Here is a 131,866-nt window from a genome sequence, read left to right as displayed (position 1 = left end):
CACTTGTAATTATAAACATTTCAGCAAAGAAATCTCAAAAAGTTGGTGACACGAACAATCCAATCCGCCAGTAAGAACCGATCTGTCTGGTTCTATTATCTATGTAATCACGCGACACTAGCGGCACCAAACGGAATTTGTGATATTACTTCAGTTACCATTTCGATAGGTTTTGCTTTATTGCATAAATGCGGCTGATTAAAAAAAAAAAGATAACATTTTGTCACTTAACACGCTCTTGAAATTCACCAATAGTTACCAACTGGTGTTACCAAGCGCAATTTGTTAGGCAATCAAATTGCGTCAGACAAATAGAGTTGAAGCCACTGAAAACTTTTATGTACATTGGTACCAAGACGACGCAGGGGTCACGGGTTCGAATCCCGGCTTGGACATTGATGTTTGTGAGTGTTCATTCATCAATTTAATCATATCATCACTCATCCCATCTTCGCAATTAGCCAAAAGTGGCACAAAAGCAAAGTAAAATAAGCAGATCATTCAAATCATTCATTCGAGCCAAGAAGAGAACAACCGCAGCCAACCCGCGATCTAAAATGGACTGTTCTTCCCGTCCTTGATTCCTTCTATCGTTTCACTGAAGTTAGTGACATCTCAGCCCTCACCTTATACTTCAAGTCAGTAATTTCCACAATAATAGAATACTGCTCTCCCGTCTGGTCCATGACTTGTCCCACTCAGCTCTCTGGAATCGATTAAGTCTTTCACTTCTTCCTGGTTGTAGTTCGATACAGGGTTCACTCATTACTCAATTTTTCATTTCCGGATCTCTTGTCTTTTCTAAACTTACAGACTGCATATCAGCGCCGTTTGGAGAATTATTTCAATTATTTATACAAAATTATCAATGGCAAAATTCGCTGAAACACACTCTTTGAGGATTTCCACTTTCGATTACCTATGCTAACTTTATCCCTTTTTGCTAATTTCGTTATAAAATAATACATAGCTAAGATATAGAACTACTGTTCATTGATCATTATAACAAGTAAAATTCACTGTTTTTTTTTTACTTCTTGAATTTATCCTACCTACATATTACATATCCCAGTTTCATGCCGCTTCCCACTCTTTTTGCGTATTCGCACGGGCTTACGATGCTACTGCGCATAAGAACGAGGCTCGCGTGGCTACTGCGCCTGCGTACAAGGTTTACGAGTCTATTGCGCATACGCACGAGGCTCGTAAGACTACTGCGCATGCAAAGAACCGCAGAAAGCTGCTGCGTATGTCACTGCCTGCATTCTCAGCAGAAACCTATATATGAACACTGTACGTCTGCAAGGTAATAACTTACTAATGAGTTAAGCCCCTATCACACGGAACTGGATTTCTAGTAGGAATTCCCTAGTTGACGCTGGACTGGCTACCCATTTGCTAGTTTTCGCTTCACACGATACTTTTTACGCCGTACTTGTCGACAGTCTTTTGTTCCCATAATGGCGGCCGCGTGAGATGTAAACAACGTATCACTTCACACTTTTAAAATACGATAACTATTCAACCGAGAGGAATATCGCTTCGTATTAAATGGTTTTAGTTAGAGAAGAATGGCGCTGATAAAATACATACTTTACAACGTTTACTGTACACGTATGGAAGAATATTTTAGATTTTTCTATTGTAAATACCGTGGACTCACAATAGACGGTGTAACTCGACGTGCCTTTCGTGCTGTATGTATTATATATTGTAATTGGAACAGCTAACCGAAATGATCCATGAAATGCTTTGGTGTAAAATTGTAAAGTACTGTGTTATAAGATTTTTGGACGCATTTACGTAGGTAGCATTTATGCTAGCGAAAATGTTAATGGAAATCGTTTCGTCTAAAGCCGGCTTAAAGGTGGACGAGCAATTTGAAGAATGTTGTAGGAGAATTACTGCTTTGTGCTTTTATTAAAAAAGGAAAAGTATGAACTAAAGATTGGCTCGAAAAAAAATGGTAAGCAATGCGTACCGATAAAGTTTTTTAACTCGGGTTTGCATTATTCATACATGAGATTCGCAGGATTCATTCACAAAAAAAGTCAAACGTTTATGAATACACTTGTAAATAAGGATTTTCATTTTCAGCTAATCATACTTGTCACGTACACATCTCATCCCTTTGCATAAATACCTAAATATTAATGAACTGAAAACTAATACACTGCACGTCATCTCTTTACTTTTTTTTTATCGAGAAACGGAGGAACCATAACATGTCAAGACGTTCCTTTGCAAACTCGCAGATTATCTTCACATGTCTAAACTTTGCTCTGATTGGCTGTTCCACAGAATCCAGTCGGGAAAAGTTAGTAGCAATTAGAACATGTCCTATTCCTCGAAACCAGTCAAGGTGTCAGCCAGGCGGCCATGATTTCTACCTAGAAAGTCAGTACAGCGCCAACTAGGGCATTCCTACTAGCTATCCAGTTCCGTGTGATAGGTGCTTTAATTACAAAGAAATCATGAACTGAGAGAAGTTTACTATTTTTCTCTTCTCCATTGTTATGTTAAAACGGGTGTGGCAAGTTGCAAAATCGAATAAAAATAACACCGGAGAGCTCGAGAGAGTTCAGTATCTAAGAAAAACACTGGTTCGCAATTGCATCGATAAGAATTGGGTGACTTTTTCCTACAATATTTAGATCGACTATTACGTCACAAGAGAATAAATAATGCATGCTAACTCAGGGTTATCGGGGCAGGGTTGCTAGTGTCATCAGGATGTATCTAAGTTCATCACTTGTGACAACCGTTTTGGAGGTGATCCAAGTGTAAATGACTCTAAAACAGCGCAATTAAACCTTGCCGCCACGTTATCTCACACTGAACATATGGTGGATGATGAAACAGGATTTCTCTTTGAACTACTCGTATAAATTGCTCTGCCTGGAAGTGGATCGTTATTTTAGATGACGAGGTATTATGAGAATCATTGCTGATTGTTCTGGATATTCTAAAAATAATTTGGTAATGTTGGACTTATAATTCGGATAGGTATTCCACCATGCATTCCAAATGGCCAAATTATTTCCCTAGTGATAGGTTTACCCCTAATTTAGCCCATTGATTCCTCGTGTAATATCATGCTGTTTCCAATCATTGCTTTTTGTGAGTATATTATGAAAATTCGATATTTACCGACATTAAGTTTAGAAATTGAGTTTCTGGTTACAAGTTGATGGTTTGAAATTCGAGTAATGGAAACATAAAAAGCATATAGGTTTCAACAATGCATTAACTAATCCGATAACTAATCTGGATTCAAAAATAGAATAACGGATCTATGATTTGGATTGGAGTCTGATAAGGAATTCAGGAAACATGTGTAATATGCAATATGAATATATAGGATCAATTATTTGAGATTCGAGAATTATTTCACAAGTCTAGAATTTGAAATTCGTGTAAACACCCCATTATTTGGAATCGAGTTTGAGAATTTTTCAAAGAATCTATAACTCTGAAACCGTATTTTTGATAATTAGCTAACAATATAGGGTTTGGAATTCGGGTAAGAAATCTAGAATTAGAGAAACAGATATTGATCCTAAAATTCGATTATTGCCTTACTAACTCTAGGTTCGATTAACCGCACGTTTATACTCGTATGATTCGGATTAAAACTGCCATTCTCCATAGCTTACAATTTGGTAGTAACCGATACCCAACCTTCAATTGCCATTGCCTATTTAATGTCATAGACTATTAGTGGAAGAGTACTGCGACGTAGCAAACAAGCTGACAGGGAAGAAATATATGGCGCTCAAATTACTGCAAATACAAGGTAACCAAAAAAGTTCTTGCCTTTTTTGACGTCCCATTAATCACGCGCTCACAGAGAGGAAACGAAATGACGCACGTGCCTGCCAAGCGATCGGGAGTTAGTCTGACCATCGACTGTCAGTAATACAGGCACGTTGCGCACACACAGCAGTCATAACTCGTCCAGTGTCGAAGAGAAATGCAGCTTGTTCGCGTGTGTTTGTTGTATGGCTTGAAAGTGGGCCTGTCAGCTGCCGCATCAAGTCGCCGCATTTGCCAGGCATTTGGGGAGAATGGCGTGAACGAACGCACTGCCAGGCATTGGTTCCAGAAATTCCGTTCGGGAGATGTGAGGCTTTCGGATGAACCTCGCAGTGGACGACAACAAATGTTGGATGACGAGGCCCTGAAAGCAGCCATCGAAGAGGACAGTGGTCTAACGTGTGATGAACTTGCAGAAAGGTTCCATGTTTCCGCCGAAACAGTCAGACTGCACCTGCATGGGATAGGAAAGTCATACAAGTTAAGTAAGTGGGTACCCCACACATTGTCGGCAGCCAACAAGGAACAACGAGTGACAGCCTGTTTGTCCTTGCTCACTCGGCACCTGAACACACCCATATTTGATCGCTTGCTCACTGGTGACGAAAAGTGGGTCCTCTATGACACTCCCAAGCGTACCAGACATTGGTTGTCGCCACGTGACCCTGTTCCTCACACCTCAAGACCACCTCTGCACCCACGAAAGGTTATGCTCTCTGTATGGTGGAATTGTCGGCAATGATGCATTACGAGTTTCTTCCACCTGGTCAGACCATCACTGCTGATCTCTACTCTCAGCAGTTGCAAAGGGTGCACCGTGCATTGCGGCAGAAAGAGCCGGCATTGGTGAATCGCAAGGGTGTGCTGTTCCTGCACGACAATGCAAAGCCACATGTGGCAAAGAGGACCCGGGAGATCCTTCAGCAACTTCGCTGGGAGACACTGTGCCATCCACCATATTCACCGGACCTTGCACCAACTGATTACCACCTGTTTCATTCTCTCGACAACCACCTCCGTGGGAGATCCTTCGCAAATGAGGGAGACCTGCGGAACGCACTCACGGGCTTCTTTGCATCCAAGCCCGCCGAGTTTTATCACCAGGGTATTGTGCAGCTGCAGAAATGTTGGCAAGAGGTGTTGGATGCTGATGGAGATTACTTCGAAACCTAAAGGTACGTACCGTCCACTGTATTGCTCTTTGTTTATCACTGTTATAGAACGGCCAGAACTTTTTTGGTTACCTTTAGATCTTTGTAGTCGAAGAGTGTTGATATCCCTATATTATTAGAGACCTTCCCTCATGCTTGGTTCCAAAGTCATTGTCCGAAGAATGAATATCGGAAAACTTCGAAGTATAATTTGGACAAAAAAGTGTCTGCAAGTCATCTGATGTGATAACCTTAGTAACCACAAGGGTTATAGGATTTGACTCTTGTGTGAATAAGTTTTCCATGATCTTTGACGTGCAATGATTAATAAGTTTCAAGTAGGCACATGTTGCAATGTTATTGAAGTTACATAGCAATATTTGTTTCATTTTTCTTTTTAATCTCTAGCCATTGCAAGTAGCCAAATCTTGGCTACATGTATGTTTTGAAAAAAACTGCATGTACATAAGTTGTCCCTTTGTAGGTCTAACTGGAAGACAGGACCGGGCAAAATCCCTGTGCGCCCTCTACCCATGGCGCCCTGTGTCCGTATATCGCCGAGAAAATGCATACACTCGCAGTAGCGGCCATTGGGTTCCAAAACCGGGGGACAAAGACAGATTATTTCCCTTTGTAGATAAGATTTAGCAGAGTGCGGGGGCAAAAGTGGAAAAAAGTGGGGCGCAACTGTCCCCTCCCCATAATCCCTACCTCTCCATACACTATAATTCTACACCATTACCATAAGAATAGCCTAGTTCATACTATTATATCTATTACATGTAAATCTTGTGACATTGGAAATTACGCTCTCAAAGTAACAAGTTTGTATTTCTTTTTGTTTATAGATGCCAGAACAATATTAATACATTTTATTGGTTACAAAAACCACGTAAAGCCAGAAAGTTGTCATTATTTGTACTATTTCATACACAGTAATTGAAGCTTGAAGAATCTGGGGAAAGTATGGTGTTTGTTTGATTTGATAATCACAATAATCTGAAACCAATTTGAACTCTTTCAAAGGAACAACTTATCCACAAATCCATAAGGAAAGTTCTGAGACAACGGAATATCAATTACACTGGTCGATGGAAAGGTAATTGTAAGCTTATTTCCACATTCTCTTCTAAAGGGATTGCCTAGTTTCTGACCTTACCCACAGTTCATGACTAATAATAAAAAGAAAGTCGAACGTTACTCAAGGCGCTACACTAATGAAATTCCACCACCCTTTTGGAATTCCCCGCCTGACCATGCTGAAAGATACTGAGGATTGTTTTGAATCAGATGATTATATGCTTTCAGTGTGTAAGGGGTGACCTTCCACGTAGTACACCCAATTGTCAACCTCACTTCCACGTAGTACACCCTGGACTCATGGACGTCCGCAGGTTTTTTTCCAGGGAGGGGCAAGGAAGGTATTTTTTCCGGGGGGGGCAAACAAGGCACATTTTCCACAAAAATAGTGTTGTTCCCTAAATAAAACATTGCTTAATTTTGAATTTATGGTGTTCAGGCAATAATTAACACATATTATTGTGGCTAGAATTCAATTATATGTGTGAGATACAAAATTTTTGGTTGACTTTCATTTTCCAGGGGGGACCACGGCCCCCCTTGCCCCCCTTCCGGACGCCCATGCCTGGACTGCATTTTTCAGACTAACGAGGCTCCGGCGTCTGGCCCTATGACCAGTATAATTCTGTGTATTGTCCTGTATTATGTCCTTGTGTGTGCTGATTGCCACTTTACAGCCTCAACTTCTAACCTAAGTCAGATTTTTTAATATATATTTTAGTTACACGACATTAGAGTTAACTATGTTATTCTAGGTATGGTAAGGGGCTGGACCCCGTATAGTGTGACGGGTGCGAAATAGCCTAAGAGCTGATGAACCCAAACTTTTAAATTCAAATTATATGCTTTCATAGTTGTAGTAGCCATGGACGCCGCCAGATATCAGACCATTTGTAAAACTTGATAGTAGAAACAATAATAATATTATTTATTTATTTCCCTTCAACAGAGACAAGTCTCCAATTACAGAAGGTAATATCAAAATATTACATTTTCATTTACAACCAGTGGCGAAGCGTCCTATGAGGCCCGGAGGCCGGGCCTACCCTAATATATTTGTCTATTATGGATTATTGTTTTACTTATAAATTTCAATAAACGAAGCTTAATAAAAGAAAACTGAAATTCTAGGTCTTCCGATAATTACCGCAAGTTTGCAACCCTGCCTGAAACCGTATCTGCGCATTCAGCGAGGCCCGCCTGAGAGTGCCTCAGCTGGTCCCATAACAACCTATGTGATTCGTGCGGGAAAGCATAATTTCAGGGTCGCGTTCGCCTGTAATGTAAACTGAGAGGCTGGCCTCTTTTCTCTCTCTCACCCTCTCTCCCTGACTTCCGAAGAGTGCCGATCATGTACGAGCGCGTGACGAAGCAGGCAGTGGACGTACAGAGGTTATTGAGAAGCAGCGTTTCCATGGAAGATTCAGACCTGTGCCGGGAGCGGAGCACACCCAGCTGCTAACATGTAGCGAAAATGTGTTGCTAACACCTCTAAGCCTGGCCTCCTAACCTATCAAATTAGGCATTATTAGAATTCTAACTGGAAATAATGAATGCAAGTTGGTTACCAGTGTTAAGTTTGGTGCTTTCAGCTCTTTTGAGGAACCGCTTTTCGCGAAGTGTTAGCTGCTGGATGTGCCCCACACCAATCTCGATTTAGAGAGGGAAAGTATTTTACTTCTTTGAGGAAATGGATATTGAGGCGAAATTTCCTTTCATGATTAGTGACATAACTGAAAACGCGCTACTTTTAAAATGGGGCAAAGTACGTACAATACAAACGTATAGAAAAAATCCATGTTACTGAAATTTTCTGGTCGGTGTGTTACACAGAAAGGTGTCCGTGTTCTCATTTAGCATTTCATCATTTTCTAAATCATATTATATTTTTTTAAAAAAAAAGAAGTCGCCTGTTGAAGAAGAATTATATGCATAAAAGAGTTAAAAAGAAATAATTGATTGATAGATTTATTTTATTTTACTTGGCTCTCTGCCATTTTTGGCTAATTGGGAAGATGAGAATGAGCGATAATATGATGACATTGACGAAGGGACACTCACAAAGAACACCTATGCCCAGGTGGGGATTCGAACCTGAGGCCCTTGTCGTAGCAAGCTGTTATAACCAATCCGCCGTGGAGGTCAGCTTTAAAAAGAAATAAACGCTAAGTGACGATCAAGTGATTCATTTCTTTAATGCGAGAAATATTTACAATACTGTTATTGAAGTAGCAAATAATTTTTACGAGGAGCTTTAATCTAACAAATGTAAGATGGCTAGGGCCTGACAGAACGGCTTTTTCATTGGGTGACGCGTGGTCAGAACGTCGAGTCCCATTGTCACTGTTTTCTGACCTTCGAGACAGAAGTGCCTTTATTCTCAGATATCTAATCGAGACTAGATTAAAGTAGAATCTGAACCAATGCCTCCAGTGGGAATCGAACCTTCTACTTCTTCATTAAAAGGCGAGAGCGTTAATCACTGCATTATCCTTTACAATCACTATCCCGACTTAAGTAGACGAGATTCAGGCAATATGTTATCTTTTATTTTCTAGGGGCTATATTTTAACATACTACTGTTAAAAAAAATCACATCTTCCCCTCCCCCCAATCCCTGCTCCGTCCTGTGCCTGCCCTTCCAGAGACAGCACGCTTCGCCACTGTTTACAACTTGTACGTACTCACATACACACTCTCCCTTCTTCATCCTTTACACACACGCACACATTCACAAACATACACAGTTAATACATAATATATATTATATACGTACATACATCTTGGTGACAGAACAGATTTACTGCTTAACTGTGACAACAGAAATTTTCAGATATTTACACATTTCATCTGAATTACACAAAACAAGTATCACAAACACTGGTACAGTACATCAATATTATGCAATAATAACTATATAAGTTAATGACAATAAACCCATTGTATTCTAAATTTATAGGAATGTTAGCCGACCTCCGTGGTAGAGTGGTTAGCACAGCGCGCTACGACGCCATGGGTCCCGGATTCGAATCCTGGCCTGGGCATGGATGTTCTTTGTGAGTGTCCCGTTATCAATTCAATTCATCATATCTTCCCTCATCCTCATCTTCGCGATTAACCGAAAGTTGCAGAAGAGCGAAGTAAAATAAATCAAATCAATAAATCAACTATTTAAGTAATAATACTCGTAATATCCTTTGGGGAGAATTTTGTAATCCAGCACAACTGTTTTACATTTCGGATCCCATTTTAAACTGTAGGTCCAGTCCCGATTATCCTTACTGTGCATAATGTGGACTTAAAACACCAACTCAATCAATCGTTTTGCATTTTATACAGTTAGTGTATCGAAATGGATAGTTCTTCTATTTTGTTGTTACTTTTGTGTCCCTCGTTCAAGAAAAAGCTTTATAAGTTACGAAGAAATTTTAGTCATAATGTTTATGTTGTTTGACCTCTTGCATAAAACTAATATTTGGAATTTTAAAAACTGTGGAATGGATTTTTTACTTTGATTATTCTGTTCGACTACCAACCAATTGAAACTTCATTTATGTTATTATTATTTATTAACAATAAAAGGAACAAGCTTTCTGTTTCTTCATAACTTGAAATGAACGATGACAATTTCCAAAGGGATCGACGGACGCTTTCGACCCGCCCCTGCAGCCATGTCGGTACTCTATTTGCACCCTATGTGCTAACAGATTCAGTGCTGAATTAGTCAGAAGTCTCTACTCTGCCAATCCCTTTCAAGCCTTCCTTGACCCAGTGCGTGAGTGAATCCTGGTGTAAACAAAGCACACTTCTCCTGGTCTGGCGGTACGCCAAAGTTCTTTCCCAGACATCGACCCTCGGACGAGACAACACACCACAATCGGACTCTTTTGTGAGCAGTGGCGTACCAAAGGGAGGGGTTGTTGGGATTTCCCCCCTTGGTTCAATATTCCTAAAAAAAAGAACGTCAAATGCAGGGAAAATGGCAAAATGAGAGCCGATTTTCGAAAATCCTAGGCACGCCATTGTTTGTGAGATACTCTGTAACACAATACACCTCTCAGCTCAAGAAACTAGCTTGTTGAAATCAACTCCCCCACTCCCTTTTCCCGTTTGAAATTTATAGTATGGCGTTCTTGCATATATCTTTTCCGAGTCGGTTTACATCTATGAATTATAAGCTCCCTAATCGAATTACTGTAATGGAAGCTTGTCAATCATAAGAAAAGTAAATGATTTATTCACGAGTTTCGTTCTTATCATATTCACCTTTAATTAAACAGTCTGTTATAATTGATTTGTTTCTTATTTTCTTTATAGCACTGTTATTTCTTCTTTTTTAAACTACTTTCCCTACAAAATAGTAGCTCTTCACATGCAAGGAAACAAGCACTGTTTATTAATAGCATCTGTCACAATTTATCTTCCTAAGCATAGGCGCCGACTCCATGGGGCTTGGGGGGCTCGAGCCCCCCCCCCCATGTTAACGATGTGGGTGCAGAGCCCCCCAAATAATTTTGCTTAAGAGAATCTAATGTATTATTTTGCTTCTCTTGTAAAGTTTACTCTGAATTGTGCCACATGAACTTAACTTTAAATACACATTTTAAATGTTCTAGAGTCATCAACTTTGGGGAAATGAGACCGCTAAACCATCAACTTTGGGGGTGAAGGGGCTATGACCAGAGGCAGCAAAACACATGACTTATTACTATATACTAAGTATATTATTATGAGTATTGTTAACATTTTTACTAAAAAGAGTTTCAAAAGATGATGTGCATGAACTAGGAGAGTGGATGGGACGTTCGGGCTACAAATTGCTCTCACATGACATTCAGAACGAGATCATTGATATATTAGGGGGATCTGTTTTGTGCTGCGTGGTAGCAGATATTAAAAGACGGGTTGCTATTTGCTATTATTGTTGACGAAACTTGTGACATATCCATCCGTGAACAATTGACATTTTGCATTCGAACTGTAAATGAAAATTTTAATATTTTTGAGGAATTCATGGGCTTTTACGAGATTCCGAACACTGAGGCCAAAACTTAAAAAAGGGAGGGAGTGAGTCATTCATTAATTTATTTCAGTGATCAGAGCCCCCCCCCCAATAATTTTGACAAGTCGGCGCCCCTGTTCCTAAGTAGCTTTTCATGAACTCCTAACAAAGAAAGAAAAGTTGATTTTTTTTACTTCGCTTTTCTGCCAATTCTGGCTAAGCGAATATGAGGATGAATAATGATGAGATTAAATGAATGAAGGGATACTCACAAGCACACAGAGACGATACAACCAGAGCTGAAGACGAGGGTATACATCATGCTTGAATATCTTAACAAACTCTTCTGTCCAGCCCTCCCAAAAATAAAATGCGCTTGTATACTGATCTATTAATTCAGTTGCAAATTTTATTTATCCGAGTTGTAATTGCTGGAAATCTGAATAATTGATGAAGACGAACAGTGCCGTGTCGGGATTGGCAAGAGTAGCCATACACTTTCTGATGGAGAAAGTTCGCTTACACTTCTTTGGTTTACTCGGGGAATGGGAATGCATCCACTGTTTGGATTGCTCTTTTGTTTCTTCATTTTCGAAATGGACCCATGTCTCTTCCCCTGTGACAATTTTGTTCACGAAATCCTCTCCTTCATCATGGTAGCGCTGAAGAAACGTTAAGGCGGCGGCCATTCGCTGTCTTTTGTGCTGGTCGGACAGCATCTTGGGAATCCATCTCGCACAGAGTTTGCGGTACTAAAGTCTCTCTCTCACGATGGTATAGAGAGCTTACCTTGAAATTTCGGGAAAAGACTCACTCAACACAGAAATTGTGAACCGACGATTTCTCGAATCGCCTGATCCACTCGCTGAACAAGATCATAGGTTGACACTCGCTTCCTTCCCTGACCGCCTGCATCATGAATGTCTGTACGTCCTGTTTCAAAGTTCCTACACCACTGCCGCACTTTGCTGTCACTCATGAAAGTTTCACCGAACACTGAACTCATTCGTCGATGAATTTCGGCTGCATTGCACCCTTCAGCATGAAGAAATCGAATGACTGCATGCACATCACAGCACATTCTCAGCAACATACACAACCATACATTTTTGAATCCTTGTCCCTAGGTTCAAAACTTGCAGTACCTGAAGTTCTGTGGATGCTAGTTTAGGCAATATACACGAACTTCTTCAAATTATAACTTAACGCCCATTTCCTTTTAGATATATATAGGTTTATTCATATTATATTTACATAAGTTAATTCTTGGCCGTTATTCGCAAAATTACATTTCGGTGTACCCTGTCCCCCCTTCCCGAAGAGAGTGTGTAGACTCGCGTAGCCACTGGCTCCACGAGTAAAAAAAATATATATATAACCCTCAGTACCAAAAAAGGTGGCTGAAGGTATGTGTGTTGTGTACCCGGTTTCCCACATGAAATAAACTATTGGAATAATGTGAAAAGAGCAAGTGTGTGTATTAAAAGAAAGAAAGTTAACATCCCCGTCGGTTCACATAGTAAGGAAAGAAAGCTCGCCCAGCCGCTCCCGTCAGAGGAAAAAGATACCTCTTACATTGCTGTACTCCGCCAAACATCTGAGACCCACTGCTCCCTTGCCCTTCCTATTTATAGGCCCCGCTAATGACCTAAACCGTTACTGGAAACTTACCGCTCTTCAACGGCCAAGAACTCGAACGTACAGGACATACATAATTTATAACATAAAAGAGGATCCAGTAATGATCGCATCATTACAATGTTAAACAAGTAAGATTATTTTTGTGTACGAGTGTGTTAGCCGATGCGTAGCAAAGTATTTTAGGAACAACACTTAATAATAATAATAAACATAATACCTTTTAAGGTGTGGCAATATTATAATGGGATTGAGATACGAAACTCTCGGATCCGGATCCAGATTCGAAACTTTCGGACCCGGATCCGGTTCCAGATCCGTTTGACCATCCCTAATCTACATGTCCCCTTGACGGGCGGCTAGGGACAGCATCAGCACTGGCATGCTAACAGCACCAAACTCGACCTGCCTAACCTATCCACGTATGCTTATAATAGCTTATATAAACAAAATATAACTTGTCAAACATATTTACATGCTTATTTCAGCTATTATGTGCCTTGCAGTACGGTTGTCACTTTTCCCGCCCGGTGTCAGCCCGAACGTCACCTACCGCGCTCTGGGGCGCAGGCGCATAGTACGGAAGCAGAAGGCAGACGCTAACCACACATTACATTGATTTCCACATGTTTGCTACTCATATTAAAAATGTAACGTGATTTCTTCATTTACAATTTTTCATCACTCAGTGTTATCGATAAAATGTCCAAGAAACATCGTCTATTCAGTAAACGTTGTCTCTACAAAGTGAAAGTTGGAATATGGCTGCCAAGCGCAGGGCCACAGCGAGTTGAAGCGTGCATCTGTCGCGCCTTTCACATCTCCCCTCAAACTCCACGTATGCTGCCAATTCGGACAACGGAGGTATAGTGGAACCACAAGCAAAACAACTTGCGCAGACCCGCGACTCCTGTGCACCGTACTCCCGCGAGGAGGGGAGGCGGAGAGTTGACCATGCTTGCTTATGGGCCGAGCTGAAGGAAAAGTTGCGCGGGGACTTTTCGTCCAAGGTTTTTTCCTTGTGGTCCATCTGTAGCTGATTCCCCGGACGTAACGGTGCTCTAGGGGACATCTGCTGCCGTTTCGGACGCGGCCTATGTTTGCTTCACTTCCTATAGTTCTAATTTCCACTTGTTTTCTTTCTTTTTGCTTCACCTCTAGGCCTCCTGCAGTGATACGCTGTCTTCGACCCTGTGAACTTGGGAAAGCTGTGTCAGCAAGTGGTGCAATCAGAAGTATCACACTCTGTTTCATGTCATTGATCTCCCTTTTTTTTCACGAATGTGTGTTACTGAGAGTAAACAAAGATCCGGAGTCATTCAAGTATCGAACGTGATAATGTAAACATTCACACATAAAAGGAAATTCCACATGAAGGTCGATCTATATGCGAGCGTGATGCACGCGATTAACGATTCTTCGTTGATTATTTTCAAAATAGCCTCGTGTTCATTTCAGCAGTGGCGGTCCCTCCATGGAACAGAGGGAACAGGCTGTTCCCTTCTACTTATCGCCCTTTTTAGCTATTTAAATTATCTATAATAACATAATAAGAACACTTCTTTCTTCCGAAATCAACACGCCGAAGAAAAACTTTGTTTACTTGCCTACCCTCGTCGTCCCACCCACCCTCTGCTCTGACGCCGAGTATTTCCGACCACGCCCGAAGGTAAACGTTCCTCATGGAGCCACTTCCCACCGCGGAAGCTGAACTCTCAAGCTGTTCCCTACGAGATACATAGCGAATTCGTTTTCCTTCAAGTTTTTGCTATGTGCTAAAGCTTAATTGCGTCGTAGTGATAGTTTGGAGTGTAATAAGTCTATAGTTTCCTAATCTCATTACAAAATTGCGTCCGCCAGTCATAACGAACTGGAAAAATCTTCTAGAGTCTAAGCGTCTGCTAAATGCCTTGGTTAAACGCTGCGAAATAGCTTCCGAGGGAACAGCTCGCATCCACCTGTTCCACCAGCAACACAAGCGCAGCGCAGGACAAGAAAGCGAATGTTGTATGATCGACCAGCTGAACACGAAAGCTTTTAGTACATTGAACTTTACAGAAACGACAGCAGACATACACCTATCCTAACCTAATTAGAAACTAAAACGAAATCGTACACAAGGCATTTTCAAACAAGTTACTAGAACTCTGTAAATTGATTAACTGGATACTCTTCCAGTGGCAAATTTTTGTTGTCCTTGTTTGTTCCCGAGAGGGAGTTTGGAACAGTTCGGATTTTGTCACAATTTCTACAAATTTAGCTGACGTCATGAAAAAACTCGGCCATCTGATTGCCATTATTGCATTAAGGACGTTTGAATTACAATGCTCAACTCTAGAAAAAAAATGTCAACTTAATCTACAAATGGAGAGATGAAACCGGTTTCGACAAAACATTTTTTTTCTGATCAATCATAAATTGCTTTTATTAATTTTTCCTTTGTTGCGCATCAACAATTTTGTTTTTAATGTTTTGTTTACATTATATCATATTTGCTTTAACATTGGTATTTTCATAATTTTAACGTGCTTCATGTATGTCACTTCTGAAAATTTTTAACATATGTTTCGTATGTTTATTTGGTTCATTTCAACAAGGGTTGAATTTTACTTGGTTTACTGTATTATATTACGACAGGTATGGGAGGGGAGGGGGCAAGTGCAGGTCACCTGTTCCCCTGCCTGATTTAGCACCGCACGCCACTGCATTTCAGTGACGGTGCCAGAAAAACATGAATGAAGAGGCAGAGGGCGTACGAAATACGGGAGTATTTTCTGAGGGAACAGGGGGATGTGAGAAGATCTGCAGTGGAGTCGTCGTATCAACCGGTGTCCAGTCACAGCGCAAAACGGTTATTTTGACAAAATCCTGTTTCCTTGCTGGCTGCTCCGGGGAGGAGGGATTTTAATGTTGTCGCTTCTTGTCCAAGCAGTAGGCCCAATTTTTTGTTTGACCGCAAGAAATTTACCATTAGACCCTCCTAAATTTGAAATTTCAACCTTTCAAAATGGAAACTTCTGGATAAACCCCTGGGCCCAGTATTGCTAAAAGAAAAGAACGTAAAAGGTAGGAAAAGATGGCAAAATGAGGGCTGACTACTAAAAAATGTACGTAACCCCCCTTCAAAAATCCTGGGCACACACACACCACATATATAATGCATTTTCTGTATTATTGCCGGGACGTATCATCTCTGTCTCGCCGCTAAGCACTAATAATTCCCGTGCATTTTCTTTTAGATCTAAACTGAGCCTTCTCCACTGACCACTGACCCGTAATACGTTTTCCTTTCCTTTGATCTAACAATCTTTCACACGTGTGTCTTTTTTTAACGTTTATTATTATATTTTTATACGTGAACATTTTTTACAAGTAAAACTTACAAGTTGAATGTGCAAGCACTGGCGGCGATTGGGTTCCAAAACCAGGGGACAAGGTGTCAAAACTGGAGGGGCAAAGACAGTTTATTTCTCTTTGTAGATAAGTTTTAACATAGTACAGGGGCAAAAATGGCGGAAAGTGGGGCAACTGACCCCCTCCCCCTAATTTCCGCCCCTGCCTGCAAGTCATTGCATCTTAACACAATGTCACCGCGTTTTCCGAGAAATATATTGTACGTACCATACAATATATGAATACAAAAATAAAGGCGAGATATGATATATATAAAATGAAAGCGTAAGTTCACTTTTAGTTGTCAGTTTGATCAAAGTGGTGGAAAGGCATTCATTTTACTTTGCGACTGCGCGAAGCCGCGATCAAATGCCATCATCCCATAGGCAGACGAGCAAAAGCAAGGAAAGTTGAAACAAAAGACGTCATCATGAATTGACCTAGACCTATGTCCATGTGATAACTATGTTATAAATATGGTGCTTTTACGGCCTGTGTTAGTTTCTTTTCAGACTGTGCTATAGCGGTTTTACACAGCAACAAGTTTCCACAAAGTCCTGTATTTTACCGCGCTGTCTAGTTCTTCAGTGTAGTTAAGCTTTTGAACTGTGTCACGTGACTCCACTGAGGCTTTATATAGAACCCAAGCTCCGCGTGCGTCCTCTTTTCCACAGTACAAGTAATCCACGACAGTAGTGTAAATTGGTTCAGAATGCCTGAGACTTCGTCGCGTATAATGAACGGATTTCAGCAAAACGGACACCTGGAAAACGAAATGGGAGACGGGGAACCGTTCTTGTTTACGTCGGAATCTGTTGGAGAAGGCCATCCTGGTAAGTTATGTTATTTATTATAAATACGTGCAGTTTATGCCACTGTCGAAACCAGCGCCATGTGCGCATGGCGCGTTGGTTTGATAGCATGGCGTTGAACAAAAATAATGTAATAATTTCAATGTAACTAATCGCAAAAACGTGCAATGATCTGATAGGAGTGTATTATAGTTAGTTAATGTACATAAGAAAACGCTTGCAAGGGTTGCGTATTGATTACGTGAAATCATATCGACCGTCATGTTAATAATGGCTACCTCGCGTGCTCCTAAGCGGGAAACGAAAAATTTATATTCGCGTAAAGAATTGACACTTTTCTGAATGCTGTAAAGGGGTGCCATACAGTAAATAAAAATTAATAAATATGAGATTCCCACATAATCGGATGTTTGTCCATTGATGTAGTGTTTTACACGTGTCGCTCGACTGAAGTGGCAGAATTTGTTGTGGTGGAATGAGCGGCATTAGCGAAAGTAAACTTGTAGTTTTGTGAACAACATTTACTTTCTGTACATACACACACAGTATCTAATTTTGCATCCAGACCCACGTGCTGTTCGGATAAAAATGTTTTTGTCTGTTTCTAACGTCCACCGTAGGGTCATGTGTTTTCACAAAGTTAGCCTTGCAAGAAATAAGCCTTTTACGTGATTCCTCCCTCGAATACATTTGTACATGCAGAGCTGAGCCCACATGTTGCAACAATTGGTACTATTATCGTATGAGGGAAACACCTACGAATCATATATTTCGTACTTCTTTACATTGCTAACGTGTTATTTTCGAATGTGGAACATTTCCTAAAGTGAAATAATGCATACCAATGTCTATTTCTTAGATTTACGAGTACTTACTGTTACTTGTTGTTTCGATAACTGTTACTTGTTGTTTCGATATTTTTTTTGATATATTTTATTTTACTTCGCGTTTGTGCCTCTTGGCTAATGCGCGAAGATGGGGATGAGTGATGAAATGATGAAATTGATGAATGGACATTCACAAACAACCATGCCCGAGTTGAATTCAAACCCGGGACCCTTGGCATCGCAGCACGATGTGCTAACCACTCGGCCACAGGGTCCGGCACTTGTTTCGAATCTGTAACACATTATGGCCGTGATAGCTTACTGGTTTAGGGGGCGTTCTGAGAGTGTTTTGTCGATTTATGCAGTGTTGCAAACCTCGTTCACCGGAAAATATCTACTTTCGTGCCCGGATTTGAAATTATGCTAATACGTCGCAAAACATTCACGTTAGCCCCAAAAACAATTTTCCGTAAGGTTAGGTTAGGCAAGCATAGTTAAAAAGAAAAATTACAAATACTCGACACGTCATGTTCTAGTGAAAACACGTCGAGGCTGAAACACTGGCTACGGGGTTGCATCATCTTAACACACGGAGCATTGCACTCTCGTGCAGAAAGCAAATGGCGGGAGCAGAAACAGCGTGCCAGACAGAGATTTTCGCAGAAAACAACACACATTCACATTAAAATGGATCAAATCTACATTCAGGAACTTCCACAACACTAAAGAAAATAATTTCCGTAAGTAATTTCTCCTGTAAATTTGAAGGAATCAGTTTCCCTCATACGATAATGTTACCCAACAATTTTTTGTGTTATAAAGTACTGAAGGTAATAAGAGCATTAGCACTTTGCAATAGAAGTTTTGTGCATTCTGTCTTGCAATATTGGTGTTTTGCATTACATTAAGATAAAAATTTTTGTTAACACTTTGGTGTCGAGCAGAGCTATCCAAATGTCTTATCGTTGCTAGATAGAAGAGGACTGAAATTTCTGTAACACTGTGTCTAAAGAGAGGAGAGCAATATTACTTCCATGTCGTATACATAATAAGAGATGTATTCATATTCACAGTAAGCCTGCTGCAATAACCATGTAGTACCCAGCTTTCTCTCTTCTGTAGTGTCCTTTTCATTTGATGGTTTTATTACTCAAAAATCAATATTTGTTTGTATTGTTGAAGTTGTAAAACACCAAAGATTGTCTAGATTATTGATGCATTACAATTTTTTTTTATATATATATATATATTCCCATGGTTACACCTTGCATTGAAATGTATTTACTGCAGAGTGCCATTATCAACTATTTTGGGGGTACTGCAAGTATTAATTTTCTGTTTTTATAACAATATTATGCAGTTGTTTCCATTATGTACCTGCAGATGGTGTGAGCTTTGAAAGTCACGCGGTCTCGCCAGTGTTTCCAAACATGCCTTTTTCTTAGAATTTTTTTTTTTTTAACGAACCTAACCTTGCCGGAAATGGTCCGTGGGGCTATCAGTCAATTGTTTTTGGGGCTATCCGTCAATGGTATCCCAATTTATTTTTTCTATTATTTTACAGATAAAATGTGCGATCAGATCAGTGATGCTATTTTAGATGCCCACCTTGCTCAGGATCCAGATGCTAAAGTTGCGTGTGGTAAGTTTATTTAATCATTTCATGATGTAGTATCAAGTGTGAAAAGACAACTCATACTTCACTGATGTTTCTACCACCTGAAATTTTACAACTGAATTCACTGATAGAAAGCACTGCAAAACATCAAAAACTTATACAGTGGTTCCGGCCAAAGAACTGACTTGGAAATTCTATTTTTGTCTTCTCCGTCGAAAGCCATGGAGGGTCACATGAACAGCTGAACCAATGGGCTTTGTCAAGTTGCCGGGGTGAGGGGGAATTCTCGTGGTATTCTACATTACCAAATTTTTCATTTTGGGTAGTTTTCGAAACAGGTGCCACCCTGATCAAAGCCAGCACGACGAAGCTTAAATGGTTGCCTCTGTGGCAAGTGATTGGGTCTGATTCCCTGCCTTTAACTGAAATGCGAGCGAGGGTGCTTGTTGCCAGGAAGAGGTGTCATGTATGACTACAAAAATCAGGCATGTAGCAACGGTAGCAACACAGCTTTTCACCCCCTTGAACTGGGGGCGAAAAGTCTGGGTTTCCTAAAGTCCATTCTCTGGCCGGGTGGACTTTAGTTTGTGTTTATTTTACTGCATTCTTTAAGTTTTACCCACCACGGAATGGATTTTTGTTAATAGCTATGAAATGAGTAGTGTCTTGTCTGTGTCATTCTTGAACATGGTAGTGTCTTGTCTGTCATTCTTGAACATGGTTCAGTTACTAGTTTTCTGCACCAAACTAATGTGTAAGCTGTTTTCAAGACATCAGAACGTGGTGTCCAATTGTGAATTGTTATTTATGGATTATGTGGAATTATCCCCAATAGCCACGCTTTGCAATGATTCTCACCACTGCATAGTGCCAGTATAACATTTTTTGGGGTATATAAAAATATTTACAGAAGAAGCACCTACCTTTCGGTAAGGTGGGGTGTGCCGACGGTAAATAGACAGTTAGCATGCTCTCTGCATGTTATAAAAATAACTGCTTTAGTTTCCATGAATTTTCGTAATAGCTATGAAATGAGTAGGGTCTTGTCATTCTTGAACATGGTTCAGTTCCTAGTTTTCCGCACCAAACTTCGGTGTATGCCGTTTTGAATACATCAGAACGTGGTGTCCAATTGTGAATTGTTATTTATGGATTATGTGGAATTATCCCCAATAGCCACGCTTTGCAATGATTCTCACCACTGCATAGTGCCAGTATAACATTTTTTGGGGTATATAAAAATATTTACAGAAGAAGCACCTACCTTTCGGTAAGGTGGGGTGTGCCGACGGTAAATAGACAGGTAGCACGCTTTCTGCGTGCTAATAAAAATTATTGCTTTAGTTTCCATTTAATTTGCAACAAAATGCAGTCTCTTCTGCTCTTTATCAAACAAAACCATTACCATTGTATCTAAATATACTGGTTTGGTGGTTACGCAGAGATAGTTAATTTACTCTGATATGCTTACTTTTAATTTTTCCACGTCAATTTTCTTCGTGATCAATTTCACCACCCATCTGGTGGCTTCCGTCAGGCGTGTACTGTCCTGCTGTGGGCAACGTGGTTCCTTCTGCTTGTGTTTGTGGTGGCACTAGTTGAAAGGACAGGCACTGCCATGAGCACAAGCGGAAGAAGGAACCACGTTGCCCGCAGTAGAACAGTACACTCCTGAGGAAGCCACCAGACAGGTAGTGAAATCGATCGCGAAGAAAATTTGCTCGGAAGAATGAAAAGTAAGCTTATCGGAGTAAAAACACATTACCTAATGCATAAGCCTATCCCAAGTTACATTGAGTGCACTGAACCAAAGTAAAACTGATGCTAAGTGATTTGAACACCGCAATCGTAAAAGTGGAAAAGATAAATATTAGGAGCAGTTGTTCAGGGAACTATTGTAAAATGTTATGGAACATGTTATGCAGTGTGAAATTTGTAGTAATGTTAAAACTGCAATTCATTAATAGTATTACAAAATTTCAAAACTGTACTTCACAGTATTATGTGCTTAATTTTAGCATTTCATCAACCACAGAAGGAATAGGTATGGAATGTCCAAGACATCAGTAGATTGTTCATATTTTATGAATGGTAAAATCACAATGTGATTTTATTTGTGTATAATGTTGAACCTGTCCCCAATAGCCACGCTTTGCAATGATTCTCACTCTCTGCATAGTGCCAGTATAACATTTTTGGGGTATATAAAAATATTTACAGAAGAAGCACCTATCTTTGAATAAGGTAGGGTGTGCCGACAGTAAATAGACAAGTAGAGAGTTTATATTGCCTTGTCATAGTGTTGAACATGTATAGACAAAATGCATGTACTGCAACTGAATATAGTGTTCATGTGCTTTTGCAGTTTCTCCCGGAGATGCAAAGTAACTGGATTAATGCAGTTTATTTTAATTCCAGTTTGGCTTAGTTCTTTTCGTGCGGACTGCTAATGCGAATATCAATGTGAATAAAAAAAATTGAGACTCAATCTAACCACAGCTTAATTTCTATTAATTAGGTCAGTTATTGTGGTTTTTCTTCTGTGGACTTAACAAAAGATAACATCGTTCAGTTCCTAGTTTGTTTGTTTCAACCTTGATGAAATGGCTAAGACACCAAAATATGTTGTTCACATTTTATAAAGGGTAAATTTTTTGTAACAAGATAAAACATTTACATGCTGCACAGTATTATTGCAAGTTACATTTAGTTAGACATAGACTTGGACATCCAGATAGTCAAAGTACAACTGATGATAAAAGGCTTGGTAGCCTCCCTGATATCTCCTTGTAATGAAGGGGTTCCAGGTTCGATACCCGGTGGAGGCACATAGTGGTTCGGATCCCACTTTAAACTGTAGGTCCAGTCCCAATTAACCTTACTGTGTATAAAGTGGACTTAACTCCTAAAACACCAATTCAACCAATCAATGCTGAAAGGTTTGGAGACTTAATAGAAGACAGTAAGAAAAATGTTTGCGGAAGTAGTGCAGAAAACCATTAAGAAATGCAAAATATGGAATATGGTATCCATGCATGCATGATATGGGAGTTTGGTTGGATTTCTAGGGAGCCATGGTGATTGGTCGGTAGGTCATCTGACACGCAGGAGACCTGTAGTTGATTCCAGGGTGGGTGATCTAAGATCTGAAGTAAAAATGTTCAGACCTTGTCCCTGCATGAAGCAACTCTTGGCCTTATCCTACCTCAAATCAATCGGTACGGGGGGAGGGTTGAAAGTGCTGATCACACCACCTCCAAATGTCCAAGGAACTTGTACCTTTTTTCTTTTTACTAGTAAAGAATTATCAAAACCTGTACTGCCGAGTAATATGACCATGTGCTGCTCTTTGCATTTTACCAACCACAGAATAAATTTTCATCTTGTGTGTGCAATTCTTGAACATCGTTTTCGTAGTTTTTTTTGCTTCAACCTTGATGAAATTCCTAAGATACCAATATATGGTGTTCACATTTTATAAAGGGTAAAATTTTTGTAACTTGATTTGTGGATTACATTTAATCAATCCCCAACAGCCACGCTCTGCAACTATTCTTATTGATTGCATAGTGCCAGTATAATTTTTTTTGGGGTATATAAAAATATTTACAGAAGAAGCATCTATCTTTGAATAAGGTGGGATGTGCCGACGGTAAATAGACATTGCATTCCTTGTCTTAGCATTCGATATGACAAAGGAAAATGCATACGCTGCAACTGAATGTAATGTTCGGTGTTTCATATGCTTTTGCCAGTGCTCTTTAGAGATGGAAAATAACCACATTAGCTTACATTTTGTTGCAAATGTTCCAATGTTGATGTAGCGTTACTTTTCCTGCTGAGTGCTAATGCATAGATCAATTTGGTAAAAAGGGGAAAAGGCTTCATGTTAAGCTCACCACCTCTTTATTATTATTTTTCAGCTGAACAATTTTAAAAGAAATTAAACTGTTTCCTAATGTGTTCCCCACGTTTCTGTATTACTTGCATTCATCAGGCTGACATGACTTCTGCAAGTGACCAATAATAGATTCTTGTTTTTTTATTAGTGCCAATTATTGTAGTTACAATATAGCACCTATATAAACAACAGCAGTGATGCAAAATTAATGTTTTTTTTTGTGTAGTGAATGTGTGCGACCCTCGTGAAAGTGACAATAAATAATTAGTTTCAGCTTTTTAATGGTACATTTTTGCAATTATAATATATAACTGACTATATAAACAACAAAAGAAGCAGTGGTTCAATGACAAAATATTGGTTCTTGAATTTTAATAATTAAAAGAATGTGTATGCCACACACTTTCCTCAGTTAAGTTTCTAGTAGGGCAGGGGTAAAATAGATTTGTTGTATGGGTAAACTAGTTCTTGTATTGTTGCTTTGCATTATAAGTAAATTATAATAGTGGGCTAATAATATTATTTATTAGACTTTTATTGTTATGATCAATAAGTAGAACCCATTTCAGGCAAAACATTACGTGCTGCTCAGAATCATTCCAAGTTACACTGAGAGAAATCCATTCAGTCAAATTACAATTAATATTAATAGCTTTGCAGACAGCAAGGAAGACTGTGGAAGAAGACAATAAGAAAATTGCTTGCAGAAAACCTCAGAAGTATAAAATGTGGAATATGGTGTGTGAATTTCCTCAGAATTTTTAATAACTACAACTGAAGTCGATGAAGGGGGGAAAAAATGCATAACATTGTAACTTGTATTCAGAGTAATATGACCCATGTTTAGGTTTTCTTCCTTCATTCTTTACATTTTACCCACCAGAAATGGTTTTCCTCTAAGTAGGTATGAAATGTCGCTACATTGTTTTTACTACGGAATAACATCAATCTTGAGCATGCTTCCAAGTTTTCTTGTAAGTGTAGAACCACAATGTTGTTTTGTATGTGGAACCTATCCCCAATAGCCACGCTTTGCAATGATTTATCACTCACTGCATAGTGCCAGTATAACATCTTTCGGGGTATATAAAATTATTTACAGAAGAAGCATCTATCTTTGAATAAGGTAGGATGTGCCGACGGTAAATAGACAATAGCCCCATCTAGTTTGCTGCACTTGTTGATGCTCTGTGTAGTGCAGGTGTATTCCAGTGTTAGGCTAGTGCAAGGATGTGACGTTCAAGTAAACTGTAAAGCTGTGTAAAATGTGTCTGCTGCTTTAAATGTCCATTCGATTAGTTAGCATTCACCACGTGATCATACACCACACATACATCTACCCTGACCGTAGTCAAACTGTGCAGACACCAAATACACTACTTGACTCCAAATCAACGAACTAGTCGACTCTATGTGTTGCACTTTGTAACCAACTAGGTGCTTCGGTGCAGTCAAAAAGTGCATCAAACTAGACTGGGCTAATTAACTTGTTCCCCTTGCCTTCCATATCTTAGTATTGAATGTGCATAGACTTCAACTGAATGTAAGGTTTAGTGTTCCTGTGAATGTAAAATAATCACCTTGACCCTTTGTACCCCTTCAAGAAAGTGAAATCCTTTGCATGGTTCTTGAAGATTTGTTGGATATGAACATTTTCAGTTATCTTTAGCTCTTGGAAATGTGGCATTGTGAAGTAAAATATGTCTGTTACCTTACTGTAAAGAAAGACAACTAGAAGTCTTCATTCATGCAAGTGAATATAGCACTCAACACGACATTCCAGAACAGCAGCTATAATTTTAAATCTGGAAGTTTGGGACTGATAATTATTATTATTATTTTTTTTTCATTATTTTAGTGAGCAAACAGTTTTTACTAGGGATGGGCCGATACCAATCAAGTACCCATATAAAATTTACCGATACCGATATACTGCTCATATATGAAATTCCAAATTGTCCTTGAACCTCAATGGATGATGCCCTCCTTAAACAATGTTTATTTTTAGGTGACTGCAGTACAAAAGAATGTTTCTAAATAGTACAGAATTTTGCACTAAATTATAAGATTACACTGGTCTACGTCCATTTTGCTGACTGGAGTCTGATGGTTGTTCTTTAGTAATTCGAGGGTGGTAAATCCAAAACCGAAATCCGTTTTTTTCTATCACGTCAGGTTTCGGAGGAAAAAAGAAAATTATCTAATATTAGGGATGTATATTTAGAGCAATGAAACAACGTAGTCCGTAAAGAGGTCACAAGATGGCAACACATGGAACATTATAGTGATTATTATTTAAATCAGTTATTCGAACATTGTTAACCTCAAAACAAAGGACAAATATTACTAACTTAGTAAGGAAAGCGTATAGTGCATATTTCGGGATTAAATTGGGTGACCAAGATAAATCCTGGGCACCTCATAAAGTATGCAGGACCTGTGTAGAAAAGAAGGAAAGAAATATGTTAGCGTCGGGAACAACCTTCCATGTATCTGGACAGAGATAGGCATGTATTAAGATATTTTCAAAGGGACGAAGAATATGTGTATTGTACAGATGTGAAGGGACTAATTGAAGCTATGGGATGTACGTATAATGCAGAAGAATGGAGGCTTTTTATTGATAGCAAGAGGAGTTTGAAGTGTGTGTTGATACATAATGGCAATAAGTTAGCATCCATTCCTGTTGGCCACTCCGTACATTTGAAGGAAAGCTACGAAACAATGAAAGAACTGCTTCGAAAGAAAAAAAGTATGCAAATGAAAGTTGGCTTGTGTGTGAAGATCTCAAGGTCATTTCAATGTTACTTGGTCAACAAGCAGGTTTCACGAAATATCCATGCTTTTTGTATTTATGGGACAGTCGAGCAAGGAACGAACATCGGGTACGAAGACTGTGGCCTGCCAGGAAAAGCTTTGAAGTCGGGGCGAAAAACATCCAGAACAAGCCGCTTGTTGATCCTAAGGAAGTGTTTCTTGCTCCACTGCACATTAAGTTGGAATTAATGAAGCAGTATGTAAAAGCTCTGGATAAGAATGGGGCTTGCTTTAAATACATTTGCTCAAAATGTCCTGCATTGACGCATGAGAAAGTAAAAGCAGGTATTTTGATGGTCCTCAGATAAGGATGCTAATGGAAGATGAAGAATTCTTACAAACAATTAACCACACAAAGTAAGATGTATGCTGTGCATTTTCTGATGTCAATACAAACTTTCTTGGAAACTTCAGGGCGCACAACTACGAGGTTCTAGTTGAAAATTTGTTGGTGACGTTTCAAAAGTTAGGAGTAAATATGAGTGTCAGGCTTCACTTCCTGCACAGCCGCTTAGATGTATTTCCGTCCAATCTTGGTGCCGTAAGTGAAGAACAGGGCGAACGCTTCCACCAAGACATAAAAGCCACGGAGCACCGATATCAGAGGAGATGGAATGAAAACATGATGGCCGACTATTGCTGGTGCTTGCAGCGTGACGTTCCTGAGGCCACGTACTCCAGAAAATCAAAGAAACGAATAATTTTGCCTAAGTAGGTATGCATGTTGTGCTATTCTGTGGTGTATGTTAAGTTTAGCATAAGTACAGGCATCAGGTGCTGACTGTATGTGCTCGTGAAACAAATTGATCAATTTGCCGGAATTACCTAAACTTTTTGTTCATTAAGAACTCCCTATTGAGAAAATAGAAACGTATGTTTGTTAAACAACGTGACGTGATACTCTGATTGAACATCTGACTACTTCGCATTCTCTTTGCAAGTGCTGTTGGAATGTAGCCGGATATAATTTTCTGAAAATTTTGAAATGTGACTTGTCAAACAATGCAACTTAATACCTGTTATCAGCTCCGCCACCTTATGTATAGTCCTATAATTTCATTATGTGCAGATATCTATATGGAAAATTGTTGGAGTTTAGCCCAGTATTATAATATTGTGAAAATTTTCAAATGTGATTTGTGAAAAATTGTGACGTGATACACTTTTTCTGACTACATATTTGGAATCAGCGACCTCAAATTATATAGAATCAGTTATAATATGTAAGTCAGCAGAAAAAGAAATTTCATTATGTGCAGATGGAAAATTGTTGGAGTTTAGCCCAGTATTATAATATTGTGAAAATTTTCAAATGTGATTTGTGAAAAATTGTGACGTGATACACATTTTCCGACTACATATTTGGAATCAGCGACATCAAATTATATAGAATCAGTTAAAATATCTAAGTCAACAGAAAAAGAAATTTCATTATGTGCAGATATCTATATGAAAAATTGTTGGAGTTTAGCCCAGTATTATAATATTGTGAAAATTTTCAAATGTGATTTGTGAAAAATTGTGACGTGATACACATTTTCTGACTACATATTTGGAATCAGCGACCTCAAATTATATAGAATTAGTTAAAATATCTAAGTCAGCAGAAATCTTTTTTTCATATGTAGACCAGTGTTATATATATATATATATTAGATGGGTAAAAATAATTGGTAATTTTACCGATACACAGATATGCCTATATCGGCCAATACTGACAGTACCGATTGATCTGTCCCATCCTAGTTTTTATCATGTGGCCCATACTTTGGGATCAAATATCTTATTTGTTTTCTGCATGCTGGAACCAATTTTATATTATGTAAAACATCAAAATCTGTAAATTAAAAAAGAATAAAGTTTTTCTTGAGGGTACAGTGGTCAATGACCCCCCGATGCATAGTTTCCTGTCAATTGTTTGGTTTAACAGTATTTGTCTGCTGAGTGCTGTCACAGATCAGTGTAAACAAGAGGAAAAATGAACATGAGACTTCCTGGAACAGCTACAGCTGAAGTTCTATTAATACCATCAGTTATTGCTTAAGCACAGTATCAGGCGAAACCACTACATGCTGCACAGTAACTCCCAAGTTACACAGTGAGAAATACAGGGGATCAAAGTACAACGGGCGGTAAAAGCTTTAGAAACTGCAATGGATGGAAATAATTAGAAAAATACTTGCAGGGTTAGTGCAGAAAACCTGCGAGAAATATAAGATATGGAATATGTTGCACATGCATGCATGGTGTGGGGATTTCTTCAGATTTTTTTTTGTAACTCTACAATCTGCATTGCAGAGTAATATGACAATTTAGGTTTTCATTCTTTACATTTTTCCCCACCACAGAATGGATTTTCCTCTAAATAGATATGAAATGTGTGGCTTGTCTGAGATTCCTGAACATTTTTCGGTTCCTAGTTTATATATAAAAATATTTACAGAAGAAGCATCTATCTTGAAGTAAGTTAGGATGCGCCGACGGTAAATAGAAGATTCACTTGTTCTAGTTGCCTTCCTTGTCATACCATTGAATGTGTGTATAGAGGAAAATGCATGAAGTTAAACTAAATGTTTAGAGTGCAGATTATCAACCAAAACCATTACCTGCTGCATGCAATTATTCCATGTTATACTGAGTGAGAAACCCTCTTCAAATTGAAGGACAACTGATGCTAAAACTTTTGGAGAGATCAGTGGAAGAAAAGAATAAGAAACATGCTTGCAGAATCAGTGCAGAGAAACCATGCATGCATGTTGTCATTTTAATCAGATTTCTAGTAACATTACAACTGCAATCTGTGAAGGGAAGCACTGCAAAACATCAAAACCTGTATTGCAGAGTAATGTGACCATGCTTAGGTATTCTTGTTGCATTCTTAACATTTTTTCCACCACAGAATATATTTTCCTCTAAATAAGAGTTGTTCCTCTTTTTGTTTGCATTGAACTGAACATTTGTAGTTTTCTGCACCAAACCTAAAAAAAATTATAGATATCTGTAGATTGCGTTAAATTTTATGAGCAGTAAAATCACCATTTTAAAATTTATTTTATGTGGAATTATCCCCAATAGCCACGCTATGCAGCGATTATTACTCGCTGCATAGTGCCAGTGTTACATTTTTTTGGGGTATATAAAAATATTTACAGAAGAAGCACCTATCTTTATAAGTAAGGTAAGGTGTGCCGACGGTAAATAGACATGTTCTCGTTGCCTTGTTTTACCAATGAATATGTGTAGAGGAAGATGCATGGAATTTTGTTGCTGCCTTACAAGTTAGCAAGAGGATTTTTTTTGCAATATGACTAAAAGTAGGATTTTTTTAAACCCAATGTTCATACGAATGATGAAAACATTTTTCTATATTTGCTTTCTTCAATTGCTGAAAAGTTATAATTTTACTGCCTGAATACCATATTTGCTAGTATTTTTTTTTTTATGAGATCAAGTTATGCCTTGTTACTATCAGACATGGCCTCTTGCGGCAAGAGCAACTAATGTTCATTGCAATCAAGATTGTGCTATTAGAGATGGAAAAGGCAGAGGAATTAGAGGCCTGAGAAGGAATCAAACCTGAGAAGTTCAGAATGAGACATGGCCTTGTGTTAGAATCGCTGGCATACGCAGGGGGAGCTGATGGGGCTGCAAAACTAAGGTTAAAAATGTCTATTACAAAGTATTTTTAGTATATTTTGTATAATCACTTTGTTGTGAGGCAAGTTCTGCTAAATATCAAAATTACAACTCCTTGAACTTAAGTTTTATATCAAATAAGAGGATGGCGAGGCCGGATAGAATATTATTTAATGAATTATGTTTTTAGTTCAAAATGAGTATTGATGGGCTGTAATTAAATTGGTCATTAATTAATCGGCATTTGTTTATTTTTCCAGTTAATTCTGTAATTTTAAACTTTCACCGCCGAAACTATTCCCAGCATTCATTTAAAGGCCGTATGTTCTGAAGTTAGAAAAACTTAATGTATTTAGTTTTTGAATTTGGCAGAAGTTAAGTTTATGGAAGTTTCAGGAATGGAGAATTTCTACATTTCCAATATGGTCATCCTTATATTTTGATTTGTCGTTCCCTACTTTCAAAGTTAGAAATGTATATACAAATTTTTATTTTTTTTTATTTTGCAGAAACTGTTACAAAGACTGGCATGATCTTGGTGTGTGGTGAAATAACCTCAAAAGCTGTAGTTGATTATCAGAAGGTTGTGCGAGAAACTGTCAAACACATTGGATATGATGATTCAGCAAAAGGTGAGTTGGTTTGAAAGACTTTGACAATAGTGGTGCACTAACCTTGAGACAAGGTATTGGATGACAGTGCATATACAACTCTCAGTTGTGTATGCTTTACTTCTGGTCATTGAATAAGTGAATACTGTATAAGTATATTGTCTTGTTTCTAAATTGCTATGATCTTCTGACCAGTGATTTTGAGTTTTTATTAAGATATACTTCACTGACCTGCATTAAATATACTCAGGTGTGTGAGGCAGCTTGTCTTAGGCCTTGTGCTAGAATAAATAAAAATGTTGTCATTCGTAGTAAGTCCAAGGATATTTTTATTATGTAGTGATTAGTTGTTTTGAATATTTTAATGAAACAAATTTTAGCCATATAATAAACTAAAATTTTCATTGCAGCTTGTAGTATCTTCTTTACTGGTGTACATTTAAATACTGTAATAATTTTTAGGAAAGTATCGAAATGGTGTAGTGTAGATAGTTCTGGACTCTACTGTATGAATACTGCTGATTCTAATAATTACTAACGTAGTTCAAGAGTCTTGTCTAATTCATTTGTCATGTAGGGTAGGAATAAAGTTTAAATTCATTTTGAACTAATCTTTTGTCTTGGTCTTGTATAGTATAGCTTGTTAAATTTAGTACATTTCCTTCATTGTGCCTATCTGATTGGTTACGTAACAGGCTTTGACTTCAAAAGTTTAAATCTGCTTGTGGCAATTGAACAGCAGTCGCCGGAGATCGCAGCAGGCGTTCACATAGACAAGAAAGAGATTGATATAGGTGCTGGCGATCAGGTACACACTTTTCTTTAAATGGGGTAATGTGTTGAAACATTTTGGTGCACTTGGTATCACGTTCGGAAAAAGAGGGAAATTAAGCACCTGGTCAGCTTGTATAGTGCTTTATGTTTGGGGGTGTGAGAGGGGGATATTCATTTCAAATTGTCTGCTGGTTTCGCAGGGTGATGCACAAGGTAATGTGGTGGACACTGCCAAAATATGAACTAGTTGCAGGGTGCATGTCAAGAGGTTTTAAAAAGTTCAAATTTTTGCAGAAATTACTGATAGTTGGAAAGCATGTAGGAAAAAGTGCAGTTCACTGCTATTTGGGAACAGGTGGTAAGAAAATTTGTGTGTTCATTTTGGAGGGAGGTAGGAAAGTTGTAAATTGCCTGAATTTAATGCTGGAGGAATATTGGGTTACTCATAAGTTTGTGGGAACGGATATTACATTTACATTTGACTGAAAGTTTACACACGAGGCCTTCATTTTTTAAAGAAATGGTTTGATTGCATGTTGTAATTGTTTGTGTTCGTACAGACACATCCCAAATGTTAATATATTGTTTGTGTTAATAATTAATTGAGGATGGTCAACGAGTACTTTAAGAAATGACATGAAGTTTAATTAATCAGCTTTGTTTTTTAATGTTAATGTTAGACATTTATGTCCAATTTCCAACATGTTATTCTGTGTAGGGATTGTAGCCTCGTGTAGTTAATAAGACCTGCATGGAATGTTTGAGAGCCATTTGGCGAGACCATACAATTACAAAAAATCCGATATTTATCGGTAGACCAACACTGACTTGATGCTTGTGGTCTACTTGGTAGGGCATCTTGACCATCACATGGGAGACCCAGAGTGAATGTAATTTTTGTAATCTTGCCTGTGCATAAAGCATTTGGCATCCACTCAGCCTCAAATAAAATGGCAAAGGAAAAGGGGAGGGTTGCATGAAACCACTATTATGATTAGCCAAAGGAACAGAAGTATAAACCAAAAAGATAGAAGAAATGAAGCAAAATGCTGTGCAATTAGGACAATAACAAGTTTGTGTTCGGTGCCTACAAATAAACACTGTAGTTATCACATTTATAAATTCAAATTTGTCACTCATTCTAGAATTGGCCAACTTTTGAAGAAAATATTATTATGCCATTTGAGTAGGTATGGAATGGTGCTCAGTTTGTCATGTTACTTCAACATTACTATCTTTTTATGTGTATTGGGTTGGTGGTTTTAACTCCTGTGGTTGTTCTCTTAAATTGCATGCATACAATTACATGTTGACATTGTGTGTGGGTTGATGAATGAGTATGATGAGGGATTTCTGTGTCTTACATCTTCAGGATTTGATTACAAGATCTGCAATGTATTGTTGGCTTTGGATCAGCAGTCACCAAACATAGCGGCCGGAGTGCATCTTAATAGGAACGAGGATGATGTTGGTGCTGGTGACCAGGTGAATGGAGTAACAATTATTTTAGTCGGATGTGATAATTGAATTCTAGGAATGGAATGGCCTGCAAGATTTCTGTACAAAAACTGACCATATTTGGGTATCAAAAGTGGTATATAAAAATTGCATTTTGGTGTTAAAATGGGTGAATAAAAACCTAAATTTGATTTTAAGAATGATTTAAAAACTATACTTGTTACACACAACTAACATTTCAGTTCTGAAAGCCCATTTATATAGTTAATCAAAGTATGTATTATTCCTGTGAAAGGAGTCATTTTTCCTTTTCAGATATTTTCAACAGAATTAATCACTTTTCCATGATTTGCATAACCAACAGGATAATTCAGACCTCAGAAGGTGTCTCACATTCGTAAATGAACCCTAAATTTCATGATTGACACCTTTTAAAAATTTTCTTTGGTCAAAAATGAAATGTGCATGCCCATAGTAATTAGTTTTTAGAATTCTCAATGTGTTGGAAGTAAGAACACTTTCGTGGCCACAAATTCAATCCTAGAATTTATTTTATCACTATTATGTAATTGACTAGTTACTGGCAAGGGTTGTGTATACTATTCTTAGACTGTATTATCACGTAGTTTTGCTTCAGGCTTCGATTACAGAGCTTGCAATGTGCTACTTGCAATCGAGCCCTGAAATTGCTGCTGGTGTAATTTGAATAGAGCTCCTGAAGACATTGGAGCTGGTGACCAGGTACATTTGAAAGCAATAAACCATCGCTACACCTTCCATGCATTTACGTGATGCATCGTTAACTTGCATGGTTTAATTTTTTATAATTGGAAATAATGAGCTTAGGGAACGTCACTGCTTGGAAAAATTTACATGGTTGATCCTTTTTCCTCTGCTGACTGGATATGAGAGCTCTTTAATAGAGGATTGGTCTTAAAGTTTGATCCTGTGTGTGAGCCGTGAAGTTGAGCTTGCCTGAGTTGAGAGAATAATTAGGATGAAGGGGCTTGCTGCACTGACATTTCATCCAACAATGAGTTGTTTTCTGGTCATTTAGGGCCTCCCCGATGGTGTAGTGGTAGCGTCGTTGCCTTGTAATCAAGGGGTCCCGGGTTTGATACCCAGTGAAGGCACAAAGTGGTTCGGATCCCACTTTAAACTGTAGGTCCACTCCCAATTTACCTTCATGTGCATAAAGTGGACTTAAAACAACAATTCAATTTCTGGTCATTTAATGTAATTTTAAAATAAACAAACACGTACGAAATTAAGTTATAACTTTTATTAACATTTATTCAATTCATTATTGGGAGGTAAAATTAATAAATTTCACCTGCAAAAACAAAGATTTAGTTTCTCAGACAGTTATTTTTATACATTTTTATACAAGTTTCAAAAGGATGTGCCTGAAAAAGTCTACTGAGAGGGTAACAGCTCCCTGCTAAAAGTTAAAAGTAATAGCAGTAGATATCACAAGTTACTTTAATTAGTGTGTATGTCACTCATTTTTATGAATACAGCACTTTGATGGAAAGCTAAAATTACCTACACTGGAACAAATATGAGTGAAACACGATAATTTCATAACCCACAGGACTCTGATTTAATCATAAATGAAATGACATTTTGATTACATGTATTGCAAGGTCATTTCCTACATCTCGAGCCCAAATTTCAGTGCTTAATGCTCAGAGCATTTCATATTTAAAGCAGTTTACGTGGAGTATACACTTGCTTAGACTTGAATTCTAAACAATCCACACACACCCTGCCCCCCTCTAAAGAACACCAAAAATACAAGAATATAAGGTGCATGGCATACAGTAATAGCTTACATCTAGTGTAATTGTGAAATTATTGAGCCAAATAGCCTGCTGGGAGTGACTAAAAGTTACCAGTATTATCATGCATGCATGAATGTTAATTGATCTTAATACATTAGTAGTATTGGGGACTTGTGCTGTGAAGTAGTAGTATTGGGGACTTGTGCTGTGATGAAATTTATTGGTATGTTAGGTAAAATCAGCCATGATTTAAGTGGATCATACATCAAACATTTGCAAGTTGATTTATGGTCGTAGTATTTGTGATTGTGTTGTCCAGTGAAATATTTAAAGAAAATTATTTTCACAGATGCTGTATGGCCAAAGGCATAACTGTATCAACTTGCAGCCAGGCTGTGGCAACAGTGGCAGCCAGTTTGATGTGGTTGATTTTCACAGACTTCACCCTGTACTGTTGTCGGGCTCTTTTTGTAGAACACCATTTCAGTTCTGCCTTTTGCCATATGGCTCCTTGCAAATTGTGATTCTTGCGAGTCTGTTAGAGTTTCGGTATTTTCATTTGTAATATTCTTGGTTGTAACAAAACTAAGTGAATGAGGAGTGAAGATAATTTTTAGTAGTTTTCATTTGATTTACATGTATATAGAAACAACAAATCTTTCATGAAAAAGGTGAAAACTAATGTAAATTCTATGTTAAAATCTCTTCATTGGATATTTGCTTGCTTTCCTGGATGAGAACTGATTAATAGGCCAACACATATCTCTGCCGCGATTAACGCAGCAGAACGTGAGAATTAGTGTTGCTAATCTGTTTGGTAGAAAAATCGCTCCAGTGCACAGAGGCACAGCTGTTCATAGAAAATTAAGAGAACTCTTCTCTCTCTAATGTTGAGTTTTAAACGCCATGCATTATAACCAGGGCTGGAATTAATATGTTCTAACAAGGTGCTTTATATGTACATACATATGGACTAAAACTGCTAAATATGGACTATGCGTAAAATTACCCAAAATGATGCAAAGAAGACTTCTTCATAGTGATGTCAAATAAAATTAAACAATTTATTATTTTTCTATTGCATTAATGGGCCTGGTGGCATTATAACTGTTCACTCCCAATAAGCTCATCCAAACTGGTACACTACCACTGGTTTGAGAAATAATAACACTGTTCTACACAAGTGTTGTTACAGAAAAGAGAGTACCCAATCTTTCCTAATATGAGGATGCTAAATACGGAAGTGTTTAAAGTGGAGGAAACAGTTATGCTTTCCCCCAGTTAAGAAAATTATCATAAAGCATCACCAGCATTAAGTTAATTTGCATCTGTCTTTCACGGCATCTCTCATCTGTTTTCATGCTTTAATTTCAATTCTATTTATTCTTCTCAAATACCGGTGGGGGGAGGAAGTGACCCATGGCCTCCTTTTGCAGGCACTCTTAATATATTTATTAAGTCATGGCCACATTGATTATGATTAATTGTTATGTAACGTGAATTATGCTTGTCTTGAAAATGCACAGATGCATTGCTTATGGATAACATGAATTAAGCCGTAACTTCAAATTAAGACCCAATCTTAGAAACTTGCGAACGTGTTAAACCGCGACAATAGGACCAGAAACACTCCTCCTCAAGCAGTATTATTGCCCCTCTGTGATGACAGTCTGCTGCCTTTGTTGTACAGTTACAAACTATACCGGCTTCCACAAGAATAAGAGGTACATATATTGCCACCAGATAAGCTGCTTGGCTTTTTCTTTTTTTATGAACTTGTCACCCATCAAAGCATGCCAATTTTAACAGAAAAAGAAACTCATCGCATTAAGCATAAAAAATAACAGCTTCCTTTATACAATTTCTACAAGAACACGTGCCGGAGCCGAGAGTTGAAATGCTCATATAATTTTTTTCTTTGAGCAATTCTAAAGTGATGAAATATGAACAATAGTACTGGAGGCATTATGGAATTTAACTTCACTAACCAAACACATGCACTTCCACATACACGCACGCAATGTCAAACCGGTCAAATACTTAAAATAAAAATGTCACTTCCACTCTAACAAAACTGTCACTTTGCCTCCTTCAGTTACAGAAATAGTGCTTCATATTTACAGTTGGCAACACTAGTTACTAGCTAGCCAATGAACATGCACCACATAAAGGAAGCAACCACTACGTCATGCTATATTGCCACATTACTGTCGAACTGTGTGAACTGTGAGCTGGAGCGCTATTCAATTGTTTTCAATGATACTTGCGTGAGTTTGTCCAGCAATGGAATGACAATTGGCAACAATGGCGAAGGTTGGCGAACAGGGTAGAACATGTGATGCTAAGAGAGTGAGATGAAACTAAGATTGGGAGATATGTGTTGGCCTCTACAAGTATTAATCACTGGTTGATTTTTTATGGAGGTTCAGTGTTTACTACAAATGTCTTGTATATAAATATATTTATTCAAATTACTCTTGTTTGCAGGGTTTGATGTTTGGTTATGCCACAGATGAAACCGAAGAGTGCATGCCACTGACAATAGTTCTTGCACATAAGTTGAATCAGAAACTTGCAGAGCTCAGGAGGAATGGAGAACTTTGGTGGGCTCGCCCAGATTCCAAGACACAGGTATAATTCATGTGCAATTTTTATCTAAATAATGAGTTAAGCATTGTGTAGCATAGAGGCAACTGATGTATTAGGCACACAGAAAACTTGCATCATGGTTTATCTGTAGATAATCCTCATATATTTATTTCTTCGGAAATATCTTCATTGTTTGCAACAATTTTGAATAGAGCTGAACCAGTATCAATGCCGTGAATTCCCATAGAAACCAGTACTTGAAAGTGTTTTAGAATATTTCTAATTTTGATGTGTTTCCATTGGAGCTAGGGCATATCAGTCGACCGTAGAGTGCTCTAAAATATTCATATACAGAAGGTCGATCCGCGTATGTGTCAGATTTTGAACAGAATCGAATGATCCAAGCGGTTAAAAGCTTAAGAGGACGGTTAGAGCCTGTAGTATCGTGGCACTATCGCGAGTGTGTGTTGTGTGCATCATGGCTCCTAAGGAGAACAGTTTTTGGGAGGGCTACGTAGTTGCACTTTTCCATGCCAAATATTCAGTGTCAAAAATTCGGAAACCGTGCAAAGAATGTGGATGTGCCTTGGGTTCGGTGACCATCAAGCGGCATAAAAACCACGAGATTCCAGCCAGGGGGACGAGGAAGTGAGTGTGCACTGCACCAGTGTCTTGCAAGTTGCATCGAATGGCACTACAGGAAAACCCCCCGACGTAACGTTTGATGGCCACACGACTCCACTTGGCCTAGTCAACTGTCAACCACACCCTGTGTGAGAAATTAAACCTCCAGAAGGTTTTTAAAAGCCGTGAACATTACCTCAGTGAGGCCTATCAGTGTAAGGTCTCATCACGTGTGTGTCGTTCTACCGAGAACTTTCTGCAACAGAATGCGATAGACACTGGCATTTGGCCTATTCCATTTCACGATATACTGGTGACTTCACCGGATGGAAGTCCCATGGATTTCTGTGGGTTTGGTCTACTGAAACGGGCACCTTCCTTCCTCTCATCGTGTTGCCACACTCCGGGGCCTGTGGAAAGCCTGTCAGGAGGAGTGGCAGAAGATTCCACTTCATCGTAACCTCCTACAATGGAAGTTACAGTGCAGGGCTATTGCCAAGACACACAGTGATCACATTGAGGCCAGCCAATGGTGGTCCCGTGGATTTTCATAAGGCAAGTGCTAGTCCAAAATCGTACACACAAATGTGAATCGACCTGTATTCACATGAGATAATAATTTTTAATCGTAAAATTAATTGCCTCTACTACATTGGAGCTTCGATTTTGCATTCCTGGGTTAATATTTTTCCACACGTATTCATTCTTGGTTTTAGAATTGAAAAATGTAAGATTTCCCCAGATTTTAAATTTTCTTGCATAGTTTCTTTGACAATTACTGTTTCCTTCCTCTCTCTCTCTCTCTCTCTCTCTCTCTCTCTCTCTCTCTCTCTCTCTCTCTCTCTCTCTCTCTCTCTCTCTCTCTCTCTCTCTCTCTCCCCCCCCCCCAAGTTCCTCATTACTAGGCACATATTTTTGGTAAGTAAGAAAGCAAAATTTCGGTACAAAAACAGTCAATTTTGGGTTCAAAAGTGGTAAATAAAATAAAATTTAGCTGTTATAGCAGTGAAAAAGCAGCATATATCATGACATTTTGGTTTAAAAAATGTGAATATAAATCCCAAATTTGATTTAAAAACTGCACTATTACACAAAATAAACATATCCCTTCTAGTAGCACATTAAATCATTACCAGAGTATGAAGTTTTTTGTGTACAAAGGGGTCCATTTTTGCTTAAATATTTGCAGCAGAATTAATCAATTTTCCATCAATTGCATAACTCGCAGGATACTTCAGAAAGTGTCGCATCTGTATATAAACGGTAAATTTCGTGTTTATTTGGCATTTCGTGACAAAACAGGGTAGGAAAATGCACCTCACACTTTTCAGAAACATGAAAAATTAACATTACAATGTGTTATTTCAAATTTCGTGTTTTCGTCAAGAACTAAATATGCAAGCTTCTACTCTTTACATACAGGTAAGATGAACAGGGTCTTACTCAGCATGTAGTGTTGGTGTGTGAAAATTGCGTAATGTGAAGTAGACAATTTGTGTACAAATTTTGATCTTATTTCAGGTAACCTGTGAATATTGCTTCGTCAACGGAGCATGCATTCCCATCAGGGTCCACACCCTTGTTGTATCAGTGCAGCACTCAGACAAGGTCACCCTCGACGATTTGAGAAGTGACGTGATGGAGAAAGTGATCAAGCATGTGATTCCCGAGAGGTACCTGGACGAAAAGACGAAGTTTCACATTAACCCATGTGGGCCATTTATTGTGGGAGGTCCACAGGTTAGTTAGCAAAACTATTCTCTTCATGTTGTACCGTCAAGAAGGTAGAATAACTACACTTAAAACACGAACATTTATTTGAACTTGTTCGCGGTATTCGTGCAAAAAAAGTTTCTGGCAACAAGCAGTCAACTAAAGGATAGTACAGTCATATGTAAGTACGATATTGGTACCTATTTTTTTCCGCAGATGTGAAATGGCAGTGCCTGGCTTAAAATTGATTGGCATAATCATTTCCATCCATGCTACTTGAGCATGCTAGTACGAAAGATTATCCAGGCTACTGCCATTCAGTCATTTGCATATTTTTATAGTTTAGATAATTTAGTTGCTCTTTTATATCTTCCAATTGGGAAGAGATCCATGGATCGTAACTTTCTACTTCCACTTGGGAAGGTAACTTTCTTGCATTGGCTTTCACTTGCTTCCATTTGGGAAGTTTACTTTTATCAGATTACTATGGCTGGTTTTCTTCCATTTGGGAAGAATGATCCATGGATCTTGTTAATTTCTTCCACTTGGGAAGATTTGTACAATTGCAACTATTCATATGCACCTAAGCTATATATACTGTACACGTCCTGTGTCATTCCAAATTGAATTTTAGCAATTTGAAAGTTTTGTTTCTTGAATCTACTCCCTTTCTCTGTTCACTTCTGATAATTGAAGATATAACGTGATCCTGAGTGTCAAGAGTAATTACTTTTTCAAAATTGTCATACTTCAAAGAAGCTGCACACTGATTTTTAAATTGGGAGATGTTAATCCAATTAGAAATACCTTTGCAATCACACACAGCCAGTGTTCTTACCAGTGGCCTTGGGTTTTGAGTCCTGCTAGAGTTCCCATGATTTCATTATGGCCAAAGTTGTACAGTTGGGGAGCTGCCTGAAAGTCTGAAAACTGCGATGATAGAACCCCGATTTTACGTTCCTTGATTTTAAATTTTCCCACATTTATACCTGCAATACTCATGGTCCCAACATAGCAAATGTTATAAAGTTTTCCTCGATTTTACATTTTCAGTTTTTTCAGCTTGGTCCCCTGAAAAACATAAAATCGAGGTTTCACTGTATAGATACTAGAGTTTAGACTGCAATTAAGAATTAACCAGTAGACCTACAACAAAACTAGTTACATCACAATTTAGCTTAATCAATTCTGCGTTAATCTATGCTAAACATTCTTTTTTTATTCAGAGTATTCCTTATAGTATTTATCATAAGATCAAAAAAAGGGCCGATTTTTTGTAGTTTTGCAAATATTGCTAATTTTGAAATTCTATATATCAAAAGCAAGTTGTCCGGTCATGACATTTTGGTATGGTGCACACAGAAAGGTTTTAAATATTAATATATTGATAAAAACAGTTATCAATTTTTTGAAACAACTACCAGCACCATACCAAAATTTCATCACAATCGGACAACAGTTTTTGATTTATAGAATTTCAAAGAGAGATTGTTTGCGAAACCAAAAAGATGTTCCTATTTTTTTTTTTTCCTTCTCACGATGATTGAAAATTTAAGGCCTACTCAAAAGAAATGTGTTTAGCATAGATTAACGCAGAATTGAATGATGTAAATTTTGATGTAACTTTATTTTTGTAGGTCTACTTCTTAATTTTTAATTGGGGTCCAAATTCTAGTCCTGCTGTGCATATTTTCATTGGGCAACATGGGAGTCAGAACCTCTACTATGAGATCAATAATTATAGATCTATAATTAATTAATAATTATAATTAATATATAATAAATATAATTATAATTAATAATTATAGATCTATAATTATTAATCTCATAGTAGAGGTTCTGACTCCCATGTTGCCCAATGAAAATATGCACAGCAGGCCTTAGCCCTCAGTGATATTGTCATGGAGTTTCATTTAGCCATCCATTCACACCTCTTTGTGCTTTCATGACATGGTACAACAATCCTATTCCTTTGTACTGTTCCCCTACGTTAGAATCTGTATGTACACTATTTGTTTTACAAAACCAGGATGCAAGTTACATTAATACTCCAGAATCAAAGAATTGTACACTAAATTGTATGCTATTTAATACATATATATATAATACACAGTGCTCGAAAAATTTTCTTCGAAGCTAGGTGCCAGCTTTGAAAATCAGGTACCAGGAAACCACCTATTAGCAATTGTGCATACTACAGTATGTTTCAAAAGTCGCGCAATGTAAACTTTGAAAATGTATATCATGAAAATCGTAAGAGATATTTACACCATGTATTCTGCACTAAACTAATCCTGTAGACTATCACTGGGTTCATACATTTATGTTAGCCTTTAACTAAATAAAAACAATTACATTATTTTGTTGCTGAAAACATCTGCCAACTGATTTTCAACAGAAGATACTGGTTTTAAAACAGTTGTTTTGTGAGGTACAGCAGAAGCAGGGCATTTTTATTGGAAAACCTCTTGCACATGAGTGTAAGAATGAGTAGTAAAACACTCTTCAGCAAAGCACACGCGCTGCTCCAATGAATACGCCATGCTGAAACAATAAAAACAAACAGGCACAGTAGCGGCGAAAGTGAGCAAAGAGAATTCAATGTAACCAGGGGCAGTCTAGTATTCTCTCAAGAGTTCAATTTCTGCACAAAATCTTGATTTACGATTTTTTACGTAAATGTATAGCCAATACTTAGACACATGTTGCATGCGACTGTTGGCAATATTTTGACCTGCTAATGTTGCCTTGTATGGAGATATGTCCCAAAAATGGCACTTACCCATAAAATCGCCAGTCAAGAATTTATCAAATGTTGCACATGACCAATATTGGTCACATATGACAGACTGATATGGCATCAGTCATCAAATGCCTAATTATGACCCTTCGATAATTTCTTACATATTTTTCTTACTCAAAAGTTCATTTCTGGAAAAATTTTAATGTTGCTTTCAGTCAGTTATTAATTTATATAATTTTCTGTACGGAGTGAACTGATAATTTTAGACGTTGAAAAATATCTCAATGGATGAGGCTTTATAATGCAGAAAACCCGGTGTAAATATCTCTTACGGTTTCAATGATATAAATTTCCAAAATTTGGGTTGTGCGACTTTTGAAACACTGTATAATATGCTGAGCATCACTGTATTCAAAACATCGCTAAATTATTGAGAAAGCAGGAAATAGGGCGTTGGGGGACAAAGGTAAGACATTGTTACTCTTATGGAATGTTCACAACGTTACTAAAGAACAATAATAATTTGCTAACCTACGATTTACTGCAATTAGAATCATCAAAATTTCGTACATATTACAGCAAAATATCAGTCGCCAGGCTGAAATTTTTAGTTGACCTGGCAACCGGGATTTTTCGAGCCCTGTGTATATATGTAATGTATTGGACTGGTAATTTGTGATAAACCATAACTGATAAAGAGTAAGTTTGATAAGAGTAAGTTGTAGTCTTGGCCACATATATTGACTGTTTAGAGATTTGACAAGTTGCAAGAACTACATTATCTGTTCATCAACAATATATTAATAAACTACAAAAGTACCACCACTAAGGTCTAATTTAATGGAGTGAAGGAAAGTAATCAATGTGTTTAAATTAATATTTGAATGTTCATGTGTGTTCATACCTCAACCACCAAAGTGCTGGTAAAGGTTTACATGGCCATAAATGTAAATATACTCCTCAATCTTTACAAGACCATCTACTGGTAGCCACCTCAATTTTTCGCTATTGAGAAAGAAGAGAGGTTATTTTAACTTTCAGGAAACTTTAAAAACTTTTCCTGAAAGTTTTTGTTTAGCACGTTCTTCTGCAAAATATACCTTAATTTTGCTTTTAAACCAGTACTTTAATTTGGAGGTCACATGGCCTACGCCTGTTTGACAGGTTCATACATTGGAAATTATTTTTACATTACTTCTAACTCTACAATGTGCCATAATGGCACCCGTGTGAAAGGGGGTTGCACACTAATCTCTCACTAGAGCCCTGCCACCTTGCTCGGTGATGTGTAACATTCTGATAGGTGAAAAATCAGGGAAACCTCTATTTACATAGGTAGGTAGGGTGTTTTCATGTATAACATACACCATAGGTTTTTAATAAAATGTCTGAAAACATGCACACTATCAATGCACAAATATGGTATATTCTATTTTTTTCTCAATTTCCATCCTATTCTTACATTTTAGCACTTCCAGCTATTACATAGCAGGCACTAAAAACTGCCCAAATAGGAATGCAAAAGGCATTAAGTTTGAATAATGTGAATAAGAAAGGGCCTAAAATTAAAATTCTCTCTTCCAAAATATATCTCCATAATATTAGTGGCTGTAATTTCCAGAATGCATGCAGATGATGATATTGATTTCGGTTGCCAGACTTATCTCCAGCCGTTGTAGTAGGTCTACGTGACCGGATTACACTTACTCATTCAAATCTCCTCAATTTCCTCATGATGGTGGGTTGCCACCATCCCTATACACAGGTCGAAAATTCCCCGAGACAACCTGGGATCGAACCCATGCCGTCCAAAGCAAGGTGCCTTAGACCGCACGGCCACTGAGGAGGACAATTACTTTCAGTACAACCCTGTAAAAACCATACCTATTACACAAAATAAACAATTCCCTTCTAATAACACATTTATGTAGTTGTCACTGTATTAAGTTTATTTCTGTGGAATGGAGTCAATTTTTGCTTCAGATATTCCAGCAAAATTAATCAATGTAACTTGAGTTGCATAACACTCAGGATAATTCAGACTTCAGAAAGTGTTGCATCAGTAAATAAACTCTTAAATTTTGTTTATTTTACATTTTGCAGTTCATTTCATGACAAAACGTGGTAGAAAAATGGACTTTGACATTAAAAGATGGCCAGGTTTAGATTAGAAAGTAATCTTGAATATAGAGATTGTAGGTCAAGCAGTCAACGTTTTTAATTCACAAGGGTGGCTCTAAGGCATAAAGCAGTGGACAGTATAGATAGAAAATTATGAATGTTCCATTCACATTCTTCAGGGCTTGTTCACCTTTTTAATATTTTGTTCATGGCTTATATACTTGTCTTATCACCTCCATGTGGCAGCAATTTCTTCAAAACTACACATTTATTTGTCCTTTTGTTCATTTGTGTGTGCATGGTGATATGGCATATTCGAATTGCAAATCAATATATCCATTGTCACTATTACCAAAATTAATTTGAAAATTTAGACCCCCTCAGAGTATTCTAGGGTAGAATTTATGAATGGGCTACTACTCTCCGACCACAGATTTCTGATGATATATTTTACTCTTGCATGTTATCATGAAGGCAAAAGAACATGCAGCAATTAGGGGTCCAGTGGGATAGTTTGGTTGTAGGAATGTACGAGGCACATGTCAAAAAAGAGGGCCAATAATGTTTTACTTGGGACTGGCAACACTGATGAAGCTGCGCATGCCCAGAAGCATGCTTTAATATTCTGTGCCTGCAACAGAGGTATATTTCTCAGTGTGGAGGTGCGTACCTGCGAGTAGCAGGAAGTTGAAATGACTGCTGTAATAGAAAATCCTGCCAAATGCAAGGTGAGGTCGGTGATTAGATTTCTCAACGCAAAAAGGACTTCAGTGCGGCTGACATTCAACGGGAATTGTGTGCTATTTACGGACCAACAGTAATGAGTGAAGGAAAGATAACACAATGGTGGCATGCTTTTTGGGAAGGATGTTCAAATTTTCCTGATGACGAGCAGAGCAGCAGGCCTAGTGTTCAGACAGACGACCTTGTGCAACACGTTGATGGGATAGCGATCCAATTGCCGTTTCACAATTAGTGATCTGGACAAGGAGTTTCCTGAGTCTGATAAAACACTGCACCAAATTGTAATGGACAATGTGGGTTATCGCAAACTCTGCGAGGTGGGTGCTAAAAATTGACACACAAAGATAAAAAAAAATGAAATCTGCACATGATTTTTCGGCCCGCTGGAAGGAGGATGAGGATGACTTGTTTTCTCACGTAGTGACGGGAGACTAAACCTAGATATCGTACGTCACTGGTGAGTCGAAGCAGCAATCCATGCAATGGTGTCACTCTGGTTCACTGAAACCGAAGAAATTCAAACAGACACAATCGCATGGCAAAATCATGCCAACAGTGTTTTGGGAACAAAAGGTGTTATCCTCATGGAATTCCTGGAACTGGGACAAACCATCACAGCAGATTTGTATTGCCAAACATGGTCTAATCTGGGACGTGCCATCCAAAACTGGTGGAGGAATGTTACGGTCTGGAATTCTGCTTATTCATGACGCCTGCCCACACACAGCTGACAGTACTGTTGCGACTATTCAAAAATTCCGATGGCAACATTTTAATCACCCACTATAGTGTCCTGATCTTGCCCCAAGTGATTACTTTGTTCTTTCATCTCAAAAAGTGGCTTGCTTCGCAATGTTTCGATGATAGTGAAGTTCTCAAGACTATCAGTTCTAGACTGGCTGAAATCCCAGGTGGCTTGTTCCACGGCACCAAAAATGCTTGGAGCGTCATGGTGACTATGTAGAAAAATAGCCAGTGTATGCACTTCTATAGCTTCTTTTTTTTTCCCCACATGCCTCTCGTACAAACTCCCACAATCCATTTTTCACTCACTTGGTCTATTGTGGTGGCCAGAGGGACATGTGAATACATTTTTTTTCTTTCTGTAATATCATTATTAAGATACAATGTATAAATTCCACCTCCGCTAAGAGCACTGCATGTAAATACATTTTTTTCTTCCTGTAATATCATTATTGAGATACAATGTATAAATTCCACCTCCGCTAAGAGAACAGTCATTCCAAAAAAAAGTATTTCTATGACAATTAGTTCTAGAGCTACAATTTTTTTATACTTCACACAAAGTTTGAAAAGTCCCATCCGGAGAGGTTATGCACGTGCACATAGTTAATTATTAATTAATAGGGGCCAGCATATTTAGTTTTTTACAAAATATAAAATAACACATTGTAGAGTTCACATTTTTGAAAGGTGTGAGGTGCATTTTGCTACCATGTTTTTTTATTCTTTCGTCACGAAATGAACTTCAAAATGCAAAATAAATTCTTTATTAAACATGAAAATGAGGGTTTATTTAGATGTGACACCTTCAGAGATCTGAATTATCATGCAAGTTATGCAAATCACGGGTAATTGATTAATTCTGCTGTAAATATTGGAGAATCAAAAACTGATTCCTTTACACAGGAATGAAGTTAATACTCGGATAACTATGTGCAGTCAATGGTGTATCAATATTCGGATAACTATATGCAGTCAATGGTGTATTATGTTAATTTCCTGTAATAAGTGTGGTTTTTAAATCAAATTTAGGGTTTTATTCACCATTTTATATATCACTTTTGATCCCGGAATACGCAGTTTTAGTACCCATACTTTATCTTTCATTTACCATAAATATGCGGCTCTTGTAATTAATGTCTGCAACTAGATGGATAAAATAAAATGCTGCCTTAAAAATCAACTGCATTCATCAGTATCTGCCTCATACTAGTGGTATTGATTAAAATTTCTTCAGATAACAGTTAATTATTTGTCCGGAAGAGCATTTCACAGCTGCACGACAGTTAGGGGAATCTAAATCTGGTACATTGGTTTTACATTTTCCCGCATTATGCATTCAATCTTCATGGTCCCAATAGAGCAAAATGTGACTAAAATGTGACTAAATTTTCCTTGATTTTACATTTTCCTGCATTTTAAGTTTAATCACCTTGATCCTCATGATTATATCAATGAGAAATTATGAAAATTCTAAAGCAAAGCTTGGGCAGTTTTTTTGTTATAATGTTTGCAGTTTAAGAATTGAATGTTGCCATTTTACTAGTATATTTATATCTGAAATGGAATTTGTCACATGTTGCTTTTCAATTGTGAAACCTCTCCCGTGTTTAGTGATGGGTGCCAGTAGTCTGTATGCATGATGATGAAATTTTAAAACCAATTGAAACTGGGTGCATAACTGTTTAGTTTTTATATCCAGATTTTTGGAAAAGGGGAGAAAAAATAGTAAATTAATTTGTACAATGAGGCTAATGAAATCTTCATACAATAAACTGCAGACAAAGTGGATTTTAAGTTTTTCAGAGAAACAAGTTAAGAAAACTAAAATCTGGGAGAATTTTATAAACTGGAAAATTATTAAACTGCACAATTAATGAAAATAGTGTGATATGGACTAGTTTTGTTTTATTTGTGTTCAGTATGCTCTTTGAAAAGCAAACTTGAAATTACATAAATCACACATACTGTCAAAGTGATTAAATCAAGCTGTATCTCGGTGATGACTATACTAGCTACTTTTGAGTGTGAATGATGCAATCCGGCTTTCGCTGAGAGATCTGCTTTTTTGTATTTTAATTTACTAGGAGAGTAAAGGTTTCAAAGACCTACGTACATTTCTGGTGATGACTTTTCTTCCACTGCCTTTTGGTGTACCTTTATTTGATAGAACTGCAAAACTGTGATGCTAAGTGTTATAAATAATCACCTCAAATGTTGAAACTTCACGCAGTGTTTTTCATAAACGAGTTGCTACATAGCGAGCTCAAAAGTGAAAAAATGGTTGGTTGTTGAACAATGTTATTCTTGAATGGAATATTGCCTGAAACAACACACTGCAATAAGAAGATTTTTCTGTGGTGTTGAAATCTGTTGACTTCATAGTCATACTTTGAAATTCAATAGAATATAGATTTTGCAGTTTCTGCTGACCTTGTGAAAAACTTAAAATGGTGGGGAACATTTAGAATATCGGAAATTTTTTGTATTGGGATCATGTTTGAATGCATGTTGGAAAATTGTAAGTAGAGAAGGGTAAAACTGGTCTTTACTGTGTGTTTTTTAATTGACATTCATTTTGTGTTATTTACACTGCTTAAATTCTGGTTCTTCAATTTTATATGATCAGTACAGTTTGTTATTGGTTACAAACACATAGTTCACTGTAACAGCTGATGAGGTCATGGAGCACATGAACATTATTTGATAGCTGGAAAAGAAAGCCACGCATTGCCTCATGTGATTATCAGGTGATTACATATGTGAGCATGAACAGACACAAAGCACTTCACAAGTAACAATAAGTGAAAATTTCCTGATTACAACATACAGCATCTGTAAATAAATAAATAAAAAAAATAACAAGTGCTCCCCTATGCTATGCACCACACCATGAAGGCGTATAGGGTGTGTGGGATTAGGGGCCCACACATTCTTGATCACTGCCAAAGTGGGGGTGATGTGATTAGCACCATGCCCCTGTTTGCCTTTACCCCCGTGGAGTTTTCCTCCAGGTACCCACTTGATACGATGCTGGGTGGGTGCCGGAGCCGCTTGAACAGGTGAAAAAATTCCCGGGTCTTTCGCATGATACAGCATCTGAGCAGTTTTAATTTTGAGGAGGTCATTGTTGAGTGAAAGCTTGCAATAAAACCTACAACTAAACAGTTGCTGCCGAACTACAGGCTACTTTTTGAGCTTGATGTTGGTTCTGTATATTATTACACCAAGTATCTTCCTCTTTAGCATTGGGAACAAGAATATGCATAAAATTCCTCCCCCCCCCACCCCAAAAAAACACAACAAAGTACAATATTTCGTGTGATAGCCTTATGGTTGCAGGAATGTTGGTGTTTGTTTAATTATAGAGAAATTTAGTTTTTGGTAATGCAGTGCCATTGATTTCAAGTACAATCCCTAAAACTGCATGTCAATCTTACATCGTTACGCTATAGCCACCCTCTACCCTTCATGAATGCATTCTAACCCCACATCTCTCTAAACACAGTGAAAACTTGATTTTACACTTTTCTGCCCATAGGTCAAACGAGCATCACCTAATTGCAAGTGCCAACTGGCTTATGGCCCACCCTGTACATTGAATCATGATGGTCCCAACAGCAAACTGTTAAGTTTTCTGGACTGGTCCTCTGAACAAATGCATATCAATGTTTCAATGTTAATAAATGTCAAATTTTTAAAATGTTCTTACCTGTTCCCATTGCTTTCCAGGGTGATGCTGGACTGACAGGACGAAAGATAATAGTAGACACATACGGAGGCTGGGGAGCCCATGGTGGAGGTGCATTTTCAGGCAAGGACTTCACAAAAGTTGATCGATCTGCTGCGTACGCTGCTCGATGGGTCGCAAAATCCTTAGTGAAGGCAGGCGTCTGCCAGCGCTGCTTGGTACAGGTGAGATTGTTTTATCAGTACATCGAAAATTCATTTCATGTCAACTGGGATTAGTATAATATGCTGCAAAGCCTACATTGTTTTTCCTTTGTAGACATCTTTTCGCATGAGTAATGTAAGAAATTTGACATAATTGGACATTGTGGTTTTGTGCTGCAAGTGTTGTCAAAGTTTTGTTTCCACATTGGTGATTTTGTTGACTGTCTGATTAATTTTTTTAAGTTTTAGTGTATGAAACTTTGAAGATTCTAAGTTCAAATTGCAGTACAGCGTAAGTTAGTAAATTATTTTTTTATCAACGTTGTGAATATTTTATAGAATCAGTAACAATTTCTTACTCTTTGTCCCCCGACCCCCCCATTTCCCGCTTTGAATACGGTGATGCTCAGCTTATAGACATTGATTTGCTTTATTTTACTTCGCTTTTTGTGACACTTCGGCTAATTTGCAAAGATGGTGATGAATGATGATATAATGAAATTGATGAATGGACCCTTGCAAATACCCAAGCCCAGTAAGGTATTCGAAACCAAGACCCCTGGTGTCGTAGCGCAATGTGCTAATCACTCCGCCACAGGTGCTGGCTCAGCTTCTTATAGTATCCGCAATTACTAGTAGGTAGTTTCCTGGCGCCCGATTTTCAGAGCTGGCACCTAGCTCTGAAGATTTTTTGATCACTGGTTATGGGATTTAGGAGTGCATTTTGGTAAAGGTGCAGTTGAAGGTGATGGAGAATGAACAGATATTTCACTTGCATCATGTACCTCACAGCTGTAGCTGGGTCGTTCGCCTTGTTTTCAATCAACTTGATGGCTTCATCCATGTTGTATTTTGGTCCCACTTTATCTTAGTCTGTCTAGTTGTTCCTGCATAAGGGCTTAGTGAGCCCAGAGATGGGCCACAGTTCGTTGAAGCAGTTCAGTCATCTTGGAAAAGTCTGATGCTGGTCCAAAGTTGTTTTCCGGAGTGGATGTTTCAAGAGTGTCGTACCCGTATAATCAGTGATAGAGAAAAACAAACTTCTTCTGCTAGCTCTAGAGAATGTTTTATCTCTCATACCCTACTAACACTTGTTCTGCAAGGGTAAAATAATGGAAAACTTCTTGGCATGCCAAACATGACCTTCAGACTCTGAAACCACAGCTCTTCACTGCTTTTTGTTCTCCCAATTTGCAGTACTTCAGCTTTCCCCCAGCTGATGGCATCGCTGGATGTTAGATTGAGTTTGCCATTCTCTTTCTTGCTGCTGTCTGGTGGTGCAACTGAGAACCTATAGGACTGGACCTAACATTGCCGCTAGGTGAATTAAATCAGAACTACCAAGAAAGAGCATGCAGTAGAGGCATGTTAGTCTACATCCTAAATGGTGTTACCTCTGTTAAGGCCTGGCTGCACCTTTGGCAGAAGCCAGGGTGGTAGTTTTTGAATTTTGCTCTCCTTTCAAAGAACTATGATATTCCAAATCTGAAAAATTGCATATGCTTAAATTCTTTGTAGACTATTCATGTGAATCTTCGCGTGGTTTGTTTTCGTTGTTGCCTAAATATTTTCAGTAGTTCATAGCTATGCAAGTCTTATTAAAAACTAGGGATGGGACTGATTAATGAAAACTTTATCGGTATCAGCATATCTGTGTATCGATAAATATCTCATTAGTGCAAAATTCTGCCATTTTGTTGTAATTTTTATGGATAATCTCCATGACCTACTTTCTAAAAAAGTAAATGTCTAAATATGAAATTTCTTTTCCCTGCAGTCACCTTGAAACATGTTTATTAAGGAAGTCAATGAACCTTTCAGATTCTTCAAGGACCATTTCTAATTTTATATCAGATCCTTAGAATATCGGTATTGGTAAATTTTAAAAATGTACTTTATCGGTATCAGCCAAAATTTCTTATCGGCCCATCCCTATTAAAAACTATTGATAATACCTAAACAGCAGCGAAAGCAGACCACTCTAAGATTCACATGAATGCTCTAGAACAGGGGTTTCCAACTGGCGGCCCGCGGGCCGCATGCGGCCCGCGATGCCTTTTTTTTGCGGCCCGCAAAGCAAGTTTGCAAAATACATTAATTTTATGTATTTTTATTAAAATACGTTCTATTTTTACTGAAGGAACAGTTTCAGAGTATGGACTTCCTTAAACAACTGGCGTTTATAACAGATATCACAGGTCATCTGAACGAACTGAACTTGAAACTGCAGGGAAGAAACCAGCTGGTGTCAGATTTAATGGGAAACATAAATGGGTTTCGTAATAAACTGAAGATTTTCAATGTTACTTTGGAGAGGAATAACCTGGTCCATTTTCCAAGCTGTCGGTAGCTAGCAGAAGATGAAGAAACACTGGACTTTTCTGAATTCAGTGCAAATATTAAAGAAATAATGGATGTGTTTGACTCCAGATTTAAAGATTTTGAAGAACTTAAAAGCCGCATCCAGCTATTTAGCAATCTTCTTGGCGTTAACATCGAAGAACAAGAAGCTTCTCTCCAGCTTGAATTGTGTGATTTGCAAGGCGATGTGTTCCTTCAAACTAGCCAAGAAAAGAGTGTTTCAAATACCTTTCAAAGAAACGCTTTCCAAACCTTCGTAGTTTTGGGCAAAGAATCGATGTTCGGCAGCACATACACGTGTGAAAGTGTTTTTTCTTCAATGAAGTTCATCAAGAACCGCTACAGAAGTCGATTGGTAGATTCTTCACTGCTTCACCTTTTGAGACTTTCAAATACAGAAATTGAAGTGGACATTCCAACTTTAATAAAAGAAAGCAGATCGGCCTCAATTTTCACATTGTACACTTACTATGAAGGATTCTTATTTGTATGGTGTGTTTTTCATTTCTTTCAATTCATCCATAAGTATTGGGTTTTTGTGAAATAAATTATACAATTTTGATTTGTGATTCCATTGTTTTTAATGCCTCATTTTAGAAATGTAGGTCATGTGAAAGTAAGTACTACATACTCAGTTCAGTACTTACAATTTTTGTAATTTTTAATCCCCCCCCCCAAAAAAAAAAAAAAAGAAAATGCGGCCCGCCAATCAACTGCTGGATATAATTTTGGCCCGCAAACCTTTTGAAGTTGGAAACCACTGCTCTAGAAGGTATTCTAAGCATATCATTTTTCATATTTTGAAATGTAGCAATTTTTCGAATGAGTTGCCCTGGCATTGACAAAAGGTCCAGCCAAACCTTCATGAAGAGGTGGGTGGTCTTTCAAAATTAATCAATCAACAAAAACATCAATTTGGAGACCCGCAACTTTACCTACACAATGCTGAGAAGTATTTTATTAAATGAAAGAAAATGTTTAAATGAATATTAAATAAGTATGTTCATGGAGTTTTCAATTTTGGGGGGGTGGCTTTACTAAAATTAATTTTTATCATCGTTATTTTATCATAGAATTGCAAGTTAAGGTATTATTTATCTGGGTCATAGAGAAGCCACCTTAAAGTGATTGGTAAACACCTTTTTTATGTGTCTGTCTGGTAAGGGTTCAAAGCATGTAAACAATGGCACACAATGCTTGAGACATTAAGCTATTTACTGTGATGATTTTTTTTGCTACTCTGGATAAATCGTGAAGAGGTATATCCACCATCCACTAAACTGAGTTGATAGCTTGCTGCTTCTGTTACAGCAAATGAGTTCTTCATTGGTTTAGTTTGTTTACATTGTGTAATTTTTCTTTGCAGGTTGCATATGCAATTGGTGTGGCCGAACCATTGTCAATCACTGTATTTGATTATGGCACATCATCGAAGACTCAGAAGGAGCTTCTTGACATAGTAAGAAAGAACTTTGACCTTCGCCCTGGGAAGATAGTCAAGTAAGTAACTTTGGCATTGATTTGGTTCATATTCTAATGTTAACTTCATGGGGCTGCCAACTGAGAAGTAGCAATGGCCAACATGCGAACTGGATTTATTAATTTTTCATGAAGGGTGCATTAAGATGAATGGTTGACCATTAGATCAATAATTTCCAGAAATCTTTGTATAAATTGGACATTCAATCTTTTAATCTATGTCCAGCTTTTTTTCTACAGTAAGAATAATCTCTCAACTGACAGCTTTTTTAATGCTTAGAGATTACAGTTTTTCCCATTGCACACAAATGTAAATTGCGGAAAGAATAGGAACGAAACTGATCTCCCAATGGTAACGGAGGGTTTGTTTCTTCTGTAAAACACTGGAAGCAGATGAACTATTCCTTGGCATCTAGCAGACATCATAATCCCTCTATGACCCATACCCCCTGTTGAACTTCCACACTTGAATGATTTCCACCGATTACCACTATCCTTTCCACATAGGTGTCCGTACAAGAATTGGCAACATGGAACATGCATGCCTCTCCATGCTTTGCCAAAATTGGAGGAAAATAAGATCCGATTGTCTTTAGCTTGTATCAATGTTTTTAGCTTGTTCAGTGTTCACTTGGGCTTTGGGTGTTGGATATGAAGTCAAAACAAGTGTCAATTTACACATCCACCTGTGGAGGGATCAATTGAGCCCACTTTATGCACCACGAGGCTAATTGGGACTGGACCTCCAGTTTAAAGTTTGATCCGAACCACTATGTCCCTGCACTGGGTATTGAATCTTGAGACCCCTTGATTACAGCGCTACCACTATGCCATCGGGGAGGCTTGTGGAAACTTTGGATAGGCAAGAAACAGATGTGAAAAAAGTGCTTAGAGCTAGGCATTAGGAAAAAGTATCTTGAGAACAGAAAATGCGATTGCATCAGCTAAACTTGATACCAGAAGAGGAATGGCTTTGCCATACAAATGGAAAGTGTAGAGCTTGGAGGAAGAGTTTACTTTAGACCTCGACCTCCCTGAATAGTGCACAAACTGTACCTCCAATAATAATTTCATTGGCATTTAGACCTAGAAGCTTAGAGAGAATTATATCTCTATTGTTGCTTTTAATGTAGCATGATAATTAAACATTCATACATCCATATAATCATACAGTTAATGTTTTAACCTTTAGTAGACAAAAATCTCTTCAGATCAATTTTCAAACTTGGTGTGAAGTACAAAAAAAAAACATTGTCATAGAGATAATCTTTCTTTCAATCTCGTGGCTTTTAGTGCAGGTGAATTTACATGTAGTCATGGACACTTTGGGGTTGTAACTGTCCACTGAGATACAATCATAAGTACTCCTAATAATGAAAGTTAAAGAAAAAATTGGTACTATACATATTTGCCATGCCTATATGGCCACCACAATGTAGAAGTACAACCATGCCAAGGTGCCTTGAGAATGGCTGGCACTGCTTTCGGGGGTAATAATGTATAAGCAAAGCAGCGTATGGAAGAAATTCCAGAAAATTGCTTCTGGCATTCGCCCTACGGATCCATGATAGAACAAATTTTTCAGGAAAGTATGACAAAAGACTACTCCTTGAGGACATATAATGTCTGTTGCCCCCTTCTTTGGGGAGGGGGCTGAAAATATGCAAAATATTAATTAATTGATTGAGTTGGTGTTTGAAGTCTACTTTATGCACAGTAAGGCTAATTGGGACTGGACCTACAGTTCAAAGTGGGATCCGAACCACTATATTGAACCTGGGACCCCTTGATTACAAGGCGAGGACACTACCGCTGCACCATCGGGAGGCCATGCAAAATGTTCCTTAATATGCGGAAAATTTTCACAATTAGAAGTTTCCCCACTGGGCCCCTAATTATTAAGTTGTAAACAAGATTATGGCACATTTATAAATTATATCCCATAATGTTGGTCAGATTAAACTTTTGCAGAAATAATGTTTTGCTGCCATGTGTGCAAGTGGTAAACATCCACTATATTGCCAATAATGACCCCCTGAATTGTTAGGAGGATCGTCCGCATGTCATGAGCCACGAGAATAACTTGTGAAGGACAGCGAAGTGCACTGTAGATGTGTGTACCACTGCCAGCAGTCAAAATGAACTTGCGGTGCAAGTGGAGTGAGGCTTAACTGGATATGATTACAGTATTGGTGTCCACAGATTCGGGGATTCCATCCATAAAAGTTTGGACAGGTTCCAGATGTAACATAGCCAAATGAAAAATTGACTGACAGGGATCAGTGAGTGCTCAGACATGGGAATTCAAATGGGCACACTTCATTGGACACTGCCCACAGACTTTTGAATGGTATTGGGAAGTGATGCTGGTACTAGTGTCATGCAGAGAGAGGCGATGACACTCACTTCCATGTGAGAGCTACAGCACATAAGCCAAGGATTACTACCTGCAACTGGGCACATCGATTAGTGGTGCAAAGAACATTGCCAGTGGCCCCTAGAATAATGAAAAAACATCCTGTAGAGTGATGAATCATGCTATGTTGGACGTGGCGAATGCCTTGTGACCAGTCCCTATCTGAGGGTATTCTCCCCACTGAAATTCCGTGGAGTGGAATCACAGTATGGGGCTATTTTACATGGTATGGTGTTGTTGGTCCCTAGTTTTTGGTGCTTGGAATCCTGAAGCTGATGCCTATAACACAATGTATAGACAACTCCATGCTCCCCACCTTGTGGCAAGAGTTTGGAAGTGGCCCATTTTCATTTCCATCATGATAATGCCATCCATAAAGCAAGGGCCATAAGAGTGGTTTCATGACATGGGAGTAATTAACTTGACTGGCTGCCTCAGAGCCCTGATCTTAACCTCATTGAACATCTGTGGGATGACCGAGAATGTCTGTTGCGATCCAGGTCAAACTGCCCGAATACAGCTATTTGCATTTTGCAGGATGAATGATAAGACTACTGGCTGCCATTTACCGCAACCTGGTGGAAAGTTTTCCTCTGAGGGTAGAGGCTGTGGTAGGGGCGAATGGTGGACCTATCCCATACTGACACCAGCTCTAAGCACATTCCTACGAGTGTTTAGTCATTATTGGCAATATAGTGTAGCTACCATTGTCCTTTGTGGAATACACATGCTGGTAAACATGTTACTACTTGTGTGCTAAAGGTTAATAACTTTTGTTAAATATCTTTGAATTCATATTAATTTTCAATTTTAACAATTTTGTTCATGAACATCAGGTAGTTTAATGTTTAAGAAAATTAAGAGAATGATGTGATATTTTAAATTGTTTGTTTTTTTTACTCTGCTAATATCTGTAATGGTGTTACAGGGAACTGGATCTTCGAAACCCAATATATCAGAAGACCAGCTCATACGGACATTTTGGCAGGGACATCTTCTCATGGGAGCAGCCAAAGAAACTAGTTTATTGATTCACCCAATGATATTTAAATTTATTGTGGACCTATTATTTGTAAGAGAGTGAATGTGCTTGTGCGAGTGCATGTAGATACAGGTGTGGATGAAGTCTTCTTATTCTGAACCATCGTGTACTGTAAAAAAGTCTCCTGCCCTGGTGGAACCAGTACTGGAGCCTTTGAAATATGCATCAGGGGGAGTAAAGTGCTCTTTTGATCGATCACAGTAGGAGGTGGAGGTTATTGATGGGCTTTTGATGACTTAAATTGGGAGGGGGAAATGTGTTGGACAGATTCCTAAACATTCCCTTTGGCTGGACGCGAGGGGTTGGTCTCTTAGTCCCATCAACTCTGTACCCCCACCTCTGCTGCAAATGTGTGTGGAAAAAGCACTTTCCCGCTAGAATTCTCAGATGATCGCACATTTGTGTTGTGTTTACGAAAAATCTATTGGAAAAGAGCATTTCCGAAAACACTCCGATCTGTCAAGACAGTGCAATCAGCAGGGTTTCAGCAACTTGAACAGCTTTCATTTTGATTGTCACATGGCCCAGTTCTAATGAGATACTAGATTTATTGTGTAGTTAATTTGACAAAGGGGTAACATTAATTATGAAACCATGCGGAAGCTCTGCTGCATATTTGCTTCCCCTCCGGTAAGCGTTTTAGATTAGTGTAATACATTTTTATAATTTACACACTTAATGCCAATAATTGGCAAGCATGATGTCATTGTGCGCAAAGGTGACAAAAATATTAAACAAGCAGTGACATATTGTAATATACTATGGTGACTAAATGCTCTGAGACCCAGTATTAAGAAATTTACTTTAGTAAGTCTTAAGAGTTTTTAAGGTGCAAAGTAAAGGAAAATGTTGATTTATCTGAGAACTGGCTGCAGGTGCCAGCAATGATATTCCATAATATATATGCTGCTTTAAAAAGGAAAAAGAAATGTGTAGTGTATCATGATGTTTTACTACGAATTGTTAGCATGTAGTTGGTACACTATAACAGTATTTATAAAATGGATGCTGCAGCAATGATTTGTGCTAAGAAATAAAATTTTATTAAAACTATTAATGATTTTTTTTTTAAATTTTAAAAACTCAAAGGAATTTTACTTGTTGCATTCTGAGGAATAAAAAGAAGTCAACTAGTAGTGTGGGGAACAAACATTGCATTAAATGTGAATACACTGCTGTATACGTCTATAAGCAACTATTTTTTCCCTCTGTAAAATATTCAGAATAAAATGTTGAATCGTCCATTGAGAATGTAAATGTTCAATGTCCAATTTTTCATAAGTTTGACATGATGCATTTATTGAACCTTTGTCACCATTGTGCTGAAAGTTTATCATGGCAATGCTGATATGTTGAAGCCTCTCTAAAAGTAGTTGTTACATTAGATACTTATGCTGTAATAAATTTTATGCATGCAACAATGCATTCTGGAAATGAAATGGAGGTGAAACGATTTCATTATAAATTTGTCATTCAGTAGCAAAGTAAAATGAATAATTCATATTTTGGTAAATCGATAAACTACTTTGATTCTCCTATTCAAATTTTTTGTCTGACCGATGACCACAATTATTCCTAAGCAACTCTTAAGTGAATGAGATTAGAATGCAAGTGGTTTGTCTCATACTCGGATGCCGCTTGTATTGGTTGAATAAATTGTCAAAAGGTTTTATTGGCTGTTGGAGTTTGCTCACTTGTGGCTGCTTCCAAATTCCTCACATGGAGCGAAAAGACTATACAGGGTATACACAAATGAATAAATGTCAATAAAAATTTTATTGTTCAACGTGCATGGTTGCAGCAAACACTGTTAAAAGTTTTTGATATGCAAGTTAAAATTACAATCCTGTGGCTCCCCTGGTCAGGCGACTCACAGCAACGTGGTAATCAAACTCGTTCCAGACAAGATGTAACATGTCCACTGTAATGTCCTGCACTGCATGCATTATCTGATCACAAAGTTGCTGGATGGAAGTTGGCATTGGTTGTGCATAAACCCCTATAGAAAGAAATTGCACGCAGTAAGATTCGGGGAACGAGGGGGCCCAAGGGAGAATGTTTTTTTTTTTTATTGACATTTATATCTGCACCATTCATTTGTGTATCCTGTATATCAATATTGGATGTATCGAGCCATCAGACGAAGCAGAGATGAAAACCTAAATATCTCTACTTCTTTACAATTTGGAGATATAACATTTGCATTCTCAGTGGATGAAACTGACTTGGATATATTGCGGCATTTGGACAAAAATTACATCAATTTAAACCTTTCTCTGAACAAATAGGATTGTGGTGTAATGAGTAACGGGAAACAGTCAAGATTATCTTCTATTGGAATTACTATGAAATTCATTAACACATTATTGTGGAACAATTCCTTTCTTTTGCCAAGTTTTGGTCCATTTTTTTTTTCTTGTAGTCAGTGAAAGCTTATTCTTTCCCTGCCATTCTGTGCCTGTATATTTCTGTTACTGTCAATATGTTTGTCTTAAATGATTTCCACAGCATGTTTTGTTTTGCATGTTGAATGTAGATATGTAATTTGATGCACTTTTGTTTTTGTAGTTTAGAAACTATTTCATTGTTCTATACTATATGCTGTAACAACATACCAAACTTTTAATTTTTAAGTACACAAATTACTTTCAAGTAAACAAGTGTGATGAAATTCAAAAATTGGAAGCTTAATTTCATTTTTTTTTCCCTCCAGTTTCCAACTTTTGTATACGTATTCAATTTCCTTTTGTTATGATTTTTTTTCTGCTGCAGCCTTACTGCATTAGGATTTTTCATGGTATAATTTGGTTACACTTAAGACCTCATTCATGCAATTACAAATCTGAATATTTTGTTACATAATATTTTTTTATATTTATTTAATTGCATTTATGGCTGCTTTTCGAAATTTGATTTTATACAACTAAGATAAAGTAGAGAATTTTAGTGTGGCATTACAAACATTACTTTTGGAATTTCAAGAGAATAAAAGTATGCACATAAACCAGTGGTGTTTAGCTTTTCACGAGCGTTTTTAAGCCCATTATCCCACATATACTGTGAGTGTTCTTTTTGGCTAGGAAGCCTTTGCCGACAGTGTAGAGCGTGAGCAAGAGGGGTAGCGATAGGTGCTGGATTGAGATGTCTGTGATTCTTGTTGATTAGAGGCTTTGGGAGTTACGACTTGCTCCCAACCTTCAAATGAATAATAGCCAGGAATCTCAAAATGCATGGTGACCGCACAATTCTTGAACTAACGCTCAGCAATTAGAAATAGTTTGGAACATGTGGCAGTAACACGTACAAAATATGCCACATTAGAGTAGATGGATGAGAATTACCACACAAGGCTGAGTTGCAAACCTAAAAGTTTATTCTAGCTTGTAAAAGAAACTAGTGAGGAAAAGGAGGTAGGTTAATGAAATAGATTCTAAGAAGAAAAAAAAAAAAAAATTCAACTCAATCTCTTTAAATAAGTAAGAAATAACCTGCTGTACAACAGCCTGTGGGGAGACCATCCAACCAGTTACAGGGTGACGTGGTCAGCATGACAAACCCCCAGTCTTTGTTGTAGGTGTCTGTGACCAGGCTACGCTACTCATTCATAGCTTCCCAATATCCTCACGGTGGCCACCACCAACCTCTGAGGTAGGAGCACCATCGTGACTCGCAAGCGAGACTTCCTGCTGCTAGTCCAAAATCATCTCCAGTGCTCTGGAGCGAGCCTCGCCGTAGTCTGCCTCCACTGCACAGGGTGGCCACCGGTCCCATACATATCATCCTGTTTTGTACTTGGTGCCGAGTCTGAAGACCTTGCTAGAAGGTTGAAACGTTAAGTTCAGTTTGTTTTTAATAAAATAAATTTCTGCCTTAGTCAACATATTGAGTTTTTCATATGGAAACAAGGCTTAATGGTGTTATAACTATGTACAGTGTGTCAAGTGCAGCACATGTGCTTCATGTATATTATTTTTTTTTACGGACCCTATCAACTGAGAATTGATTGTGGTCGTGTCTGAAGTGTAGGTTCACTATGCATTTGTTATCCACAGGAAGGAAAGAAAGCGGGGAAAAACACTGTTCAGTGTTCACTAAATCGTTAAGTTACATATTGTGGCATATGCTTAAAGAATCCACACAAAAAACTTTAAATCTTTGTAATATTACTAGCTCTTGACAACAATAATGTACCTATCAGGTTACAGGGTGTTGCAATAAAAAGATAACCGAAAGTTTCCAAACACACCTTGTTCAGTTAGCATTTTATAGAAACACCTTGTACATTGAACTTCATGAGCTGGACAAAAAATCTCTACATTGTGATTGCATAATTATGTAACAATATTTTATCTGCAACTTTTGATTGAGAATTTTATTATATACTGTACTTTTTTCCACAATCATTTATGGGAGTTTAATATCTTGACACACACACACTAACATATTTTTTCTTTGGTTACACATTCTATAAGTGATACTAGCCACATTAATGCAGTACTGTGTAAATTTTTTACTCTGTATAGTATGCTTTATGCAATAAATTTTATAAATCACCTGAATAGTTGCTCTGTGCACCATGAGTACTAATAGGAACATGGAATATCTATAGCATATAGTTCATAGATTTTTTCCGGGTCTGAGGTGCTGTGGTTTGCGCTCAGACTTCGGAATGGCATGGGTTCTTGGCCTGTGTATAGAGCCGGTGACCATAGTGAGGAAATTTGGGGAGCTACAAGCGAATAGCGTTAACCCAGTCTTGGAAATCTTGTACAATGGCTGGGGGTTCGATGTGCTAATACCACGTCAACCAATTACCTGTTGAAAATCTCCACACCTCTAGGTAGGATTGTGGGAGGGAGACTGGAGCAGGCCCTTTTGAGGTTATTAAATTAGGATAATATAATTAATGTTCACCAAATTATGTTATTGATATTTCCACAAAATACTTGTAGTTGTGTGATATAGGGACATGTTTAGGCCACTTTAATGCCGTTTGCAGGCAGGAAACCATGCTCCTTGTCATCTGGACAAGACTGTCTCCTCCGTATTGTAGTTATGTATCCCCATCACAGGTAAGTGCTGTATATAGAACTAACTATATTTCAGGGTGGATGCGAACCAAGTGTTTTACATGTGATGACAATAATAAAGTTCATAGTTAATAGGTTGATGAGATTCAATAAGCCAATTAAGTTTTATGTAAGAGTATGTAAACCAAGTTACTACTTACATTTTTGGACCTATTTTTGAAATAGGTCAGTGTTCCAGTTATTCATTTCTCCTTTCTCATTATCCTCCCACCTCAATTTGCTATGTACTGAACAAAGACGATCAATTAGTTTTCTCATTTCTTTCTTTTCTATCTTTTGAATGCAAGTGATAGCCAAAACATTCCAAATTTTGGCCCCTCGGAAGTTCATAAGGTGTAACCGATACATCAACAGAGCCTGACAATGGAAGCTAAAAGTAGCTTGCATTTCTTGTGGATAACTTGCCTATTTTTTGATAGACTGACTCACTGAAGAACAGGAAGACTACGGTATTTCCACACTACTCTATTCTTGTACACCCAACAGTGAAAGAAGCTGGTGAATTGTCCACCATTTTCATTCGGTCTGTATTACACAATGAATTGAAATAGTGACGTCAAAAAGCAGAGGAGAATTCCTGCTTTGAACCAACATAGTTTCATTCCTTAACCCTAGGAGTACCACACAAAAATTATAGCACCTGGTACCATCTGGGGGTCTCGGACCCAGTATTAAAAATTGTGGTATTTAGGTGGGAGAAGTATAACAAACAGATTTTGATTGAAGAATCTTTATTTTATGGGATTGTTTTGATTTATTCATTTATTGCAAGTTTTTTCTTACAATTACAGTTCTATTATATTCTGTTTTATTACATAATTAGTTATTTTATTTTAGTTTTGCTACATACATATTCATATTTTTTATTACACTTTATACAGTTTTGTAACATTATTCTTTTTTTATTACAATTTTAATTTGTATTTTTTTTTTGTTTCTGGTTTTATTACACTGGTACAAGAACTACTGGACAGTAGGCAATTTATTTACAAATCGATGCACTTCCTGCAAACAAAATGGGAATGTTGCATGCATACGGATTTCTTACATTTTGTGCAGATGTGATTGGTTTTCATATCTGCCTTCCACTCGCAAATAGAGCATCTCCTTAGCTTCTTGTCTAGTGTGGGAGGTGGAATAGGATTCGGATCAGCCGAGGGTGAAGCAGCAGCAATGTCGGCAAGCAGTTTCCCTAGTTCGATAAGGAACAGTCGATTCTTGTGTGATTTTCCACTGCAGTAGTCCCCATTCGGTGACATCCACACAACAAAAGCGTTGAGGACACTGACATCTATAATGTAGAAAATCACCATTGGCCATCTTCTTGTCATTGTCTTCACAGAATAGCAACGAGCCATTTGGTCTATTGTATTGACTTCTGCCTTAGTGCTATGTAAGCGAGGATGACCTCTCTCTTTCTCAGTAAGTTGCCTTTGGAGTGCATGGTGCTGAGAACAACTACTACTTTGCCCTTTTTGGGACGGTAGGCTTGCATACTTCTGAAACCTGAATACTATGGTATTGGTGTCACGTCCTTTGGTTGTGTCGAACTCTAGGAATCTCATCTTTATTGTGTCTGATCGTCCCATGGAGAGTAAGATTTTTCTTCAGTAGATTCCTGGCCAGGGCAAGACCAGTAAAATAATTGTTGCATGTGATGTTCCTCGCAGAATTGCCCAGATCTTGATTCCATATTTTCTGGGTTTTGATGGGATGTACTGTCGAAATGGACAATGACCCCTGAACGTGACGAGTGTCTACTGTCATTGTATCTCCAGGGATGTAGGCGTCGCGAAGCCAGTGTGTTCCACATTTCAAAGCAATTTCTTATCAGTGCCAGCTTGTCTGGGGATCGATGGGTTCTGCAGGATGCAGCATCATCGAATTGTCAGCTGTTGGAAACCGCCACGACTCATATTTCGACTGAAAAATGGTCTGCCATGTTCTCGGCTCCAAAGCTGTTTCATGTTTTCATTCTTCGACTTATAGATTACAACGAGAATAAGAACTCCAAATTAATTTCTTCAGTACTTGCTGGTGCATCTCCTTCCAGTTGTCCTTGTAGTCTTCCTTTCCTTCTTGATTAGTCCACTCGGAAGAACAACAAGAAAGAGGAACTTTCACTATCGCATTCTGTTGGAAAATCCGGTCTGTCCTGGTGGGTTCTTGATAACATTGCATCTGCTGTTATGCCGGAAGGACCTGAATAAGGTTTTGCCAACCAAACTTCTTCACCAATTTCTTTATAGATATGAGGTAGCAAGGCTAGAGATGGATTTTTTGAAACTAGTGTCTGTCCTCATATTCGGAAGAAGAATCGGAAGGGATAACATCATCCTCTTCAATCTCATCCGAGGAAGGGACGTAATCACTTCCATTGTCATCTTCATCAGAATGTAGCAAGTCTTCTTGAAGGAAGTCCGCTATATCACTTTCACATAGTGGTCGAGCCATCTTGCTAATGCTGGCGAAAATTTAGAAAACCGAATGAAGAAATAAAAGTTTCCATGTAAGTGATTGTCAGTAAGATTCAATTTGTGTGCAGGCCACACTATTACTTGTTATTATGAGCAAACCACTTGCACGATCAAAAAGATAAGGTATGCACTAAGTTGCGAAATCCTTTGAAGAACTAGCGCTACAAATAAGACAGGAACCTAATTGAAAGCAAAAATGTTATAGCACAAGAAACATTGTTAGTACAACAAATAGCAAAATAGTTTCAGGGCAACGAGCGCAATTTCCCCAGCACCATCTACATATTCAAAAGGAAAATATCAGTGGGTCTCAAAGATCCAGTTGCTATTATATTCTGTAGAAGTCTACTGGCAAACTCAAACACGAAGATAATCCCAACACTTAATCTTCACCGAAACTGCAATAAAGTCACATGACCTCATAGTCTTTGAAAAATTCCTTACAAAAGTATAGAAATATGAATTCAGTTATGGGTCTCTGAGACCCGGTTGGTACTCTGAGGGTTAAAACAACACAGGATGTAGAATAAAAAAGTAATGAAAATAGTGGTGGACAATTTGCGTACATTCTCTTTGCCGTTGACTGTACCATAATATACAATGCATATTCCTTAATTACCTGTGTATTTATAAAATAAATACTGAGATAGAATAAAATGTCCATTTCAGTGCAGAATCCTGCGTAATTTCCCACAGAGCCCTCAAATAATTAATTTATGAAATTTCCATCACTTAAATAATATTTTGTTACAAAATGAAATTGTGTTGAAAGTTATACACGAGCCCCTTATAATGGAGGGGCCCCTGGTTGAGGGTGCAAAAAAAAAAAAAAAAATGGTTCTTTCCGGAGGCAAGGGATGTCTTGGTGTGGAATGCATGGGAGCTGGAGGGAATATGATTTGGTTGGTGGAGTGGGTACAGTCCAGGTGAACTCGGAGCAGAAGCATGGGCGTCCGGAAGGGGGGGCCGTGCCCCCCCACCGGAAAATGAAAGTCAACCAAAAATTATGTATTTAACACATAATTTCATTTTAGCCACACTAATATGTGTTAATTGTTGCATGAACACCATAAATTCAAATTTAAGCAATGTTTTTCTAGGGAACAACACTATTTTTGGGGAAAATGTGCCTTGTTTGCCCCTCCCTGGAAAAAATCCTGTTGACGTCCATGAGCAGAAGTGTTCAAGTTGCTCTGGGAAGGTGAACATGGATGGGTTTTCATGTGTGCAGAGCATGATGAAACAGTCAGAGAAGAGGTTTCAGAGGATGGGGTCTCCAGGAACTATTTTTCGAGTTTGCCCATGAAAAGGTTGGCATAGGATGTGGCTATTCTGGTGACCTCTGGTCCGCTCCATGGAATCCAATCCAACAGCAGACCAAAACCCCACAACCCCAGAACTAAGGCCGTGTCCGAAAGGTGCAAGACCGTACTTGAAGCGAGCATAGCTACTTCGAGAATGGTCTCGCAGTGCGGTCTTCAAGTAGTGGACTGGAAGTGAAAATCTTTCAAACTGCACTTCGACTGCAACGCCAAATACGATCAGTAGATATAACCGAGGACATATTGGTTTTCCACGTTTTAAACACTTGTTTTTCAACACAGAAATCACACAGCATTTGCAAATGAACTTATACATACATTTCCACACATTAGAAGAACTACAACAAACAACTTGCTGGCTTTCTACCTCCGTGATTTCAAACAAATGAACAACAAGTCCACTTGTTACGTGACCGAGCCAGCAACCTTGGCGTGCTCCGCACTGTGGTCTTGATACCTCTTGAACTTAATGCTTTCGAACTGTACTAGGTGACGTCACTTCCGCCTAGACCATACTCCAAGTATGTACTTTGTACCTTTCGGACAGCCTAATTTCCTGACCCCACGTGCAACAAGTTGGAAGACAAGCACTATCTTCAAATCCGAGGTGCAGCCATGGGCACCAATTAAGTGTTCTACTTATTGCTGTTAGGCAATAATACGTTAAATATATATATTATATAATCATTGTTTAATAATGATAATACCATATTTTTCAGACTTGGCCAAATACATTTTCCGTCATTTCTTACTACTTTTTTTTTTTAAAAAAAAAACCAACTTCCAAAGCTTCCGTCTGACACAAGGCCACTAATCTCCCTGTTGTTTCTTGGAGTCAACCCAACCAGTAATCTCACCTGGCCTAATGTGAGACGGAAGCAACGGAGGTTAAATGTTAGATGAGCGATTATGGAAGTATTACTGCACAAAGCACGTGAATGGAAAGAAGAAAAGTTCAAGAAAATATTGCTGTAACGAAAAAAGGCAAAACGTTGTTGATATTATGGTATGCACGAGAGAGGGGAGGGTGGTCAAAACGACTATCTTTCTTAGATCGCCAAAATGTCTAGTTACGGTTCTGAGTTCCTCCTCATCGTCATCATTAAGAGAAGATGTGGATACACACACACACACACCTACGCTTATACTCATAGGCGTGCGCACGGGCAGTAAGAGGGAACAGCTGCCCCTCCTAAAACTCTCACTTAGAAATTTAGTGTAGAGGAAGCTTATCACTAGAGCCCGGAAGTTTGGCAAAATGCCTCTTTTTATCTACTGGATATATTGATAAAAAATTTCCGCATATACGAGGGGCGATCAGGTTGCTCTGACCCTAACATAGAAAGAGCGGCAATAGGGTTTCAATTTTATTTTTATTTTTCAACATACTCCCCTGCAACTCCAATGCACTTCTCCCATCGGTGCTCCAACGCGTGGATACCTTGCAAAAAAAAATCTTCCGACTGGTCCTCCAACCATGAGTCCACAGCCCTTATCACCTCAGAATCATCAGAAAATTTTTGCCCACGAATGTCATTCTTCAAATGTTTGAACAAATGGAAATCACTGGGGGCCAAATCTGGGGAATAGAGTGGGTGGGGCAGCAATTCGAACGATGCATCTGCGACAGCGGCCCTCGCAATGCGTGAGGTGTGGACAGGTGCATTGTCCTGGTGAAGGAGCACACCACGGGTCAACATCCCACGCCTCTTTTTCTTGATGGAATCACGTAATTTCTTGATTAGGTCACTGTAGTATGTGCCAGTGATGGTTTGGCCTCTTTGTAGATAGTCCACAAGAAGGACACCCTTGCAGTCCTAGAAAATTGAGGCCATCACCTTCTTGGCTGACGTTTGCACCTTGAACTTCTTCGTTGGTGGAGAATGTGGGTGTTTCCACTCCATGCTTTGTGATTTTGTTTCTGGGTCGAAGTGATGGACCCATGTTTCATCCATAGTTACAAATCGGGCAAGAAAATCGTCTATATCAGCACGAAACTTGTCAAGAAGTTCTTGACTGATGAGCACTCGGGTGCGCTGCTGATCTGGGGTGAGGTTTCGAGGGACCCATCTTGCAGCAATTTTTTTCATTTGCAATTCCTGGGTAATTATGTTTTGCACAGTGCCATATGACAGGCCACACATATCAGCAACATGACGGATAGTGACTCGACGATCCTTCAGCACGATATGTGGACTTTGTTAATGTTTTCGGTCGTCATGACAGTTTTTGGTGCTCCACCTGCATGTTCATCCTCACACGACTCTCTCCATGGGCGTCCGGAAGGGGGGGCAAGGGGGGGCCGTGGCCCCCCCTGGAAAACGAAAGTCAACCAAAAATTACATATTTCACACATATAATTTAATTTCAGTCACAATAATGTGGGTTAATTATTGCATGAACATGATAAATTCAAATTTAAGCAATGTTTTTTGAGGGATGAACACTATTATTGGGGAAAATATGCCATGTTGGCCCCCCCCTGGAAAAAAAATACCTTCCTTGCCCCTCCCTGGAAAAAATCCTGCGGACGTCCATGACTCTCTCCCACAATTAAACTCACGACACCATCTCTTCACCATATTGTATGAAGGAGCACTGTCCCCTAATGTATCCACCAAGTCCTCATGAATTTTGGATACCGTCCACTTCTTCTTCACAAAATATTTAATCACAGCTCTCACCTCAGTTTTCTCCATTCTGGCACATTGACACAACTTCACTCAGTTAAACCCCTGTAAAAAGAAAACTGTACGTTACTTAGACTTGCAATTCAGATTGAAAGCATATAAATGATCACTAAACAATAACAAAATAAAAAATCAATCGTGACGTCATTCCTTCTATGTTAGGGTCGGAGCAACCTGATCGCCCCTCGTACGTTTTTTATGTTGTTTCGAATGTTTTAGAAGCCTTTTCATTTTGCCTTTTTTGGGACCCCACTGCCTATTTTTAATTATAATGCCTTCTTTTGACTTTTTCAATGAAATTGGACCATTTTTTTTTTTTTAAAAAAGTGTGTATATAAATTATTTTTCTCCCAAAAAAAGTTGTTGGCATTTATTTTTCTTCCGTTTATTATGTGAATAATTTTCGCTTTATTTAAGTAATATTGAACTCAATTATGTTTCAACATTGCTGAAGGAGAAAAGTATTTCATGCTGAGTTAGGATATTGGCTTTCGGTTAACATTTCCTTGTGCATGATTGACTGCTGAAAACCTGTTGCAGAACAACTGCACAATTACGTCATCGCGTCCAGCGTCCGTGTCAGGACGTTATTGACAAGAAACAGCACTAATGCACAAGGGCCTTTGCATGCATTCCAAAATCAAGTTCTCTATCTTTAGTTTAGTTCTGTACTTTGGAGGAAAACGATCGTGTATTTGTCATCATGCCGAAATTTAGTGTGCCATTAAGTGGTAAGTTACATGGTTACGTGCGTGAATTTGGTGAAAATTGAAATGCTCTTCCCAATGTAGATTTTAACATTTTGCCAGAAATTATAGATAAAAGTAAGCGACTTCCAAATGTGCCTTTTTTTGTTTATTTTGCCTTTTTTTAATTTTTAGTGCCTATTTTCCACATAAATGCCTTTTTGCCTGCCTATTTTAACGAAAATAAATGCGTGAATTTCCGGGCTCTACTTATCACAGTTATGAAACAATATTATGCTCTTTTTAAAAAATATATTTTCAAGCTGACGAAAGTTCCACGCAACTACGAAGGGAGAGAAAGGTGTATTATTTCCTATGAAACTATCCAACTGCGTTCTCTAGATTTCCGTTACCTCTATGTGTTTGCAGAATAAATTGTCCATACATTGGTAATCAGTAGCTGAGATTGGTCGCCATAAGTTGGAAAAGGGGGGGGGGGTGTTGGCAATGACAGTTTGTTTTTTATTTGTAGCCAAGGCTTAGCATTAAGAGACCATAGTGAGGGAGCAAAAATTGTAGGGACAACTAAACCACCACGCCCCCTAATCGGCGTCACTGTTGTAAATGAAAGAAATTGTGTTTAGTAGTTTTGAATCTGCTCTACGAAGCATGTGTACGTGTAAAATAGTCTCAGAACCACGAGAGGCGAAATACAGGAAACGAGGTGCCAAAGAACACTGTTACTAGGGAAGTTTGAATTATTCTAAATACGTTGATTTTCGATTGGTCCGTACACGCTATGTTTACGCCCCTGTTCCATACCCACCAATACAATAAAACAGTGACATGAGATTAGGTTTTTCTTTCTCGGATTGAACTTTCATCAAGGCTTTTGTCCCATCTAATCAGAAGGTTTGCGCACGCCTATGCTTATACTCAAAGGAGTGGAAATGAGATAACAGCAAAAAGTTATTGGACCTGAAACTGGCACCTAATCTAATCTCTACTAATTTTCCACCGAATTTCCTTTTTTCGCCTTTCGCTTAAAAATCGGTTTTAATATCGGTAGTGATTGCTGCCACTACAGTTTTAAGCAATCCGATTGGCTGACGTGACGTCATTAGTGAGGCTAGGTTGGGTTAGATAAAAGAAGAAGAAAGAGTGTTGTGGTCAGTGATGTGCGTCTACACGTAAACAACCATAGTCTACATTCTACACGTAGACTATTTTATACACGTAGATTACGTAATCTATGTAAACAACATGGCCAAAGGTCATACCTTAGCAAAGGGCGCCGTGGAATTAAAAGAAAATTATACGCGTATCAGATGCTGATGTGTGAGGAAAACTTTTCATACTCTTTCCTCCAAATTCGAACACTTTCTCACCTAGGAAGATACCTAATATAGGAAATATTCTAGTGTTTTATGGGAAAAACACCACTCTTGCCTCACGACTGCCATCTGTTGTTGTTTTTTGCATGCTATTTATCTTCTTCCATACTTGATAATAGAAGAGAAGATAAATTTTGTTGTAAATAGGGTTCTTTTCATTCGTTAGGAACCAATATAGTTGAAAATGTCACTTTCCTTTCATGAAACCCTTGAAAATGCACTTTAGATTGTCTGCGTAGTTTATTTAAACTACAACCAATGTAATTTACACGTAGATTACGTGTAGACAACACATGTAGCGGTAAACTTATACGGCACATCACTGGTTGTGGTACTAATTCCAACCCTTAATTTCCCCGCAAAAGGGAAATTTTCCTTCATTCTGCCCGTCATAAGCTGAATAGTTCCTGCATTTTGTCATTCAAGGTCAGCCTCTCTATGACAAGTGACGGACGTGCGCGCTTTTACGCAGATTAAAAACCAAGCCTCACTTATCGCACACTTCTCAAACACCTTTTCTGTCAAGGCCCGCCCTCCACCTTCTGACGTAAGCGAACATTCCTTTCGTTGGTAGGTTAGGCGTGTAAGGTAAGGGCTATTAGCATAAATACACTGCAATTTTTCGGAGCTTGATCAAAAAGGTAATATTTTTCGCGATTAGGACGGCGCCATTATGTAATAGGTAAACTTTTCGTGGTAGAAACAAAATGAAAGTTTACAAATAGTGATTTTGTTTATACGGAAAACTTTCGTTCTTTGGATCGCGTAATAACAATTCGAATACCACAGTGCATTTTTTATACCATAATGATCGTGACTAGCTGAAAGTCAGTATCATGCCCAGGATTTTTTAAAGAGGGGGAGGTTATGTGTATTTTTTTTTTAGTAGTCAGTCCTCATTTTGGCATATTTTCCTGCCTTCTTTGTTTAGGAATGCTTGGCCAAAGGGAGGTTATGTGCATTTTTTTTAGTAGTCAGTCCTCATTTTGGCATATTTTCCTGCCTTCTTTGTTTAGGAATGCTTGGCCAAAGGGGGGGTATGACCCCCACCAAAACCCATCCCAGTAGTGTAATTTGTACTACAACCAGTGCCGGAAAGGATGAACCCCCCTCTGGCAGATTTGCCCACACTTAAAACAAGCTCAACATGCCCATATGAGCTTTTTGCTCAAGTGTGGAACCCTGCCTAATCAAAGATTTTTGTAAAAATGCCCTCGGGAAGTTCCCGTGAAATGATGAGCCCCCTCAGATTGATTTGCCTACACTTATAAAAGGCACTTCTGTGAGATTGTTGTCCATAAATTTGTTAAAAATATGCCCCTTTTTGATTTTTTTTTGCCCACACCTAAAACTACGCCAAACGTATTAACACACACACACATACACACACACACACACACACACACACACATATTTACTTCCGGTTTAAGTTCAATTGGGCACCAGGCTCAACTTGTATATCTAGTATTAAGATAATATAATTTTTCTAGAATTGTTCTGTGACTCTCTCATTTCTTACATCATAAACATATGATTTTTCTCCTATGAGAATAACACTACATATGGTGTCATCAGGTAATGCCTCATGGAATTCACAGATAATTTTGATGTTTGTCCTGTCATTCACCACAACTTGTTTCCTTTTTGAAGCATTGATGACAAACATGGGTCTCTGTGTTTTGAATTCATCTGGTGTGTAATACATGTCAGTATTGCCAATAGTGACTCTTTTGAATGCTGAAAATGCCTCATATAATTTGAGGAAATCATCCTTGGACATGTCTAAATTATAATTTTCTCTAGGAAATACCTCATTTCTGCCATTTTTAAGATATATGTTCTTGATGTTGCAGTTATCAAATCTACTTGAATTTTTTTCCTGATCATTGTGTCTTCCATTCTGAAACAATACCACCACAAAATCCGGCATGTCATATTGTATACTGGAGAATGAATTTGTAGCATCAAACTCATAATAAGTACCAGATGCGGGCTTCTGTACACATTGATATGTATAAAATTGTAAAGGAATCTGTGGATTTTTTATTATATCTGCTTTGTATTTAAGAGCATAACTGGCCTCATATTCAACAACCGGGATTCTTAGCTCCATAGTCTGAATAATGCACTTGCCTTCATCAGGTAGGGTATTGGGCAGAGCTTCCCCTGTAGAGTTTAATGTGCTGTACCTCATCAAAGCATTATTATCATTGGCAGCTCTTCTAAATGTGATTCTTAAACCACCCTTCCACATAATATCTTTGTAATCTGAGAAGAATCCTGGCAACAGGCGCATCGGGAACAGCACTGTGTGGTTCTTAGATAATATCTTATCACCAGCCTCAAATCCACCTATTTTGTAGTAAGAAGCCTCGGTTTTGGATAATTTTAATGTGGCCAAAGCTGTGGAGGTAATGCCGGGATAATCCACTCTGTTTATAACAACACCATGCTTTCTGATCTCAATTTCAGAGAACAGATGCGGCACAAAATTATCTACCAATCTTATATTTGAATTTGCCGGATAATCTGTTCCATCGAGCTTTACAACATCAAATTTGATGTATAGATCTGCTCTGTGGGGGTGTATAAAGCCATCCCCTACATCAAGATCAACCTCAATCTCTGTGTTGGGTTGATTTAAATTTGCAAATGTCCTCCTGTTTGGGGGGAATGATTGTAGCTCATAACTCTCAATATTTTCCATTTTTTTTTGTATGTATTTTTATTTAAATATTAATCTCTATGATAGCAGATGTTGTGGCTCCAGCAAAATCAACTAATTCTTCTTTTTCATTAGTGACCATCAATTCAATATAATCTATTCTATTATGGCACACAGGAAAATATAATGTTGGGGATGGAGTGTAGATGATTGGCTCCATAAATTCAGAATTAGGTTTGAATGTTGCAATGATGCCAGTTTGTTTGTGAGTGCCTATGCCATTTGATTTGGTGATCATACCCTCAGCCACATTACAGTGAATATTCAGAGTCTCTATGGCTAAGAATTTAGGTATATTAATAGCAGTGTGTTTGATGGCCGCTTCAAGTTTTGTGTTGTTCTCAAAGCCTAACAGCTCTCCTATAGTACCCAGATCCACTGTTTCTGTAGCAGATACAATCTCTACTCTGTGAGTGACAGAATTTTGACTTAACACTATACCTCTGGGTAATTGAGCATTTAGAGTGGATAGATTATATTGCCCTGGAGTGATGACAATTTTTTGATCCCCAACTGCAATTTTGTTGTTGTGGTGTGTAATATTAGGGATCAAGTACATGCCGTAAAATGCTCTGAGAGCTATTGTTTTGGGATACACTATGTCATCATGCAATTTGAGTTTCAATATTGAATTTTGGCTGGTGAGATGGAATACCCCCATGATGTTTCAGATACAACAGGGCCTTTTGAAAATTTTCAATTGATGGTTTATTTATTTGAGACATATATCTAAGAACAGATAAACACAAATGTCCGCAATTAACATCTTTGAAATTTTGAACACGGGCATTATTGTAATAAAGATTAGCTGAATTTAGATATTTTATTAAATTTTCAGGTGGAACACCTCCAAATGAATCAAACACAAATGCCTCATTGTTTAAATATTTAAGATAACAAATCCAGTGAGTGCCCTGATTTTTGTACTTATCCAAATTAACAATGCCACACTCTTTGTTGAGTGGTTGTTCTGGTAAAGAATCAGACATGTACACACCTCTAAAATTTTTGATGCCCAGTGGCTTGATTAAAGCTTCAATATCTTGGTTTGTAAGCGGCTCTTGTTTTTTTTAAACTTATTCATGGCTCTCTTAACACCTTTGCCTTGTTTCTCCATGGCCTGGTTATGGCGCCTCTGCTCATCTAATTCTGCCCTATTTTTCTTGGCATCTATTACTGTTTTTGCTATGGCAGCTGATCCCCCAGCCAAGCTCCCAACAGCCCCGAGAGCTGCTAAGATGGCAGGGATGGTAAATATGAATCCCCCCACATGTGATTTTTTTCTTGATTGCTGTAATTTTTTTAATTGGGGGGTACTAAGCAACAATTTCATACCATGTCCCTTTGCAATACAAGATTTTTTTTTCTTGCGCTGCTTTTTGGTCAAAAGGCTATCAATAGGCCCAAGAGATTTGAGACCTGCATAAGGTATTTGATACATAACACCCTTGGCCTTCATTGTAGGTTTATTATATACATATTCACAACCCCCACCCCAGTTTTTGTTTGGTGCTCATAGCTATGGTGGTCCCCAATGCTGCTATTTTCTCACTTAAAGAAGCATCTTTGCTTACAAATCTACCAAATGCAGCCTCTTCTAATTTCTTGTCTGCAACATGTCTCTTGTCAAGATCAGAATGTGTGTTGTATGCTATGTCATGGTCTCTACAAGCAGCATCTAGGGGATTTACACCAGGATCCCCTCTGTTTAATCTATGATCCAATTTTTGTGCCTGGACCACAATACTGATAGCCTGGAATATGTAGTTCAAATGGCAGCTTGTTTATAATGTCATTAACCAGGCCCCGACCCTCAGAAATATTCCAAAATTTGGGGGGTAGAGTATTAATAATTTTTATAAGATATCCAATCCCCTTAGTGTCATTCACTATAAAATTAGACAATTTTGTGCTTATCATGTCCATAATTCCAACTTTTTCATTGTAAAAATTGTGGTTCCCAGCATTTTCCTCCCCAGCTATCACCAATAACCTATCTACAAGTTTCCTGACATCATCAACCCACACAAATTCTTTAGGCAGGGTGTTGTATTGTTTGATTCCACTGCCAGTCTTAATTTGTGACCATATGGGCTTGATTAAATTATTGTATTTTGCCCCACTGCTAGACTTGACTCTTTTTTGTGTGGGATCATTGTTCTGGTATAGAGCATCTGATTTTATTAATATTTCTTTGTAATATTCATAATCTTGATCTGTATAGCTGCCAGGCCTTTTCCTAGTCATCAGTTCCCACAATCCAGGTGTTCCGGGGTACTTAACAAAAGCACCTTTTTCTCCGAGACGAGATTCTGAATAAACAATCAGACCATCTCCCATAAATGTTACTCTGAAATTGCCAATTCTATGTATGATGCTACCATCAAGCTCTGTGTCAGCATATAAGCCAAACACCTCATCTTTATTGTCTTTAGGTGTGGTTAAATATTTTTGAGCAAGAAGACCCAATTCAATAGGATCCTGAGTAGCTTCAATTCTTCGAGGAGCAATAGGACTAGGTGTATGAATACTGGAAAGTGGGGTGAATGGATAATCTAATATGTTCCTAGCAGCTACAGGCACAAGCTCTGTGATCAAATTTTGATTTTGCTCTGTAACAGTTTTGATATTTTTACCTAAATCACTAATAGCATCAATTATGGGCTGTTCTGTTTGTTTGTGTTTTTCATAAATTCCCCGGTTCTCTGATTTCCATCCCTTAAATCTTTTTACAAGATAATCTCTTAATTTAAGATCATCAATAATTGGCCTTTTCATGTTTATTTATATATGTTTCAATGTCTAGAAAATTGTTGATTTTATTTCTGTATTTGCCACTATTGGGCGTTCTTGTCATATCAATTGTGACAAACCCATAACTGTCCTGGTTCCAGCACCAACTGCAAAACTTGGAAAAATCATTGTAGCTCAAGTCCCCACCTACATATTCATCATGTATGTGTTTGAGGTTGGTATGATCCTGATGAAACACACATATAAAATTGCTGTTGTCTCGGATCAGTTGCTTGGGTATTTTTGAAAAAGTCTGTGCCAGGTAGAAACAATCAATGTTTTTGTGCCGCCCCTGTGTAAAAAAATTTCAAACCTTGTTTTGATTATCCAATATAATGTCATCAAACACAACAACAGAATTATCGAGACATTCATGGAGTGGCTTAACATCTGGTTCAAAAGTGGCAATATCCAATCCATCATATAGCTTCATCAGCTGCTGATATTTTAATTGTTCCAAGCTCTTAGAGAAGACATACAAGTGCCTGTTTTTCCAGTCTAACCAGTTGGGTGCCAATAAAAAATTATCAACCATTAGTGTAGTTTTACCACAAGCAGATGGCCCAACAATAAGACATCTAATATTATCAGGCAGCAAGTTGCCATTTCTCTTATTCTGTTGTTCAGGTTCTGGCAGCCTTTTTATAACATCCCAGGTGCTCATATTATTATTTTGTTTGCATCGATCCAGCTGTGTTCTGGAAGTCCTAGCCATTTGACAAATAACTTGTTGCCTTTTCTGCGGATGATTTTTTCTATGAGATATGTGTCAGGCTGTTTAGTTTTGCTGAGCTCTTCTTCATAGAATCTGCCTTTGAGAATTTCTCCTCGGTGATCCTTTATTATATATGTGTTAAGGGTCCCGGGTTTAACTTGAACCACTGTAAATAATTCAGTGCTCCAGTTTCTTGTAAAGCCTCTTTTGAATAAGTGCTTATATTTGCTGATTCTTACTTGATCACCCACCCTGTATTTGGCCTTTCTTGTTGTTGGCTGGTATCTAGGATAATAAACAGTGCTGATCAATTTTTGCTCATCAGATGAAGTTACTTCAGAGGGTTTCATGTTGATTGTGGAATGGACCGAGTTGTTATATTTATGTAGAAGTTCTGGAAGAATATTAATCCATTTATAATTACCTTGGAGGGTAAATTGTTTATACATAAGATTTTTTAGGGTTCTGTTGAATCTCTCTACAATTGAGGCCTTGAGATCACTGTAACTCGAGTAATGTTTTATTGCCTGGCTTTTAATAAATTGTTGAAACACTGAATTAAAAAATTCTTTGCCATTATCTGTTTGCAAATAGCGCGGTGATCTTCCACTCTGATTGATGATTGTCCTGATGGCTTCTGTAACACATTTTCCAGTCTTGGATTTGAGTGGCACAGCCCAGGCAAATTTTGAAAATGTATCTATTACAGTGAGTAGATACTTGTAGCCCTTGTTGATTTTGTCTAAGTTTTTCAACTGTCCACTTGCCATTTCAATCAAGTTGCTCTGCCATAAATCGTCTATGCCCTTTGTGACTACTGGCAGTCTTTTAAAATTATGTCTGGCTTGTCTGTGTAGTTCATCAACAATAATTTGTCTAGACATAATATGAAAACAAGAATATTGCAACTATTGGGTGTTCAGCAGCTGATACTGCAGGATTTTCTAAATATAATTTGTCCCCTATTTGAATTTTAAATTCCAAAGAGCCATCATCTTCAGCATAAGATGTTTCTAATGTATTTGGATCTGTAAAATCCTCCAATTCTACACTGGTGATTTTTGGTTTGTTGTCAGCATTTGTTATTGATAAGGTGGGGTAGTGGTGTGCCTGTGGTTGAAGCCAATATTTGATTTTGATTGGTCTCAATGTGCCCCCAACAAAAAATTGGTAATAAAATTGTGCAGGGGATAGCATATATATTTTGCCACCTGGTGTAAATGGAGAATCATATTCTTTGTTGGGGATGCTGTACAATTCAAGAATTACTGTATGTTTTGGATTCTCGATTATGCCTGTTATTTCCTTTTCTGCTGTAAGCAATCTGCTTGTTACAGATTCAAGGTGCTCATTGATGGTCCTAACAACATCATCATGGCCTGGCTTGATTTTTATGTCCACAACAAGTTTTTTGTATTGTTGCACAATCTCTTGAAGCTGGGTGGCAAAAACAGACAGAGCATTTGCTTGATTGGATTCCATGGTTCCTAGCTGTTGCTTGATATTAGCTACAATTTGTTGCAAATTTTCAACAATTGCCAATTTTGAATTTTGAGCAGTAAGATCATGGACCTGTCTTCTGATATCCTCAAACAGGGCATGCAGTTCATTAATATGTTGATTGGTTGGTAGAGTGGCCACTGTCTGAGTGAGATGTTTGATCTCTGCTTGGATATTCTTGATATCTTCTGATTTCAATATCCTATTCACTGCCCTCTTAATATTTTTAAGTTCCTGTGATGTAGGAAGATTTGATACTGTATTTTGCAAAGATTCAAGTGCCAATTTTACATTGTTTAATTCAGAAGCATCAGCCACATTTTGCATAGCATGTTGGAGCAGAGCTATATCTGCCTGAGTGGGTGTGGATTGTTGTAAAATTTCAAGTTTTGTTTGGATATCATCAATCAAATGATGAAAATGAGATAGTTCAGATTCAGTGTTGAGGTTTTCAAGCTTTGTGATTTGGTGCTGGACACTAACAAGAGTATCTACAATACCGGGCAGGCGAGATTCTAGAGTTTCTTGTACATTTGCCAAATCACTTTGCACTGCTGCTATTGTACCTTCAAGATGGGTTATGGTACTTTGAATTTTTCCAAAATCTTCATATGTTTCAAGTTGCAGCTTGATATTTGCTACACTCCGAGTTATTGCACTCAAAGCATCAGAAGATGGCAAATTGTTCATAAAATTTTCAAGTGTCTCAATTTTTTCTTTAACCTCGGCTATGGCATTGTGCAGAGGATCCAGATTAGGTATTTGGAGTGATTGAATCTGTTCTTTTAGAGTGGAAATCACTAGATCAAAATCTTCTTGTGATTTTATGCTTTTGACAATTGTTTGGAGCTGTGCCTGGACATTATTTATTTGCTCTTCCAATTGTTGTTTCAATTGCTCAGAATTGGTGGCCTGGGTCTTAAATTTGGCTTGAAGAGCTGCTACAGCTTCTTCTAAACTTTGAAAATTATCTAATGTTGCCAGATCAGTATATTTTTGAAGCAACAATTTGAGTTCAGAATCAATTTTAAGAAGAGGGTCCATGCATTGTGATTGTAAATTTGTAATTTCTAATTGAAGACTGGCATTGAGTGTGGTTTGTAAAGCTTGTAAATCACTTCTTAATTTCTTGACTCTGACATCAAGCATCAGAATCTCATCACTGTGATCTTCATGCCTTGTATGGCCAAATATATCATTAGGCATTTTTGTTTTAGTGGTTATTTATTATAGAGTATCTGATTCTTAATTCTATAAAAAAGGGTATAAGCTTGTCATATGATCCCGGGACCTCAATATATAAGCAGTCACCAGCAGAAACAGTATAAACAGTGCCAGAAATCATGTTTGAGTGCTTAATTCTATAAATATTTCTCCCTACTGAAATCTTGACATCACCCTCAGGGGTTGTAATAAATTGTAATTGCCCACCTACAGGTAATTGGTAATGATTTAAATTATTGTTAAATATGTACAATATTTTGCCTGTTTCATCATCAACATCTGTAAGTATGCTGTTCAGATGAATAATTAACAAGCCACTTAGTTTAGATATCATATCAGAAGAGGGTTGTGGTGTTGGCAGGTCCATAATACCTTGTTTCTTGAACCCAAATAAGTTCATAGGCATGTTTATTTATTTCAAATCATGCTCTGTAATTGGGCATTGATTGCCATTTTTCAAATCACAATGCCCCCATGGTAGAGTATGTATGCCACATGATAAAATGCATCTCTTATCATCATGTGGGTCCAGAGCCACTTTTCTTACAATATTGCTAGTCAATAAGTGATCCACACTCTGAATTCTGGATTCTGATGTTTTGATTGTGCTACATGATTTGAGACAATTTTTATAATCTTCAAATTGGAGCTCTTTTTCAACAGTTACTCTGCCAATGCCCTTGGCTTTTTTGGCAACAGCACCACTACATGTTTCAAAACTGTACATCTTGGCTCTTAACCCAGCAAATGCCACAATAACATCACCAAGTGTCTCATCTTTTAACTTGCCAGGCACCTTTTTGTTGTGGTGTTGAATCTTTGTATGTTCACTGGTATCAAAGTATTCAAGCAATTCAGGCTGTGCAATATCTTGATAAACATCTTCTGTTTTAATATCAAGAACAAAACTATCAGTGTCCATGTACATCAATTTTACACAATCACCATAAAAAGGTTTCAGCACATCATAATACAATTTTAACATGTGTAATTTGGCCAATTCCAATATCACAGCCCCTACATAAAAAGGTTTATCAAACTTAATCTTTGTTTTTTTCATGTTGAAAAGTGCCATATTTTCATCATAAATTCTTCTATAATTGAAATTAGGCTTTGCAACCAATTTTTTGCTCAGGCTGGGGTCAGTAATTATTTTAACATCGGTATGTTTTCTGACATTTTCAATAGTTTTGCCATATACAGAATTGACCATCAATTTAAACAAGGCCTTATCAAATTGGCTCATTGCAGATGTTCGAAGCTCTGTATTTGTATGAATATATGACTTCAACCATTTTAAGTGCCTGAACCTCAAAACTTTGCCAATTTTGGTCACTTGAACACCATGATTCATCAGGAACTGGAGGTTTTTGTAATATAAGATATATCCCTGTTTTGGCTCCAGTGTCATCATCAATTTCTTCTGTTTAGAGCCAGGTGAGCACTTAACCTCAGGAATTGGGGGCAGATCAGAAAATTTGTTGTGTAAATTATCTGGAATTTGTCAGATCAACCTCTAAGAACAGGCCATAGTTACTGTCATCAAAATCCTTAAGATTCTCAATATTGAAATCTTCAACCCATTCAAGCCCTGCATGTGGCAATTTTTGCATCATGGCATAACCATACAAGCTGTTTGCATCTACATACAGTATATAATTTGATGGCAGTGCTGGATCATAATCAGGAATATATTTGTTATTTGCTCTGGCATATCTCTGAGAACATTGCACCATGCCTCCTCTTATACATTGTTCCATAAACAGATACATATCTTGATCATGGATCAGATCCAATTGCATTTTAGTGTTTAAAAACATTGCAGACCATGCTAGGCCCGGGGCACTGTAAAAATATATTGGATCCAGTTCATAATTTTTCATGGAAGATTTTCTGAATGCCTGCAGTATATCAGCTAAGAGGGTCACATCAAGTTTTAAATAAGCCTTGTGATAATCACCAAATGTCTTGCATTTTAAATTGTTCCACATCAATTGGGCATGGTGATAATCATCATCAGTGATTCCAGATTCTCTGATTCTGCTGTAAAACTTTTGTTGTGGTGGCAGAGAACACTCATCAAATTTAGAAAAATCTGTAACATAATCATATGGATATACACCCTTCCGCCTAATTAATTTCAGGTCCTGATTTGGAAACAAAGCACATGTGATTTTGAATTGATCATCAGATAATTGAGTGGCCAGTGTAGCCAGGCTAGCAGATAAAATTCTGTAAGAATCAAGAAATCTTATGTGAATAGGAACACCATTAACTTTAATTATTTTGTTAATGGCAATATATTTTTCATCATTTTCAGCTAAAATATTTAAATTCTGCTTGTCAAACCCCTCGTATCTGATCAATGATGAAAATCATAATTGGATGCTCCATGGCAAAATATGGGGACAAATTTTGGTCTCTGGATCTTAATATTGCAGCTATTACACAGGGCCATTAAGAATTTACCATCTGTATGAGAATGGTGTTTCACCTTGATATTTGTATCTGAAAATTCAGAATCACATACCGGGCATTTTTCTGCGTTGTTGAAATCTTCAATCTGTTTCTCTGTTAAAGGCAACATGGGTTTTGATTTTAATAGAACATTAGATGCTATGTCATGGCACTCATTTTCTATTCTAAGTGCAAATTCTTTGATGGCATCTGCTCCCATGTATAAATTTTCTTTACTAACAACACCATCCTGTACAACCACATAATAAAAGCTGGAAGGTTTATGTAGCTGGTATGGTGTAATTGAAGATTCTTCAGGATCTGGATTGCAGAATGCAAGAGGTTTGAGGTTTGATTCAAAATCACAGACAATATATGCTGGGTGTTCCAACAAGGCTTCAAACTTTTTGAATTTTGCTTTTTCACTTGGATTAGGCATCACCATATGAACAGGTTTATAATTGCCACAGTATTTCAGATGCTCAATTAACTTGTTTTTAGCAATTTCTGCATTCTTTTCACAAACACCATTCACCATTTTTCTACCATCAAATACACTCAAACATCTTCTGCACAACTTGAATATTTTATAAGTTTTGTCTAGTTGTGTTCTCACTAAAGCTTCAAGATTATGTATCAGAGTGTAATGATTTGTGCCATCCTTTTCAATTAAGAGCAGATCAATCGGAACAGCAGATTCATCATCAAGTGTACTGATTCTGAGAGGATCTATCAAGCAATTGTCACGGCCACTAGAACAAGTAAATACATTAATAGATAATTGTTTGCCATTGATGTGCCTGGCTTTTTTTTCAAATTTATCAATATTCTGGACAGACATTGGATATTCTAAACCCTCCATTGCCTCATCAAAATCATTTTCATGTTGTTTATAATAACTTATTCGCTCAGGATTCCTTGAAACTGGATACAAAGCAGCTAAAATACACCACAAAAAGCATTTCTGGTCATTATTTTTTATATTAACCACGGCTGTTTTGTTTTTGATATTGGCAGGTAATGGCACATAAGTGGAACCTTGTAATGGGTTGAATTCAGAAATATTAACATATAACTTGTGTGGAGAACCGCATAGGCTCCATCCAGACTCTTTTGCTGCAAATTCAGAGTGTTTAATATTCAATTGATCTATCAAATTGCCTATTATTTTGTCTGAATTTGCATTTGAATATACCGGTACAGTTTCTGTTATGTGGGGCTGTGTAAATTTTGTGCCATTTGGCTTCTTATATTGTGCAAACAATTTGAGGGACAGCTTATAAGACCCATTTTGTGCATTTAGAATTGCCTGCACATTAGGATTTATACTGTTCAAAAAAGTCTTAATTCCACATCTTGGCTCTGATTCAAACCGGTAATCCCTTAAGTGGCCTTTAAAACTGCTATGGATAAGTTCATAGCGTGGCTGCTTTGCCGGTGAAGCATTAACAGGTGTTTCATGCTTCCTTTTCAGACCAGATGTAGATGGTTGTGGGGGCAATGTTGATAACTGTGCAGAGCAAGTACCTTTATGTGTATATGTGAAGTATTGCATGCTATATTCTCTATGGCATTTAGGGCATATTTTTATGGGGGTTCTGCATTTGTTTGGATTACAATTCCTTTGATGCCTGGCCCAATTGGGGCTGGATATATTCTTTTTGCATTGATTACAATATTTTTGATTTGGCATTTTTGTTGTTGTTTATTATATACAATTTCCTGGGGTCCAAATCAAAATTCTATGCTTAATAAAAAATATCAGTTGGGTTCAGCAGTGTGATTTTGTATATTTTGTGTGTGTGTATGTGTGTATGTGTGTTAATATTTTTGGCTATGGTATTTATATAAAATTTCTTGGGGTCCAAATCAAAACTTTATACTTAATAAACCTATGACAGGTTGTCAAAAATTCTGTATATTAAATCAATTTATACAAATCTGCAATATTTTTGTGTTTAAAAAATATGAGCAGCACTGCAACAACACATCTGTACTCTTCAACAACTTTTTCAATACTGGCTGATATGCAATGCAAAATCTCTTTATATACCCTAAGCACGGACCGCATTGAAAACATCTGAAACAATAAGCCAATCAGAATTTAACACATCATCACATTATGTCATAAGCAACCAATCAGAAAACAACACGTGTCTAATGCATAATATTGGGTAATAATTTGTTGCAAAACATAATGCAACAGAAATAAAGCAGAAATAGGCCACAAGTGGACCGGAAGTAAATATATGTGTGTGTGTGTGGGTGGGTGTAGGTGTGTATGTGGGTGGCTATGGGTGGGTGTGGGTGTATGTGTGTGTGGGTGTATGTGGGTGGGTGTGGGTGTATGTGGGTGTATGTGTATGTGTGGGTGGGTGTAGGTGGGTGTGGGTGTATGTGTGTGTGTGTGTGTGTGGGTGTGTGTGGGTGTATGTGGGTGTATGTGTGTGTGTGTGTGTGTGTGGGTGGGTGTGGGTGGGTGTGGGTGTATGTGTGTGTGTGTGTGTGTGTGTGTGGGTGGGTGGGTGTGGGTGTGTGTGGGTGTATGTGTGTGTGTGTGGGTGGGTGTGGGTGTGTATGTGGGTGGGTGTGGGTGTATGTGTGTGTGGGTGGGTGTGGGTGTATGTGTGTGGGTGGGTGTGGGTGTATGTGTGTGTGGGTGGGTGTGGGTGGGTGTGTGTGTGGGTGGGTGTGGGTGGGTGTGTGTGTGGGTGGGTGTGGGTGGGTGTGGGTGTATGTGTGTGTGTGTGGGTGGGTGTGGGTGGGTGTGGGTGTATGTGTGTGGGTGGGTGTGGGTGGGTGTGGGTGTATGTGTGTGTATGTGTGTGTGGGTGGGTGTGGGTGGGTGTGGGTGGGTGTGGGTGTAAGTGTGTGTATGTGTGTGTGGGTGGGTGTGGGTGTATGTGTGTGTGTGTGGGTGGGTGTGGGTGGGTGTGGGTGTGTGTGGGTGTATGTGTGTGTGTGTGTGTGTGTGTGGGTGTATGTGTGTGTGTGTGTGGGGGGGGGTGTGTGTGGGTGGGTGTGGGTGGGTGTGTGTGTGTGTGTATGTGTGTGTGTGTTAATACGTTTGGCGTAGTTTTAGGTGTGGGCAAAAAAAAATCAAAAAGGGGCATATTTTTAACAAATTTATGGACAACAATCTCACAGAAGTGCCTTTTATAAGTGTAGGCAAATCAATCTGAGGGGGCTCATCATTTCACGGGAACTTCCCGAGGGCATTTTTACAAAAATCTTTGATTAGGCAGGGTTCCACACTTGAGCAAAAAGCTCATATGGGCATGTTGAGCTTGTTTTAAGTGTGGGCAAATCTGCCAGAGGGGGGTTCATCCTTTCCGGCACTGGTTGTAGTACAAATTACACTACTCATCCCCCTTGGGCACGCCACTGCCAAAAGTGGCACATAAGAGACTAAATAAAAACAAATTAAGGAATGACAATTCGGCATACCATTCAGAAGTTACCCTTCAAATTTTGCAGTTTTCGTCACTGGCTTTCTGGTAGTTCTAGACGCCGTCGTCTCTTTGGGTGATCAATTAATTTTAGACATCAAGGGGGCGATCATGAAAAATCTTATCTGTTGCTAGTTATAAAGGTTTGGGAGGGAGATCACATAATTGTAGACCTCACGAGGGTGGTAAATGCTTGGTTAGGTAGCTATTAACTACCACTGCCTATCTTGTGAGTTTTAAAATCATGACGATGATGATGGCACACACACACACACAATGATTCGTCGGGCTTCGTGGCAAGTTATGCCCGCCACTCCGCTACAGAAGCAAAAGTTTTCAAGTCCACTTTATGTTGGTAGGCTAATCGGAACTGGGCCTACAATCACTGGCGGTTTCAGGATTCGTGAACAAGGGGTACGATAAGCAAAACAGCGAGCTCCCCTGTACTTATACAGAATGAAAATCGATTATATTACAATACCTTTACCAATTGATGTGACTAATGTACAATTTACTGTAAAAGCGAAGCAAGTGCAAAAGCAAACCTATTTTTGCGTAACTGCGTAACCTATTTTTGTTCACATTGAATTTCAATAAATTTAAAATTTCCTGCTTTTCTGTTGATCATTTTGTACAATAAAATTTGCTCGTGGATTTCTCTTCTATTTTAGTAGAATGTATTATACTATTTTTTTTCTAACAATTTTATATGTAGCATCTGTATGACGATTTTTTTATATGTTTAATAATACAGTATAATTAATGTAAGAACGTTTTGGAATATACAGCACTAGTAAAAAGAATCCCATATTATACAGGCATATTTCTATATGCTCCTAGCGAAACTATTAACATTTAATTATTGATATTTAATAATTAAATAATATAATTATGCCTCTATATTGTTAAGGTTTTTTGTATTTGTTATAATAAAATCTAGTGCATGATACTAGGTATTACGTACAATATTTTTTTTCAATATGTGTTCCGAAAGACGAAGTGAAATGTTTGTGCATGTTAAAAATACCAAGGTTAACAGTTGAGTTTTCAAAAGAAAACGAAAGGTTGGTTAACTCACGTTTCACTTTGTTGTTGTTAGCAATACGTAGTTTTACGAAGAAATGTCCAATCCTTGCAGCAATATTTTATTGTGATTTCAAAAGAAAAAGCCAGGAGAGAAGCAAAGACATAAACAACACTAAACCTGACATAACTAATGTTATCCAAAATGCAAGTGTCAATATCTCTAGCTTTGAAACTCGAATCGCAAACATTTTTACACTATGATACTGTTAGCCTGTTCCCATTCTCTCTGCCTTTTCCTATTTTCTGCCCCTGGCAGTTTTTTCTTTGCTGTACTCATTTTCATTGGATGCGAAAACGGAAAACCAGAAGGAAAAATTCAGAAATATGCAAACTGTTAAGACCGTACTCTTCTAATGCATGCGATTCACTACCAGACCACAACTGAGTATCCGAAGGCAAGCAATACTACGAACTATTTTTAACAGCCGCCTGCCGCGTTCTGAAGCAGTGAACGAAAAAAGAAACACCTACAATTCGTACAAGTGAGAATGGATCTTATAAGGGATTGTTGACGTTAGAGGACAAGTTCCGCGCGATTGTTGACAGTTGATTGAAGCAGCAAACAAAAGGAACAATGTTTTGGCATTTCTTCCTTTTACATATCTCCAAAGTGTTTCAGTCGGAACTTTGCAACGTGGAAGTTGCATAGCAACAAATATGCGCAAGAACAAGAACAAGTTTACTCCAAAGGATGCATTCAGCAAATAAAATCCGGCTATGTTCTGGCTTCATGTCGCCCAGGCGTCCGTGAAACAACCGGGGGTACTGCCGTACCATAGTACCCCCCCGGAGCCGCAGGTGCCTACAATTTAAAGTGGGATTCGAATCACTGTGCAGTGTGCCTCCACCGAAGATCGAATCCCGACCCTCTCATTACAAGGCTACAGCGTTCAGGATGATGGCTTAATTTTAGACATGAAAGAGTGGAGCACGGTAGTTACTTGATGTTATGCCAGGGTTTCCCACACTTTTTCGTTTCACGGCGCCGTTAGCGTTTCAAGATTTTTCTGCGGCGCCCAGGTCAGAATGCAGGCCCGTATAACACTAGTAACTCTCAGTTAGCGTGGTTAGGTTGCTTGCCTTAAGTTTAAAAAAATAACCACATATTTCAAATTCAGACACATTTTAACCCCCTTTCTAAGGTAAAATGTGGAATAAAATTATTAAGCCGACCTTCGTGACGGAGTAGTTAGCACACGCGCTACAATGCGGAAGGTACCGGATTCGAATCCCGGCCTGGACATTGTGAACGTCCTCAGGATTTTTTCCAGGGAGGGGCAAGCAAAGTTTTTTTTTTTTCCAGGGGCAGACGAGGCACATTTTCTCCCATAATAGTGTTTTCTCCTAAAAAACAACAACATTGCTTCAGTTTGAGGTTATCATGTTGCTGCACCGTCCTTGCAATAATTAATATAACATATGTTACTGTGATTGAAATGAAATTACGTGTGAAATATGTACTTTTTGGTTGACTTTCATTTTTTATTGGGGATGGCGCCCGTTTTCCCCATTTGAGGTTGATGGTGCCTTCGTCAATTGCATCATATCGTCACTCATTCTCATCACCACGATTAGCCAAAAGTGGCAGAAAAGCGACGTAAAATAACCTAATTCGATCAATGAATCAACCATTAACTAAGTGTTCATCGCCCAAAAAGAACTTACTGTTGCGTGAGAAGGAATCAATAAGCAAAAGCTGACAAAACGATTGAAATGGCGAAACGTGAAAATGTACGGTTCATGCGTTCACTGAATCACGAATCAAGGTTCCTCGCGCGCTCTACACACGAGAAATGCAGCGGAAAGGGGGAATTTCTCGTCGCGACATTTCGCTCTCCGTATTGATCTCGTGGTAGCACCACAGCACGAGACCCTCGCCTCGTGTCAGTCGCATATCGACGTGGAGCGCGCAAGGAACAGCCGAAAGCAGAGCCAACTATAGTTCCACTTTCCGCCACTCCGCGGCGTATCGATAGTTGGCAGACGGATTGAACGTGATGGTTTGTTAGTGCACGCGTTTTCCTAACGTTTTCTGGTGCTTCTTTACGATCGTGTGATGATGTAACGTGCGTGAATGATGAGACTACACGTCGAGGCATGAGCACAAGGGAGGTGACCCTGGACGGGGGATCCCCGTGGGGGTTCCGAATGCACGGAGGTGCTGATGTTGGCCAGCCGCTGAGAATATCGAGGGTAAGTTGCATTTCCTCGTAGCTTTTGACAAATGCTCTGCGATGAGCCCCATCTGATCACGTAATTCGGCGATGTATGCATGAAAACGCTTCAGTGCCCTGTCACAGTAACACCACATGGAAAATAAACAAGTAACATGTGCAATACAATCTGTAAAAGGAATTATCATAAATAATTTTCCCCATTTAACACAGTCCGATAAACCCAATACTTTCCTAATCATTTATATGTGAGCAACACCAGTCGTGAGTTTTGCGCTGAATTTGCTATCGGCGAGAACGTGAAAGTTAAAAGGGATCAGGTCAGGTTTATATTTTTGTCTTATTAATATAACTAATGCGCAATATTGGGACAGGGAGATGTTAAGATATATATATATATATACGTATATGTAGAAAATAATGTGCATACACACTGAAAACGGTCAAAAAATTGTCGACGCATTGTCCTATAAAAAAATAACAAATTAACGTGAAAATATAATTTTGACCAAGTAGTTGAGCACATCAAATCATTGCAAATGACCAGTACTTAATTTTTTTAAAGTAATGGTTGAGGCAGTATGGTGATATTTACCATGCAGGAAGATAATATATTGTACAGTGGGGTGCATGAGTATTACCGTGCAAATTGTTCATGAATATTTTCATTAATTTTTATCTTACATCCTATGTGCTTTTAAGCGGTGTAATTTTTTTTATGTACTGCTGCAGAAGTTGTCAACAGCTTGTTTTGAATTATCTTTTAATTCTTGAAGCTGTTATTGGGTCAAATAAAGTGCACGAACATGGTGATGGACAATTTGCACGGTAATACTCATGGATCCCACTGTACAACTGCTATGAAAACAATCCTATTGATATATTTTATGGTTTATTAATTAATGTTAATCAGTGTATTGACTGTAGATAACAGTGCCTGAAATATCGAGCTTGTAAATTACAAATTAGGTATTGATATATCCTACAGTTGTTAGTTACCGTCGCTCTTCAACTTTTTGCTAATGGCGACAATTGATAAAAGGATGATCAGATGAAAATACCTAGACGAAGATTCGAATCCAGTTCGGTGGCGAGATAGAAAGGCGACCACTTAATGGGAAAGGGGGGGGGGCACGGACCCACCTTCTATTACTAGTATATTCAGTAGTAGTAAACTTTGTCTGATTTTGCCTTCATTAATTTTACGTAAAAAAAGCAGTGTGGAATGAGCTTGCATATTTTGTTATTTTTTTTAGTTGCCGCCCAGTATCATTGAAGATTGTCAGCTTCAGTTTAATCTTTTGATTTTAGACAGTAAGGAGGTGATTGTCATCTCTTCCTACCGACCCAACTTGTTTATAAATAGTCTGCAATTTAGTGAAACGAGAGTTAATACTTCTTTCATTGCATAATTCTTGGGACATGGTTTTCGTGATTTTTTTTTAAGAATCTATGTTAACAAACATTATTCTTAGTATCGTTTTCTTAGTGATGATAAAGTCACTTAAAATTTAAGAACGGGCGAAATAACGTAAAATAACAAAAGCAATATCCACATGGAGCGAGCGAACGAAAACAAGTCGCTGCGCAAGTAGTGACTTGAGAGGGCTCGACCAATGAACTGGTCGAGAGGAAACTGGATTGCTTTGAGGGGGAAAAGCGTCTGCAGCTACCAACTGTTCCTCTCCGCCCATTCTCTTGCTCCCATTCGCTACCGTTATGCGCGGCCTTGCTCATTGAGTACAGAAGCAGGAAAACAAAGCATATGTAGTGTAATATAGCTACTATTCTTTCCTCTTGGAGTGATAAAGCCTTTACCTTCCAATTGTATTGTACGAGGCTGCAGGTTCTGTCTTGTTCCTGGTATCCCTTCATCGATGACATTTAATTTACAATCATCATTGCCACGATTAAGTAAAAGAGATTAAAACCGTTACGTAAAATAAGAAAATTCAAAATTTCGTACCATTTTCTTGTAATTAAGGACAACTGTTATTGTTTTCTACATGTTGATAACATTCATTACATAATATACGTATTAACCACACACACACGTACAATCCCTGTCATAAATTTTCATTAATGTGTAGTAGTAGTTTTAAATGAATATATATTATATTATTACTATCACATTTATCTTTTAAGCTAGCGCATATCCCAACAAGTACAATAACTAGAAAGATGGAACCGATTGGGATCTGTATTCAATTTTTTTAAAAAAAATAATTTGCAGATTTATTTAAAATTTCAAGGTAACATTTCCTAGAAACTCTGGAGCTTCGGAGAACCAGTGCCTTTGGGCCCCACCTTAACGACGTTCCTGCCGCGAACACACACATATAATGAGAGAGAGAGAGATCACAACTAGTTGACTAAAATTTATTATTTTCTCGCTATAGTAAAAGAAATAAAGCTCGACCTCCCACCCCATGAAATGAAATCGTAAATACACCACTGCCTGTAGTAAACTGGTCCAATCGCTTGCCCCATTTCTCAGTTCCGACTCCCACCGTGATCACTGCAGTGCCATCCACTTAGCCTGGCGCAGAGAGAGAGAGAGAGAGAGGAGCCTCATGCTATAAAAAGATACTTGCATTATCCTTCGCGTATTCGCCAAACAGGCCAATGCATCTAATTTCACAGGCGACTCGCTTGACTTTAGCAACGCGCACATGAAATCTTCAGGGCGAAGCTTATTTGAATATCGTGTCCGTGTTAATTGTCGCTCGCTGAGGTTAATAAGATTCTCATTGCCTCAGAACTTCCGCCTCTTGCAGGAATATTGTAGATTCTGTCCGTACCGAAGATTCTCTGCTATCATCATTTTTGTAACATTATTATACAAGTTTATTCTCAGCCACTATTGAAGATCCTTCGTCAAATATTGTAGATTCTCAATGTGATTGTCGAGCCATAGCTCCTTATAGATTATCTCTTGACTGGTTTTGACGGTTAGGTCATGTTCAAATTGCAAGTGGGTTTCTCTGCTGGATTCTGTGGAACAGCCAATCAGAGCGAAGTTTTGGCCATATGAATATAATCCGTGAGTTTGCCAAACGAAAGTTTTTTAGTCTGTGGTTTCCGAGTGTTGGCTGTTTTTGTTCGCTTCTCGATAAAAGATAAAGTAACCGAGATTATGTACATTCGTGTTCAGTTCATCAATATTGTTATTTATGCAAAGCGATGAGATTTGTACGTGACAAATATGATTAGCCGATAATGAAAATCATTATTACAAGTGTATTAAATGTTTGACATATTTAGTTGAACAAAATATTTTTTTTTATGAATGAATCCTGCGGTTCTTATGTATGAATATGCATACCAGAGTTCATTAAAAAGCCCTTTCAGTACGCAATGATTACCATATTTTCTTTCGAGCCAATGTCTAGTCCATACTTTTCTTTTCTTTAATAAAAGCACAAAGCAGTAATTCTACAACATTCCTCACATTGCTCGTCCATCTTTACAGAGATTGTCTGCTCTGCGCAATGTCTTACGGGAACAAAAGACTATCGACAAGTACGGTAAGAAGTAGCGTGTGAAGCGAAAACTAGCAGATGGGTAGCCAGTCCAGCGCCAACTAGAACATTCCTACTGGAAATCCAGTTTCATGTGATTCGGCCTTTACTCACTGCTGTGGATTCTAAGCCGCTATTATAGATTCCTAGTGCAGCTAAATTGAGTCTCTCCGTTTCAGATACTTTCTACCATTGGTGGCGCTGTTAACAAATAGTTAATGCACTGCGCAGGTCTTGTATATAGGAAGTGTTCTTTTCTTTACACCAACTCTTTTAATATTTGGGAAGTTCCTGGTTGATGTTACTCGTGTGGGAAGTTTTAAAGTTCCTCACGTTTATTTCTAGTTAGTATGGCTGCTCGAGTGAATGAAAAGTAAGAAACAGTTTAATCTCGATTAATGAAGATAATGAAAACACTGGCAGTTGATCCGTTGAAATTTGTAACAGTTTATGCTTCTCCTTTATTACAGAGTCAGTTCTGTATTTTACTTGTCTTTTTTTTCCATTCCATTTTTTTTAGAGGAAAGCTATGATAAAGGCGAGTGACCTTCTTGGTCTGTAGCGCGTATGAACTCAGAGGCCCCAGATTCGAATCCTGGGTAAGGCACGGGTATATCTGTTAGTCTCATCATCCATTTCAGCCAACCTCCGTGATGGAGTCATTAGCACAGCGCGCTTCAACGCCAGGGATCCCCGGTTCGATTCTTGCCTGCGTATGGGTGTTCTTTGTGAGTGTTCCTTCATTAATTTCATCACTCATCCTCATCGTCGTGATTAACACAAGTAATATAGAAGCGATGTAATATAACGGGTATAGAAATAAATATAGAACATAACGTACAGGTTATCAGCATTTTTAAAATAAATGCTACAATTTTTCAAATATGTTTGTATCAAATTGATTTTTACTTGAGTTACAGGGCCTCCCCGATGGTGAAGTGGTAACGTCGTCGCCTTGTAATCAGGGGTTCAGAGTTCGATCCCACTTTAAACTGCAGGTCCGTCCCAATTATCCTTTCCGTGCAAAAAGTGGGCTTAAAAACAAAATCAAAGAAATACACAATTTCGGGTTGTAGTTGCAAAGATGAATATTGGCATGGATTGTTATCATTTAACATAATTTTCCTTCCCCTCCTTCCGGTAATCGTAACGATACTTCTAGAATATTGGCGGTACTGTACTCGAACCCAGACCCTTCTTTGTGACAGCGGAGTAGTCGTAGCCACTCAAGTGCGGTGTCAAGAAACCTTCTGTAGTTGGAAAAGTCAGTTTCTTACAAGCCATCAACTCTCAATCCGAAAAGCTTCCTCTTTGGTTCTTTCCACTTTCATCCGTGACCACAAAGGCCACAGAAACGAAAGAAGATCCACCTGTGATTCCCTAAAGCAACTTGAATCCACCAAACTGTCCTTGCAACAGGTTTGTGTATCTGCAAGGCTTCGTTTGACAAGGAGCGGAACTGCTGAATTGGCAACACTGCACAGAAGGGATCGTCGTGGCTTTAAAGGGCTATAGTTATCAACCACGCTCACGTGCACATGTGCAAAATGCAGTATCTTGCCCTCAAGACCTTCATCTTATCTATTTATGACCTTGAATTGACCTGTTGGGATTTGTGCCGTCCTTATTCTCTCTCCGCTATGATAACTCCGTCTATGTAAACTTGCGAAAAATCTATTACTTGTTCGAATGACAGCTGTTCAGGAATTTTGCGCGTAGTTATCACTGGCGTACACAGCGGGGGTTAAATCTGATGGGACTACAGTCCCACCCAAAATTTTGAGATCATATTTTCAAATGAAGGCAATACAGAACTCGGAGAAAATCAAAATGCAGACCCACCTTAAAATGATTCCGATCATGAGCGTCGCCAGAAATTTTTTCAGGGGGTTCGGGCAAATGATAAAAGTTGAATAGTAGAAAAATATGAAGTATTATTACCATGGTTATAAATGTTGTTATATAATAAAAATAAATATTATAAACAAAAATAAATTTTATTTTTCCATTATTTCTTTTGCATTTTATGCAGTTAGTATCTGAAATGCATTTTGATATTAACTTTTGCACGTCTCGTTCAAGAAAACGCTTTACATGTTAGGGCGATTTTTTTTTTCTTATAAAGTGTGTTGTGTGGTCTCTCACCTACAACTGTAATTATTAGAATTTTGAAAACTGGAATTATTTGTTCTTTGGATGAAAGGGTAGAATATAACCTTGTTGCTGTATTTTTCACTCAATGTTTTCGATCCAATTCATTTTTACTTTGATTATTCTGTTCGAGTACCAACTAAATCAACTTTATTTCTGTTGTTAACAATAGGAGTAACAAACTTTCGACTTTCTTGTATCTTTAAATGAACAATGTCAATTTCCAGGGGGGTCCATCGACCCGTTCGACCCCCCCCCCCCCCCGGCCTCCTGACGCCCATGATTCCGATTACCAATTTTGTCTGACAACTTTTACAACGAAGGTTATAAATGATAGTTAACAAATATTTTATAGTGTGTAAAGCTCGGTGATGTTCCAACTCGGGACGTCCCAATTCAGGAACTTTTATTTTCACGTGGAATGTTTGAAGTGGAATGTTCCCAGCTCAGGAACTACTGACTCGGTAGGGAAGGGGGAGAGGTAAGGACCGGTTTTTGAGAGGTTCTTATCGTTACTGCACGTCACCCTGAAATAATACATACATATGTGTATTGCAGAAAAAAATACTGTGCTCTACGAGTAGTTTATTATTTCTTCTAATATATTTTGAGTATATTGCAGATCTTTTTTCTTGTATGTTAGGTTAGCGGTTATGCAGGTATGCGTAATGTCAGCTACTGTATTTTAAACGCCAGTTCATCCTCCCCCGAGGCAATTAGTAGGACATCCTGATTTGGAAAGACATTTCACTGAAATATGCAACCTTTCTTTTTAAATTAGGCACACACAGGAGATGTACTACGTAGAATTTTCAGCGAAAAATGCTGGCTCGACCAGGACTCGAACCCGGGTCTCTGGCAATCCGTGCCATTGCTCTACCACTGAACTACAGAGCCGGCCTGATTTTTCGCTGCCGCTGTTTTACCTGAAATTCATTTTCGCTGAAAATTCTACGTAGTACATCTCCTGTGTGTGCCTAATTTAAAAATAATAACATCTCTACGCTGGGAGGAACCAGGTAAAGTCGACGTCTACAGTGTTTCAAAGGCAACAGATCCCGTTGCGGTAGCACTTGCTTGTAGTGCGTAGGGGATGGAATGCCTTTCTTTCACCCCCTGGAAAATATCTGTATCGGGCAACACAGCTATATTCATATTACACCTTCTGCATCATTTGATTGATTGAGTTGGTGTTTTAAGTCCACTTTGAGCACTAAGTGAGCACTAAGGCTAATTGGGGCTGAACCTACAGTTTAACCACTATGTGCCTGCACCGGGTATCTAACCCGGGACCCCTTGATTACAAGGCGACGGTGCAACCACTGCGCCATCGGGAGGCCCTTCTGCATCGTTTGCCAATTCACAAGAGGAAAAGGTGGCTGTGACGAAGTGGGTCAAAAACCCAAACTCTGTGGCTTATCCAAGGTCAGAACCCAGAGCCTTTGATTCAAGAAGCAATAATAATAATAATAAAAGGAATGGGGGGGTGCTCTTTTAGATTCAAGTGGCTCCAGACATCAAAGGGCTATCACATGTTGTGAAGCATGCAGGAACCATCTCTAATCGTTGTGCGCTCTTAAAAATATATGATCTCCTGACGCTAGTACGAAACCAGTATAGCCCCAGTCGGCTGCAAGCAGAGTCAAAGTTTGAAACACTTGAGGCATCTCGATTGTCTCATCTGCGAAGGGCCATTTTTACTCCACACGTTGTCTCTGGGTTGTTCCTTGAGCCTACAATAGGCGGGAAGTCTCTGTCCGGGGCCACGAACTCACTTTTCGTCAGTTTCCGAGTTAAACTTGTTGCTTTGAAGGGGGATACCGTCCATTGATGGATTCAAGTGCAAGCATAAAGAAGAGGGAATATATATTGTATTTAGAAGTAAATCCACACTATTTTTGAGGATAGATAGGTTGGTTGGTTGATTGATTAGGGGTTTTAAAAGTCCACTTTATGCACAGTAAGGCTAATCGGGACTGGACCTACAGTTTAAAGTGGAATCCGAACCACTATGTGCCCCACCGGGTATGGAACCCGGGACCCCTTGGTTACAAGGCGACGACGCTACCACTGCGCCATCGGGGAGGCCTTTGAGGATAGATAGGTGTATATAGCAATAATAATAAAGTTTAGCAAAATATTTCAATAAAAGTCCTCCTCCGTGGCCGTGCGGTCAAAGGCACCTTGCTTTGGACGGCGGCTGCGGGACGAAATGGATTCGATCCCGGGTTCAGTCTCCGGGAATTTTCGGCCTGTGTATAGGGCTGGTGGCAACCCGAGTGAGTGAGCGTAATCCGGTCGCGAAGTCCTACAACGGCTGAGGGTTGGTCGGGCCGACCACCCGTCCCCCTAGTCTGGCTGCAGATCTCCACGCCCGCCTGGTGGCCCGCGTGGGAAGGAGGCCAGCAGTCGGTAGGTAAGCCAGGGCCCAATATTGGGCTGTAGCGCTATAGGGTTACTTTATGTAAATAAAAAGTTCGCATTAAATCATACATGTCCTCATACAAATTTCTATCTCGATCATTCACGGTCTGTTCTGATGTTTAGACTTTTTTTTTTAACGAACTGTTGCTATGTTAGCCACTCAATCACGTATTAGAACTATATTTCACATGTAATAATAATATTAACAACAATAATAATAACAAGAACATGAAGTTTATAATTAAGAGATTAATGCGTGTGTTAATACGTAATATGAAATTAGGTCAGTTAATAATTATTATTATTATTACATGTTAACATATTGTTATTACTACATGAACAGGTAAAGGCATGTATTATTCATTATCTAACTTAAGTCTAGTTGAGATCACTAAAATGTATATAAAAAAACAGCTGTCCTATACTTCTTTACAACACGTATTTCTTTTGAGGATAGCTGATTTTTTTTCCTCATTTTACGTCTCTTTTCAGCCAATGTTAGCTGATCAGAACGATATGGATAAAAGGTGATTAGATGAATTGCTAGAGAGACATAGTAATGCCCAGTAGGTGTCTCAAATTCGGGATCGCGAGTTGATTTTTGAACGCGCTCGGCCACTGAGGTGGCTTAACAACATTGAACCAAACATACTGAGGAGTATAAGCCCTAGCCATGTTCAGACCAAACCAAACTAAAACAAGCTTCGTGGCACCAACAGCTCCGTTGGGGGCTAACGCTTGCCTGATAAGAGGTGCTTCGGTGGCTGGTACGTGGTCAGCGCATCGAATCCTGTCTCGCCGCTATTTTCTGCCTTTTGAGACTGGCGTCTGCTATTATTGCTTCCAAGTAGCTCTTCAATTGTCCTAACAATGCTGAGCCAACACCGCATTTTTAGAGCTTCCTACTGTAGACGAATCCAGAACCGCGAGCATCAAGGGCGAGAGCGTTAACCTACGCACCGACAATACTAGAACAAAATAAAGCGTATATTTATGGAGACCCCGCGAATCTCCTATCTAGTTATTGTATTACTACCGTTTCGGAACAAAAGTTGTTGGATGGTATTTTTCTTTGTACATATGTAATTTTCAAGAAATCAATAGCCTGTGTACTTCATGCAATCTTAACTTCTAACAGCATATGAACTTGAATACCATACACGCCACCTATTGTGAAAAATGCACATATTTCAACATGCATTTACCATGGCTTGTAATATGACAAAAAAGTGAGCAAATTAAAGTTACTAAACGAATGCTTAGGAGGAAGTGACGAAGCAGTAGCCATTGAAAAAAATTGTGAGCGCAGCATTGAATCGCTCATAAAGTGACGCAAAAGTGAGATGTGAGTGGTAGTTGTTTTAATTGCTTCTTTATAATAACGCGCCGTTGCTTCTGGCATGATTGTTTCGCCGAATTAATATTTCGGATAAGGCCGCTCGGTCATCACCTCACGACAAAAGCATAACAAACCTTGAATCTCAGTTTATCTTATGTGCATATACACGAGGGTCGATCAATAAGTAAGGGCAGGGAACTTTACTTTCTCGCAGTACGCAGGTCAACCGCTGTGGCGCCCTGAACAGCAGCCAGGTGTTTTTTTTTTCATCTGTGTTGCCCTGTTGTGACCTTATTAGTTCTTTGTACCATTGTGCACTCTTGAGATTTTATTATTGCATGTTGTGTTCAGTTCTGAATTCTCACTGTTACGTAGGCAAAGCAGGGCTCGAAATGAACCGGAGCGGACCGGAACTGAGTTCCGATTCGTGAATATCTTGAACATTCCCGTTTCATCTCGTGAGAAATGGCAACAGACCGTTCCTGTTCATTTAATTTTATAGATAGCTATTTCACTGCATTTAATTTTCAGTGTGATCTACAATGTTAACACTCTTTTGGTGTACATTATAGCATTCATACTATTTGCTGCGAGGGGACTTTTAACAGAGTAAGATGGCCTCTGTGTGCTCTTATTTTTCTTGTCTTGTGATTCTCTTATTACTTTCTATTTGTTAATTAATATTATTTGTCGTGTCGTGTGGATTCGATTGTTCTGACATATTTCCTGCTGGACAAATTCGGGTTATTTTTTTATGATCTCTCATTGCTCTTGAGCTGAGCAGATATATTGTTGACGTTCTGAAGAATAAATCCAATTCTTCATCATATCCAAAATAACATGGAAGGAAGTATTTTTCAGTTGCACAAATTGAGTATTTTAGTAAGTGTTATTAGGGCAGAATATTGAAGATATATACACATTAAATTTAAAATAAATCATGGTTGGGCGAACTGACTATCATTCATGATTTTCGAACTCTGCTTAAATTTTCAAAAGAGAACATTTCATAAGACTCGCGTTAAATATATTTTATATTATTTGATGGTTTTGTAAATAGGTTAATATTAACTATTGTTAATTGTAATACAGCAAGTCATTTCACTAGTCGTTAACTTCGTCCCTGTAGCAATCAGTCAGAAATATATACAACATGTTAACGAAGGTAAAGTGTTCATTTTCGTGAAAATTTCCATTTCGAGCCCTGAGGTAAAGTAACTCAAAGTAATGAAGTACCGTTACAAGTGCTCATGTACTCCGTAACGTGTTACTAACGCAAGTACCGAGAAAGTAATGCAAGTCCCCATCTGTGGACGTTACTGATTTTTGACAAGTTCTTTCTTTCTTTGGTTTCGAGAGCTCAAAAGTGTTTGTTTGTTTATCGCTATGGGCCGGCCCCTGTGGCGGAGTGGTTAGTACATCGCGCAGCGACGCTAGGTGACCCGGGTTCGAATCCTGGCCTGGATGTTTCTGAGTGTCCATTCATCAATTTCATCATCATCCCTCATTCCCATCTTCGCAAATTAGCCAAAAGTGGCACAAAAAGCAAAGTAAAATAAAAGCAAATCACATCAAATCAAATCGCTATGGGAGCTATTTCTTTGCATAGATGCCACATTTCTTGTGAGGAATGTGCTAATTTCTTTTTTGATATCGCATAGAAAGACTCCATTGACGACGAAGCAAGCAGTGGTGCAAGTAAACGTTTCTTGAGCTCTTTCTTATCAATTAGGTTCAAGGTCAGATGCTCTGGCTGCAATCCAGTGTCACTTGACCCTTGTTTACTTCGAGTGGAAAATCAAGGCTCGCGATAGCCCGTGTCATTGAATGTGGGAGGTTCGTAATGATCGCTGGAAGTACTTCCATGCGAGACGTTTGTCCAGAGTCCAGTGGTTACTCCAGATGACGTCGTTCGAGTCATTGCCAGGTGGGGCCTGCTTTGGTATTCATGGCCGCTTAGAGTTTTTCTTTTATTTTTTCTTTCTCTCCTTTTCCTTCCTTATTTTTGTTTATATTCATCCCTGTTTTCTCTTTCTTTTCTTTCTCTCTTTTCTGTTTCCTTTGTGTTACTTTCCCTGTTTATTTTCTCCCCCCCTCTCTCTCTCTCTGTCTCTATTTTCCTTCTTTCTCTTCGTGTTACTTTGTTTCTTCGTATTGATCTTCTCTCTCGTTGTTTTTCTCTTTTCTTTCCTCTTTACTGTTTCTCTATAGCCTATTTGAGTTACTTTCTCTCTTCCTATGTTTATCTTCTTCTCTCTTTCTTTCTATCCTTTCTTTTACCGTTTTTCTTTGTGGACGTTTTTCTTTCTTAATCTATCTTCTCTCTCTCTCTCCTCTCTCTCTCTCTCTATCGTTTCTTTCTTTTCGTATTACTATTTCAATATCTTTGTGATACTTTCTCTATTTCTTTCTCTATTATCTTTCTTTATTTATGTTCTCTCTCTCCACTTATCTCTTTTTTCAATCTTTTCTTTCTATCCCTTCTACTGTGTGCCTCACTGTGTGGTACTTTTTTATTTCTCTTCTGTTTACTTTTTCTTCCACCGTTAATCTCTTCTCTTTTCTGCCTTTTCTTTCTTTTCCTCCTACTGATTTTCGATATCTTTGAGTACTTTCTCTTTTCCGTTGTTTATCTTTTCCATTCTCTATTTTTCTTTTTCCCTGTTCTGTCTCTCTGTCTTTGTGTTACTTGCCCCTTTCTTCCTCTGTCTTGTCTTCTTTCTTGAACTGTTTCTCTATCTCATGTAGCCTTCTCTTTTTCTGTCTTTTATTTCCCAGGAAATTTCACATAGCCTATATTTCACGGTGAGCTAGATTGATTAATTGATTTGGTTTATTTTACTTCGCATTTCTACCACTTTTGGCTACCAAGCGAACAAAATACTGATCTTAAACCTACAGCGTTGATTCTACCAGTTCTTCTTTTGGGAGTAGATTCGTCTTTTCGAACTAGTCTCGCCTACTGCGGTCGGTAAGTACCGTAGATCCTCTTCTTACTGTCTGTTTGTGTGGAAGGAAGAAGGGGGTGGGGTGATATCAAGATAGCTAGTCCATATTCCTCTATGTGAGTGTAGACGTTGCAAGACTAATAGGTGCCCGACAAGAATAAGGAAAACGAACATCGTAGCATTTAGCGAGATGAGACCGTGAACGATTCATCTCCAGCTGGAAACAGTCGACTCCGAGGTGGCTCTGGCATCGCGTCTCCCTTTTAATCAGATCCGTCTAGTAATGAGATTTCGTTCTTCCTGGAGAGGACCTTTCTTGAGCGTTGCAGATGCATCGACGGGGAAGCAAGGACCCCTTCAGCAAAACTGAATCAGTCTCTGAAGGGGTGAGGGATGAGCGAGCACTCCTCCTGACGAAGGGACGTGTAATTATAACTTATATCCTCTGCTCCGCTTCCACCATTAGCTGGATTGATCTTTTGCCCTTCGTTGCTCATAAGGACTAGCATTCTCCCTCCTGGAGGAGAATTTGTGGTTTCTATATTTCGCGTCTTATTCTTCTGCCCTTCCTGAAAGGAGGGGTTGCGGAGATACCTTGGTAGTCATCAGGATAAGCGATACTATACGTCATAAAATGACGAATTTGATATTAATAGTAGAGATTCGCCACGCTATGAACGCGTATAGGGGTTGTGGAATTAAGGCCCCACACTTTCTTGATCCTGGCCCAAGGTGAGGTTTATGTGATCAGCACCAAGCCCGTCTTTATCCCCCAGTTTCCTCCAGGTACCCACTTTAAGCTTGGCGCCCACTGAGACGCGACGAAACACGGAAATATCGGAAACAAAACTTCTGTTGTCTGCTTCTATTGAAATCAAATAGTGTAACGCCAACTCTGCAGGTTACCTTACAGGTAAGCGAAAGTGTTCCGTTCTGTTGCAGCGCTTCCGACGTCTTAGTGGGCGCCAAGCTTCATACGACGCTGGGTGGGCGCTGTAACAGGTTGAACACGTGGAAAAAAATACCGGGTGTCCCTGGTCTCTCGCATGGTAGTCAGACGCCCTAACAACTTTTTTTTTTTTTTAAAAAAAAAGGAATACCCCTAATCGGTACTATCCTCCGGTTTTCAGGTTTTTCTCAAATTTCCACATTTCTCTATATTCTCAGTATTCTCATTTTTGACAAACGCAAAATCCATGTCCGTACCGGAATTCGAACCCGGGACCCCTAGCATTGCAGCGCGCTGTGCTAACCGCTCCGTCGCGGAGGTCGACAACAACTGAGCTACCGCGGTTGTCATTTTACGAGGAAGTATGTTGCTAAATCAGTTGAACTGTGTAGGGTCTTTGTTATACCCGTGCTCCACGATGGCGTAGTGGTAACGTCGTCGATTTGTAATCAAAGGCTCCCGGGTTCAATACCGGGTAGAGACCCATTGCATATCTACTGCAATTTCTGACAACTAATAAGTGAATAAACATCGATAAGCAGACGGTTAATTCTTGGCACCCTTTGAACAGAATCGGTACCAAGTTCTGGTTCCTTCAATATTGTTGAACTTCCTTCTTTTGGAACCTATACTGGTTCAAACAATTCGATTGGAAGGGGAAATTTCTTACCTTATGCCATACTTGGAAGAGGTTTTTCTGCTGCCTCTTGGAGCTGTTTTATCAGCTCATACATTTTTTAGGTATAGTTTTTTTTTTGCTGTGGTGAGTGGATGTAATCGTGTTGGAGGCCTTTATTGGGCGGTTTTGTCTAGTGTCTGCAAAAGCTCCCGTGTTCTGGCTTTTGACTGGCAGATGTTACAGAAAGGTTGCTTTCAGAAGAGGCTGTTGCAGCACTTAAGTTACGAAGGGCATGTTGTTACTAGTCTGCCCCCCCCCCCCCCGACACTTTACCTCCGCACTCGAGGTTCGGTGCACTTCGTACTCGGCTCAGATTTGTCTATTAGGGGTATCTTTCTTTGTACGACAATGCACGTGGGTTGCTACAAGTCAACATAATTATATAATTAACTACAAGAGACAGCGGATAACCTTTGCGAAACCTTATTGCTATAGGGGTTAAATTACCTTGTCCAGCATCTGTGAAATTAAAAACTGAAATTTTGGATATTTTCTATAGTTTAATTAACGTAAAATTTGAAGTACATACAAGTCGTATCCGAACGTTCATTTCTCTAATTATCGGGCCAAAACTCTAATTTTGATGTTGGAAATCTCTATTGTGTATAACTGGATGCTTTACATTTCATGAATTACATCTGAAGTACGCTTATCACAAGGTAGACTCGCGTTACTCCAAGAAACGTGTTAACAGGCGCGAGGTCGCCCGACGTGTACATTTCTCAACCTCTACGGTGACAAGGCACTAGGCTGCCCGGCGCACCGTAATTACTTCAAAATAACATCCAGTACAAACTACCTTTTTACCTGTAAACTGGATACCAAGGCACTAGCTTGCCCGGCAATCCAATCTCTTACAGCATCCGTTTTGGGAGACCTGTCCTCCGGTCCTAGCTGACCGAAGCAAAAACAGGATTTGGGACGTTGAGGGACGAGGTCCTCCAACCTCCTCTCGCCTCTCTCACAACCTCACCTTCTCTCTGTTTTTTTCTTCGTTGTTTGCATATCGAGCTTAGTTTTTTTTTTTTCTGAGAGCGGTTTCGTCCCAATTATGGATTATGGAAATCAGAAAGAGGTTATTCATTATGCAGGTAAAGAGATTTACAGCTTGGTAAATAGGTGAGGACAGGGAAAGGAGAGTGGGTTCTATACCTTGATACCTATGTTATAAACCAAGGTGTATGTACTAATTAGTTATGACTCAGAAAGAGAATATATGAATGAAAAGAAAATAAGCAGTAAGTTAAGATGTTCAAAATGTAATAAGTATTTACTAAATTAGTCCTTAGACTAAGTGTTAAGTCTTCTAAATTTATTTGACTGTGTAATCTAATATATATTAGATACACTTTAATAGAGAAAATATTATAATATAATAATATGATAGATTATGTAAAATACAAGATATAAATATATACAAGAAAATAACAGTGTACAGATAAATAGATAATATATATGCATTACAGGTCCTTGGACCTAAAGCTTCCCGAAAACAAGGGAATTACCCAAGGAAGGACTTTCCCGAAGTATGGGAAGTTCCAGTCTTGTAGTCATCCTGGCTTCTGGTGGCTTCTTGGCTTCTGGTAACTTCCTTCTAACCTGGGTGGCACACAGGGAGCCCTAAGGCACCATTGGCATTGGAGCTCTGGATGGATCATTCGGCTGTGGATTCAATCTGGCTTCTTAGTGTAACCTTAAAGCAAAAACAGCCTCTCCCTTCCAAGTCTCAGTTCCAACAGCCGACCTCTCCCACTCTCATCTGGGAGTTTATATACGTTTTGTTGGCGTCTGTTGCCAACGGCCCTTCTTTCAAAATTTTTAATCTTTAAGAGCTAAACTGCCCGCCTTTATTTTGAACGTTCGAAACACGAAGAGAGAACAGAGAGCTACATGGTATTTATACATGGAATAATACGAACCTAAAAATGTATAATAAATTGATTTACACTAATCACACATATATATGTTTATACACTTGATTACCCAATTAATTAACATATTAATAAATATTTCAATAAGAAAAAAAAACACTGTTGCCCTGACACGGGGGCAGGGTAACAATGTATAGGCGTCGTAGTCCACCTTATGCTCAGATATCCTAATCGTGACTGGGCCAACAGTTTAAAGTGGGATCCGAACACCGGGGATACTTGACAACTTGATTGCAATGCGACAGCCTTATCACTAATCCTACGGAAATGCCCACTAATCAAATAACAATTATTATTATTATAAACTAATACAATAATATTTTAGTTCTAATTAATAACAATAATAGATTGATTGATTTGGTTTATTTTTACTTCGCTTTTCTACCATTTGTGGCTAATCGCGAAGATGAGGAGTGATGATATGATTAGATTGATGTACACTCAACTCATGCCCAGGCTGGGATTCGAACCCGGGACCATTGAATAATAATATACTCATCTACTCGGTTCACCAAATTACTGGATATCTGGCAGAACTGTTTTCCTTTTTATACTGAAATGCGTAGTTATTATATTTTGTTAATGTTTATGCGACTCGTTCAACAAAAATCTTTTAAAGCTTTTGAATTCTTAGTGAAGTCAATGGTCACCTCCGATACTAAAACTTTAGTAATTGACTTAACTTTATTTCTGTTTTTAATTCTCAGAATAATACTTTTCTGTTTTTATTTTTTAAATGGACAGTGTTGTGACAATTACTTTTGTCACCAGTCTTTTTTGTAGTTTATGTGAGTGTATTTTAGAATTTCGTAAATACTCTTAACAACTTTCTGTAGCCAGTTGTGCTTTTTGGCTTTTCTTGGATTTTCGGTTCTAGACGGCGAGGGTAGGAAAACAATACCGATTTGTGGAATTTTTGACACTAAGGGTGACTTTTACTTGTCCAGCAATAGGAACAACGTCCAAGCTGCCGACCGAGGGGGAGTTCTGTCGCAACACGTGTGAGGACTGCTCTGTTTGTTTTTTTTCACCCCCAAACCTCCCAAGTGGACAACGAGCCTGGAAGAAGGACCACCGTCCAGCATTTTTTCTAAGCTAACGAACTGCGAGGCGGTTGATTTTTGAAGTTTCAAGTTCTCCTTAAATACCCCTGGACTCCAGAGGACCGACACAGTTTAGCGCCATATTCAGACCGAACACCATCTCCGCGTCACTTTGCGCGATTTACGGAACTTTGCTTTGTTTTAACCTTTCGACCGCGTCGTGTTAATTGTCGTGAGTGTGTGATCACAGTGACAGTGCCAGGATTTGAGGCCGTGTTAATTACGTGTTTCACGTGCTCCATGTGTGTTTTTTCCCTTTTTTTGCAAGGAGGGACATTGAATAAATATGGGCGGCTGAAATTACGAGAGGGACGGGACCTTCGGGTTTCCGATTACTGCTGCCATGAAGCCAAGAGAAGAAGCCACGACGCCTGCTTAAGTATACGACGCCTTAAGTCAAGAGAACCGCACCACGACGCTTGCATAACGGCGTCTGAGATGAAAGCCACGCCGCAGCGACAACTCGCATTGCCAACCCAGGTGGGAGACGACAGTACAACAGTGAGACGGATGTTACGCCGAGAAAAGAAGAAGAGATAGAGAAAAGAGAGAGAGATGAAACGACGTCCGCCCTTAGACGACCCGACGCCCTGCGTATCCCCGAACGGCCATTGAAGCCATGATCGGATGCAACGCCCCGAGCAGACAGATGGAAGCGAGGTGCTTTTTCCGCCCATCTTCGTTGCCGCGATGGAAAATAGGAAGAAAAATGGATGTTACGCCTAAGTCGAAGAGACAGTTTTCGCCCGCCAGGAGGACAGACTGGCATAGCCACGAGTATCGTCGGGACGCCGCAACGAGGACCACGCCGCCATTGAGTCGGTATAGTATCCTCCAGTTATCTCTTTATGTGTGAGAGTGAACATTTGTCCACCTACGTCGCCACTGGTTCGTCATAACACAAAGCGAGATGAAATCGAACAATGTTGCCTCCAATTACTAATTATTTTGGCCAATCCAATCAAAAGTACTATAAAATCTTAAAAAATTAAGAACCTATTTCGCTCACCCTTCGAAATTCTATAAACGTAAAAGACCTACTATTTGTTATTGTTTTCCTATTCTCGCGCCGAGTATTTATATGATTAATTATAGGTGTGTTTTAACTTTTTACCGAGCTCTTTGATATATATATAGGTAGTAGAAAACTAGGTACTAAATAGTATAGCCGACTTAATCATTTTTAATATATATCCTAGTTTATATTACAGTCGTTTGTATTATCAGCACTCGTGTACTTGTAATCAAGTTAATTTCCTCTTGTCACTCATTTAGTGTGTGCTTATTTTTTTTTTGCATTGTAGTGCCTCAACAATGTGTAATGTCAATTATTATTTACTTTTGGTAACTATGATGCCTAGCTAATCGCGTCTAATACGTGACAGAGCGCTGGCCGCGCTTATTTACATTGAAAGGAAGCCTAAGGGGCTAATAGAAATCTCAAATTCGAAGGTACACGGGAAATAAACCAAAGAGGCGGTTAGATATTTTATCATGTAATGGTATATTGTGTTCACCCCTGCAGCGTGTGTGTGTGTGTGTGAGTGCATGATGGAATGAGAGCGAGGGGATATGTACAAGTAATGTGTTATATTATCATTGTTGTGTTTATATTTGCCGAATACACGTATATATTCGTTATCCTACAGGTGTTCTTGATTCATTTATATGTATGTATAGATGTATATCCTCGTATGGTCGATATTTTTGGTTTTAGTCCTGAGTTTGAAGCTGTATAGCTTGTCTCCATTGACCAGAAGATTTATAGTTTTCTATTATTACAACAATTATTATTATTATTGCTATCAATGAATAACAGCACCACTTTATGCACGACGTGGCTTACCGCCGGAGGTGTAAATAACCGACCCGGTGACACGAACCTGGAATTAAACCGTTAGCTGGTGGTAGGAATCGTGTTTCCTTAACCGGAGACGCGAACCAAGGACCGACGACCGTCCAATCGGGCGGCCGCGGAACCCGGAACCTACTGACCAGCGGTAGAGTAGTTTGGCACCTCGAACTGGGGACTTCGGTCTCCCGGACGAGTGGTCAAACCCTTTACAATTTCAGTTTCTTCAGGGAAACCCCCCCCCCCATCCTCTGTCTTCTCACGACGCCCATGAATGAGTATCAGCAAATCACTTTTTTCAAAATACAAAAAGCTTATGCATGATGGTGAAATTGCTGACTGTTTCATTTTTAGATGTCAAGGACGGCGGGGGGCTATTGCTTAATTTTAGATGCCAGGAACGGGACGGTCGCTTAATTTTAGGTGTCAAGGATGGGTGATCACTTAATTTTAGGTGATAAGAACGTCACAACGGCACCATCGCTTAATTTTGTGTGTTAAGGGCGGGATGATTGCCTTTTTATGTCCCAAAAACGATGAATCACAGTTACACTGATAATTTAATTGACAATTTATAGTAGTTTTATTCGTGTGTGGGAGGAACGGTGGTTTAATGTTAGAATGCATAATTTAGACGTCTCGGCTGGAGTGGGAGCGCACCTTCAATCCACCAATGGGAACTTGATTTTGCTTGAGGTTCGTTCTGTAGAAAAGCCTCGCAAGAAAATTGTTAAGCGAACCACACAACATCGTCTCGGACGCGGAGAGCTTTTTCACCTCGATGTTGTTCCCGCCAATTCCCACTTCAGAAGCCTACGATTCTCCTCTCCCCGTTTTTCCCCTACAAAAGTGAGGATCACCACTTTGGGTTGCCATGGGGACCTGCATAGAGGCTTGAAACAAAGGAAGAGCGCACCTGAATCGAAATAACCTATGAATGGCCCAAGAGGTTTTACCACTGAAAATTTCTCAACGTTCTTTGGATTTTGTCCTCTAGATAACTATCCGTGTTGCACACATGAATAATTTATTTCTCGATAAGCTGCTAAGCTATGTGAGGTAATATCAATGTTATGAATTGGTATCGTTTTCGCACTGTGATATGACATGATATTACTAATATAATAGTAATTAATATTAATTGAACTTTAATATCAAGGGATAGTTTAATTAGAATATTAGCTTTAGTATTGATTTTTCGAGATGACATTGAATACCTTTGGTTTGTACCAGAATTTTACGTTGCACTGCAAAACTTTGACTAAACAAATGGCTGTCAAAGACTATCAGCTTCCGCTGCCATCTACCGGCTTTAAAAACAATTCCACGCCAGTTTTTAAAGTATTAATGGCTATTACTTAGTTATTGTAATTATTGTACGTAATTGTAATGATTCTGTTTTTAAAAATATATTTATACATTTATTTATGCACACAACTTCAAATTATAGTCATTCTCTATTTTTATGGAATATAAAATATCCAAAATTAATCTTGAGTTTCTTCTTGTATTTCAATGTTGTCCTAAAGTCTCATGCAATAACATGCATGAATACTACCGTACGCAAGATTTTTTCGAAGGGGGCTGCAAATGTAATGCGTTCTAAAGGGTGTACTATTTGAACCCGGGACATTTGACGTTAGCGTGCTGTGCGTGTCGGATTTATGTTCACCTATACGTCAAATGTCAATATGTCGCAAAATGTGTTGAGTGGTCAACTCAGGAGCTGATTAGCGAAAGCTTCGTGTTCGAGTCCTGGCCTGTTGTGTGTTCTCCTTCATTAATTTCTATAAATCATCAGTTTATATTCATCGTCGCGAGCCAATAGCAGCAGAAACATGACGTAAAATTAGATAAATACTATTTTTTAAAAAATAAAACGTATGCAGTAGAGGATAATCACTTTTGGTTTGTTTTGATTTGGTGTTTTAAGTCCACTTTATGCACCATAAGGCTAATCGGGACTGGACCTACAGTTTAAAGTGGGTATCGAACCCGGGGAGAATTACTTTTGCCAATCGAGGAAGATTATTTTAGGGAATGAGTCAAATACCGTTCTTCTGACTGCGTGAATGTGGAGGGCGCTACCATCTCCCAATATGGCTAGGGTGCAGCCAGTAGATCCGAGTTTGAATGACGCATCTATCCTCTTCCTTCCCTTTGTCTAATTCGCTTGTTAGTCTCGGCAACCCTTAAATCATCAGCCTGAATTAACCCACACAGACAGCATAAGACCTCTCGGGGAATCTCCCAAAATAGCCCCTTCCGCGGGTATTGTGTGGAGGGGAAGTCCCCCCTCCCCCATTGTCTGTCAGAATCAGAAAGCTTTGGAGAGGAAGAAATAGCAAAGCCAGTGCACTACGGACCAGAAAGTTGGCCGCATAATGTTTTCTGATTTCCGTAACGCAAGTGTGAGCTTAATTTTCATCTTGTTTCTTATTCTACGAGTAATGTACCAAAAACTGAAGCAGGTGTAAACAGTAGGTGACCTAGGAGCAGTAATGAAAATAGGTTCCTACTTGCTGGTCACGGCTGTCTATTCTCTCTTTGCGTTTGCGTACACATACACAAGCGCGCGCTCGTGGGCGGTGTCATTAAAATGGCGCGCGCAAACTACAGAAACGTATAGAGGAATACAAGAAAAAAATACTTTTCTCAGTACCATTTTTGTCTTTGGTTCGACGTTTCGGCCCTACAAACGTTAAAAAGAGCCCGTTTTACCGCCTGTATGCTGGCAACCCAACATAACATTTAATCGCATCTGTGACGTTCCTTGCTGTCGAGAAACTGCCGTGGCAGTGTTGCAGGGAACACACATTCTGCACATAAACTATCAATCACATTATGTGTTGTAGCCTAATACGTAGCGAGGAAAGCGTCCAGCAGCCAACGAGAAGTAAACCAACCATACGAAGAATAGTGGAAAACAAATAACAAGTGCAAAAGGAAGTGGTGAAAACCGAGGCAGTAGTGAAAGGAAAAAAAAACGTTGTTGTACGCAACACGCATGAGTAGTGCAGTTTAGACAGTTGAACGTCCTCATTTGGGGCTCGGTGGGGCTCGCCTTAATGGATTTATCTCGTAAGGCAAGAGCCCCCTGGTCTGGCAGTGTTGCCAGCTGCTTACTCGAAAAAATCACCAAGGGTTTTTTTTTGGTCTAACCTAGCCTAAAGCAAGGAGCTGGCAATCTTGCTTGAGGCTTGCCTTAATGGATTTCTCTCGTAAGGCATGAGCTCTATTTTCTCGCAGTGTTGCCAATATTTTACTCGAAAAAATCACCAAGGTTTTTTTCTGGGTCTAACCTAGCCTAAAGCAAGAAGCTGGCAACCTTGCTTGAGGCTTGCGTTACAGTGCATAAAGCAATTTTTGCCAACCTACATATACAGGGCAAGGAGAGCCGGCACTGCCGTAAAAGAGAAAGATGGATGGATGGGAACACTGCACGGGTTCAACGTCATCAAATAAAAATCACCTTAATGGTTTTTTCTTGTAAGGCATGATCTCTATTTTCTCGCAGTGCTGCCAACTCCTACCTACACTTGTTTTAGTTGGCAAGGGCTAGAGAGAGAGAAAAACCTATAGCTGGGAACAGTAATGAGCGAATGCGCCATATCGCAATTTTCCAACTCCCGGGGGCCAATGTTTGTATATCGTGACCTTTGTAAACCTCTCTCTCTCTCGGGGGAACGATGTGCCACGCACACACACACGCACACACGTACGCGCGCGCGTATGTATTGTAACACAAACAAACAAACAAACAAAATAATAATAATTGTTGTTTTTAGGAGGCCTGGCCCCTATAACCTCGCCAGGGTGCGTGGTGCCCAACCAAAAATGTAAAAGTTTTCTAATGGCTGCGGTTATAGATTACCGCACCTCTGTAGAGTTTCACGTGTTTTTTTCCCCCCCCCAAACTTCCATGAAACCCTACAGAGGACCTCCGTAATGCATGCAACGTGTACTAACGACTCTAGTGTTATTTGATGTTGTGATATTTTTGGATATAGAGTTTTATTGTGAGATATAGATAAAAATAATTATGTTTATTATAATATTTTCTTGATGAAGATGGAGAATGTATGTGTGTGTTACAAATAAAGTTGCATGCTTTTTTCTAGTGTGTGTGTATGTGTTTTTGATGTTTCGACAGCATCTGAAACGATAAAAAAGAAATTTTATTGTTAATTTTCACGTGTAAAAACAACAACATATTTTTTTTTTGTGCAAATTCTGATTGTCTCGTGCTATAGTGCAAAAAAGATATTGTAACTGATAACTAATGAAATTGACATTTGTAACTGATCTGAACTAGTGAAATTTGTATTGTGCCATTGTAACTGATTGTGCTAGTACAAAAAATTTCTTATTGTGCAAGAAAAGATGTTAAAAAACTTGTTAAACTGCTCTGTGACCCTCTCGTTCTTCACGTCGTAGGCGAAGGACTTCTCTGCAATCAGGATGACACTGCATAGGGTATCCTCGGGCAAGGCATCGTGGAACTCGCAGACGACCTTGATGTTGGTTCGATCGTTGACCACAACCTTCTTTCTCTTAGATGTGTTGATGACGGTCATGGGTCTCCGTGCTTTGAACTCGCTGGGCGTGTAGTACATGTCCACGCTTCCCTCGGTCACGCGTTTGTAAGCCGAGAACGCTTCGTAAAGTTTGAGGTAATCGTTTTTGGTCACGTCGAGGTTGTAATTCTCGCGCGGGAACACTTCGTTGCGTCCATTCTTCAGATAAACGTTCTTGATCTTGCAGTCGTCGAACTTGCTGGAATCTTTTTCCTGATTCTTGTCCCTCCCGGTCTGAAAGAGCACTACGACGAAATCTGGCATGTCGAACTGTATGTTGTTGAACTGTGTCGTCACGTCGAATTCCATGTGACTTCCCGACGCCATCTTCTGCACGCACTGGTAACCGTGAAAGTGAATCGACACCTGTGGACTTTTCAAGATCTCCGCTTTGTACTTGAGGGCGTAGTTCGTTTCGTATTCCACCACCGGCATTCTCAATTCCATGCTCCGGATGACGCACTTGGCTGCTTCGGGTAGAGTGTTGGCTATCGGCGTGGTGCCGTCCGGACCCAAAGTAGCGTATCGCATCAGTGCGTCGTTGTCGTTGGCCGCTCTTCGAAACGTAACGCGCAGTCCTCCCTTCCACATGATCTCCTTGTAGTCCGAGAAGAAACCAGGCAGCAGACGCATGGGAAAGAGCACCGTGTGACTTCTCGTCGATATTTTGGTCCCGGCTTCGAATCCCCCGGCCTGGTAGTACGCTGCGTCCGTTTTGGATAATTTCAACGTTCCCACCGCCGTCGACGTGATGCCTGGATAATCTATTCTGTCGATGACGGTGTTGTGTTTCCTCACCTCCACCTGCGAGAACAGGTGAGGCACGAAGTTGTCCACGAGTATCAAGTTTGCTGCTGCAGGAAACGCGTCTCCGCTTTCCTTCTTCACCACGTCGAATTGAAGGTAGAGGTCCGCTCTGTGAGGATGAACGAACCCGTCGCCTACGTCCACGTCGTATTCGATCTCCCTGTTCGCCTCGTTGAGATTGGCGAACGTGCGACGGTTGGGAGGGAAAGATTGCAATTCGTAACTTTCGATTTGCTCCATTTTACATGTATGGTTATTTATTATACGTTGATCTCCACGATGGCCGTCGTAGTGGCACCTGCGAAATCCACCACGTCTCCTTTCTCGTTCGTCACCACCAACTCTATGTCGTCTATGCGGTTGCGACATACTGGAAAATAGATCGGCGAAGAGGGCGTGTAGATGATCGGTTCCATGAACTCGGAACTTGGTTTGAACGTGGCTATGATTCCCGTCTGCTTGTGACTTCCCAGCAATCCGTCCGAAGATTTCGTGATCATACCTTCGGCCACGTTGCAGTGTACGTTCAGAGTCTCTATGGCCAAGAATTTAGGAATGTTGGTTGCCACGTGCTTGATGCCAGCTTCGAGTTTGGTGTCGTTCTCGAAACCTAAAAGTTCTCCCATGGTGCCCAGGTCCACGGTCTCCGTCGCGGATAGGATTTCCACTCTGTGCGTGACCGAATTTTGAGAAAGGTATGTGCCTTTGGGTAATTGAGCTTGCAAAGTGGAAAGATTGTATTGTCCTGGCGTGACGACGATGTGTTCGCTTCCGACGCTAATTTTGTTGTTGTGCTGCGTAACATTGGGTATGAGGTACATGCTGTAGAATGCACGCAGAGCCACGGATTTAGGATAGACGATGTCGTCGTGCAGCGTGAGTTTCAAGATTGAAGATTCGCTCGTGAGATGGAACACGCCCATCCTAGTGATGCTGTTTGAGGTTCCACAATGCTTTCTGGAAATCTTCGATCGTAGGGTTATTTATTTTAGAGAGAAACGCGAGCACGGAGAGGCAGAGATGACCGCAGTTCACGTCTCCGAAATTTTGAATGCGTTCGTCGTTGTAGTATATGGAGGTTTTGTTCGTTTTCAGATAATGAACTAAATTTGTAGGTGGGACACCTCCGAAAGAATCGAAAACGAATGCTTTATCATTGTCGTTTTTGTGGTAACATATCCAATGCGTGCCTGGATTTTCTTGACCGTCCAAGTTGACTACTCCGCATTCTTTTTTTTAGCGGTTGAAGGTAACGAGTCGGACATGAAAACTCCTCTGAAGTGTTTGATTTGTAACGGTTCGATCAGAGATTCAATGTCTCGGTTGGTGAGTGCTTCTGTTTCTTTTTTTTAAACTTTTTCATCACGCCCTTCCCCTTTTTCTTCTCCATGGCCAGGTTGTGACGTTTCTGTTCTTCCAACTCGGCCTTGTTCTTCTTCGAGTCGATGACGGTTTTCGCGATGGCGGCACTTCCGCCGGCCAAACTTCCAACGGCCCCCAATGCTGCCAGGATGGCCGGGATGCTGAATATGAAACCTCCGATCTTTTGCTGTTTCCGCGAACGCTGCAATCTTTTCAATTGAGGTGTGCTGAGCAGCAATTTCATTCCGTGTCCTTTCGACAAGCAAGAACGTTTCTTCTCGCGTTGTTTCTTGGTGAGTAACCCATCGAGGGCACCTAGATTTTTCAGATTGGAGTATGGTATCTGGTACACGACACCCTTGGGCTTCATGTTGATGCTCTATGTGTTATTTTCACGGTATGTTATTTATATATATATTCTGAGATTTTTTCTTGTGTAGTTTTTTTACGGTATGTTATTTATATATTTTCAAGGCCTCGCAGTCGTTACACAAATTCTATTACGTGCTTCGTTTTCTTGCCAAGAAGTTCCTTTGTCCCCTTGTACACGATTCGAGTTTTGTTCTCGATTAAAATAGATAGCTTCTCGTCGGATAACATGTTAGCGTATCGATCTGGTAAAAATAGACTGTATTGTGCGTTGAGCAGCAGGCGTACCTTGGGACCATACTGGGTAGAAACGATTGAACCGGAAGTTATCGTGTAAGGTTTATCGACTTCCAATTCCTGAATTTTTACATACTCGACTGACAAATTTAGCATTTGTTTTAATGCTTGGAGATCACTTATTTTTTCAGTCGTCATATCAAAAAAATTTCAAAGTGTTAGAGAGAAATTTAATTGTTTTTCACGATGTGTGTTATTTATATATACCGAAGATTATTTATTTATATATCAAGTTTTTTTGACACGTATATATATTATTATTTTTTTAACAGAGGAAGAAAGTCCGTGCTTCGGAAAACGCGATGATGTGCGTAATGATATTTTTCTTCTCCTGCTCAGACTTGTACCAATCTACTGTGTACCGTCTTCTTCCCTGCATCGCCTCGTCCAGTTCGTCCAACCTCTCGTTCAATTTTTCCCCTGCAGCCGAAAGCAGAATGTTGAGATCACCGCACCTCAGGCCGCTGATCTCCCGAAGATGGTCCTTGAGAACCATTTCACAAGGGATGCGAAATTCCGGCGTTGTTCTTGCTATGTTCACAAGTTTATTAACATCTCCGTTTACTACCTTTTTGAATATTTTAGATAGTAGTTCGTGCGGCAAATCAGTTATGCGAGACATGTTGTTATTATTATTTTTTACGGTATGTTATTTATATACCCCAGCCCAATTTTTGTTTCGTGTTCATGGCGATGGTGGTACCCAGTGCGGCGACCCGTTCACCCAGCGATGCGTCTCTGCTTACGAACCTTTCGAAAGCTGCGTGCTCTAACTTTCTGTCTGCTTCGTGACGTGCGTCCAGATCCGTCTGCGTGGTGTTGTAAGCGATGTCGTGATCTTTGCATGCCGCGTCCAACGGATTCACACCCTTGTCTCCTCTCTCCAATCTTTTCTCGAGTTTGGTACCCGGTCCGCAGTACTGGTAGCCAGGTAGATGCATCTCGAAAGGTAACTTGTTGATGATGTCGTTCACGAGTCCCTTTCCTTCGGCCACGTTCCAAAATTTCGGAGGCAGCGTGTTGATGATTTTGATCAGGTAACCTATGCCCTTGTCGTCGTTCACGATGAAGTTGGAAAGTTTCGTGCTGATCATGTCCACGATGCCAACCTTCTCGTTGTAGAAATTACGGTTGCCTGCATTCTCTTCGCCGGCTATCACCAACAATCGGTCCACGAGTTTCCTAACGTCGTCCACCCAAACGAATTCTTTGGGTAACGTGTTGTAGCGTTTGACGCCGCTGCCTGTTTTGACCTGGTTCCAAATCGGTTTGATGAGATTCCTGTACTTCTCGCCGCTGCTCGATTTCACCCTATTCTGCGAGGCGTCGTTGTTCTGGTACAAGGCATCCGTCATGATCAGAATTTCCTTGTAACTTTGGTAATCTTCGTCGGTGTAATCTTTCGGCTGCTTTTTGGCGACGAGTTCCCACAGTCCCACCGTACCGGGATACCTGTTCCAACTATCCTTGTCGCCTAAATTGACTTTAATGTCGTTGCCTTCGAAGGTCACCTTCGATTTCCCAATCTTCCACACCACACCGCCGCCTTCGCTGGTTTCCATGCTGGGATACAATCCGAACACTGCATCCTTGTTGAATTTCCCCGTGCTCAGGTAGTCTCGTGCCAAAGGTCCCAACTCGATTTTATCCGAAGACGACGACGTGCTACCAATGGCTCGACGTCGTGCCGGTGCATCCTTCAGTTCGAACGGCGTCGAAGGAATGCTCGAAATGGGCGTGGGTACGGCGTAACTTTTAGCTGCGAGCGGTACGAGTTCATTAATCAAATTTTTATTTTGTTCCGTGACACTTTTAATTTCTTTACCTAGACTGCTGATGGCATCGATCACAGGTTGATCCTGACGTTTCTTCTCTTCGTAGAATCCGCGATTCTCGGATTTCCAACCTTTGAAGCGTTTCGCGAGGTAATCGCGAAGCTTGAGATTTTCGTCTTCGATTTTTCGTTTCGTCATGACGTTATTTATATACGTCGTTTCTCACAACGTTGCAACGTTTAGAAAGTCGTTGATTTTGTTTCTGTATTTTCCGTCGTTGGGTTTCCTCGTCATGTCGATCGTAGCGAATCCGAAATCGTCACCGTTCCAGCAAGTAGAGCAGCAGCGTTCCGAAAATTGATTGTAGTTCATGTCTCCGCCTACGTAGTCATCGTACGCGTGCTTGAGGTTGATGTGATCTTGACGAAACAAACATATGAAATTAGCGTTGTCGCGTACTAACTGTTTTGGAATTTTGGAAAACGTTTGAGCTAGGTAGAAACAATCCATTCCTTTGTGACGACCTTGCGTGAAAAAGTTGCGAATTTCATTTTGATTTTCCAGGATGGCGTCGTCGAACACAACAACTGAATTTTCACGACAATCGTCGAGTGGTTTTATTTCCGAAGCGAACGTTGCAATGTCCAGACCATCGTACACTTTCATCAGTTGCTGGTATTTGGATTGCTCCAAACTTTTCGAGAACACGTACAGGTGCCTGTTCTTCCAATCTAGCCAATTCGGTGCGAGGAGAAAATTGTCCACGAGCAGTGTCGTTTTCCCACACCCCGAAGGACCTACGATCAGACAGCGGATGCTGTCGGGAAGCAACTCGCCGTTCTTTTTTTTTCTCGTTTGACTTTCCGGATCCGGTAGACGCTTCACCACGTTCCACGTACTCACAAGATCACTTCGTTCGCGTCGATCCAACTCTTTTCCGGAAGTCCCAGCCATTTGACAAACAGTTTGTCACCTTTTCTACGCAATACTTTCTCGATGAGGTACGTGTCGGGGTGTTTCGTTTTAGAGAGTTCCTCTTCGTAAAATCTTCCTTTCAAAATCTCGCCGCTACTATCTTTTATTATATACGTGTGTCGGTTTCCGGGTAGAACTCGAACCACCGTAAAAAGTTCCGTGCTCCAATTTTTTGTGAATCCCTTCTCGAAGGTGCGTTTGAATTTGCTGATCCTCACCTGGTCTCCAATTTTGTATTTAGCTTTTTTTGTCGTGGGTGTGTACTTTGGACAGTAAACTGTAGAAATTAAACGCTGCTCGTCAGACTTGGTAACGTCGGCTGGCTTCATGCCTATCGTTCTGTGCCGTGTGTGATTATAGGTGTCGACGAGTTCCGGCAGGATGTCGACCCATTTGTAATTTCCCCGAAGCGTGAATCGTTTCCACATGTGTGTTTTCAAGGTTCGATTGAATCTTTCCACGATGCTGGCTTTGATGTGACTGAAGCTCGAATAATGTCGAATCTTGTGTTTTTGAATAAACTTTTGGAATACGGCGTTGTAAAATTCTTTACCGTTGTCCGTTTGCAGAAACCGTGGTCGTCTGCCACCGCTTTCGCGAAAAATTTATTTGAATGCTTCCGTGACGCACGTTCCCGTTTTCGCCTTCAAAGGTAGAGCCCATGCGAATTTCGAAAACGTGTCTATGACGGTGAGAAGGTACTTGTTGCCCTTGTTCAATTTATGCACGTTTTTCAAATTGCCGCTACTCATCTCCACGAGGTCACTTTGCCAGAGGTCGTCGATGCCCTTGGTTACCACAGCCAAACGTTCGTAGTTACGGCGTGCAGGTTTATGCAATTCTTCGACGATGGCTTGCCTAGACATTTTTTAGAGATTACGTTTCAAGAGAAGCACAAGCGTGATGGGATTCAAAGAGGGTGGCACTTCGCTCGTGTTTTGAATGATCAGCTTATCGCCGGCACTCACGTCGAAAACGGTGAGATCTTCGTCTTCGTGTATTTCATATATGTTGCGCGTTTCGTTCCAACGTGCCAGAGGAATGTTTCCTGCTTTCTGGACACCACGATTCGATATCAAAGTCATGGTGGGAACGCTAGCTTTTCTACCGTGAGACCAGTACGAAAATTCGTTTATCTGAATCGTGCCATCGAGGAGAAACTTGTAGTACGGATGATAAGGATGCAACATGTACAGTTTGTTGCCTTCGACGAACGTGGAGATTCTCTGTTGATTGGGTACGCTGTTGATTTCGATGGCTTGCAGAAAATGCAGTTTAGCGAATTTAGTGTCGACGCCGAGCAGATTACTGTGAACTTGTCCGAGTTTATTTTCGATGGGCAGCAAATGCTCGACTATGGTATCCGTTACGGTAGAAAACGACGGTTTGATTTTCACTTCCACGTTCAACTGCTTGTAGTTTTCGTTGAGTTCTTGCAACTTGGCACCGAAAGAAGCCAGCGTCGATTCCTGCGTGGATTCCAGCACTCCAACTTGATCTCTGATGTTGACGACGATGTTCTGAAGGTTCTCGACTTGATTCAATTTCGAGCTCTTCTCGGTAAGATCGTTCACGATGCTTCGCATCTCTGTAAACTGCGTGTGAAGGTCGGCGACGCTCTGCGAAGTGGGCAGCGTCGACACCAGCGAACTAATTTCGTCTCGAATCTGTTCCACGTTCGCCGTTTCCGTTTCTAGTCGTTTCAGCATTCGAGATATGTTTCTTTTTAAAGCGTGCAATTCTTTGGAGGTGGGGAGATTGGCCACTTTACTCTCGAGATCGCTCAATGAACTTTTGATGTCGCTCGATTCGGATAGTGCCGTCACCGCCGTTTTCAATTTTTCCAAATCTTCGCTCGAAGGCACGCTCGTCCGTAACGATTCCAAGTCACCCTGTATGTTGTCCAGTACGTGATGAAAATGAGCGAGATTCGTTTCGACGTTTAAATTTTCTAAATATTCGATCTTCTGCTGAACCGTGCTTAACGTGTCTTGAATGCTCGTCAACGCTCTCGCTTCAGCGTGAATATTTTTAATTTCTTCGTTGATCAATTCCAAGGACGCCTGAAGCGTAGCGATGGTGGTTTGAATGTGTTCGAAATCTTGATAGGCCTCCAATTAAATTTTTATGTTCGCGACGCTTTTACCGATGACCTGCAGTTCGTCCGACGATGGTAGGTTCGTCATTGTATCTTCCAAAGTCTGCAACTCGGATTTAATTTCTTCCAACGTGCTGGTGAATTCTTCTTGTAATTTGGAAACGACGACATGTAAGCGTTCTGCGTCTATATCGTTCACCACGGTTTGAAGTTCAGAGAAATTCTTTTCTATTGCGGAAGTTCGTTCTTCGATTTCGAGTTTCAATTTTTCCAAATCTTCATTTTTCGATTGAAATTGCTGTAATTTGGCCAAATCATTTTGAAGCGAATCCACGCTCAACTGTATATTTTGAACGCTGTCGTAAGAAGGTACGTCGACATAATTTTTTATCAGCGTTTTCAGTTCGGAATCGATTTTCAGAATGGGGTCGAGACATTGCGTTTGGAGCGTAGCGATTTCCGACTCTAAACTTTTGTTTAAGGTTTCCTGCAAAGCGATCAAATCGGTCCTCAACTTCTTAACTCGAATGTCCAACATGAGAATCTCTTCTGCGTGGTCTACACGCTTGGTGTTGCCGAAAATGTCGTTAGGCATTTTTGGTTAACGGTTATTTATAATAGGATAGACGATTCGTAATTCTACGAAGAGAGGAATAAGTTTGTCGTAATCTCCGAGGAGTTCCATGTAAAGATAATCTCCTGCAGACACATCGTACGTAATGTTAGAAAGCATCTTGTCGTGCTTAATTCGAAAAATGTTTTTGCCGGTAGAAATTTTGATTTCGCCTGCGTTTTCCGGATTCACGGTGATTTGAAGTTTCCCGTCGATCGGAATTTCGTAGAAATGTAAATTGTTATTAAAAACATAAAACATCTTGCCCACATCGTCATTCAGTTTCGTCCAAATGCTGTTGAGGTGAATGATCAACAGACCGTTGAGTTTAGGTAACACGGAAGGTAAGACTTCATGATCTGGTATGGTTTCCATAATGATCTGTTTTTTGAAACCGAACAAATTCATAGGCATGCTGGTTATTTAAGAATACGGTCAAAGTTTTTTGTAATGACAGTCAAAGTGTTTTTTTTTTGTTTTGTTTTGTTTTTATGAATCTTCTGTTGAAGATGGACATATGTTGCAGGTTTTGCTTTCTGCTAAGCGATAGTGCCCCCACGGCAATGTGTGAATACCACACTCGAGGACGCACCTCTTGTCGTCGTTGGGATCCAGCGCAATTTTTCTAACTTTGTTTGTGGTCAACACATGGTCGACGCTCTGGATGCGCTGTTCTTCTCTTAGAACCGACGACCTGGTCTTGAGGCAATCGACAAAGTCCTCGAATGCGAGATGCTCCCGCACCACCTGTCTGCCGACACCCTTGGCCTTCTTGGTAACGCTGCCCTCGGCTTTGATGGCATAGGCCTTGGCGCGAAGACCTGCAAACTCGAGAATTACATCACCGTCCTTCTCGTCTTTGAGTTTGCCAGGTACTTTTTTGTTTCGGGGCAGGATGCCGTACTGGTTCGGCTGGGGATAGCCCGAGGTGTCGAAGAGGTTAACCAAAGCTGGTGCCGTGACTATATCCCTGTATGCATCGGCTGAGTGGACGTGGTACACCAAGCTGTCCGTGTCCGTGTAGAGAAGCGAGATGTTGTGGCTATAATGTGGACGTAATATGTCGTAGTACGTCTCGAACATGTGCAGCTTGCTCAGGTCTAATACTGAGGCACCAACATAAATTGGCTTGTCGAGCCTCACCTCACTCTTCCTCATATGCACCAGAGCAAGGTGCTCATTATAAATGGTCCTCGATTTAAATAATGGGTTTGCTACGAGCCTGCGACATTGTGCTTTCCTCGTTACCAATTTTATGTCCATGCGATTCCGTACATTCTCCATAGTTTTGCCAAACACCGCATTATTCATAAGCTTGAAGAAATCCTTATCAAGCTCGGACGTGGCTGCGGTGCGGTGTTTGGTGTTGAGCTCGATGTATGGCTTCAACCATGGAGAATGCTCGAACATCAAAACTCGATGTACTGTGCGGACGGTAACCCCTTGCTTCATCAACCACCGGAGGTTTTGGTAGTGCAGGACATAACGCTCTTTGGACTCGAAATCCATGACGAGCTTCTTCTGGTTGGAATCGGGTGGACACTTGAACTCGGGTGCAGGGGGAAGATCGCTGAACAAATCCTGCAGCTTCTCGGAGAACTCAAGGTCCACCTCGGCGAAGAACCCATGTTCCGAATCGTCGAAGTTTTCGACGTCGAAGTTGGAAGGGTCAGCCCACTCAAAGCCTCTAAAGGGGAGTGGCTGCATCATGGAGTGTCCGTAGAGGTTATTGACGTCCGTGTACATGATGTAGCTGGACGGTTGTGAGGGGTCGTAACCGGTGGCCATGTGGTGATTGTTGGCGCGCGAGTGTCGCTGCGACACCTGGACCATTCCACCCCGCACGGCACGTTCCACAAACAGCATCATGTTCACGTCCGAAAGAAGCTCCAGCTCGATCTTCGTCACCAGAAACATGGCCGACCATGCCAGTCCGGGGAGACTGTAGAAGTATGCAGGGTCCAGCTTGTAGATGGTCTTCGCAGTCGCACGGAACGTCTGGAACACGTCGGCGAGGAGCGTCACATCAAGTCTGAGGTAGGCGTCGTGGTAGTCCCCGAGAGTTCGACAGCCCAGCTCGCGCCACATGGACTGGGCATGGTGATATTCCTCGTCGGTGATGTTCGAGCCGCGTAGCTGACTGTAGAACTTCGCCTGGGGAGGTAGCGACGTCTCTGCGAACTTGGAAGGGTCTGTGATGTATTCGTAGGGGTAGACACCCTTACGCCTGAAGAGACCTGCGTCCAAGTTCGGAAAGTTTCCGGAGGTAATGAGCATTTGCTCGTCGCTAAGCTTCCCTGCGAGAGCATCGAGGCTGGCCGGGAGGAACCTCAGGGAGTCGAGGAAGCGAAGCTCGACGGTAGAGTGTGATCCTGGGATTCGCACCCACTTGCTCAAGCTAATGTAACGCTCCTCGTTCTGCGCCAGGACGTTGATTCGCATGTCGTCGTACCCAAGATGCTTGACGAGGTGGTGGAAGTCGTATCCCGAGCCATTATGAAAAAACACAGGGATAAATCGCGGGTCCCGGGCCATGAGGTTGCATCCGTTGCACCATGGACCAACATACCTACCGTTAAAGTGATCATGGTGTTGGACTTTACGGTTGTTGGTGATCATGGTGTTGGACTTTACGGTTGTTGGTGGTGTACTCCTTGACGCAGACAGGGCAAGCGATGGCCTCGTCGTGTCTACGTTGATCGTCGGGAGACAGTGGGAGCATAGACTTGGGGGCCAACAGTACCTTCCCTATCTCGTTGGCCTCGACAACCATCCTCTCGAGGAAGTGTTTGGCTGCGTCGGGACCACGGTACACGTAGGGCTCGGGGGCGATATGCTGGTCACGTCGCACCAACGTATGCGAAACTGGATGCCTCGTGGAGTTGGTAAGGGGTGGTGGAGGAAACTTCGGGATCTGGATCGCAAGTGGACAGGGGTTTGAGGAAGGCCTCGAAATCCGCGATGATGATAGCGGGATGCTCCACCATGGCACCGTGCATGTGGAAACGCTCCACGGTGCCAGGTTTGGGTAAGACTGCCACACCCGGCTCGTTGGCATTGCAGTAGATCTTGTGGCTGGCGAGCTTCTCTGCAGCGATGTTGGGACCTCTGATGCGCTGGTAGTCCTGCTGTTCTCGATTATGAAATGTAGACAAGCACCTTCGACAAACTTCTATGTGGTGACTATCACTGCTCCGCTGGCTCGAAACAAGTCTAGAGAGGGAACGGATGAGGGTGTAGTGGTGATGGGTTTTGTTTTTGATGAGCAGAAGGTGAATTTCCTGCGCACCATCAACATTTACGTCGCTCACGCGAATAGGGTACACCGCATTTTCGTCAGTGAGACCGTAAACGTTGATAGCCAACCGCGCACGAACCTCAAACTTTCGAATGTCCGAAAGCGCCACCGGGTAGTCGATCCCAGCCATCGTAACTTCTAGCTCTGCCTCGTAGGGTCGGTAGTGGTTAACCCGGTGTGGTTGGTTTTTCCGGTCGACAGGGTGCAACGCTGCAAGCACCGACCATACGAAGCACTTGTTATCTTTATTTTGGATGTTCAGGACGGCCTTCTTTGCCACAATGGTAGGTGGTAAGTGGACGTAGCTGGAGGCGGAGAGGGGCATGAACTTGCAAAGTTTGACGCACAGTTCGTGAGGCTCGCCACACAGCGAACCCCCCGAGCCTTTAGCTTGATGTTCTTCTTGTTTGGTCACCAGCTCATCGGTAAACTGGTTGTAGATAACCTCGAGGTTGTCGACATCCGCCAGATGCAGCGTCTTCGCCTTGGTGTTGTGGCAGAAGCTGTAAATTTCATCGGACGGCTTCTTGTACTGGCAACGTAGCGATGCGTAGAATTTGGTGGAGTACGTAGCCAGTGCATCGCCGAGGATGGAAATAATTTCGGCTCGCACGTTCTCCAAAAAGCTACGCACGTCGCATGAGCCCTCCGAAGTGATGACAAAGTCCTCTAACAAACGCTGGAAAGCAGACTGGTTCGCTTTCGCCACAGGCTTGACGCGTTTCGTGGGTGGTGCATTGATGGAGGCTGCTTCTGCCTTCCTTTTGGTGGAGGTCGAAGGCTGGGCCCCAGATGTATTTTTGCTTAGACAATTAAGCTTATGCTCCTCAATATGCGCAATTGTGATCTGTATATTGCATCCGGAACATAGTTCAGTGGCAGCCAAATGCTTGCCTGGCACGCAGGTACGACAATGTCTTGCAAAATGTTGGCTTGATTTGGTTTTCTTGCACACAGGACAACTTTTCATGGAGCGCATTTTTTTGGGGGGTATGTTTATTTATATGTGATCTGTTGGTGGTAGAGTGTTTACAAAATAAACCCTGTAAAAAAATTTAAAAAAATATATAAGAAAAATATGATTGTAGATAGGAAAAAGCACAATAAATATTGTATGCATGTGTAATTCTATTTAGCTTATTTTTGCTAGACACGAATCTTCTTCAGATTTTATTGCCCATTAGTATATTTTTCTACCAATCTAGTAGAGGTATGAAACTATGAAAATGCCTCCTAAAAAACAACAATTATTATTATTTTGTTTGTTTGTTTGTGTTACAATACATACGCGCGCGCGTACGTGTGTGCGTGTGTGCATGTGTGTGTGTGTGTGTGTGTGTGGCACATCGTTCCCCCGAGAGAGAGAGGTTTACAAAGGTCACGATATACAAACATTGGCCCCCCCCGGGAGTTGGAAAATTACGATGTGGCGCATTCGCTCATTACTGTTCCCAGCTATAAGTTTTTCTCTCTCTCTAGCCCTTGCCAACTAAAAAAAAAGTGTAGGTAGGAGTTGGCAACACTGCGAGAAAATAGAGATCATGCCTTACAAGAAAAAACCATTAAGGCGATTTTTATTTGATGACGTTGAACCCGTGCAGTGTTCCCATCCATCCATCTTTCTCTTTTACGGCAGTGCCGGCTCTCCTTGCCCTGTATATGTAGGTTGGCAAAAATTGCTTTATGCACTGTAACGCAAGCCTCAAGCAAGGTTGCCAGCTTCTTGCTTTAGGCTAGGTTAGACCCAGAAAAAAACCTTGGTGATTTTTTCGAGTAAAATATTGGCAACACTGCGAGAAAATAGAGCTCATGCCTTACGAGAGAAATCCATTAAGGCGAGCCTCAAGCAAGATTGCCAGCTCCTTGCTTTAGGCTAGGTTAGACCCAAAAAAAACCTTGGTGATTTTTTCGAGTAAGCAGCTGGCAACACTGCCAGACCAGGGGGCTCTTGCCTTACGAGACAAATCCATTAAGGCGAGCCCCACCGAGCCCCAAATGAGGACGTTCAACTGTCTAAACTGCACTACTCGCATGAAGTAGGACTATGGCCTGGGTCTGTGATATACTGTACATATATAATACATATAATATGATAAATAAGAATTTTCAAATTCCCATGCATTACTTATGTAGAAAAAATGCAACAACCTCAATTTGGGTTTAATCAAATGACAATTATGGACTTTTGGGAGATAATCGAATAACAATTATCGAATTTTTCCTACGATAAATCAAATCATGAACGTGTCCTCTTTCCGTTCATGTGTTCCTCTGCGCCATCGGAAGTTTGGTATTCCAAAGAGAACAAGTAAAATAATACTCCCGTAATCGTAATGCTAAGTTTTTCCCTCCTCCTACGACCATCCAGCACACACACACCTCTCTTTCCCCAACTCGCCGCGAGGAAAGGTCAGTGGGGGGGAGGAGCAGTTTCGTGTCCTCGCGTCTGGCTGGACACAAACTGTTCCTCCTGCTCTTAATGTAGAAATTATTGAGAGGCACCGTTTAGATCAATATATCACGCCTGCACGTATCTTGATGTGATCCTAATCTTAAATTCATGTCTATTTTCTTGAATCGTCTTAACTTTCAAACGTCTCATGCACAAGATGCGCGTGAATTCAGTGTTGATAATGTTAAGTATACGTGTAGAGAATATGGAATATACACCATTTTTATTATGGTGATAAAGACTCATATTTCATGCAGTCGATATGAACATTATGACAAAATTAAGGATAATAATTAAGAGCAGAAGATAGATAAACTGAAAAGTTGTTCTTTTCATTTGACAGTTACGTTCGTACTCACTAGATGGCTGTAAGTTCAAATAAAACAAGATCTACAGTTCTACAACATCGATCACAAGTAAATGATCACAAGATATGAGTAAATATTTAAGGCACAATTTGTGACGTTTCTTTAGGCTGAATATATATACTGTAACAGTTTTGTGAAGGTTCCAGTTCGTAATTTTCCTAAAGATATTCGCTGTTAATGAGTGGACTCTTATAGGTTTTAAAATAGGTTTTAAAAAAACGCCTGCTTTTGATGCATCATTAGTATTTAATGTAATTTTTTCCCCGTTGTCAAAATATCGTACATCGTAATTTTTTTTGTCACTATCTTTTCGTTGTGTTCTCTTTAGATCTTTGCCTTCGGAGCATTTCAACTCTTATGGAACCGCAACGACGTTGACGGAAATTAAAAGCACCATCTCACAGGTCACTTAACATTCATTGCCATGGCTTCATCCTGGCGAATCGGGCTCCCCTGCAAATCAGTGCGTTGTGCGGGAAGAGGACCCTGCAAGGATATAAACATCTCAACAGGAATGTGACACACAACACAGTCCCCAGGGGAAGATTCTTTGCAGGAGGTCGCCATGGCAACATCAGGGAAATAAGACGTGGGACGCAAGGGTTGCAGACAGGCCGAGAGGGGCTTTGGGGGGTTGTGAATGCGACTGCCGTTGGCCAAATTGGTTTCTGAGGGATGAAGAACACATGTAAACAGGCAGTTGAAAGGACAGGGTGGTTTGGAAAGGGGGGATTTCAAGGGTTACTGTAAAAATCTTTCGATTAATGTTTTTCCTCTCTATTTTTATTCCCGACAGTTTTCTTCTGCTTTGCGGACGGAATCTTTACTGCCTGATGCGTACATTTATTTTCTGGTCGTTCTTTCTTCGTTTGGAGATGCAAATTTGTTTTTATTTCTGGTCTGTTACTTTTAGATCGTAAATATATTTCGCTGAGAAGCAAAGCTACAGGCAGTATTTTTCCAATGGGAGGGGGTGAGGGCAAGCAGTGCACCACCTTTTTTTTAAAAAAAAAAAATAAAAGTAATGTTGCTGTTCCTTCCCCTTCCCACTTTTCCAAACACCCGTGCTCACGTAATTTGCATTTTGTCGGTTTCTTTTTCGACTGCGCAAAACGGTTTATCGATTTAAAAAAAGGTACATTTCAAAGCTATTTGTTTTGTGTGTAGATATAGTTGTCATATGGCACTTAAGATAGAGGTGGAATCATGACGAGACGAGACTTGACAGTGTCTCGGTCTTATTTCGAGCTGTAAATGCCTTTCTCGATTTTGATTCGAGTTCTACACAACAGCATTGTTATACACTAATTATGTGCAACATTTTTAGTGTCTCCGCAAGAAACTTGCACAGTGTGTCAGAGCTCATTAAGGCAAACAACCTTTTCTTAATAGGTATTTTTCTGTGTGACACCTCGTTTCGATCTGTACCTCCAGGCTGCATACATATAGGATGAAAGTCCAGAAAGATGCGTAGGTTAGGTTTTAGTACGATAAATTACAAATATTTTATTTCATCTTGGTATTTGATCGAACAACATAGCCAGATGTGGGGCACACCTGGTACTGTCCTTTGACACGACCAATGTTGCCAGTACAACTCGTAATTTTGAAAAAACATACTTCTTGATGAATATGCCGTAACTAACCGTATAAAATCGTCTGTAATGCATAAGATGCGTAGAAATTTATCGTTATTTTATCAATTCGATAAATACCCACACAGACCATCGATACACATCAAAAATATTTGCAACAGGTGCCTTTTATCCATGTTCGTTTTCACTTCGTACAATAACATTTTTATACCTTAGTAACTTTTCTGCATACTGAACGTTCACATAGAGTATGATTTACTTGTTTAAAGTTTTAAAAATATCCACATAGACAATGTTAATACCCAGCGGAAGGTTCAAATCTCTATCGCTTTTTGTACAAAAGTTGCATACGTTCAAAATATCGGTTTCGTGACTTTTCGGACACCCTGTATTTCAAAATTGTTAATATGAATTCGTGAGGCATAAAAAAAATCGAAGATTTTAGTTTCTCGAAAACAAACCTGTCTCCTACTTAGTTCAACAGTAAACAAACATGTAATTCTTATATTTCTGACAAATTGCCCTTTTGCTTCCGACCTTGGACGATTCATTATTATGAATATGGCTTGGGAATCCGTTTTTCTTTGCAGGTTTTGCTATTGTCGCACCGACATCGATTTGTTTTCTCCTCCTAAGCGTCAAAGAGACGAAGATCAACTTCGGAAATTAGGATGGATGACGTCATTAAATATGGCTGAAAGTTATCCAAACTTCTCCTGAACCTCATACGACCTTGGGTACGAGCCCCAGCAAGATTTCTGGCAAGAAACTTTAAATTTATGCGCAAATGTCAGTAAGGTTGCCCATCTGTTATCTGTTGCAGAATGTGCCTTCTGACGAAGACGCTGCAGATCAGATTTAGATGAAGACAGGCAGAAGTGTGGGTTTACGATGGAGGATAAAACAATAACAAAGTTGGATTAAAATGCATTCAGTAAGAGATTAAAGCACAATTCCTTGCCCTGTACTTGTCAGTTCACTCAACTTTACTATGTTCAGTTGACGGAAAGTGCTGAGCACTAGATTCGAGTAGCAATTGTACACACAGAATACAAAGCGCCAATTGAAAAGAACAAAGCAACAACATGAAAGTGTGGAAGTTTTTTTTTTCCCGCTGCTAATTCGTCTGGTGCAAGAAAATGCATTATTTTGGCAGATGAAACACGACAACTAAAAAGCCTCCCCGATGGCGCAGTGGTAGCGTCGTTGCCTTGTAATCAAGGGGTCCCGGGTTCGATACCCGGTGGAGGCACATAGTGGTTCGGATCCCACTTTAAACTGTAGGTCCAGTCCCGATTAACCTTACTGTGCACAAAGTGGACTTAACACCAAATCAAATAAACAAACAACAACTAAAATTAGAGATTCAGCTGTGTCAGTTGATGCAACAGTGCATAGTCTGTGTGTAGGATTCCATATGCGCGAATGGCATTAAGAATAGAGATTGTAGGATTTAGCATTGTTTCACTACATGTAATTATTTCTTGTCCACATTTGAAGATGGTAGCCTTTGTTTCGATTCTGGTTGCTATTGCAGGATCCACATTAGAGTATGGAATCCGTTGTTTGGATTCAAGTAACTATTGTAGGTTCCACATTAGAGTTTGGAATCCATTGTTTGGATTCAAGTAACTATTGTAGATTCCACATTCGAGTTTGGATGTTTCGATAGAGTCTACTATTATTGTATGTTCCGCATTCAAGTATGGAATCCGTTGTTTGGATTCAGGTAACTATTGTAGGCTCCACATCCGAGAATGGAATCCATTGTTTTGATTCGGGAAACTATTTGAAGGTTCCACATTCTGATATGGAATGCATTGTGTAGATTCTGGTTACTATTGCAGGCTCCACATTAGAGTATGGAATCCGTTGTTTGGATTCAAGTAACTATTGTAGGTTCCACATTTGAGTTTGGACTGAAGTAACTATTGTAGGTTCCACATTTGAGTTTGGAATGAAATAACTATTGTAGGTTCCACATTTGAGTTAGGAATGAAGTAACTATTGTAGGTTCCACATTTGAGTTAGGAATAGGAATGAAGTAACTATTGTAGGTTCCACATTTGAGTTAGGAATGAAGTAACTATTGTAGGTTCCACATTCGAGTTCGGAATTTATTGTTTGGATTCAAGTAACTATTGTAGGTTCCACATTCGAGTTTGGAATCCATTGTTTCGATTCAGGTAACTATTGTAGGTTCCAAAATCGGGTTTTGACCTATAGTCTTCATGTTCAGGTTCAAGATCTAAATTTCTAATTAAGTGATAGTGGTTTAGGTAGAGATTATAGGAATCGTTAATTGGGGACGAAAGCAAAGTTTTGGAATTCAGGTAAAGAGAAGAAGCAATACAGAGGTGCAATAAAATTGTGTCACTTGTGTATATCAGACAGTACCATATGAAAAATACTAAACATTCATTCATATTCAACGTATGAATTTTGCTAATGATTTCTATTTGTAGATTTGTGATGCGCGTTTCAATTTTTCTCTCTTAGGATCGTAGAATTGGACAATTTCTAATTTGAATTCTTATCGTATCATCTTGTCGTAACCTGTACCCTCATAGATTCTTTAGAGATATATGGTTCGCTATGAAATGGTGTACGGGTTAAAATAAGTGTTTTGTACAGATCATACAAGCTTCAACTCTCGTCGAATGCGGAGTTTCTGCGAAGGCTGCACGTTAGGTTTGCAGAGGAAAGATAAGCACCAGCAACAGATGGGAACTAAAAAATCCCCCAGAGGAATGCGGTCTGCATCGAATTAGAGCGCATTTCGAGCAAAAGATAGGGAAACAGGTGAGATATTTGGATCGCTGCCAGCGCTGCTTTGAACCAAGAAAATATTCTGCACAGTGTCATAATTTCTCAATAACACCATTACTGGCGATCGACATGCACGGGTGTCGATTTCATATCCAGCGAATTTATCGTTATTTTTTTTCTTTTCGTGTAGTTGCCAAGGACATGGCTGTTTCTGGTTGCTGCTGGTGGGTAGTTTCTGCAGTGGGGATGTGAGGAGGATGCGACGACTGTAAAAGGAAGGAAGAGTTGGTAGTAGCAGCCATGAAAGATTTTGGGCAGGGACTAGTTTCAGGGCGTGAACGATTAGATGGCGAATTTGGCGGATTAAAGTTGGAAAGTTGGAGATATTTTCAATTCTTTTAACCAATTTGATTAACATCGTTAATATCAAAACCTTTATGTACCACTTTATGTACAGAAAGTCTAATGAGAACTGGACCTGGACGTGATCATACACGACTCGAGAACATAGTGCAAACTGTGCAGACACCGAATACACTAGGGATGTGCCGAAGCCGATTACAGATGTATGAAAATCGGCCGAAATTGACACATCGGTATCGGAATCGGCAAAAATCCGATATTTAAACCGGTACAGATTATACTAGAGTTTTTACCTTCTAATAAGTTTTAAATTCTAGTTTTGTAAGATTTATTGAAAATTTGGTTATGATTCGTCATTATCGTAGAGTTTTTGTAATAAAATTATTGCAAACTCATTCAGAGGATCAACCTAACTATAAATCGGAAATAAAACAGTACATTGCTGAACCAGGATCTGCAGTTGTATTGGAAATTCAAAAATGAATATTCAGACCTGAAGCAAGTCCTGAGAAAATACTTGGGCATACCTGCTGCATCAATATTCAGTGATTGAGTGTTCAGTGTTGCTGAACAGATTTGAGATAAGAGAAGAAGCAGGTTACTTCCTGAAGTGCTTCCAAATCTCGTGTTTCTGAAGTTGAATCTGGAAGAACAGGAATTCATTTTGCATTTCAAAGAACT

General features: G+C 39.5%; 2 protein-coding genes across 3 annotated transcripts in view; both read left to right on the top strand.

Moving 5' to 3' along the window:
• The first annotated feature begins 16,492 nt into the window (after positions 1–16,492).
• Positions 16,493–57,841, top strand: Sam-S (S-adenosylmethionine Synthetase). 2 transcript variants are annotated; one of them, XM_083131240.1, is made up of 9 exons: positions 16,493–16,913; positions 19,284–19,361; positions 30,201–30,323; positions 30,998–31,110; positions 36,806–36,949; positions 39,053–39,271; positions 49,329–49,511; positions 53,218–53,351; positions 56,675–57,841. In XM_083131240.1, the coding sequence occupies exons 1-9, from the start codon at positions 16,793–16,795 to the stop codon at positions 56,775–56,777; spliced, it is 1,218 nt and encodes a 405-aa protein (XP_082987366.1). In that variant the 5' UTR covers positions 16,493–16,792; the 3' UTR covers positions 56,778–57,841. The 2 variants fall into 2 exon arrangements, with proteins under 2 accessions (XP_082987366.1, XP_082987365.1); XM_083131239.1 differs by lacking the exon at positions 30,998–31,110 and adding an exon at positions 32,449–32,561 and having other exon boundaries at positions 16,501–16,913.
• A 30,455-nt stretch (positions 57,842–88,296) lies between these two features.
• The window catches only part of LOC145994848 (uncharacterized), a 448,153-nt gene continuing 404,583 nt past the window's right edge, over positions 88,297–131,866 (top strand). Inside the window, exon 1 of the mRNA XM_083131227.1 lies at positions 88,297–88,589. Coding sequence (XP_082987353.1) covers positions 88,494–88,589 — 96 coding nt within the window. The 5' untranslated portion in view covers positions 88,297–88,493. The remainder of the gene's footprint in view (positions 88,590–131,866) is intronic.

Source organism: Lepisma saccharinum, chromosome 11 (genome assembly GCF_977018435.1).
Source record: "Lepisma saccharinum chromosome 11, izLepSacc3.1, whole genome shotgun sequence".
Lineage (NCBI taxonomy): Eukaryota > Metazoa > Arthropoda > Insecta > Zygentoma > Lepismatidae > Lepisma > Lepisma saccharinum.
Note: the sequence above shows the minus strand (reverse complement) of the source record. Positions and strands in the feature narration are given on the sequence as shown.

Bases quoted from the DNA above. Each gene is read 5' to 3' on its own strand.
- Sam-S (XM_083131240.1), top strand. From the start codon at position 16,793: ATGCCTGAGACTTCGTCGCGTATAATGAACGGATTTCAGCAAAACGGA. The intron at 36,950-39,052 runs GTATAATTCATG...ATCTTATTTCAG, and splicing joins GCCCAGATTCCAAGACACAG to GTAACCTGTGAATATTGCTT. The intron at 53,352-56,674 runs GTAAGTAACTTT...ATGGTGTTACAG, and splicing joins CGCCCTGGGAAGATAGTCAA to GGAACTGGATCTTCGAAACC.